This window comes from Pocillopora damicornis, chromosome 4 (assembly GCF_964200805.1).
Source record: "Pocillopora damicornis chromosome 4, jaPocDami1.2, whole genome shotgun sequence".
NCBI lineage: Eukaryota > Metazoa > Cnidaria > Anthozoa > Scleractinia > Pocilloporidae > Pocillopora > Pocillopora damicornis.
In genome coordinates, this window is record NC_142673.1 from 5,645,270 (window position 1) to 5,766,791 (window position 121,522).

The 121,522-nt window shown below is 39.1% G+C and overlaps 17 protein-coding genes and 1 long non-coding RNA gene across 19 annotated transcripts; 7 read left to right on the forward strand and 11 right to left on the reverse strand.

Moving 5' to 3' along the window:
* The first annotated feature begins 316 nt into the window (after positions 1-316).
* On the forward strand, positions 317-5,359 carry LOC113684026 (GPI alpha-1,2-mannosyltransferase 3). 2 transcript variants are annotated; one of them, XR_016185730.1, is made up of 6 exons: positions 317-2,141; positions 2,288-2,416; positions 2,666-3,010; positions 3,673-3,958; positions 4,593-4,631; positions 5,064-5,359. XR_016185730.1 is itself a non-coding variant. In XM_089203354.1 (6 exons), the coding sequence occupies exons 1-6, from the start codon at positions 1,249-1,251 to the stop codon at positions 5,142-5,144; spliced, it is 1,680 nt and encodes a 559-aa protein (XP_089059480.1). In that variant the 5' UTR covers positions 317-1,248; the 3' UTR covers positions 5,145-5,359. The 2 variants fall into 2 exon arrangements, 1 of the variants encoding a protein (XP_089059480.1); XM_089203354.1 differs by having other exon boundaries at positions 3,673-3,865.
* Positions 5,360-5,812: 453 nt separating this feature from the next.
* On the reverse strand, positions 5,813-7,180 carry LOC113684018 (cyclin-dependent kinases regulatory subunit). Its single transcript, XM_027201321.2, has 3 exons — positions 7,013-7,180; positions 6,740-6,864; positions 5,813-6,325 (listed from the first exon to the last, which is right to left on the reverse strand). The coding sequence occupies exons 1-3, from the start codon at positions 7,075-7,077 to the stop codon at positions 6,288-6,290; spliced, it is 228 nt and encodes a 75-aa protein (XP_027057122.1). The 5' UTR covers positions 7,078-7,180; the 3' UTR covers positions 5,813-6,287.
* Positions 7,181-7,953: 773 nt separating this feature from the next.
* Positions 7,954-9,874, reverse strand: LOC113684019 (cyclin-dependent kinases regulatory subunit). The gene is made up of 3 exons (XM_027201322.2): positions 9,719-9,874; positions 9,170-9,297; positions 7,954-8,331 (listed from the first exon to the last, which is right to left on the reverse strand). Exons 1-3 carry the CDS (start codon positions 9,775-9,777, stop codon positions 8,279-8,281), a joined length of 240 nt encoding a protein of 79 aa, XP_027057123.2. The 5' UTR covers positions 9,778-9,874; the 3' UTR covers positions 7,954-8,278.
* A 25-nt stretch (positions 9,875-9,899) lies between these two features.
* LOC113684017 (protein mono-ADP-ribosyltransferase PARP16) lies at positions 9,900-14,972 on the forward strand. The gene is made up of 5 exons (XM_027201320.2): positions 9,900-10,231; positions 10,539-10,679; positions 11,110-11,322; positions 12,636-12,955; positions 13,857-14,972. The coding sequence occupies exons 1-5, from the start codon at positions 10,052-10,054 to the stop codon at positions 13,996-13,998; spliced, it is 996 nt and encodes a 331-aa protein (XP_027057121.2). The 5' UTR covers positions 9,900-10,051; the 3' UTR covers positions 13,999-14,972.
* On the reverse strand, positions 14,906-19,856 carry LOC113684020 (armadillo repeat-containing protein 6). The gene is made up of 4 exons (XM_089203356.1): positions 19,522-19,856; positions 17,885-18,600; positions 16,655-16,924; positions 14,906-15,598 (listed from the first exon to the last, which is right to left on the reverse strand). Exons 1-4 carry the CDS (start codon positions 19,724-19,726, stop codon positions 15,383-15,385), a joined length of 1,407 nt encoding a protein of 468 aa, XP_089059482.1. The 5' UTR covers positions 19,727-19,856; the 3' UTR covers positions 14,906-15,382.
* Positions 19,857-19,938: 82 nt separating this feature from the next.
* Positions 19,939-23,343, forward strand: LOC113684024 (pituitary tumor-transforming gene 1 protein-interacting protein). The gene is made up of 2 exons (XM_027201326.2): positions 19,939-20,463; positions 21,888-23,343. The coding sequence occupies exons 1-2, from the start codon at positions 20,064-20,066 to the stop codon at positions 22,139-22,141; spliced, it is 654 nt and encodes a 217-aa protein (XP_027057127.2). The 5' UTR covers positions 19,939-20,063; the 3' UTR covers positions 22,142-23,343.
* Positions 23,344-23,870: 527 nt separating this feature from the next.
* LOC113684023 (uncharacterized) lies at positions 23,871-24,779 on the reverse strand. Its single transcript, XM_027201325.2, has one exon. The coding sequence runs from the start codon at positions 24,777-24,779 to the stop codon at positions 23,928-23,930; it is 852 nt and encodes a 283-aa protein (XP_027057126.2). The 3' UTR covers positions 23,871-23,927.
* A 1,766-nt stretch (positions 24,780-26,545) lies between these two features.
* On the reverse strand, positions 26,546-34,100 carry LOC113684027 (chondroitin sulfate synthase 1). Its single transcript, XM_027201328.2, has 2 exons — positions 32,720-34,100; positions 26,546-28,954 (listed from the first exon to the last, which is right to left on the reverse strand). Exons 1-2 carry the CDS (start codon positions 33,461-33,463, stop codon positions 27,509-27,511), a joined length of 2,190 nt encoding a protein of 729 aa, XP_027057129.2. The 5' UTR covers positions 33,464-34,100; the 3' UTR covers positions 26,546-27,508.
* A 1,293-nt stretch (positions 34,101-35,393) lies between these two features.
* On the forward strand, positions 35,394-38,436 carry LOC113684028 (alpha-methylacyl-CoA racemase). Its single transcript, XM_027201329.2, has 4 exons — positions 35,394-35,930; positions 36,814-37,040; positions 37,245-37,437; positions 37,983-38,436. Exons 1-4 carry the CDS (start codon positions 35,603-35,605, stop codon positions 38,384-38,386), a joined length of 1,152 nt encoding a protein of 383 aa, XP_027057130.2. The 5' UTR covers positions 35,394-35,602; the 3' UTR covers positions 38,387-38,436.
* A 2,967-nt stretch (positions 38,437-41,403) lies between these two features.
* Positions 41,404-54,537, forward strand: LOC113684011 (uncharacterized). The gene is made up of 14 exons (XM_089203358.1): positions 41,404-43,514; positions 43,619-43,764; positions 46,296-46,398; positions 47,028-47,180; positions 47,579-47,774; positions 48,711-49,027; positions 49,162-49,239; positions 49,397-49,519; positions 49,844-49,936; positions 50,452-50,651; positions 50,835-50,944; positions 51,295-51,457; positions 52,053-52,189; positions 52,371-54,537. The coding sequence occupies exons 1-14, from the start codon at positions 43,373-43,375 to the stop codon at positions 52,513-52,515; spliced, it is 2,106 nt and encodes a 701-aa protein (XP_089059484.1). The 5' UTR covers positions 41,404-43,372; the 3' UTR covers positions 52,516-54,537.
* A 1,010-nt stretch (positions 54,538-55,547) lies between these two features.
* On the reverse strand, positions 55,548-58,630 carry LOC149046584 (tetratricopeptide repeat protein 28-like). Its single transcript, XM_089203359.1, has one exon. The coding sequence runs from the start codon at positions 57,971-57,973 to the stop codon at positions 56,843-56,845; it is 1,131 nt and encodes a 376-aa protein (XP_089059485.1). The 5' UTR covers positions 57,974-58,630; the 3' UTR covers positions 55,548-56,842.
* Positions 58,070-58,510, reverse strand: LOC149046585 (uncharacterized). The gene has a single exon (XM_089203361.1). The coding sequence runs from the start codon at positions 58,508-58,510 to the stop codon at positions 58,070-58,072; it is 441 nt and encodes a 146-aa protein (XP_089059487.1).
* A 9,588-nt stretch (positions 58,631-68,218) lies between the features above and the next one.
* LOC113684009 (uncharacterized protein K02A2.6) lies at positions 68,219-68,893 on the reverse strand. The gene has a single exon (XM_027201307.2). It carries the CDS (start codon positions 68,891-68,893, stop codon positions 68,219-68,221), a length of 675 nt encoding a protein of 224 aa, XP_027057108.2.
* A 199-nt stretch (positions 68,894-69,092) lies between these two features.
* On the reverse strand, positions 69,093-76,821 carry LOC149046586 (uncharacterized). Its single transcript, XM_089203807.1, has 4 exons — positions 76,727-76,821; positions 74,367-75,798; positions 73,244-74,246; positions 69,093-73,024 (listed from the first exon to the last, which is right to left on the reverse strand). Exons 2-4 carry the CDS (start codon positions 75,783-75,785, stop codon positions 71,406-71,408), a joined length of 4,041 nt encoding a protein of 1,346 aa, XP_089059933.1. The 5' UTR covers positions 75,786-75,798; positions 76,727-76,821; the 3' UTR covers positions 69,093-71,405.
* Positions 76,822-79,794: 2,973 nt separating this feature from the next.
* LOC149046587 (uncharacterized) lies at positions 79,795-83,184 on the forward strand. Its single transcript, XR_016185732.1, has 3 exons — positions 79,795-80,279; positions 82,845-82,878; positions 83,119-83,184. It is a non-coding gene; the product is annotated as an uncharacterized LOC149046587 (long non-coding RNA).
* A 213-nt stretch (positions 83,185-83,397) lies between these two features.
* Positions 83,398-90,049, forward strand: LOC149046588 (tyrosine-protein kinase receptor TYRO3-like). Its single transcript, XM_089203360.1, has 10 exons — positions 83,398-83,732; positions 83,915-84,217; positions 84,353-84,427; positions 84,591-84,713; positions 85,001-85,093; positions 85,630-85,829; positions 86,014-86,123; positions 86,508-86,670; positions 87,266-87,402; positions 87,861-90,049. Exons 5-10 carry the CDS (start codon positions 85,066-85,068, stop codon positions 88,003-88,005), a joined length of 783 nt encoding a protein of 260 aa, XP_089059486.1. The 5' UTR covers positions 83,398-83,732; positions 83,915-84,217; positions 84,353-84,427; positions 84,591-84,713; positions 85,001-85,065; the 3' UTR covers positions 88,006-90,049.
* Positions 90,050-90,882: 833 nt separating this feature from the next.
* Positions 90,883-98,283, reverse strand: LOC113684010 (uncharacterized). Its single transcript, XM_089202601.1, has 4 exons — positions 98,231-98,283; positions 97,427-97,519; positions 94,346-96,145; positions 90,883-93,874 (listed from the first exon to the last, which is right to left on the reverse strand). The coding sequence occupies exons 1-4, from the start codon at positions 98,281-98,283 to the stop codon at positions 92,353-92,355; spliced, it is 3,468 nt and encodes a 1,155-aa protein (XP_089058727.1). The 3' UTR covers positions 90,883-92,352.
* A 5,245-nt stretch (positions 98,284-103,528) lies between these two features.
* LOC113677761 (uncharacterized) lies at positions 103,529-111,908 on the reverse strand. Its single transcript, XM_089202602.1, has 4 exons — positions 111,421-111,908; positions 108,210-110,859; positions 106,481-107,363; positions 103,529-106,261 (listed from the first exon to the last, which is right to left on the reverse strand). Exons 1-4 carry the CDS (start codon positions 111,906-111,908, stop codon positions 104,643-104,645), a joined length of 5,640 nt encoding a protein of 1,879 aa, XP_089058728.1. The 3' UTR covers positions 103,529-104,642.
* Positions 111,909-121,522: the final 9,614 nt, after the last annotated feature.

Genomic DNA, 121,522 nt, shown 5'->3' on the forward strand with positions numbered 1-121,522 from the left:
CAGTTCTTTTCACTCTACATAACTTTTGCTGGTCTTCACTTGTTAGCTAGAAATGGGTCGCAGGCATTGGGAGAAATTTTCTGTAGATTTCATGCTCAAAAGATGGCAAAAAATATATTTTTATAAATTCTGTACACAAAAAGTTCACACTCAGGGATTGGACCACATTTGCAATTCAGACTTAGGTTGTTCTGCTTCTGAGAAATGATTGCAAAAAATGTAGGGGAATCTCTTTGATGAGCAAACTTGAACATTAGCAAAAATCTGAAAGATCTAATTAGACTAGTTTAAACAATGCCTTTTAAAAATTTGATCACTGATTAATGTTTAATTTTTACAACTACCAATAAATGTATTAGAATTATGTATCATGTAGGAATCAATCACATCATTCAAATTCAGTTTTTTCCTCAAGCTTCTGTTTGCTACCCAAAAAAGGAAGGCAAAAAAGTGAAAATTCAAAAAAAAAAAAAATTATGACCAATTTTTCCAAGTTTCATTTCCTACAGGATACGAATTGTAAGCCATTCCCCAAAAATTTCACTCCATCAAGGGTTTGCCCCATATGATATTTACCCCTAAAGCACAGTCTATACAGTATTCCACCCCAGCAGGACCGAGTGCATTTAACTTCCTCAGACAGAGTCATACTAATACTTATATTGCCATCACTGTGCAATTAAGCTTGATTCCACCTTGATTTTCACCTTATGAGGCTTGCGATCGCAGTATTCAGCTTCACGATGTTATTTTCGGGATAGAAGTCACCAGCAGCCCACCTTAATTCATATCAGGTACTGGTAAATTCCTGGAGACATCACATTGCACATTTCATTTCAGCGAGCGACATAAGAGAGGTTAATTACTTTTCAGATGCTTTTTCTTCCCTTGCTTTTTCTTTTGCAGAATTCTCACTTGGACGATCTTTCTTTTGGGCCGACGTTGTACTCTTTGCCTCAACTGCAGCTTGAATGGTGGCGCTATCCTCCTTCTTTGTACCATGTTCACTCACGTATCTCTCGAGCAACGGTTTGTAGATATATACACCACTTGTAACTCCGACTAAAGTCACTATAAATAACTGATGTAAAGGCATTCTTCCGATGCTTCTAATGAAGGAAAGTACCATTTTAGGACCAGATCGTTACGGTCTATCAAATATCATCAGGCGTTACTCGTTAGCGATAGAGTTGAGACTAGGCTCCACACTATAGAAGCGCCTTGTTGATTTTGATACCGAAGGTGAAAATGGAGGTCGAAGAAGTTGGAAGACCTGAGCTCAAAAGAAGAAAACAGGCTCAGATGGATAAGGAATCAGAGCAGCCATCTTCTATCTACCAGGGAGAAATCACTATGGTATCTCCAAATGTTATTTACCCGTCAAAAAGTTGGCTGTTTCCGGCATTACTCCTCTTTAGGGTCATCAATGCTGTGATGATCCAAACATTTTTCGTCCCGGATGAATTTTGGCAAGGACCCGAAGTAGCCCATAGAGTTGCATTTGGATATGGATATTTGACGTGGGAATGGAAAGAGGGTCTTAGAGGCTGGACTTATCCTTTGATCTTTGCAACAAGCTACCAGTGCTTAGCCCTATTTGGGATTGACACCGCCAAGTTCCTTGTTGTCATTCCCAGGGTGTTGCAGGCATGTTTTGCGTCGTGTGGCGACTTATTTTTGTACAAGTTAGCAGCAAAGAGGTTCGATGTACAAACCGCTCGATGGACACTTATCTGCTACTTGATCTCGTGGTTTACACTTTACTGTGTGACTAGGACGCTGACAAATTCCCTAGAAACCGTGTTGACAACAGTAGCACTTTATTACTGGCCTTGCGGCAGCAAAAAAGATAGCTTTAAACAAGTGTTCAAAGCTCTCTGTATTGCAGCGTTTTCTTGTACTATCAGACCAACAGCTGCAGTCATGTGGATTCCATTGTGTGCTTTTTATTTATTTTCATCACCAAACAAATTATCATTTATTATTAACTGTATTTTTCCCATTGGATGTCTGGCTATTTTATGGTCCCTCATTGTGAACAGTTGGTGTCATGGCACATGGACACTGGTGGAACTCAACTTCATCAAATTTAATGTTATTAATGATATGGGAACATTTTATGGAAGTCATCCATGGCACTGGTAGGTAAAATTTGGACTCACTTCTCTAGCTTGGAGCAGTTCTTTCCTTGAATAAAGGAAAGGGAGCTCTTTTTGTAGGGTACAATATGTAAGTTGTTCTTCATAAATTATGCTTCTTCCTTGGCTAATACCTACATATTTCACAGGTATTTCACCCAAGGATTTCCTGCTGTGATGTTTACACACTTGATTCCATTTGTTGGTGGTGTTTACAAATCTTCCCAAAGGCAGCAAACCTTGACTTTTCTAATCTTGTGGAGCATCGTTGTCTACAGGTTTGTTGCAAATGGAAAGAGAACCCTAAATCTTTCTTTTTTAAATAAGAGCAAAAACTTTTGTGATAATATTTTGTCAACCTCTGAACACCTGGCGATGAAATATTGGGGGTGTTTGGTACAGACTGTTCTGAGTGAAAAGTGTACCATCCTGATTTCCTGCAGCATTTGAATTATTAGTCAGTAGGATCATTTGTATAGTTAAATACCAGATTATAATAAAAACTATTGTTTTCCTCTTTTTTCCAGTTTCTTGGGACACAAGGAGTTTAGGTTCATTTTTCCAGTGGTCCCCTTAGCCATGTGCTACTGTGGTTTCTTTCTAAACTTCCTTTCTGGGTATCAGTGTGAGAAAAAGGATCATGCATTTAGTAGTGGTTTTTCAAGGAAGATGAAATCTGGTTGGAAAGCAAAGATAATGGTACTATTTCTAGCGCTAACAAACATTCCATTGGCTATATACACTAGCACTGTTCACCAAAAGGGAACTACTGATGTCATGGAGTACATTCAAATTGAAAGCTCTAAACTGAGAAGTGTTAATGACATGTCTGTATTATTTCTGATGCCATGTCACTCAACACCATTTTATAGGTACAGTACTGTTTTTAATTTTGATGGTTGCTCCTGTGAAACTGTTTTCAGCTTTTTTTGTACATGTATTTGCTTTCCTTTTCTTTTGTATCTAACTACCCCATTCCAAGCTTTAGTTCAAGGAAGATGACTGAAAAATAGGAAGTTCAAAAAATTTTTTTTGCATGCAAACAAGATAGGATCCACTAGGTTACAAACTTCATTGTTTTTCTCATTTACCTCCTTGTAATTCACTCTTCTCCATGAATTGAAAGCCTAACACAAGAAACAGATTTGACCCATGACAGTAGTTACAAGTTACTGAGAATTACTGTTCAAACTAGGTACAACATTATAAAAGTTTTCATGACTTCTAAAAGGAATTTGATCTTGTTGGAAAGGTCACATAAAGGCAAGATGTCGAATCTTGATGTTAAGGTAATTTACCTTGTAGGGGACAACCTTGTCCTATTGTGAATTTACCTGCCTTCAGCAAATTGTTAAATAAATAAACTTGCGAGAAAATACACAGTTTCTGAGCACCAGAATGCAAAGAGAACATAGTAACACTCATAAGGAGTAGATTGAATCTAACTGAATCAGAAGTTTATGTCCTACTTCATCTTTGGTTGTGGATGAATATAAACCTAATAACTCATTAAATAACAGGGGTTTTTTTATAGTTTTGTACACAGAAACATAAGCATGAGGATATTAGAATGTCCCCCAAGTGATGAGGCAGGGTACATTGATGAAGCTGATCTGTTTTACAGAAATCCCACAATATGGCTATCAGAAAAGTATGGACTCTCTTCAGGTCATCAGGATCAGCTTCAATTTCCTACACACATTGTCCTGTACAATGTGCTTTTACCTGTTAGTTGATCTTTCTTCACCATACTTGTATCATTCTCTTAGTCTTACAATTTTAAATGAAACAAGTCTAAATTTATCTTGGATGAAAATCAGGTAAGAAAATGATTCTTACAGGTGAGCTGCAATTCGCAATTTTAGTAGTTGCAGAAAAAAAGCCTGGAAAGATTCAAGTTTTGATGAGATTCAAACCATGCCTCCCAGATTCTAGTTTAGCACTACTGCCAACTGAGCTACAAGACTTCTTGTTGGGTGTCATTATCTATTCTCCCCAACCCTTGTTGATTTGTAGTCTTGTAAAAATTCCCAATCATCGGTAAACAATTACTTTTTGTTCCACCATACAGTAAATTACCACCAGCGGCAGTAATACTGCCAACCAAAAACTCCCTTTAACATGTAGGAGTGACTCTCATTTAAATTCTCCCTATATTATCACCCCTGAATCACACATTAATGTGATGAGAATAATTGAAATGATCACCAATTAAAGAAGCACTTGATTGTCAAACAAATTCTCCTTGTCAGCACCTTAAGAAATGTATAGAGAACAGGATGGAGAATATAAGTACTGATATTAAGGTGTAAAGGTTTAATTTAGCTTTTAGTGTGCCAGTAACCATTGTTCACTTTTTGTACCTCCTTTTTCCATAATTTTGTTGTTGTTTTGTTTTTACTTGTTACAGACTCTTTGATTTTTTCATTCATAATTTAGTGTTTTTCCTCATAGGATGTAACGAACTGGTTGGGAAATTTTCATTTCAAAGAGGTAACATTGTTTGACAACCACACTTTTTTATTGTAATCTTAAGTCTTAGATACTTGTAGTAATAATCAGTGGTTATATATTTTAGGGTTTTGCCTTGATCAACATTCTAAAATTTATACTTTATTGCCTGGTGATGTTAAACTGCCTCCCTCACTTTAAATGATTTGAGGTTTCAATCAATCAAATTATTGCATCAATTTGGATTTTTTTTCAATCTCCCACCACTGCCATTAAATAAGAGATGGCAGCCATTTTTTTTTGGTAGGAAAATATTGAGCATTAGCTCGCCAAAATTACACCTACTTTGCAGGCTAACCATTCACAAGAACATATGTTCTGTATGATTGTTTAATCTTAAGCAAGGGTTATAATGATAAACTTTGAAAGCCGCATTTTAACCAGTGAAATTTGTTTTGGTTTTTTCTGTTGCAGTGTGCAAGATTCTTTCACACCCATTTCCCAGAGGGTCGCATTGGATCTGAAGTATTGGTGTACTGCCATCAGAACACATAGCTAACATCATATCAAATGAAAACTTTTTGAATTTAGTGCTTTGTATTGTGTGCTCTCCTCTTGTTTGGGTTTTTTTTTTCTTTACATAATGAACATAAAAAAGAATGAGTTGAGGGGACAGCTGTAAACAGGCCACAAGTTAAAGAGTTTTGTATTTTTGTGCTCCATGTGCAGGTAACTAGAAAAAAATAAAATATCCAGCCATTTTAAAGATATATTGTCTCCAAACCCTCTGAAGTTTTAGCAATGAGATGTTAACACTTTAACTGTCTCAATTTTTGTTCTGAACAAAAGTAGTTGGCAAAATCACTGACCCTTTGAACTTCTAGGCCTGATCTTTTACTTGAGGCCAAAGAGGACAACAGTATGGAGTACAGGGGAATTTTTTTTCTTTTTCAGGTGAGCCAAGGCAAACATTAGGCAGGAAAAAGATGGGGTTTCTCACTTTTTTCATTCCCCTTACACTTGACTCCATTCATTTCAATGATATAAAACAATTAAAGCTTGTCCTGCAGCCAGGAGAACAATTTATGCTTTGCATCAAGCTGGTATTGAATGAGCTTCAGTTTGAAATCCTCTTGGGGCCTGGGAGGTTCTTTTGCACACCCCATGTTAAATCTATTAATTAGCCAATTTTCATATCTAATACACCAATGATCAGAGGCTTCTTGACGACAGAAACTTATTTAATTTGTATTAAACTAATCATTACATATCACGAAAATCTTACTTAAAGTAAAATTAAAAGCGGCATGTTTTTCCATGATTGAAACACATGAAAATTTTGAGGCAAGAACATTCTAACAAGGTCAAACATTTTACCACCAATAAGGTAACTTGAGAGCAAGCATGCAAAGACAGCTATCTAAGACTTCCACAGTAAAAAAAATCGCATTTATATGTACAAAATATAACTAACAGGCCCACAATAAGTCCTGGAGAGGCAGACATTGACAGCATGTTAAATCTGAAGCAGCCCCTTGATGATTTTGCAAGCGCTTGATCGTATTGTTCATGCACCCATTTAAAATGCCTCTGGCAGAGTGGACAAGAATATGATCCCTGTTTTTATCATTACATTTCAAATCCAACCTAAATTCATTTCATAAATGTCTGTACAATATGTTTCCTGAGCAAGGCTTTTTACTTCACTTTCTTCCTGAATAAGAGTATATGTGGCTCTGTAGAAAAATTGTAGAATATGGGTTACAACTTTTAACCGTATTCTTCGCAATTAACAGCTTCTTATACGATAAAAGTTATTTAGATTTACAACCAAGTTACCTATTTTAAATTTGTAAATTTGCCTTGGTGAGGGCATGGGATCATTTTGGAGCTTAAGTGTGTTGTTGATTGTTCTCTTAAATTTGTATTTGGCTTGTGCCTACAAAGTTTGTCACACAGTTCAACAAGAACATAGCCAAAACGGTAACAATGGCGGAGAGATTTCTATTTCATTCCACGCATTTACTAGGTACAACTATTCTTAAAACAGGTAGATTTGAAACGTAATCAGAGACAAGTCACAGACAATAAGCAGTCTTACTCTGTTTCTCATTTCTGAAACCGTTACACGTTGTTTTGAAGCTGTTTACCTGGTCCGTGTCTCAAGTAATGTACCCATCCTTGTGATTGCTGAACCCCCAAATTTCGCCACTCTTGTTCTGTCATAAGCCTCTGAGGAACTTTCTTAGCGATGTCTTTTGGTAAGATAACATGTCTTGTAGGTACAAAAAATAGAACACGCTATTAGGAAGAAGCTGTTACACTATTTGTAAGTTTGACCAAGCAGCTGTTATCACTTCTTCGCGTTTCGAAATCAAGGAAGCAAACATTACTAATAACTACTCTGGATTTTCAAGTCTTACCTAAATTCGTATTCACCTGCGTCATCGGCGTATCTTGGGGAATAATAAATATCTCTCACAGACATTCTGCGCGAAATTACTAGCGGCAAACGTTAAGAAACGAAGAAGATGTAGTGAAAATCGGTTACAACCGAGAGTCGGTAACTGTCTGATTGAATTGAAAAATTATGAACGTGTACTTTCGTTGTGATTGGCCGAAAGTAAAATGATTGCACAATTTGATTGGTTCATGATTTTCTAGCCCAGTCTTCCGTTGTTTGTAACGCAAGGCATGGCGTGACAAATGAACGTCTCGAATGACTTTGTTCATGAAGTCTCGTCTTCTGTCTTCTGATTTTCTGTTTCTAAGGGACGTCAGCCAGGGGCTTGAGAAAAGTCAGCAGTTTCAGTGACAGTACCCATCAAATAGTGGTGGTTGTTGTATAGGAAATTTGTTTTGCAAGAGATGTCTTGGATTTTGATGTGCTTGTGGTGCAAATATTTTTACGTTGGACAGTTCCAATGTTTTCGTTTTTTTTTTAATTTCAGACTCAAAGTTTATTGCTATAACTCTGGTTAAAATGAGAAACATGATTACGGTATTTTGAAGGGGAAGCAAGACATTGCAGACACAGAAAGAACGTTGCTGGGTTTTCAGGTTTTTGTGAGTTAGGAAGGTTCACTAGAGTCAGGCTCAAAGCAAACCTTGAGGAAGTGCAGATTGGCAATCCAAAATCATGTCCAGGGTTTATTTTTGCCCTGATTTATGTGATTCAACCCTGGCTCATAAGAAGGGGCCATTGATTTTTTAGAGAGTAATGTGTTAAAAACTCGATGGACAATGAGTTGCTTTGGGGCCAAAAAGACATTTCCACAACATGCAGTTCAAAGAGATACAAACTTCATTTATCCCATTAAACATATCTTGGACGGCCTTTCGCTTGTGAAAAAGCAAGGTATGCTTAACTCTCGACAACTTTTTAATAAACAAATTTCCATTTGCTATTTCTATTAATGCAGCAAATTAAGCAAACAGTACATTTTATGTAAGAAAGCTCAAAAGTGCAGTCAAATAAATAATTTGAATTAATTGATGAATAAATTATGTTGTACATTATGAAGTTCCTTGAGTTCATTTATCTGAACTATGAATCAATGAAACACAAATAATTACATTTGTACAATCAAACAATTTAAATGAACTCTGGAAAATTTACATCATAAACTTAATATCATTAATATTGTTATTCATTCCATTGACAGTTACTACAATGGCATTCTTGTGTTCTAATTCTTGTGCAGATCCGTCCTTTCTCTTCTAAATAACAAAATGTGAGGCTCTGAAAAGACACAGTCAATCATAAGTAGAATCTTGGATGTACCCAGTTCCCCAGCCCCTCAAAGCTTCAAAAGACCTGTATAGTACTAATGACCTGTTTAAACTGGTCCCAAAAACTTGATAATGAAGAAAAAAAATGATCATTGCAGGTGCAGTGCAATTAAGTAATAGAAGAAATGAAGCCTGCCAAATTTCATTAAAAAATTGTAATGAAAGTTGATGATCTTAAGCATTGCAAAAAATTCTTTCAATCCCAGCAAAATAGAGGTTTTTTCAACACACACTTGACCACATGAAGTACGTCTTTCCTGTAGATTTAACAATTTAGTGCTAAATATGGAAAATATTCATACAGCAAGGAGAAATAGTATACATTCAACTCATTCCATCTAACTCTTAAAACTAATAGTGCAAAATATTCTCGTATTATTGGAGGATTGTGTTTCCGAGGGTCAAACACATACCCACAACCATGGAAAAGACAGTTTCTCTCCCTTTCTGTCTAATGTTTTTTTCAAAAAATTTCCATATATTTGCTTGCAATTAATTCAGCTGAAGAACTTTCTTTTCACTTCTGTTAAGAGACGTTTAATTGCATAGAGTCTACTACTCTTGAGGGGGAAGCGGATGAGAGAATATACTCTTTGTGGTCAAAAATTACGAACAGAGCTCTCCTTGCTAATTTTTCAAGTTTAAAGAAAATTCAGAGAGGATGAACGTCACACTTTGCAAGTGAATGCTGACCAGACCAGACTGTATATACGTTTCTGAGAGGCTCTGTAAACTTTTATGAGCCACAAATTAAGACAGTGCAGTACGTAACAAAATCTAAAACTCACCAGGGTCATGTTTCATGTAATGTTCCCAACCCTGAGATTGTTGAACACCAAGACTTCGCCATTCAGTTTCTGACATAAGATGCCGTTTTGGGACAAGCTTAGCTATTTCCTTCGGCAACAACACATGTCTAGAAAAGCAGGCACCAAATGATCAACACCAGTTGGTCCTAACGAAAAAACTTACATTTTCACGGGGAGACGCGTAAAAGGAAACGTCGCCATTTTTTTTTTTTTTTTTTAATGAACCTTCGCCTAAAATGATCTGTTCTTACAACACAAGACTTTAAACGACAGTTATATATTCAGATATTTTCCCAAATGAAACAAACTGGACAACTTACAGCAGTTAGAGAGTATTAGTTGGTGCCTCTTCCAAGTCAAAATTGTAACAACGACAATTGGAGAGAAGACTAATTCGTTTGAAACAGGAGCAAGTAAGAAGTAAAATTTGCCAAGATGTATTAGACTGTGGTGGTTTTCGCTTCAAAACCAGCTTACGAACCATCTAGAATGAAGAGATAAAAGGTAGCGAGTTTTTAGTGTCTTTACCTGTACTCGAATACGTCGTCGTAGTATTTCTCTGAGTAATAAATTTGCTTCACTGACATTTCGACGACCTCTGACGACCCAAACCAACTTCTTCCCGGTAAATGTCACATTAGGAATATTTGTCTCGACTTTTAAGATTGGCGCGCTGCTTTCTGATTGGCTATTCGTGTAGATTGAGTTCCCAGACTGCTTTACCAAATTCAAGATGGCGGACGTGTACGTGGCCTTATGCGATTGCAAACATTTCCCGATTATGCTCCCTTGGTAACTAGTTGTATGGGGAAATTATGTGGAAAGTGATAGCCCGATAAAAATTCTTACACACTGGAAAAAATGGAACCTGAAGAAGCGAGGGAACGTGTGCTACAAAGACTTGAATCTGACCTCACATCCGCTGACCTGCAGTGGAGTTTGTTTATTTCAGCTCTGGAAAGTTATAGACATGATAGCATATTAAGACCATTTCCTTCTGCATATGTGGTTGGTGATGGTAATAAGAATTTTCAAGGGCTGGTGAGTGTCGGTCACCTAAAAATCTGAGTTCAGCTGTACTTTACATTTTAGAGCTGGACATTCCGTTTTCCCCTAATTCCCTCTCCACTCCTCCTCTTCTCACTTCCCCTCTTCCTACATCCATTTTTGCTTTCAGCACCTTTGACGACTGTATCGGATGGTTTAAAAAACTTTAAGGCCTCTTTGAAAAAATTGTGGCCATCTTTTAACACATACACCCAAAAGCTCTTTGGCAAAGGTGCCTACCCACTTGTTAATTGTGGTACTTCATTGTAATGGACAGCACCACTAAAATTGGTCTTCACAGGTTCAAGTTTGCAGTACAGTTCCTGCATTTGACAAGCTATTGACAGAAACCAGTGAGAAGGTATATGCTCAAGAAACTTGGGATATCTTGGACTGGGCACTGGATAGAACCTTTGCACTGAGATCTGTTGAGAAATCTGTGGTATGTTTTTCAATAAAAAATTGCCTGATTATGGATCCTTCTGTCCTTTTTGCCTTATGATAATTGTAAAATTGCACTCCATGTACCTGAAAGAAGTCAGATTTTGAGACTAAAATATTACATAATTTTATTATAGATTAATAACATTCCAATAACAGCCTGGGCAATATTATGTTGGTGAAATGATCAACTTAGCTGTTACTTTTGCTGGTGCTACCAGGACTCTTATATAAAGCACAGTCGGTGAAAGAAATTGTCAAACCAGCACAGCAAATCTCTCACCTGTTGAATTTGCAGAATTTTAGGCAATTGAAGTACCACAACTAGTGAATGTTACTGGTGTCTGCCTGAAAAAGTAAACCCTGTGTTACATAAGTTAGTATCTTATAATTTCCGTGACAATTATTTTTGCTTTTATTAATGCCAACAGTTCTTGGAGATTGAGAAAAAAACTGGTCAAGCAAGTTACTGCTCCACCACACCTGACTTCATTTTCGAAGTTGTTTACAGTGAGACAAATACTCTCAGTGCAATGTTTGATGACATGTCACAGACTTGTGATGTTTGGTATGCTTACCATGGAAGTAGAGTGGACAATTTTCATTCTATTTTGAATAATGGATTACATGCACATCTTAACAAAGTGAGTCTTGTCAGCTGTTTGCTCAGTTGAGTTACTTGGTAATCCCTCAAAGATTCTCACTGATCAAATGGCTGGCTGGCTATGTGATTGACTGACTGACTGGCTGACTTACTCACTGACGGACTGACTCACTGGCTGATTGACTGGCTGACTCACTGACTCACTGACTCACTGGCCATCTGGCTGACTCACTGGCCATCTGGCTGACTCACTGGCTAACTGACTGACTGATGGACTGGCTGACTGGGTAACTCTCTGGCTAACTTACTGGCTTGCTGACTGACTGGCTAACTCACTGGCTGGCTGACTGACTGACTGGCAGACTGGCTGACTGTCCAACTAACTGTAAGCCCACAAAGTAAGTTTGCCATAAACTGAAATCGCTCCTTTATTTTACACTTGCCCTTTCATTATTTTCCTCTGGATCTCCAAGGATGAATGGCTGATATGTATATGAACATGAATAAACATGTTGAATAATTAGCAGACAGGAGATCCAGTGGCCTGATGGTCAGTGCACTGGACTCTGGATCAAGAGGTGTATGTTCAGGACCTGGTCAGGTCAACATGTTGTGCTCTTGAAAAAAACACTTTTCTCCCATAGTTCTTTCTTTTTCTCCCATAGCACCTCTCCCCACCCAGGGCCCACTTGTTTGAAAGAGGGTTAGCAACAATCCAGGATTAAAAGTTTACCTTGTCCTTGATTTATCTTGAAATAAAGTAGATACTAGGGCTTACCTGTCCTTTGGCCAACCCAACCAAGGAGTATATTTAATAGGTACTGGTGAATTTTCAGGGAAGCCTGATGAATGCTTGGGGGGTAACTGTGCACGGACTGGCATTGGATCCAGAGGGGAGTAGTAATACTCCCAGTTGCTTCATGCTAACATGGAAACCGGGACAAGCTCTGGTTTTGCTAGGCAAATAGGCTTAGTACAGACTCAATCTAATCAGTTGAAAGACTTATGGTTCACTCTATTTATGTTTCATTTGTTAAACTGAGTAATTTTGTATTATCAACTGAGTTGATAATGTAAGTTGGCCTCCATGAAGAGTTTCAATGCTGGTGTTTCAAGCGCTAACCCTTAGTCAGGGAATGACCATGACCAACATTCACTCTGACACTCAAAATTCCACCTTTAAAACTCTTCATGGAGGCCAACTTACATTATCAACTCAGTTGATAATACTAAATACCTGGTTATACTCTCCCACCGATGCAAAACCACAGTTTCTTTAAAAACTTACCCCCTATGGTGTTTAATTAGCTAAATTGAGTTGTAAATTAAACCACCTTTCTTTATTTTCTTTAGACATCATTTTTTGGAGAAGGGACCTACCTGTCAAGTGATCTAACTGTTTGTATGAATTACAGTAGTTTTGGTTCAGGCTGGAAAAACAGCACAATTGGAGAAAAATTAAGTATCATGGCTGTCTGTGAGATCCTGGACCATCCAGATGTGAAGTGTACTATCAAATCTAAAGCAAATGACAACAGACTAACTCGTTCTAGGGCCAGAGCAAGAAACAGTGAGGGAGGAGATGTCCCAGAGAGATATTATGTTGTTACAAACAACCAAGTTGTTAGGGTGAAATATGTGCTGGTGTATGCCGAGAAGAAAGCACCTACAAGGTATAGCAAATGTAGCATCACAATCATTAGTAATAATAACTTTTATTCTCTCTCCTAGATAGTTGATACTTTTATATATTCTCATTTGTGCATTCTTGTTACTTGGGCAGCTGAGAATTAAACAGGAAAGAACAATATTAGATGACCTTCTAGAACACTTTTGGATTGAGTGTCATAAATTCAAGACCAAAATTCCTATGACAACAGGCAATCAAAAGATAGGAAAAAACCTTAAAGAATCTCTGAGAACTTAAAGAAAAAACCACCAAACTCCTTAAAGCATGGTAAAATGTAGGTGTCCAAGCCATGACTGGTTAGTTCTGTATCTGATTGGTTGAAATAGAGGTGCAAATTTTCTAGGCCAATCACAGGGCAAAGTGAAGCAAAACTAATGCAGTCCCAAATGACTTTTGATACTCAATTGAAAATTGCTCTTATACCAATGTTCACTACTTTGGAAAATTTTGTTTGATGTTTTCTGATCAGTTACATTTTGTACCTGGTAGTTTTTAAACTGCGTTGTCCTTCTTTCTGGGGTTTATCTGAACTACTAGTGAACCACTTACCTCCAAGATCATATGGGTAACTCTCCCATCTTGTTACTTTTCATTTCCTTGAAAGTATGTTAAGAGAAGCTGGTGCTATATCAGGATAGTACCCTCCCACTGATCATTTTGTCTCTTCTCATCATTTGTTTGCAGGATAATTTATTAAATTTGAGAAGGGAAAGTATTAGTTCATCACTTCTGGGAATTAAAGGATGTACATAAACTTTGTTGTGTGACAGACAGATCCCTACATCTCCGTACATATTTTGTGGAAACTGTGGTTATGTATTTTCGCATTTAAATTTCTATCCTAATTTTGATTTATGGTAACTTTCTTTTGTCTCCTGATCCAGGACTCAAGCTCGTAACTGGCTGATATTCCGATATCCATTAGCCTCAATCATGGTTGCCTATATCTTAGTTTTAATTTGTGTGGGTTTCTCCAAAACAAGACTTTTCCAAAAGTTTTACAGGAAATATTTCAAAGGGAGCTAACTTACCTAAGGTTAAAATATATTTTTTAATTCTTTCAAAGCAATATTTAAAATTATGCAATACTTTAGCTCAGTATCTGGTGGCTAGGAAATGAAGGGTGTGTTTTTAGGGTATTAGGAATTTTTAAATTGTTCTAGGTAGTTTAGTTGTTGCATTGAAAACAGAGGCAATTTTCTGATAAATGGAAGGAATTAACATCAATGAGAGCTACTTTCATTCCCTCTCAGTAGGTTACATAATTAGGGACATTATTGAAAAGAAATGAAGTAATGAAATTTTTTTTGGACCTGATGAACCCCAGCAAATAACTTATGAATTATTTTAGAACCAAAGATCTTGATGTAAAGGAAATAGCTACTTTTAGTCTTATAAGTTTTGCTATGCTCAAATGTTTAAGTATAAAAAGTATTTCAATGTATAATTTTAAGTATTCAGTGTATCACTGCATCTACCTGACAGGGTAAGGACCTTAGAGTCTTCTCCTTAGTTATTACATAACTTTCAGTGTTGATGCCCTATTAATAGGAAAGAAAGCTGTATTCTAACTCATAATCAGGGTAAAGAGAACTTCACCAAACTGCAATGGTTGGTTTGAATCTTTGAGGTGAAAGGGAAGTGAGTGAGCCAAACTTGTTCCCATTCAGTTAGAGGCAGAGTTTTCCCTTAAAAAACTGAGAATGGGGAAAGCCCTGGAAGTGCACTTGAGAGTGAGCAAAGTATTTTTCTTCCCACCCCACCCCCCCCCCTTCCCTTTGCTTTCCTCTTGCCTATCATCCAAAACTTCTCAGTAATTTTTATCTCTTTCCACCACAAACTTTTCATTAAGAAGTACATGTACTGAACACTGCATCACAGTATCCCTTGGCTGTGATTTACTTTGCTTTAAGATTTCAAAATGCAAGAATGATTTTAAAATTGTTACAATTTAATACACTCTGATGCAATTAAATATCCTATTTTGAAACAATGTTAAATATAGGCTGATGATGAGTTCTAACTAACACACATTCTTGTATGGCTTGGTCACACCAAAAGTAAGTCCACAGTTTTCTCACAGTTTGGTGCAAAATGAGAACTATGCAAGCAATCAAATTAATGCTTTGATTTTCCTTGGTTGAATCATGATAACTACTATGACCAAGACACTAGGCAAGGCACTGATACCTTATAATTATCAATAGCCCTCTTTACAGGGTAATGTCTGAATTCAAAACCAATGTCAGTGATTACAAAAACCAGTCTTAGTAAAAAAAAAAAAAATGAAAAGAAGCCAAGGAGAACTTGCAGTCAAAACAAGCACATGGTACTGGATTTGTCATTGACAAAGTAGTGATTCTTTTTATGTTTGAATTTGATTGGTTAAAAAGCTTTGAGCTTTCTCAAATCAGTGATGAACCTTGCCTTGTCCTGTTCCAGTCCAAAGCTCTTTAAGTTCCACATCACAACCAAGATCTCTGAGAGCTGCCTTAGCTAAATCTTCACAATCACCCATCTTGCCATGTGCTTTCCTGATCAAGCTTTCAGCTCCCGCTTCAAGGATAATGTCGCAGTGATCAGGATTACGAGCCACCAGGTTACGCAGAGCCAGACAGGCATGTTTCTGGAGAGAATAAATCATCAAGTCATTTATTTCAGCCTAAACTTGACTCGATCATAGTGTTGAACTACAGGTTGACTCACAAAATAATAGTTATTTGGTTCTACAAAATCTTAGTCCATTACAGATAGTTTTCAAAGTTGTCTTCAATTTTTTCATACAACTTTGTTTAGGCATGCATATTTTAAAAAAATGTTCACATAATTTATTCAAATCATAATGGGAATTATGAAATAAACATTTTTTCATTATTTTACTGATGCAAATTTCCATTGGTGATATCTGGCGAGACAATGGTATTTAATATGATTAGCCACCCAGAAAGACACTGGTAAAGAGCCAATCAATTTGAAGCTTCAACATGCCCATCTCCCCTGGCAACCCACAGGCATTTGACCATTGTCTGTACCCAGTGGGATGAGGAATTTGAACCTTAAGTAGAAAGTCTTTCCAGCAGAATACAGCTGTTATGCTTTTAAATATGGAGGTGTTTGAGGTAAATAGTTTATATACCTAAGTGAATGGCTCAGACAAATAGGTCTAAAAGGTCCAGTTTTTAAGCTCAGCCAATGTGTAGAAAGTCACTGTTGCTAATTTTGCCTTTTACAAAAAGACTGGGTGGAGTATTTGAACTCAGGAGTGGGAATTTGAACAAACCAATGCTTAAATGCCAGGAGGGGGGGGGGAGGGGGGATGTTGAAGCTTTGGATTGATTGACACTTAAGTTGACAAAAATGTTTTGGAGAATTTGTAAACATGTTGAGTTTTACTCAATTTATTTTGCAAAGGAAAGCAAGAAAGAAGGTTTTGCACTTCAAAGCATGAAAAATAATGTAGAACGGAAACGTGAGGGAAACCACAAACTTGATAAAACATACTACAAATGTCCAGTATTAGATAGAAATATGGTTTTCATAAGATATAATTTCTAGCCATAACTTATTCTTGGAGCACAACTGTGATTAACTTCAATCTCTACACCCACTATTCCACTGAACTTAAGGCTTCTACCATGAAGAAAAATATTTACCTCTTGTAAATTGATATGAAAACCTTTACCTGTACTCCAGCAACATCAGGATGAATCTGCATAGCCTTGACAATGGCTTCCACCCCTCCAGCAGCAACAATAGCTGAACAGTTAGGGGGGCTTCTCAAAGCAATAGAACCTAGAGCTGCACATCCTTGTTCCGCTACTGTTGGCTGCTTAGCATGAGTCGTCATGGCAGCAACAATGAGTCCCAGGCCACCAGCATCAACGATGGAAGTCTTGACATCATCATTTCCAGCTATGGCTCTTAGAAGAGTGCAAACCTGCTTGGAAATATTCTATAACAAAGAGTATGAGTTAGTGCACAAATGTCACTAAAAGATTCCATCAAGGTTTACCCTTTTTCCTTTTTTTCTGTCCATTTATCAAGACTTCTCCATCTTGGGCAGTGCATTCTGAATTGCAAGGGGGTGGGTGTCAAGATCCCATAGTTTTTTCTTCAACACTTTAAACTCAAACATAAGTATTCATAATCTCCACACTGTTCTTTTCACATTTCCTATTATACTGAGAATGAGAATTTGTTTGACAATCAGGAGCTTCATAAATTGAAGTTTGTTTCCCTTATTCTCATGACCCATACATTTGATCTAAGGGTGACAGAGTATGGAGAAATTAGAAACCTTTCACTCTTAGGGGCTTATGGATTAATGAGAAACTATCCTCTCACAGTGCCTCTTTCCACCCAAGAATATATATGCAGTTAAATGCAATTTAACAGAGTTAACAACAAGGAGCATTAGCATTCTCTAGTAGTCAGCAGTTACTTGCATATGCACATGCATCTGAATACTAGGTGCTCTTTGTTCAGGGGATTCTTGTGTATGCTTTGAGTGTGAACTTGCAGCATTGTGAGGGGTGCCAGCTCATTACCCAGGCAGTTTTCCCCACCCCTTCCCTCCCTCTTTCCACTGTTTATTCAGTGTGACAGGTACCTGTTTCCCTTTCCTACATGGGGGCTCATGGCTGGGTTGCCAAGATTTGCTAGCCATGGGAGAAGTCTCCATCTAGGAGCTGGCTGCCAATAGTGGAAGTGATGCAGTTATTAAATAAATATTAAGTACAAAAAAACACAATTGATAAACCTGATGAGTAATAGGGGAGGTAAAGGGGGAGGAGAACTACACTGTAGCAATATTCCTAGTTGCCACTGAAACTGTGATTAATTTTGGTGGCATGAGCTCCTTAAGCAGATGTTGCACACAAATGAAAAACTTATTAAAAATACTTCTACCGACCTGGTTAGAAGTATGGTCTTGTAATAACTTCAGAACCATCTTCAGTCCACCCATATCAACTATATCCTTACAGTATTCATTCCTCACTGCCAGACGACTCAAGGTGACACATAACTCACTTGCCACGTCTACATCTTTGCAATGTTCCATGATACCCAACAGTACTCCAAATGCATTTTCTGCCACAATCAACTTAGCATGCTCATGCGCTTTCCCAAAAGCTACACTCATGTCATCATCAAATGTGAAAACACGCAGGGCCAGGCATGTTTCCTTTACAATTTTTCCTGACTGGCTGAAATCTTTCAAAGTAGCAACTAAACAAGGTATGACACCATTAACAACAAACGTCTGACGATTCGATTCACTCTTGATGCAAGCAACTCTTATGGTTTTAACAATTTTTTCAACTAAAATCTCTTCTTTAAGTTCTTTTAAACAGTTTGAGAGAAATTCAATCATTTTAACATCAGCAAGATCTCCTTGGCCACACAAAAATGAGCTCAAAGCATCAAGACTGGCAGCAAGGTTATCCTTGTTTCTCACTAAGTAACAATGGTTGCAACTGGAAAAGAGTAATTTGAAGGCATCTCTGCTTGCTGCAAATTTTCTGTTACTTTCACTCTTATCGCATTCAGTGGAGAAATCCTGCAATCCTTTCCAGAGTAATTGAGATTCATCCTCTTGTAAAGATGTCCGTATCATGTCCAAGGCATCTACAGTTAGAATTAGACAAAAAAGTCTTGAGTTTAACCTAAGATGGCTGCATGATATGCATTATAGGTCAGCAGAACAATCTTAATTTATTATTATTTTCAGTTCTGTTCGAGTAGTTTTCATCACCGCAAAGATCTCTTTCATATTCACATCTTTTTCTACAGTTCACATATATGATTTTCATATATTCATAGTTATTTATTCATCACTTCACGGGTTTACGTGGAACCAACATAATGACCAGCTCCCAGTTGGCTTGTTAGCTCAGTTGGTAGAGCACTGCATTGGTATCGCAGAGGTCATGCGTTCAAATCCTGTACAGGCCTGAAATTTTTTCAGGCATTATTTTAACTACTGTTCAAGTAGTGTTCATTACCACAAAGATTGCTTTCATATTCAAATCTTTCTTTATATATCAGTCAGTACATCAATCAACCAGTTTTTGATCAATTTATTGGTTGTTAAGTGTTCACAATTGATTGACAGTCAGCTGATAGCTAGCTAATAGTAGCAGCTGATGTTTTAATCTCCAAATATTTGTCTTTCTTCTATCTCAACCAAAACATGGACCCATTGTTGGTGGAATGTCCATCAATCATTGAACAACTATCAGTTCACTATAAGCTGACCTTTGACTGACGACTGAGCGCCTAGCAACCAATAAATGGATAAAGTTTGCCATATATCCCCTACATTAATGCATCAATCAAGGCTAGCGATACTACGTACAATCCAAATAGCTGATGGTAAAGCAGAGTAAATGCATAGCACAGAAATGCGTAGCATATATACTACACTTGCTGGTGTGTTAAAATTTTTCAACTGAGCATTTTTATATGTACAGTTTAAAAATCAGCTGATAACTTAGCTTTTGGTGTTGTTATTTTTGCTTTTCCTGTTCCAATATAGGACTAACGTACCTTTCACAGGATTGCTGTGTTTAAGTTCACCTGTATCTGGATCTTGAATATATGATGTGATCAAGTTCGACAAGTCAACGCCCTGAGTTTTAAACTGATCCTTCGCATCTTCTATAGCCTCGTGCAAATCCATTTCAAATTCTTCTATATTCTCTCTTACAACCGCATCAAATGTTTCTTGTGTAATTTTCTTTGGTTTTGCCATGGTAATATGGGATATTTTCACCACAAGAGCGAAGATCTACCTTTAACGATCAAAGAATCAACGTTTCAAACGGTACGAACTAAATTACAGTTTTCCGCCATTTTCTCAACTTCTTTCTATCAACCGCTGACTAAAACCTTGTTCGAATGATTTCATTTCACGTGACGTTCACGCAACTTCACGCAAACAACACGTTTTTTTATGGCTAGTTCCAGGCTTCTTCGTAAATAATTTATTTCATCATCATTCTTGAAAGTGCAGCATTTCACAACAGTTTATTGAGAAAGATCGGTGCTGTTTATCGCTATTTCCTTCTTTTCCCAAATTATTAGACAGAATGAAGAACTTAGTTTTGTGTATTTTCTTTGTTATCTATTTCTGGAGCTGTGTGTTGGCAATTAACATTTCGACCACAGCTAATACTACCACAACAAAGCGATCGACACCTTCGACAACTCCACTTCTTTCGACACGTTCGAAACGTTCATCGCCGAGTACTAGCGTTCCGATTACCACAAGCAGCAATAGAACAAGCACGTCTGTTCTACCAACTTCGTCACCAACACCTGAAACGACCTGTTCACAGAAAAACACTTCGTGTGATGACTGTGTCGAAGATATCAGTTGCTTCTGGTGCGCCGCGGATGTAACATGTAAGAAGTACGATGCGGGCATCAAGATTATTCCTCACAACTGCAAGGGAAATAAATGGTATTGGAAGCAGTGTTTTGTTGCAGGTAACGTTTTGAATTTTTATTGTACGATTTCTTCAAAAGGTAGATGTCAACGAAAGATAGGAGTGGTAGAGATTCTTCCAGTCGGTGATGTATATAATTATGTAAGATTTTACGCTGGTAACTAATGGCGTAATTTCTTCCAGTCGGTGATATATATAATGTAAATTTTACGCCAGTAATATAATTAAATTATATATCAATTTATTATAATTAATCTACCGACTGAGATAGTGGCGTAAAATCTTCCAGTGTGTAAACTATGAGTCACATATAACGCCGTTATATATATTCCCTGGTCGAGAGGTACACTGGAATAAAGTTGAAGTCGAAAGTGATCCGTTTACTTTTCTCACCGATTTTCTGATCTATCAATTAAATTGCTTCTTTATTTGTGTTTAAGGTTACTTTTGATAAAGAGACATCAGTAAAAGTAACTGTAATAAAGGTTATAAATGGGTCCTGCTTTGGGTAAAATTTCTGCACAGCCCCATCCTACATTATGCATTCAGTTCTTGGATAGAGAAAACAATGACATAAACAATACATTGCCATTGGGAAAACAGATTTGTTTAACAATAGTATGGGGCTGTGAAGAAATTTTACCCTGCTTTGAACTTCATTGAATAAAGACAGTCAAACTCTAAGGCCCAACATCTATGAATGGCTGCCTTCTGCATTGACTCTGTCATAATGTGTTGATTTATTTGAAACTTCAGCATCACCCCCCTTTCCCCTGGGGTACCTCTCAGGTATTTAAACTTTTGAAGATCAGCTCATTTAAATCCCCACTTCCCCCCGTCTCCCCCCGGGCCAAAATTCCATTCTAATGCCCCACCCAATGTTGAACAATTCTTTGTGTGATCAGCAAATGTTGTAGAATGTAACAAAGTCTTGTATTAGTTTTTGGTGTTGCTGTTAGGTTTTCACTTGTAAACACCATTCTACAATATGAAAATTGTCTTTCTAAGCCAATCACTCACAAAAACAGACTCTTTACCTTTAAACTCCTCCATTACAATATGTGTATTACACTGGAGGAACTTGACATTTCTAGTTCAAATGCCCCACCCCACTCAGGCAAGGTTAAAATTCTCCACCTCCTGGACATGGATGACAGTCAAATGCCTATTGGTTACTGGGGGGAGGGGGTGTGGAAGCTTTGAAGTTGATCAGTGCATAAGCAGCCAGCTGTAACTGCAGGCACATTTCACAGACAGTGTTACTGAAAGTAAAGTATTAGACTTGCAGCCCAGAATTCCTGGGCTTGAGTCTTACTCTGACATGGCTGGGATGACTACAATGTATCTGTACTTCTACTTTAAACTGTGTTACACAGCTTTCTCTTGTTTTGTTTTTTATTTTCTGTCTTTTCTACCTTTCCTGGTGATTTTAACATCATTGCTCATTATATTTCTCTACTTTAGGTTCTGTTCTAATTTATGTCATACCAAGTGTGGCTTTTGTGGTCCTGGTGTTAACTGGCTGCTGTATTTACTGTCTGTGCTGTCGAAAACGCAGACAATTGAGTTACCGAAAGGAAGACAGAAAGATGCAGAAAAGACGAGAAGAGGCACAGAAAAGAAATGCAGAGAGAAGAGCAGACAGGAAAATCAGAACTGATGCAATTCGTCAGAAATATGGACTGCTTACAAATGAAGATGATGGTGAACTCGCATAGTAGGGAGACAAAACCCAATGCTACTGAATCAGTTAAAGAGTGGTACTTTCACCACTGCAATTTTGTTACTTCAATTTTGTACTTGCAAATATTTTCAAATTTGAATCATAATTGCTATTAATAACCCTTGGAGACCCCAAAAGGTACTAGCATCTGATGTCCTCACATATTATCACTCCTGAATCAAACACTAACATCACAAGAATAAAGGAAATAATCACCATCCAAAAAAGCTGTGGATTGTTAAACAAATTCTCCTACTCAGCGCCTTAGGAAATGTATGGAGAACAGTATGGAGAATTTGCATACTGATGTTAGGGTGTCAAGGGTTAAGATAAGAGAAAAATAGTGAGTCTTTTCCTATTAATTTTGTAAGGTTTGTTCTTGATTCCTGTTGATGAAATAATGCTATTGTAACTATGAGACATTTCCCCCTTTGGTTCTGCATGCACCTTGGCAAGTTTTGATCAGATCTGGCAGCAAAGTTGTCTAATAAATCAGTTTTGACAGATTTATCCTATAGCAGAGCATTTAAGCAATCCTAGTGTGATATAAATCAATGATAATGTATTTAAATCATTATTAAACAAACTTACTTTAATAATTATTTCAAAAAAATTATTTAATCATTTTTAGAATGGTGTGTCTTCATTCTCCTCATTATCAGCTAGAGATGAAGGGGATAATTTTTTGATAATTTCTTTTAAAGTTATGTCTTTAACTGGAGGTTTACATGGTAGAAACAAGTATTCTTAATTGACAACACCTTCATTAATTGTGTAGAAATGATGCAAAGAATGTCGAGTTGCTCTGTGATCATATTAATTGATAAAAACTTTAACACTGGACTTTGAAGTGGAATCTCTAACATTTAATTTTCAGGTTGTTTTCTATTTTTACATATTATTTATAACTAAATGGATTTCCAAGGCTGTTAACAAGTACACTACCAGTTGCGATGGTTGAACAAGGTAACCTCAGATGTATTTTTATTACAATCTTGTTTGAACTGTCAGACCTGGAATTGATGCAGATTAGAAGTTTTTGGCAGTCTGCTGTATATCTGGAGGTTTATTTTGCAAAAGTATAGTGAATGCGTCTTGGGGGGCATCTCACTTGCTTTGATGTGCCACCTACAAAGAAAATTTCCTACAATGTTTACTGTATTTATGAGACAGATAAATAAAATTATAGTAATATCCTATCTCTCTTTAGTTTGGAATTAAATATTGAAAAACAAGCATAGTTTTTACTCAGATCATCCTTACATTCAGCCTGAGAAGCAGGTGCAAGACGAGAAGGGGCAGGGGGGGGGAATGCACAAGGTTTGGGAGGGTTCCTCTTTTTATCCTCTCCCTTCCTGCACAGGTTATTCCATTGTGTAACCTCTAGCCTTCCAACAGTACCCATTAACTTTGCTGACATGTCAGCTTGCCATAACCATTCCTCAACTCCTGGACAGTCTTATTTGGTCACTTCACTGACATCCTCAGTCAATTCAGTTTAGTGACTCTTTTATATTTCTTACATTTTAATTACCATTTGGTATAGAGTAGGTGTAATTTTTTGGCAAAGTTGTTGGCAAGTAGACCATAGTGTTGGTGAGTTGGCTGTCAGCCAGTTAACATGTCAGTTAAATGACTGGTCACTCTTCAAACAAGCTCTCCTGTGACCAAGCTCTTCACCATCTACACCTTATCAGTGAGCTTACAACCCTTAAATCATACAATTTTGTAAACAATATTAGCTCTGATTTATTAATGAATGGAAAATTGCGATAAGAAGGTCAAAGTATGGGATCATACAGGTACAAATTACTTTGAAAAGCAACGAGTTGCTTCCAAGGAACAAAATACACGAATGACAAGACAGCACCCAATCCCATAAGCACTTGAAGATAGATCGCCACATTGTGTGAATCGATCATGACGACTAAACTAGATGGTCCCTTCTCCGTTTCGACAACTTGCGAAACTACGAAAGCCGCGTACAGTGTAACGATTAACACAGCAACAATGATCTTCGTTCTGTTTACATTTTTCGATCGTTTATGCAGCAACATGGCGCTGGTAGCTGCACTGACTGCAATCATAGCCAGTTTGAATACACCGTAACTTGCCCCGGAAGCAACGCCAATATTGAAGACCATTTGGTAGCAAATCACACCCACAGATCCATTAAGATACTTAGGACTGCTACAATCGATCGGATCTTCTCCAAGCCTTGCAAATGCTCTCCAGAACTCCACGTTTTCCTTGATGTTGTATTCGAAGCATTCCATAGACACAGAAGCATCATCCGGTTTGCAACCGTAGCTCACGTCGAGAAGTAAGTTTTCCCAAAACACACTTGAAGCAAGGGTAAACATTGTAAAGAACAGCCCAAAAAGGCTGGAAAAAACTTTCCTCGTCAGCTGTTCTGAGCGGGTCAGTTCAATATCCTTCAAATACCATCTTGTAAGTCCGCTATCAGTCTTCTTCGTGATGACGGCGGAGAAGGCATTCGAGACAATCCACTGAATCAAGGCAGAAGCCTTCTCCTTACCGCAAAAGCTTGCTGCTTCGAGGATGACTAAAGGAACACAGCTTGTGACAAGAACCAGAAGAGTACCTATCAGGCCGTAATAATAACGCTTCATAGTAGATTTTCAAGGGAATTAATATAAAGGAAAATCAAAGTTCGACCCTATGATCTTTGAGTCTGAAAGTCTGGTCCACATGGATGGTGAATCGTATCTCTTTAGTCACGCAATAACGCAGTGACAAATCTACATCTGCGCAGTTAACTGAGCTTTTTTTTTTTCTTTTTCGTAAACAATTAGATTAAACAATTCAGCAGAACTAAAATATTTGAGGCATCACAACAGTAATTGCTAGAACAGAAGTTTTACGCGTGAATTTTTACAAACGAAAGAATGGATGAAAAACACAAAGCGGGAAGGAATAGAGGAAACGAGAAAGCGAAACGTACTCAAGCACGCCGCTAGATTGCATTACCTCCTTTCGGTCAAGCTGCTTTAACCCTCACACATTCACCTTTCTTCGATTATCATAGTATCAAGATTACTTTGACCGACTCGCAAATAGCCTTAGCTAGTTTAAGGTGCGTTACTGATATCTAGGCCAACAGCCTAAACTGAATTTAATTTAGTGGTGGGAAGTGTTTACAATTTAACATATTTCACTATCACGAATTAGGTCGAAAATGAAATTATCGATTAAAAGTCGAATATCACACTACTATTTACATTAATTTACCTTTTTACAATTGTTCCAGTTTTTAAGTAATTGTGTTCGTTTGTCAGGATGCCAAAAATATCATGGAGTTTTATTCGAAAATATTTTCTAAGTAGATCTCTTATGCAGGCTGGTAACTCATTCCCACAGCTCCAACTGCCTAAACTAAATTTAATTCAGCGTCAGAAAAAGCATTTTTAAATTTTTCAGTTCGGAAATTTTTGGAGGGAAGATCGCGTGTTATGCAAATGAATGTGCGATACTTTGGTGAAAAACGGTGATCAGCCACTTCCATGATACATGGAAATGGATAATTATTTTCCAGTTCCATAATTTAGAAAGTTTATCTGTCAAACGATAGCGTCAATAAAGAGAGGAACAGCATGGTAGTTTCTGTCAGCAAACGATGTGACGAGCAAGGCTCTTTTTTGTAGAGTTACAAGATCTCACTATGTTTCAAATTTCCGCAATGTAAATTTGAAACATTCTAAAAAAAAAAAAAAAGTCTCCCCCACAGGATTTTTTAAATTTTTTTTTCTACCTATCATCTTTCTCAATAATAAAAAAATTCCCTCTGTATGTGACCAGAACTTTCTCTTCCAGAGACGATTATAGGTACAAAAGGGGACTGACATTTGAGTTTCCCCTTCTTTCATTTTGTTAAGGTGTAATCATCCGATAACCTCTAAAAATGAACCCAACCCAGTGTGTGACACTGATCGGAGAAGGGGATCATGGTTTCCACAGCCATGAATCTTAGCAAAGGTACACAATTGTGTTGTTTGGCCTCTTGAGATGTCTATCTTCCGCCACCGGAAGCCTTCGTTAGTGGATCCGCTGCATGATCAAGCGTCTAGCGAGTCGGATCATAATCGGGAGGTCCTGGGGGCAAGTGCTATTCGGACCACCAACTGAGTACCCGTTTATTATTAGTCCTGAGTTCAACTCCCTGTGAACGCTCGTAATTAGTCTTAATTGAATTCAATCCTAACAGATAGGGCTTTTATTCACAGTTCTTTGTGTACGTGGTGGAAGGAAAAAGACTAGAAAGATGGGGGAAGGATAATTTTGTATAACACTCTTGAAAATAATTTTTTGTCTCAACCCTTTTGCTTACAAAAGAACATAGCAAACAATATTAGAAATAATAAATAACAGGACTCTCGACTAAATATCTATTTTTATTTTAATATCTTGTGTTATAAATAGCTAAAATACGCCCTAAATAACAAATATGACAAAATATCAACCAACTTTAAACAAAACGTTTAACAACACAGCGATAAAGAAAAATTTCCCAATTGCGATTACCATGCCACTCTCTAACGCCCTTCGCCTGTAATAATTAAATACTAAAAAATTGGTCAAAACTTGCGGTAAAAGAGCGAAGTTTCGTTATTCTCTCAAATTTTTCCCCATTTAACAAGGAATAAACAACTTCACAAATAAAGTTTCAAATAGAATTCGAGCTAAATTAAAATGCCGAGCAAGACATTCCTATTAATTAAAAAAGGAAATCATGTACAGCATAAACCTGACCTGCTTTGGAGAAGCTCGACACGGTTCGCCCTTAATCATAACCATTTTTGGTCCCCTGTAATAACCAATTTTGGTCCCCCAGCCAAACTGATTATGGTCCCCAACCCAAACCAATTTTGGTTCTTGAGCGAAACCGATGTTGATCCCCAAGACATAACCGATTATGGTCCTTGGGCCTCAACCGCTGAGGTTCCCTGGTGTGGACCAATCCATGGACTAAACAAGGGCGGGGCAACCCCCTCCCCCCCACAAAAAAAAGAATGAGACGAATAAATAATAATCTGTATTAACAATGATAATTATAAAGATGATGATGATGATGATGATGATAATAATAATAATAATAGCGGCCAATCGAAACATAGGAAATATCACCAGAAGTGAATGAGACCTCAACCAAAAAAAAGGCAGAGAGACTGTAGCGCGGGAAGACGCAAATTACCGAGTTGCAATTAATTTACTTTTTAATTTAATTGGTCGGAAAGGAGACGCAAATTCCTTCACGAATCACTGAGCGAAGTACAGCGAAACCAATCTGATCCAGAATAGTTTCGAAATTAAATTTAAAATTGCTCTCTATTGTTTTGTAACTTTACCTATTTATGAAAGCTTTTGACAACATATGACGGACTAACGACTTTTCTGAGCCAAAACCGGACGCTTTCGAGCCCTGGCACATAGCATATTGTCGATCTACAAGCTTAGGATCACAGATGACCGGATGGTATACGTGAACCAAGCCAGGATCCGCCGCACGGAACACGCTAATGTCTTGATGCCTAACAAACTTCTCGTACAAATCCACATCTTCCAGCCCCCACCCCTGAATTGTTGTGTCAAAACCCCCAACAACTCGTAAATCGTGGTTGTAAACAGCGACTATGCCGAACGCATAAGCTCGCCAGAATCCAGCGTCCTTGCTCACTGTGAACTGGTCTTTGGGAACTGTATGATTGGGATATGTGATCTCGGAATCAAACTGACTAAACACCATAGGATAATACACTTGTTGACCAAGTATCGTGTTCATACGAGCGCGATACAGAAACTCGGCATTAAAAACCAAATCGACGTCGCAGAAGAACAACAAAGCACTTTTGTCAAACTGGTTCGCCCCAAGAGAAAGAGCAAGGCCGCGTGAAAAATCTCCTATTGCTTCCAGCCACAATAGATCTGCCTCAGGATACCTCGTTTGGTAGTCTTTCATTACAGTTTTGTGCTCATGCGCAGGAGTCACGGAAGGAAAATATACCACCAGAAGTTTCGCGTTCTCTCGTCTTTTCAGGCAGACGTCCTCGAAATTCTTCATAAAACGGCGGAACGTTCCAATGCGACCGGTTAGGGGGAGGATAAAATGCACCGAGGGGACCTCTTTTAGAAGGGGCTCGGCCCTGTAGACCATGTTGCCAAATGGCAATTGTAGAAAGGCGTGGTGACGCACGTGTACAGTCATGCGCCTCCGGTTGTGTCCAATGTGCCGATGATACTTCATGAGCATGTCCATGAGGTACTGTGCACCGTACAGCGGATGTACTCGCATGTACCCGTGATTCATTTTTTTAAATTCAAGGCTGCGATGAAGAACTCGCTTTGCCTCCTCATTGATTAATCCCATCGTCTGCCCAAGCACGTGATTAAGTCCGTCTTTCCACGGGTCGCGCATGCCTGTTTCAGGCGGCTGAAGCGTGGCTAGGGAGTAGAATTTTTGCGCCGTGAACATGTCCCAAGGCTCATGGTATCTTGAACTAAGCTGGTGATGAAAATCTCGCGCGCCTTGGAGGCTGGTTTTTTCTTCCGTTGACAGCGAACTGATCGTAGAGTTCAGCAGTAAATCCATGTTCTTGAGGACTCTTTGCAGCTTAGTTGCTTGGTACTGAAGGTCTTGAATGCGCATGGACATGAAATGTGCTTGCAAACGGTACATGTACGACGGTTGTTTTACCGGGTGAAGGGTGATGGCCTTACGTACCGACTTTGTGTCCAGGTTACCATGAAATGCCTGCGACTTGCTTTGGTTGTGGTAGAACAGGGCTTGCATCTGAAAAAAAAAGGTCAAACTTGAATCAAAACAGAAAAATTGCACAATTTTATCTCAATTCAACGCTTTCAGAACACAAGTGAACATCTCTTTTGGGAAACGCCCGTTACAAGAGGACACGTAAACAAAAATTGATTAATAAAATGTTCTTCGAACTTTTGTGCTTATTATCCCTGATAAGGGCAGATAGACCCATGGTCTCTCATGCATAGCTAAAAATTATGCTTCAATGCAGTTTGCTACAAATTTATAATCGAACAATGTTTGGCGTTGTATGGTAAATGTTCAGCAAGAAACCGTTTTCAACATCGAGGCTAGTGAAAGACTGAATCAAGAACAATACTGGATGAGGCCACAAAAGATAAAGACAAAAAGATGCAATTAAAAGTAAGTTCCTGATGGGGTGATATTCATAGGTGGATTACAATTAGTGAACACAAAACATGAACTCAGTAAACTAGTGTGCTTCAATCTGTAAAAATATCGTTGTTAAAGCGAGCAGAAAGGGTCCATGGTCCATGGTCCATGAGCAGAAAGAGGACACAACAGTCTTAATAATAAGAGGATTTCCAAATGATTTTGTTGAAACAAGATCCTTTCACCAGAAATCTGGGACGAAGTTACTTGCGAGAGCTCATGCATACACGCGTATGCTATTTTTGTATTCGAGTTGTAACCTCAACACTAACCGAGACCGTCACATTGTGAAGTTTCCAAATAAGAAATAAGAACTACAAAAGGGACCTTTACAACTGTTTTGGCATTTCAGAATTGGGATGGAAGCGGGTTTACAAACTTTCGTAAGAACTATTTCCAAGCAAGACTAGAGGAAACTAAGTTATGCTGAAGCGTGGCGAACAAAACTATATTGACTGGCGGTACAAAGGTCGATGAATTAACATAAAGTTGTCACCAAGGGAACGTTCTGGAAACATTACAGACCATTACAATAGATAGTACTTCAACTTTTTTCAGTAAAGCTGTTTAAGTTCGTATTTTAATTGAGCTTCGTTAATTTGTTTAGTGTATCTTGCCACTGTCTTACTTAAAAATAACTGCGCTTGAGATTTAGTTGTTGGAAAGTTCATTAAAACTTGAATTACCCAATGCTTTTCAAAAACAGAATTCAGATTCATTAACAAATTTCAGAGGACCATTGCAGAGCTGAGGAGAAAATGGTTTGAGAATGGAATCCCAATTACTCAGCACATTAGCTTACCCTGTAACATAAATTATGTTATAAAATAATTCAAATAGAACGCCCGCTCTGATTGGCCATAAAACCATTTGACATGAGCTTATGTAAACATGGTTTTCGTTCCTCTTTCATTAGTTATTTTATAAAAGAAATGTTAAATGTTTCCGTGTTTACATAGCCTGATGTAAACACGGAAACCATTTTACATTTCTTCGATGTTGTTCACTATTGTTTCTTAATCTGTTCAAACTTTGGTCTTTTGGTGTACATTGCATGGTTTGAAGCTCTTACTTTATCTTGCAGCCAATACAATAAAACAATTTGCATCATTTCAAAAATTCATGGTGAAAGTTTCAATATTACTTTGTTTTGGCAATGAAAACATCATTAGCTGAAATAGTCTGAGTAAAGAAAGCACTCTGAATTCAAGGTATTGAACTAAAGGAAAATGAAATTAAAAAAAAAAACTGGAGCAAACTTGTTACATATTTGCCATGAGCCATCCTCAAAGGTTGTGGCAAAAATATGATTGAAAAAAATAATTTACTATCTTTTGTGTCCCTACAGCCTAAAATAATGCTCAATAAATTTAAAATATTAATCTAAACCCCCTTTTTTTTTGTGGCCCTGAACATATAGTTGAGCTTTTTTGAAAACCACTCCTGGAGAATAATTTTCTTCTACCATTTACAACCTGATAAAAGAAATATGCAAGTTCCAAAACTCCTAAATTAAGAGTTGAAAGTGTTGTCATGGGAAAACAAGCAAATGAAAAAAATGAATTGTTGGTGATGATCTGGAATTTGTGCTATACCATTGTGAAGCTAAAATAAACTGTGAAAAATTAGAAAAGCTATTTATCCAACAAACAATAGGGCCTAACAAAGAATACCTTCCTTGAAATAAATGTCTGAATATTCAATCAACTAAAGTTCTATTTGCACATCTTTAAGTAAATAATCAATTTGAGAGGGAAACAGCAGAGCAGCTGGAAAAACATGAAATTTAACTAAGAATTTTAAAGTAAATAACAAAGCTTTCTTTTCCCTTCCCCCCACACAAAAGAAAGAAAAATATTATCCCTAAATTTTTCTTGCATATGTTAATCAACACTGGTTAACACTGATATTGTTTAGGTTTTTAAGAAGGGTTATATAATTTTTTAATACAATTTCAATTCTCAGCTTTGAAGATGGGAAGAGCCAAGCCAAGACAAAAACCGTTGATAATTCTAAATTTGATACAACTTAGAGGTAATTCAGGGCTCAAATCATGCATTCAATTAAATATAATTTTTTTAAAAAATTAAGACCTCTTAGACCAACTGCATGCATTATCACAGAAACTACAAAGGTCAAGGTAATCTTCTTTTTTATCTACAGCAATTCACATACACCACAAGCACAAATATTCAAAGGGCCTATATAAACAGTACTTTACAATATCTTCAACAATTTAAGTTTACCAGTAAAGAAAACCAACTTTTTGGAGTAACTTACAAGAAACTGAAGCAAAAAAATAGTTGCTGTTCAAGCAGTGTATACCCTGATTTCAGTATACTTGGTATTTGCTGTATTTCATGATAGTCAAATTAAATTTAGGATGGATAAACTGAAGCATTGATATTGCAGAATGGCATTAACCCCAACAGATTGTCTTTAGTGGTGCAGGGGGGGGGGGGGAAATAAGTGCTCTAATAATTCAAGAGTATCTGTTTTGAATTATTATTCATAAGAGAAGAGAATTCATGGTGTGAGTTTAAATTCTTGATTAAGAACTCAACATAACTGCCCTGGTCAATTCTAAAACCTGAACTTCTCAGTCTAGTTTTCAGTGTGCTATTGAAAGTAAACAAGAATTCCAAAGCACTATAGATAAGCCCTCTCACAATTCAAGAGTATCTGTTTTTAATTATAATTTATAAGAAAAGAAAATTCATAATAAGAGTTTAAATTCTTGATACAGAAAGATATACTGTATTTCTAACTCACAGAAATGTCAGAGTAACAATTTAAAATGACACAGACTACATCATTTTAAATTAGAGCCTGATCATTATAATTGTGTTGAATGTTTGAGGTAATCATGGAAATAATTTTTTGTAAATGTATTCTGTGACTATTTTTATTATGAACATCTCTATAGACACCAGAACAATTCAAAGAAAGAGAAATTAAGTCTAAATGTGAGCAGAGGGAAGGTGTTAATCAAAAGCAAATAAGGAACACAGGAGCTTGAACTTCCTGCATCAGACATGTTTAATTGTGACATGATAAATCACATAAAAAATGTTCTGTTTGATACCTACACAAAAGAAAAACACGGAAAATAACTTTTGCCCCCGTCTTTTCGACCCCCAATTTGATTAAGCTACCGCCTCACACTCAGACACCCCCTCCCCTCCCCATCTTGCGCCGTTCACCCCGCCGTCCGCTTATCTCTTGATCATGACCTCAACAGTGAGTATGTTAAAATTAATTCCGCCGCATACTTTATAACGCGAGTTCATTCCACTCTATCGACGCAACTTTAATATAGCAATAATAAATCAAGAACAGAAAACTTACCTCAAAAGACCAAGTGCATGGAATCCCCACAAAACGTTTAATACATCGCCCAACCTCCACATCTTCATGCGATGTGAGCAAATGTTTCAAACAATATTCGATATGAGGTACAACCTTCTTCAAAACGCTTCTGCTTATAATGACTCCTGGACCACCCATACAAAAATTGTCTCCAGAGCCCAAACCCAGCAAGCCTTTTTCGTCTTTAGATCCTGTTCCAGCTTGGCCAAGATAAATGTCCTGAGAACTATTTAGGGACTGAAGAAAGCTTGCAAGTTTCTCGGTCCTAATGTAAACATCATCATCCGAACGCATAAACCACTCAAACTGGTCGATATAGTTGTCATGCATGTACTTCAACATCATCATGGACTTTCTCTGAGGAGGGTATGAATCGTCCACGCCGGGTAAACTCACAACAGGTAATTCCATCTTAGTCTGGGACGTGCCGCTTGAGAAGAACTCTAACTTACCCGGGACGTTTCGTCCCCACGTATCATGAACTGCCTTCGCTCGCGAATCGAGAAACATCTCAGCCGTCATAACTCCAATAAAGATTAAATGTTTGGAGTTAAGCTCTTTAGACAATGTGCTCGGCCGTACGTCTCTGATAAAGTTCATATGGCAACGCCGTGACTGGACGGGCAGAAGATTCTGCCGGAGGAACAATGCCACAGTGAAGCCAAAAATCAACCCGCCAAACATCGTAACAACTCCTCTGATACTCATATGTCTAGATTTCATGGCTTACAAAGACAAAAGTCCTTCTAGACTTTAGAAAATAGATAAATATTTTAGCAGTCTTCGAACTTTACGAAGGTATAAAGGACCAGGGACTGAACATTTTAGTGAACAGTAAAGGTTTCAAGAAGTTCGCTCTCTCAGTGCCAGCCATGTTTGCTATATCCTTACGTCACCATTCACGTGCAAAATTCTCGAATATTTGCTCCAGCTTTCCGTCTCCGAGGGAACGAAATATTTGGACGCTTATCTTTCTTGCACTTTGATTTCTCCCATCTTTCCGGCCACGAGAGCGTCCTGTAAACTGCGCTTTTTCTTGTTTAAATTGTTGACTCCAGTTCAAGCCCATTGAGACATAAATAAATCATTTCGAGGACTCTCATTGGCTAATCGCCTAGTTTCACCGGCAACCATAACAAAAGAACCGACAAGAAGTAAGCTTTTCCACGCTTCGATAAATTCGCACCGTCTTCTGCTGATCGGAAAAGAAATAAAAAGAAACGACGACAACAAGCCAGTAATTAAAGCTACTCTTGGAACAACAAGTCAAACTGAACTTTCCAGCAGCCAAAATGACTTTGTTCTTTCTATCTATTAACACTTTTTGGTCGATGTAGTTTGAAATACATGGCAAACCGAAACTAACTGCTCATGTCAAAATTTATTTCCAGAAGGCGATCATTCATCTATCTTTACATCTAAATGACCTTAAAAAAATATAGCACTAGGAAAGCCCTCTATAACTTGCACTTTCCGTCTTTGCGAGATCTTGCCCAAGGGTAGTGATTTTGTCATGTCAAAAATGTTCCTAGATTTCAACCCCAATTTAGCCTAAACAAACAAAGACAGTCATTTTGAAAAGGGGATTAAACGCTTTGCACTCAAGTGTGAATAATCAAAACATTCTTTCATATGCTGATGCTTGTGTTCACTTCAAGGGATCGACAGGCTCACAACTTTGATATGACTGTCTTATCGCTCTCATACAAACTGTCAAAAGTTTAATTGCAGAACTGGCTCCACTGAAAGTTGTTACATCAAGAACATAAATTTCCTCGCCTTTTTAAAAATATTTTATATTGCGATCGAAGGCTCTCTGCTTGTGATTTCATTAGAGCTACTCTTATTAGTGTACTGGTACTTCGTTTCATTTTTTTTCTCCTTTTTTTTCATCTTATAATTAATTTTTTTCTTTGTCATGCAATGTTCTCTATTCTGGGAATAGACTTGAATCGCTCCCCTCTAAATCTGGCATTACATCGTCAATGAAATCATATTAAAATTGAAAATCTTCAAAGGGGGGTTACTGGGGGGTATAAATCCTATTTCCTGATCTTGAATAGATATTTTCAAGTCCCTCCTAATTACCTCAGTCTGAATAATGCCAAATCCACCCGAGTTCTCGACTGCGGCCGACAGCTGGTTTATTCCCGCCCTCGATCCTCCCCATCGAGAGTCAGAGTCGGGGTTGAAGCATGAAGCAGTATTCGATTACAGTCTAAGAAATACTTTATCACCGAGCTTCGGTGAAAATCGGAATTTATCTGTGCAAATTTTATAAAATACAGAAAACGAAAGTCTTCAACGAAGCCGAGGTAGATCTCAAAATCGCTTTCGACTCCCAGGTGGGAGTTAACATCTTTATGGCAAAAAAATATCCGACCTCTTTCTGACCTGACGAATGTTTGATTGGGAATGAAAAAGCACGCGTTCTAATCGATAACCATGCGACATTTTCTTTGAGCAACCGTTAAAAAGAATCCCCTGTATTTATTATATTTTTGCATAATCATTATATTCCCACTTGCGAGACGAAAATAATTAACAAAAAAACGGAAAAAAGTTGTTACAAGGAACCGGTACTGATTTATCGCCAACATGGGGGTTGTAGGCGAATGTTGGGGATCACATGGTTTTCAAAGGGAACTGAGCGAGGATCAGTCGTCTCCGAAAGAGTTCAAAGATGGGACTAGGGAAAAGTGGCAGCCAATTAGGAGGGATCATTGGAAAACTACAGAGTCTTATAGGTGGATCAGGAAAATTTTATCACGACACAATCAAAATCTTACGACACCCCTCCCTCCCCCGTCAAGTGGGCAGGAATTCGCCAGCAGTCTAGTAGCCAGCGGATCAGTTATCAAGATGGCGGCTTTGGCTGGTATTCGAGTGGTTGAACTCGCAGGACTTGCTCCTGCACCGTTTTGCGGGATGATTCTAGCTGATTTCGGCGCGTTGGTCACGCGAATAGACAAAGTAAGAACTATGTCCACTACCGATAGACTTTCTCGGGGAAAGAGGTCCATATCTGTAGACTTACAGACTCCTGAGGGGATGGCCATCGTGCGTAAGCTGTGCTTGAAATCCGATGTTTTGATCGAGCCTTTTAGACCTGGAGTTATGGAGAGATTGGGATTAGGACCAGAGATACTGTTGAAAGATAATCCAAGATTGATTTACGCTCGATTAACAGGTAGTCTCTATAAAGTAGAGTCTAAGTGTTAGTTGCGGTAATAAACAACAGCAACAATCTGTAATTGGAATAACAAAAATTGCAAAAACAAAAACAAAAACAAAAAACCCCAACAGCAAAATGAAATTCATGATGTGTGTCCTTTAAACAGCAAGTGTTTAGATTTTTACCTATATTTAATTTTTATTCACTGCTGGTGAAGTGACATCAACACTGTGGATTGTAAACATTCAACTCATCAAAAAGTAGACAGTAGGTAATATGAGGTGATATTTGTTAAGTTATTTTCCCCAATTTGCAAGCCTTGTATATGATGCAATGACAGTCAACTTACAAAAGTTGACTCAAGTTGAGAGAGCATTTTGCTGATGTTATAAAACAAGAGACACACTTGTTTGTTCATAGAGGTGCTCTGAAAAGTCATTTTTATTATGTCCACTTACTCACCAATGTGGAGGTGAATAGGGGACAATATTTACCCAGTTGCAAAGTGGTGAGGTAAAAATTTACCACTTTCACTAACACTGAGATGAATAATTATTTCAGTACATACCAAATTAAAATTTAACTGTTGATGTCTCTTTGGCTGCTCAGAGGTGAGTGGTACTGGCTTGGTAATTCTAAATTAGCCAAAAGTCGACAGCATTATTCACCTGTGTGGTGTATGCTGAATTTGGATTTTTTTTCCAACACAAAAGAGAGGGGGTTGAGTTAATTTCACTTGCATTAACCCCTCAACTCCTGAGTTGAGTAATTACATGGGTCCATGTTGTCATTCGTGGTTCATGGAGTTGAAATTCCTTTTTCCTTAATATTAAGGGTGTTATTAATAATAAAATCATCATGCTTAAAACTGAATTGCAAAATTATTTACAATTCAAAGGCTATGGCCAGACAGGATGTCATGCTAAGAGAGCTGGTCATGACATAAACTATGTATCCCAAACTGGGCTGCTTTCAAAGCTTGGACGCAAGGATGAGAAACCCACTGCACCCATCAATCTTCTAGCAGATTTTGCAGGTGGAGGACTGTCATGTGCTTTTGGAATTTTGCTAGCTTTGTTTGAGAGATCTCAATCTGGAGAAGGCCAAGTTGTTGATGCCTCTATGGTAAAGTGTTGTTTATATTTTTATTATTGATATAAATAATATGAAAGAGAGAGCTGTGCTTGATGTTTTCTGTTAACCCATCAACTTACACATGTGGTTAACATGTCACCCTCATGGAGTAATTTTTATTTTATTAAGTCAGTTTTTAAAGATTTCTTTTGTTTATAACTGTTTTTTTTTCAAACTTTTTTCTTTTTTTTGAAGGTTGATGGTGCAGCATATCTAGGATCTTTTATTTACAAGAGTCTTGATATGGGATTCATCTGGCAGCATCCTGAGCGAGGCAGGAACTTGTTGGATTCTGGGGCACCTTTTTATGATACATATCAAACATCTGATGGAAGATACATGGCTGTTGGAGCCATTGAGCCCAAGTTTTATCAAAATCTTATTAAAGGTTTGTCGTTAACATTTGTTCTTTGCACCATTAAGTTGTAAATTTAAATAAAAAAAACATTTTTAAATGCTGTGATTGGTCATTGAATACCATTGAATCTGATGATTGGCTATTTAAACAAGCAGTGGCCATTTTCTTGAGCAAAAGGGTATTCTAAAGATCTTCAATTTAGCCACATTATTTTATGAATCTGACCTTAATTTGTAAAGGTTTGAAGAGAGTCTTACTATAATCTTTGACTGAATCGCTAGATTTATACAAATTCCTTACTTTTGGCCAGTCATCAAAAGTTACAACATTTTGGCAGAAAAATGTAGTTAAGAACGCTTGATTTGCAAAATTTAATGCCTTTTTTTCATTTTTGCCTATTGAAATTGGGAATATAAACCCCGCAAAATACCATTGCATTGCATCTAATTTCTTCCAGCAATTCAGATGAATGCAAAATTAAAGACCTGCAAAATAAACTACCAATAAGGTAATCACTCCAAGGATTTTAAGGGTATAAGGTTTGCATTTTACTGAAGGTGATAAATTTTTTTTAGGGCTCCAATTGGAAGAAAAACTTCCATCTCAATTTGATATAGATCAATGGCCAAAGGCTAAAGAGGAAATTACCAAAGTGTTTCTAACAAAGACTCAGTCTGAGTGGTGGGAATTATTCAAGAATCTTGATGCTTGTGTAACACCAGTTCTCACTATGGATGAGGCACCTTATGAACCACACAATGAAGAAAGAGAGACATTTATTTGGAGTGATGGAGCATATGAACCTACTCCTGCTCCCAAATTGTCCAGAACACCAGGCTGTTGTGAGAGCAGGCCTCAGCCAAAGACTGGGGAACATTCCGTTGAGGTTTTACAAGAGATTGGTTATACAAGAACAGAAATTCAACAGTTGATTAGTAAGGGTGTGGTTGATTACATAGACATGAAATCTTCTCTTTGACAAGGTGTAGGATGCCTTTTTTGACCATTTAATAAAAATTTTCAGGTTCAGTTCTGGGGACACAAGTTTGTGGAGGGGTATAGTTGTTCAAGTTCGTACAATTTTGAACAGAAAAAAAAAACTTGTAAATAAATCCTATTGACACCCCCCCCCCCCTCCCACCACCATCACCATCATTCTCACAGAGCATGGCTGAAGATGCGTATACCAAAAGAAAAAAAACCATCGGAATGGGTTTGAGGGGGGGAATTGTGCGATCATTCCGTCCACAATTCAGATGGTTCATTGGATAAAGCAGACGAAAAACTTTCCGCGTTACTCGAGAACACCATCCAGTCCTGAAATTGTTTAAGAGAGTTTGCCATTGTAACCTCCTAAGGTCACCCAACGATTTAAACAAGCTGCCCACCGCTTGCGCGAGTTCTCTCCCTAATCTCATACACAGACCTTTCACAGCCACGCAGTTGTAAGTTACAGTTACACAGTAGAATCTGGGTATGAGATTATTTTCTCCCCGCACTAGCCTCATCCCCCGACAACCTGTAAAGAAGTCTGAGCATCAGAGTGAAGTTGTCTTTGTTTGTGACGTCTGCTCGGTAAGTTGGAGCTATCAGCGATAACAATTATTTGCCGATTATTTCTTACCCAGGGGATAACAAAGCCTGTTTCAAGCGTTCAGTTGGTACAAGGGCATAGCTAGCGGAGGGGGGTTCGTAGGGTGCTCGTGACCTCCTCTTTGTAAGCCTTTATTTGTCACATCAAGTAAAACACGGCGTGGAGGTTGACATGACAATCTGGTGGAGTACCCTCTTTTTGACACTGCGTGACCATTCCCCCCCCCCCCCTCCTCCTTTGAAAAATTCTGGCTACGCCACTGTAGTAAAACGAAGCGTGATAGTAAATGTTGCGACAGTAACAGAGGAGTGAGCAAACGAGTGAGATTTGTGAATTGGCCCAAACATTCCTCGTTTTCGATTTTCCGTTAGTAGCCTATCGTTTCCTTAATTTTACGCTCTTTTTGCTACGCGAGCACCTGGAACAGGTTAGTAACTACACTGACTAAACGGCCGACTGTAACTCTCATGTACAAAACATCCATTGTATCAAAAACAATATTGACGACTTTTTCTTCTTTTTACTGGTATGTGATGTGTTGTGCACGCGTCTAATACCTGTCTTCACTTGTTAGCCACGTGGAACAGGTATATAAAATCTCACGCAAAATATTAAAGTGTTGCCCCTCAAGCTGTGATATTGTTAGCCATGAGTTTTTCTCTTTTTTTGGCTTTTTCAGATTCACTTGACCAAACCATTCGATTAGATTAAAAGTTAGCTATTTCAGTGACTTCTTTCATTGTTGTCTAATATTCACTAATAGGTCTTTTTTCGTAGATGTCGTGTCCGAACCAGAAAAGTGCATCGAGATGGTTGTCTCAGTTTTCAACTTCAAATAAATAATTGAGAACAAGAAAGTAACCAGAAAGCATGATTCGAGCTAAAACAAAGCGTAAATATTTGTTTAAAGTTTAGAGGCTACGACTGAAACCTGGTAAGGATCCGAAAAAGGTGTACAGAGTCAGGATTTGAAGAACTGAGCGGCGTCTTCCAAAGAAGAACTCTAAGGAGTACCCACCCCACCCTGGGCAAATAGTGATCCAAACCACTGATCCCGCAGTTTTATCACATCATCGATCCATACAAGAGGACGTTCTCCTTCAGGTGAAAAAAGACCCTGCTTACAACCTCTTTTTTGCAACTCTTTTTTTCCTTATGTTTGGCGTGTTCAGTATTAAGCCTTAAACAAGTTCCTACTTGCCGCGAGTCTAAGCAAGTTCTTGTTGCTCCGGAATTGAAATTGACACATGTTATTCCAAATTTTCCTTCATGCATTAAGCTACTATAACTACCTGAGGCTTCCGTTTCCCGTATGTAGTGTTTGTTTACTCAGAACGGTGTTTCAGATAAGCTCTTGACTTGGCTATGTGCCTGGTTTCTGAGCGATGCATCTGGCTAATTGGCCAGGAGCCATTGTTTCATCTGGCTTTAACAATAAAAATCACCCCTATTCACTGTCTCTGTTTTGTGACCCAAAGGCATATAATTTTGTGAGAACAAAAGATAGGCCTGGTAAAAGCCTTACCCAAAGCAAAATATACATCGTTTATGGCGTGCGTCTGCTATAGCTTACTGGTCAGTATGTTGTTGCGTAATTATTCCTGAAACGAAACGTTCCCCGATTTAATTTTTAATTTTAATGGCGAATCTAGTAATATATACCTTGAATAAAATTGTTTACCATGAACTTAGCGGATAAGCGCGAAGGCATACAGCGAAGGCGGGCCCAAAAATTAGAAACTGCGCCCAATAATCTTGCGAGAGTTCGACCTGAAAGGAAACTGATCCAATATCCCGTGTACTGCTCCCCAGGCTATGAAAACGTTGGCTGTGCAAGCTGATCTGGTCCTCAAGTTCCACTCCCGCCGTCTATATCTAAAACTTTCAGAATGCTATACTTTAAAACGTGTCATCAAACTATAACTTATTAGTTAGGCGTGGCGAATTCTCCCGATCTCTGACTCTGTTAGAAAACTTGTAAGGTCAAGGGTCTCGAAAATTGTCGTCAGATAGGGCTTCTATGCGTTTTCAATTTTCGTATCGGTGTGTCTCGCGGAATCGTCGGATTTTTTTCTTTTTCCTTTTTTAGTCTATAATTGTGAACGAAGACTGTCTGCCTCGGAGTGTGGTAAATATTTTTTTCACTGAACCCCTATAGATTTGATAGCCAAATATAATGCTTCGTAGAAAGTAAAACCCAACAGCCACAAGAAAACAAAATAATCTGAGCTCAGATAAGAGTGACAAGGCTTGTCAACACTTCTGAAGACTTTCGCAGTCTAATCAGAGTCGCCCGTGTAGGAAAAGTACTAGTCTCGCATTATTTCACCAAGAGCATCGGCATGGCATGGCCAACCCTCATGACAGACACCATTATTGAAAACCCCTGAAGCAAATTGATAATACTTAAAATAAAAAGGAAAATTCTCCCGACCAGTCCTGTTTTTTTTAAGGGCACAATGGATTATTTTATTCAGATTTCTCTGAATCTGCGAGCAATTCAGTTACGTGAGCGAAGATGGGTTCCATGTCCCAGACATGGATTGATTTGTACGCGCAAAACGAGAATGATTTGTTGCTTCATTTTTCCTGATCAGAAAAGTCACGGTCTAAAATACGTATACGATAATTCTTCGTAGATCCGAACAACTCTGATATATGTAAAGGGCTGGGAATTTTGGCATCTTTCACAGAGGTCCATAAATAGCAGCGCTGCAACGTAAATTGCTGGGATGAAACTCCGTGTTATTCCTTCGTTTCAACCTTCCGGAGTCTCAGGAGGTATCGAGCGATTGAAGATTTCACATTTTGAAGCTGATAAAACTGTTCTTAAAAAGCTAAACTGTTTGAAACTGATTATGAAAAGGGACCGAAAAGGCTCCGAAAAGCCTGGAGGTGGCATTGACAAATGTTACTGCGCTCACTGAAAATTTTGTCAATTTTGGGTGACAAACGTTTTGCAACGAGTCAGATTTCCGCACGTCAGCTTCTTGTCCCGTGATATCATTTAGCAGCGCCGTTACTTATCAAGCCACTGCCTTGCGTAACAGGCTCGTCTCAGATGAGATCCACAAACTGACCCCACATCATTACAAAAATATTTTTGTAACCGATTCCAAAAAAAGATTGCCCTTTAAGAGAGAAACAAGATTTTTATATTGAGTTACATAGTATGAAATGTCGAATGACTTCCCTCTTCCTTAGTCCATTGTTGAGTGGGTACAATTTCCTGTTTCCTGAAAACAGTGGGTCTATTGATGTAAAGTGCAGTAAGGGTCATTTCAACTCTTTCCTCTCATAATTTTTTATTCTCCATCATTTTAGAGTCTGTCTGCTGTCCACAAAGCGCTCCAAGGACAGGCACTTTAGAGGCATCCAAACAGCTTTCCTTTTTTTTATTCCACAGAGCAACGACAGTAACTTCGTTCCCAGGGGTCGAAAAAAAATTACTGGAAAGACACGGCTTTGTCCACCGCCTCACTTGAAAAAAAGATTCTTAAAAGCCTCAAGTAAACCAAGGGTTACCACATCTTGCGTAATTTTTTCTCGCGTCTCTTGTTGTTATTGTTGTTGCTGTTGTTGTTTATTATTTTTCATTATTATTTTATTTTTTATGGGCAGTTCTGTCCCGTTAAAGTTTAGAATGGTGATGTTAAATGAATTAAGTTAATGAAATGGTAGTACGAGTATTAGCAAGTTAACACGGTCATATGTTATCAAAATACTATTATTTGTTTCGGAGCTCAGACCCGTTTAAATTAGTATCCAAAACGTATTCCATGAAGATAGTTGAAGTATCTTTTTTCCGTAGTTAAATCTTTGTAATCGTAACACTTGAGTTTAGAGAGTACAGCATCCTTTCGAGAACGGGTAGTTCTGTGTTTTTGGAGTGTACACTTTTTCCATCTTTATCCGATGCTCAAAATGGCGATGACCGCATAGGTAATATTACTGACTAAGCTATCACGCACGTGATTAAAGTGCAAACTCGTTTTACCGGAAACTCGTTGACTCAGTTGTTTCATTAACACAAAACGCGCCAAATGATGACAGGTTCTTTTGTTTTCGGAGCACGTACAGCGATCGATTTCCAATCGATAGCTGCGAGTTATTGGGCCACGGGATCATGACGTCAAACCTTGCCCCACCAAGGAGAGCAGCTACACTTACCCAACTAGAATTTCTGTAGTGCGTCATCGGGATTCATGTTTTGAAATTTGGTACGGTATTGGAAGGTCCAGAATACTTAACTAGACATGTTCAAATTAGTCCCGGAACATGCTACATCATCCGACATTTAGGGGAAAGGTTACTTAAGAGATTCAAACGTGCACTGGATGCGTAACTTGTGAGGCCTCTTCGCTCGTAAACATGTACACAATCTGGTTCGTGGGTCATCGATCCACAACGTGGTCGTACTTGGTTGTCCTTTTAGTGTTTTGCTCCATTCTACAGCGAACAACAGCTCAGTTGCATCTGTTTATTACAAAGGAGGATGCCAACACACATCTAAGTGAGTATACGTCTTTCAAGAAAGGTAGCAAGTTTGTAAATAGTTCGCAAACCATGTGGATCGAGGGAGAAGAATCATTCGCGATGGCTTATTCTATATTTCAGAGATGAACTTCCAGGGAAGATTGTACCTCATTCGCGATGGAGAACCAACCACTATGGTGCAGAATCCTGGTGCATTTTATCGTTTTATGTCACCGTTAGATTCATCGGTTTCAACGATTCAGCTAAGCTGGTTTTCATCTCCGCAGGTGAGTACGACGTGATAAGCGGGAGTGATATATATACGATTGTTGGGTGTTTTGATTCTCACTGAAGTCGAACAAAGTCCATCAGCCTGTCTCTGTGAATGATTTGTCGACTTCGGGTTAGTGTTTAGTCATAGTTATTATTTATTTTAGTTTGTGCCTCAAATTGAGGAGGAAAGAAAGATTTCCGTGCGTTTCTGATCATTTGAATGAAAGGGTTCTCTTAGCATCCTAGTAGCACAATACTCCACTTTACGCAATGCTAATTTTGTAGTGTATTTTTTTGTCATCTTACTTCATTCATGTGACGTTCCGCGAACTATTTTCGTCTTAGAAATCAGATGATTATATTCCAGAAAACATTTTCATCATTGAAGAGTCGTTCTGATGAAGAAAACTTTGCCAAAAACGCCAATATTATAAACACGAAGAATCGGGGTATTTTGTTTTGCATGGCCGGAATGCATTCTTTCTTCCCCTATTGTTCGCTTAGCAATGATTATTAACGATCGAAAATCGACAATTCTTTCTTCGGTTCGAGTGCTGAATGCTTCAGATCTTCCTGTTCTAAGCTTTGAAGGAATCAAATGAAAGGTATTAACGATATCGGCGATCTAAGGGTTTCTTGTTGACGGTTTTAGCGTGGACCATTAAGTATTTGTCGTTGTTTATTTAAGCTGGACTGATCGCTCTCTGTCTTGAATGAATGGAATTGTAATGTGGTGTTTTTCAAATTGTAAGCGATCGGACAAGCCATTTGGAGCATTTTATCAAAAAATGTGATGTATGCTGATGTCTGGAAAATTTCTGTCGAAAAGGCAATCTAGAATATGACTCGGGGGATAATGCCGTTGATTTTTTTACGCCAATATTCTAAGCTTAGAATTGGCAATGAACTTTAGGAATGCATGTGGTTGTGTTTATTGTTCTTTAAGAAGATTTAGCAGAGGCAAGTCTGTAAAATGGCCGTTTTCCAGTGTTTTTCTAATTATTTGCTCCCGTGAAATCATTCAAACGTGATCTTGCCACAATATCATTTCCTACTCCTTGAACTGCGAGCCTTCAGAATTGGATTTTAGTGTAGTTCCGTTGGGCTCGAGCGTTTCCTGTTGTGGCCTCTGAAAGGCACGTAAAAGCTTGTTTTTATCATGGATAATTCAAGATTGCGGAGGAAACAGCTGAACAATATCAACTTGATAAGCCAAAAGCTTGTTAAGACACGGTAGGGTACGATTTAAGATGTGATGAAGGCACCTTGCCAAGCAGAGGAAAACAAAACAATAACGAGTAGTCATTTAGTCTAACCACTTGGTTTGCAATAAAGTTGGCGTCCATTATAATCATTTCATCCATAATGGCATTTCCTATTATGCTACAAGTTGAATATTTGACTCTCAAGAAACAATTTAATGTTTATGGTGTCAGTTACACAACTTAAATATCCTTTTTTTTTGCCAAAGCAAAATAACTTGAGAAATTGATCAATCATGAAACCACAGATTCAGTGGCTTCCATTTAAGATTCTGTGCAAGAGCTACAATCAACATAACTCTATTGGGAAATTTCAGTCTGAATTGTTTGACTTTCAAACATGTCTTAGTTTTGACAATCAAGCATAAAGAGGTAGTGTTGCAATAACTTAAAGGTCCTCTGATGATATTGTTTCAGGGCTTTGTCCAAAAAGCCTTGGCTGAAATTAATTATTTCAAAAGAAGAGATAACACTTGATTTTTTTAGGAGCTTATTCACTTTAACCCTTTAACTCCTAAGATCTGATTGTTAATTCTCCCCTCTATCTGCTACACATTTCCTTGAATCAGTGATGAGAATTTAGTGTTAGATCAAAATAAAAACTTCCACCAGACATGTTGGAGTATTCTGAATACCTGTTTGCAGGATAATGTATGATTATTATGGGGAGAAATTCTTTATTAATCACCTCAGGGAGTTAAAGGATTGAAAAAATTAAAATGTTGTAAATTTGCATGTGAGCATACTGGCAGGAGATTGTTGATTTGTAACAAAATATCTAAATAAGCTGGAAAACTACTTTGGGTATTGTATCAAATGCAATTTTCAAAACCAAAGAGCTTTAATATTCTACTCTGTTCTTCAGTTTTTTTAATAAAGTTCTGCTCGCATAGTGGGTTGGAATTGGTGAAAATAAGAGGTTTTGAACCATTGGTGACAATTTCATCCTCCCATGTTCACCTGATATTATGAAATAGCAGAGATACTCTTTAAGTCTGTTACTCACAAGCAGGAGGCAAGTGATTAACAAACTTTTCTCTTGTTATCCTGATAACTAAACTGAGTACACAGAGCTATTTCAAAGGTGGATCTTTCCTTAGAATTAACTTTTTCACTCTCAGAGGATACATAAGAGGAATTTCTCCACATATCTTTTGGGAAATTCTGTGTGATTCAGCAACAATTTCTCAGAAGCAAAATTATAAGATGTGTATGGTAAACCGTGCAGAGGATAGCTTGCTAGATCTTGGATATGTGGTGGTTGATGATGTCTTCTTTTACAGGTCTCACACTATAGCATGAACTTCAAATCAAGTGATCATAGTATCATGCCTGATCCTCATGCAGCCACTCCTTTGGAAGGAATTGTTCCACAATCTCAAAAAGGTGTGAATGACCTGTCTTTACAGGTTCACATTTTAGTGTTTTGTACAAACACTGAATTTTAAAGCAATCCATATGTTTGTTTGTTTGTTAGCAGAAGAAGTTAGTACAATGCATGCAGTGAGAGTGCATCTTAACATGTTTTGTTAGCATTTTAAGTTACCTTGATAAGTACTCTCCAAGAAATAGTTTGAAACATGGGAGGGGGGGAAAGTATACTTGATAAGGAAAATGATTATTAATGGACTAAATGTCCTGTACAAGGTACAGTTTATAAGTATATACGCTACAAACAAGGAAGATCCTTGCTAAAACTGAATTTCAACTAAGTTTTTCATAGTATCTTGACAAAGATACTTCTTTCTCTCTCGCAAGCAGTTGCATAGAAAGCGTTCTTGCTTCCAGAATGCGATTCTTGTCAAAGGGAAAGGCAAAAACTTTCTGAAGGGACCTGTTGCTTCTTACAAATTCTTCACACAATGAAGTCATATTTTCTTAATTATTAATTGGCATCCTAGGGTGGAGTGGGTGAATGTTTTTTTGTTTTTGTTTTTGTTTTTTTTTAATTTTTTTTCAGAATTGTACTTTTCTGAATAAAATGTACTGATTTGTCATGTTGTTTTGTCTCACAGCCTTTCAGGTTTCCTTCTACTGTCCTGGTACTACTGAGGGAGAAGTTGATATGACATTTTCCTTGAACTACACCAGAATTGTTTCAGGCTCAGTGGATACGGAGGAGATCAAAAGTTTTATGCTCACAGTGAGAAGACGATGTGAAAAAACAGGTAATTGACATTGAATAAGACACTATCATTTTGCTTTCCTGCAGGGTTTTTTTTTTTCTCAAATTCCTTTTTTGTTCAGATCAGTGTCCTATAAGACATTCAAACAGAGCCTAACTGAAAATTACTCAGTCATCATTATCATTGTTGTTTTTGCCTTCTTGCTATTCACTTTGATGAAACAATTCTTAGCTTGCCTGGACAGAAGCTTCAAGATTTATTTTTGTAGATCAATTATCATTTTTGACACTTTACCCTTCACCCCCATGAGTGGCCAAGACATCATTTCTCTTTCCAATATAAATATGATACCAAGCAGACAAATGATGAGAATACAGAAAAATGTCAACTTGGATTATTAGTTGATCCAACACCAAATGTTTACATGAAATTCTCTACAGATGGAAATGACAATTTCATCGAACAAGTTACATCCTTGCCATGGTCACGCAGTAAAGTTGTGGGAATCTGTGCAGGCTTGACGACTGTTATTATATCTGTTGTTGGGCTGGTGTTACTGTTTCGTTATTGTATGAGACAGAGGAAGTTGAAGATAGAGTTTGAAGATGATGTGGAAATGTATCGCAGCAGCAGCAGGTTTGTTACTTAGCAGTCTGTCCTTTCAATGGTTGTGCATCTTTGAAAGCTGCTGACTGTGAATTCATTGGCTAATTTTTCAGTAGTAGTATAGTCAAACCTTGATTATCCAGACCTCAATTATCTGAATTTCTTGATCATTCAAACTTTTTCCCTGGTCCCAATTTTGTCATGAATTTTTATTAGTCATGATCAAGATCCGTAGCCCTCTTCTTTTTAAAACTACAGTGTTGAAAAGTAAAGTGAAGGCAAGTTTTGCTTTCAAAAAGCAAAAGCAGAGCTCACACGCGTCATAACTAATGAAGAACATTTGATTGAGGTCTGATTGGCTTAGAGTTACTTTGTTGCTACATGAGATTTCACACTCTATAGGCTCTTTCAGTGTGGTATGCAAGATAAACAAGTTATTACACAGCATCACAAATGGTTATTCACAATCATCGTGTCCTTGAACCATGAGTGATCTTTTCTTTCAATTAAATGTCGCTTTCTTAATTTAATCAGTTTTTGTTCCTAACTGATATTCATATTTTTCAACTATCTGGACCCTCGATTATCCAGACTATTTCATTTTGTCCCAGCAAGTTCTGTTAATCAAGGTTTCAGTTTTCGACTTCTACCTCCTGAGCTCATTCACAGACAAGTGATAAGATAGTTTTCTTATGAATAAAACATGTTATGTATTATGTTTGTAAGTCAACAATAGGTTTTAGAATTGTGCTCTGAGGTCATCTAAGGTGGTGGGAGATTTTCTACTAAAGATGTGGAGTGAAATTGATTTTTTAACTTAAATGTAAGAATCAGTGTAAAAATTTCTCTGACACAACATTTTTTCAGCGAAACTTCAGGTCTTTGTATCGTGTACCTTTATTCTTTTATGTCTACTGAATATATTTCCTTTGATACCTGATGAAATTCTCTTTTGTAAAAAACCAGTTCATCCAAGATTTACAAAAAAGAAGAGCAGCAAGAAGAAGAAGTTGAGGAAACAGTGGATTCTTCAAAGCCAGGACTGTTTTACAGCCCACCAAGGCCTAATTATCAACCTCCAGGAGGAGGAGGAGGAGGGCGTGGCCGTGCTAACACAAGTGGCAGTGACTCCTCAACAACTGATCTGATTATTCCTGAGGAAAGTAGTGATATGTGTATTCAAAAGCAATCAGAGGGAAAGTACAGCAGTAGAGATGGCAGACACGGAGTAAGACATAAACATCGACGACATGAACGACAGTGGAAACATGGAAGCTTGTCTAGTATGTTTGTTTGTTTGTTTTTTTCACATGGGTGTGTTTGGGTCTGTTCGGAAACTGTACCTTCTGGTAAATTATGTCAGTTGATTCATAATTATGTAAAGGGTTTCATTTCATTCTCTCTTTATTTGGTGCAGATACAAAATACACTTGGATACAAGAGAGACCTTTGTCATCTTATCATGAAACAGAATCTTTGTTGGAGAGAAAAAATAGTAAGGGAGTTTTTTATTGATTTTTGTTTTGGTAAATCAAGTCAGTTGTTACATATGTTTTGGTTTTAGTTGTCAATAACATATTGACTGCACTAGTGTGTCCTTATTACAAGTAGATGTATTAGTTTTTTGTAACTAATAAAGATTTTTTTCACAGCTCCTGATGAAGCTCAGAATACTGGAGGACTTTTTACAGTATTAAATGAATTTTGGGCAACAGAACTTGCAGATGTTTTAATACCAAGAGACCAAGTGTCAGTTGGAGATCCTTTGTATAGAGGTTAGTTAGATGCAAAGAACTTTGGATGTTATTTCATTTCCTGGCACATAAACTTGCTTTTCCTCTTTTAAATTTTGATTACTGAGCAACGTGGCTGACAGTTAGCCCCTTGGGTTTAAGTGTAGTTATTAACAGTAAGCTTTTAAGATCAGATTGGCCTATAAACATACAATCACATTCCAATTACTGTAAAGAAAGAGGTAGATTGTTTCAAGCGACAATTGTCATGTGCCAATTTATTCCAAGTGTTCCAATGGTTAAAAATAACTGTCTGTGACAGGGAAAGTTGATTAGTTTGTTCACCATTGGAAATTTATTTTGCAGGAACATTTGGATGTTTGTACAAAGGTTCTGTTCGAGGACTAAGCGAAGAGCAACCTCGCAAGAAAATGGAAGTGTCCATCAAAGCACTTCAAGGTAAGACCAAACCTGAAAGTCTTCTGGAGTTTGTGTCTAATACAGTGATCTGGTGGCATCTGGAGTAGGATAGTGGAGTAGGACAGTGATCTGGTTGAGTAGGACAGTGATCTGGTGGCATCTGGAGGAGGATAGTGCAGAAGCACAAATGACCTTTGTTAGGCTTTTCAAAGACAAAGTGTTAATGCTCCATTTAGTAAATTTGAGGAGTTTTTCCATTTTACTTGTGGATTTGTTAAGTGCAGAAACAAGTAATGTGGGAGTTTGATATGCAAAAATTGTGACATTATCATGGTCTTAGTTTAGGGATAGCATGCATTATTTTAAAGGAGTTATTTTTGTGCACTTGTGTGAGGTTTTGGGTGGCCATTGAGGTGTTTGAATAACTTTTTATGAGGTTTGTAGTTCCCTACTGCATTCTTTTCTTCAACTAATTCAATTCTTTTAATGAAATATTTTAAGCGTAGTACAGAGTCCTGTAGAGTTGTGTTTTGACTCAGTTTTATCCTTCACAGATGAAGCAGACATGGACACCATCACTTCTTTTATGCAGGAAGCAATGGTCATAAAAGGCTTCAAGCATCCAAATGTTGTGGAACTGGTGGGTGTGGTGCTTCAACGTTCAACGCCACCTTACATCGTAACTCCCCTAACACGAAATGGAGACCTAGGACACTTTTTGAAGATTTCAAGAGCAACATCTGCAAGAGTACAGGTGAGAACACAAGAACAGCATCAATAGGGAGTGTGGAGACAGTCTCCTTTAAGAAATGGTTGGGATTGTTGGCCAGAAATTGGTGTACCTCTGGTCATTAGACCAATGAAGATTACAAAGATAAAGAAAGGTAGAATGTGTTAGATCTTTAAATAAAAACTTTGAATTGAATTTTTTTCCCAGACAATTACCTCGCGCCAGCTTATTGAGTTTGGAATTGAGATCTGCAAAGGAATGGATTATATCACTCAGAAAAAGATTGTTCACAGAAATCTTGCAGCAAAGAACTGCATGTAAGTATTTCTTATCTAAGTTTGCCTTGTGTTTCATATAGTTGCCTTTTATTTCTAGTTTTCTTCTTTTTTGCGAAGAATTTAGATGATTCAGGTTTGTAAGATCATGAAAATAAAGATTTTTCAAACATTTGCCTCCAATCTTATAGGCAATCTAATTTTAATAGTTTTCACTTTGCAATTGATAGTCACATGCCCTAGTTTACTGCTGGCATAAAGAGGCTGTTGCTCTGACTGAGTATTTGGGTTAATATATTTCCCTGCATTTTTAGATGATGATTTATAAATTAAGAAGGGATTGGGTTTTCTATCTCAGGAAATCAGACTTATCTGAAAGTGTTTTCCTCTAGTGTCAATGATGATTTGAGTATCAAGATCACTGACTTCAGTTTGGCCAGAGATGTGAACACAACAAACTTGAATGACAAGGGAATACGGTCCAGATTACTTGTCAAATGGACAGCACTTGAGGGTTTAGCAGAGGAGGGTCAATTTTCAGAAAAAAGTGATGTGGTATGTTTCATTTCTTTTTCACTCTTTGAAGATAAATTTGGTTTTGCCTGGCTTATCAAAATTAGGACTCTTAATTTATATTGCAAGCACTCAGCTGGTAGTTCATCATTAGCTTTAAACATTGCACAAAGATTAAACCCTTGAGGAAGAGATGAATATGAAAATTGCACTTGCAAGTTAAGAACAAATCAGTGTGCTTATTCTACACAGTGTTCTGTATACATTTCCAATAAAACTGCATACGAGAATTTCTTTAACAATATAGAACTACATAAGTTGGTGATTATTTCTTCTATTGTCATGACCCTGATGTTTGATTTAGTGGTGATACACTGAGGAGAATTTGGATGCTTATCACTCTTAGAGATCAAATTCTTATGAGTGGCTTACAGAGGAATATATCACCATCAGTAAAGAGAATTTGCTTGTAGATCATGGAAAGGAATCAGGGATACTTGAGCAATTGTTATCACAATGACATTGACTTTGCACAACAGCAACAGATTTTACAGGTTGTGGCCTTGGTGTCAGCCTGTTTATTGATATGCGTCATTGTTGTATAAATGACTCATATGTGGCATTTATTCCTTCACAGTGGTCATTTGGAGTTGTTTTATGGGAGATTATAACTCTTGCTAAGGCACCGTATCAAGCCATTGACAGTTCAAAAATGGAGCAGCATCTGCAAGCTGGACATAGATTACCACAACCTAATAACTGTCCATATGACTTGTAAGTTTTGTTTCTTGTTGTATGTAAACTTATCAGGTCGAGGTTATCTTGATCAAACACCAAATTCTCATAACTAGGTTACAACAAAATGGGTAACAGCTGGAGGGAGGAAATTAACAATGAGATCTTGGTAGTTAAAGGGTTATGGCATTGTTTTGACCTTCACTGTGTCTTTTTGCAGATATTTCTTAATGAAAAACTGCTGGGAATCCAGTCCAAAAGCAAGACCAACATTTAGTCTGTTATTAAAGCAATTGGAACACTACTCCACAAGGCTGGTGCAAAATGGACTCAAGTTTGAATATCTACCAGAGTCTGACTGTTGATGAAGGGAAATTTCTTGCTTTTCTGGGCTTATTATTACCACTTAAATATATAATTTTTGTACTTGTGGCTGTATCATAGGAAAAAAATAATTTTTGTACATTGTATAGGTTTATCAAATTATAGCCATTTAAAATTCAAGTAGCCTTATTTCAGGTATGTTTGAAGTGTGGCAGTTAAAATATTCTTTGGTTGTTACATTAAAGGTGGCCGTTTGGGTGGGTCAGTTTTTAAAAATATTAAGCCGCTATTTAATGAAATTGAAGGCAAAGTTTTGCTTTTGAAAACACAGACATATGGGAAGACTTCCATTTTACAAAATTGTAGGTTATGGGTCAGTATTTTTTCAGTGTTGCTTGTAGCACTTTTCTTTTCCAATGTTGTGTTTCACATGTCAATTGTTAAGTCATATGGTAAAATGAAAACTCTTATTTCATTGGGAAGTTTTTGTTTCTGAAGGAAGCCCATGTGCACAGGAGCGTAATCTTCTGGAGATAGATCACAATTTTTGATTGTGAAGCTGTTCTTCAAATTAACATGCTGTATTTTTCATAGTGATTTACCATTGTTTTGCTGCTATAAAATTCTATGCCTTTTTTTTTTCTCTTGTGCTGTCTGGTAACATTGTTAAGTTTCCCCAGTTACATTTTACGATTGATTGGTAGCATTCGTTGTTTGGTTTCAAAGTTCACATGTAAGTCATTTTGTAAATACAGTATCCATTGTTCCATTTCCAATTTTTCAGGGACATGTTTTATATTCTAGTTATGCTTTGTTCATCTTGTTTGTTGAAAATCAACATTTGAGTAGGTATCATAAAGTTTTACCCCTTATATTGCTTCATCAGGCCATTCATTAGAAAACTCTATGTTTGTTGTTTGGTAAATCATATTTGGGTTAATAGTATCAAAACAAGTTTTAACTTTGTCCACAGCATGTCATCAAACTTATTGCCTTCAGACCCTAAAGAGCTTATATTATTAATTAGCTAACCTACAAAATTAAATCACTATAAATTGTTATTTACTTAGTAAAAAGGGAGTATTTTTCTACTAAGTTTCCAAAAAAACTCCAATATAAACTTCTTTTAAAACATCATATTTGCTCACCAATCTTAACTTTGGTGGGTGTTGAATGTTTTTCAAAAAGAGTAGCGCAAGTCCCCCCACCAGATTTGGACAATTTAAGGGCAACATAAAATTTTTTTTAAATAAGTTCAGTGTTTATGGTTTTGGAAAATGTAAATTATGTTTTCCAAGCCATTTTCTGAGACATATTGTTAGAAAATTCTGTTACAGGCTATTTTGTACATTTAACACAGTAAAATTTTCAAAACAGTTTGTTTTGCAACATTGTTTATGGAGATGCTGGGATTGGATCATATTTGCGAAATAGCAGTAGAAAGCTACTGCAAATGTTAATCTGTGTATGGTGACGAATTTAAAATATTTGAGTTACCATCAGATGTGGTGCATTCTTTGAAGTTATAGTACGGTTTGATTTTAAATCTTGCTCGTCTGTGGCCTCTCTCAGAGCCACACAACTGCAAGTTTTCCATACATTGTTTGTTATTTAGAAGTACTAGAATTGTAGTTTTCAAATTTGTTCTTTTGGTTCACGTTCAGATTTGTACAGTGTAATTAGTTTTTTTTTGACGAGATGTTATTAATAGAACATCTCAAAAGTATAACAGAACGAGCGCATTTTTCTTTAGCGTGTTGCATAATGTATGGCTTCTCTTTATAACTTAATCTCATAACACGGTTGTTAATAGTGGTTGGTTAATTTTAATGCAGTAAAGTGTTGTGGAAAAACGCTGTTTCGGAGCCAAAGTTGAGCCGCTTGCTTAAAACATACCTTAGAATGAAGATATGTAGATACAGTATTAATAAAATGTTTTGTAAAGAAATAAACACATATCACGTTAAAAGTAATAGCCAAAAATATATATGATGTAAATAGTGATTTTAAGGTATCTGTGTCTTTGAATGGTGGATCCTTCTGGCAATAAACATGTAATTTAGCATTTCTTGTTGGGCATGAATTGTTAAACGTTCTGTCAGAAATGATTTAGCTTTGGTGATGAGACTCTGAAGGTCACTTCAATTTTACATCTCATATTAAAGTTATGTTGCAATATTGAAGCATTTCATGCAACAGTTACTCTGATATGCGGTCTTTTCACGCAATGCGGGAGAGAGCGCGTTGCGTGACGAGATAAACGACAGCTGCGAAGGAGAGGTTGTGTTTCGTAACCCTGTACACCCCAACATCATCATGCAGATTCTCCATACTGTTCCCCATACATGTCTCAAGACGCTGACATAAAGAATTTGTTTCGTAACCATCGAGCGCCTCGTCAGTTGGTGATCATTTCCGTTTTTCTTGTGACCTTTATATTTCGTTTTATAGATGATATTATAAAGAGAAATTAGATGCCTGTCACTCCTCGTGGGTTAAAGTGTTAAGCTGCATGAAAATGTCTTTATCCAAGTTCAGTCCAGGTTTGCTACATCAATAAAGGTTTTGGGTATCTTTTGACGGCAAGTTACACTAACGGTTAGGATACTTCACAGCTCGGACATTTTTCGTGAAGGATCCACTGTTTTAAAATCATTTTGTTATTTTTGAGTGGTACTGAGTCACGATTGCATGATGTATGACGCAGGGTACGAGCTTTTTTCACTCTTCTTACGGTGGAGAGGAGGTGGCACAGATTCAGACAAATACTAAATGTTGCAATTACCAAATTATATTTTGAATCTTTTTTGCGTGAAACTTATTTATAGAATCATTTTTTAAAAAAACCTTGCGCTGCGGAAACACTCGTCATTTAACGCCTCCCGTCCCCCCCCCCCCCCCGGCATAAATATTGACCGGTCCCTTGGCCTGAAACCATATAAATTATATCATTTCACATCACTCAGCTTTCAGTTCTCTTTTGAGAGAACTTCATTTCCTGTTCTATGTCTTTAAGCCTAACTTTAAAGCTTCTTGCCTTCACCTGCCATGAAATAGAACAAGTGAGCAGCAGTTTAGATTAATTCCTCATGAAGATTCACGTTGGTCGGTGATCCGGCGACTAGCATACTCTGGTAGCCACAGGATTCGCCAAATCTTTCCCGCTCGCAAAGACAGCCATAATTTGAAGTTGTATTTTACTAGTTCCGATCAAGCAAGTCCATCATATAAAATCTAACAATCAGAGAGGGACTGCCGGCCATGAGAATCGAAGTGTTTATTTAATTTAGTTGAAGGGAAAAAACAACTGCCCTTCATTCAGTATGTCATAATAATTAAGAATAACTAACATCATCTTAATGATTGTATTAAAATAAATGGTCTAAGCAACAAATTTTTTAAAAAAAAATAGGTACAAATACCTGAAGTCTAACGAAGTCCGGTAGAAATTTTTGTACGAAAATGTTCCTAGTAACCGTGCTCGGATTAACCTTCTTAACTCCTAATCTACGATTTTTTTCGTACAAAAATAAGGGATATGTGGTCTTCCCTTTAAATTCGAAGAGGTGTTTTTAACTTGAGGGCCATCATCCATTATCAATCTAGAATCCTAAACTATACAGTTGTAGACTGCTCGTGTGACCAGCTATAAAAATCTTTATCGTCAGTAAAAATAAGAAAATGCTAATTTCCCGAGGAATTAATTTAATGAAGTCAAAAAAATTAGAGTTACCCCGAAGTCGATATATATATTGGGCACGAAGATCACTTCATAAAAATACTTGAGACAGTTCCACGCAAAAAAACCAAACAAATGAAACCGAAAAAAAATTTTGAAAACCTTTGAAAATCTTACCCTATTAGAGAAAACGTTTTATCATCACGCTTGAGATTTCATATGATTTCCTGAAAAGATCAGAACAATTATGTACGAGTATACTTTTTAACCTTGAAAAAAACTCTGCGCATTTGACATGATGGAGAGCCTCTTAGAAAAATAATTACTCCATATTTGCTAGGGCTACACGACGTATCACTTTTGAAAGAATATTACTTAAAATTTGCTTTGCTTGATATATTAATCGCTTTCGAAAAACATTAGTTACAATATGCTTGGCTTGATTATTTAACTATTCCGTTTGAGAGTTCAGTAACTGTTAACTGTTCATCATCTCTACTTTATGAATTGTTCTGTCCCTGCTGCGCTCTTTACAGGAATGTTTAACTTTGACAATAGCTGAGTACTTGAAATTTAGCTCGCACGCGTCTCTCGCAGATGGCTTCCTCTTTCTATATGGTGGCAGTTCACAGTTTCTAGCTTTGCTCAGTCCAGCACATTCCGTTACAGCGGGTTTACTTGATTCATGGCTATTTGGTTGTAGTAGACACAGGCCAATTTGCAAAATCAAACGTCACGTTGTCGCCAATCAGCATAAAAGACGCCCACTTGGAGACTTCTACAAAGCCATTGTTTCTCATCCATTTCCTAGCCTTGTGAAGAGATTCACTGGCGCTTTCACCGCGGAACAAGTGCTCGTAGAAACAAGTCATGAACTTCTCTGTGGCTGTGTCATCTAAGGCCCACCGTGCCGTTAACACTGAGCGAGCACCGGATCCTAAGAACGCTCGAACGATTCCAATAACGCCCTCGGCTTTAATCTGTCCACGTGCACTGTGACAACAGCTAAGCACAACCAGTTTAGCTCGAAGCTTAATTCGTGAAATGTCCTCCATGGTCAAGAGGAAGGCTTCTTCTCGTGGAACATAGTCAGCGGAACACTCTGGGGAAAGGACAATCTCTCCTCTTTCAGCATCACCATGGGCAGCTAAATGGACCAGACTCACTGAATGTATTGCTTGAAGTACAGCCTGCTTTGTCGCGCGATCTCCAATCAAAGGTGTCACACCAAGAAGTCTTCCAATCATCTCTGCTTCCTTTCTTGCACATGGCAATCGTGTTATATTCTTGCGTTTTCCCTTGTAAATCACCTCTCCAACCCGAGGGTCACCCACTATCAGTGCACCTGTTTGACTGTGATAGTATGGGGGACTGTCCTGAATATGCTTGAGAGTCGTCAAAGAGGGAACGATGCGTAACCTGAATGTCTCCGATACAAAGTTTCCTTCATCGTCAGTTAAAGCCGCAAATGGTATCTGGTACATACAGGAATCAGGGACAATGATAATTTCGGGCTCATTCAGTAAAGCGGCTACAGGAGCGATGATTATCTTGTGACACAATTGAAGATTCGTCTTGATACCTTTGTCATCACAATCGCGCAGGAGCGCGTGATTTTCATGGTAAAGTGACATCGTTTCGGTGTCATCTAGAGATCGATCTTCGCAATTCTGTTCGGATAAAATGCCCAGGCCGCGAAAGCTTTCCGTAAAAAACTCATCCAAGTCAGGGACTAGTCCGGTCATCACGTTCTTGTCCAGGCTCACTTCCTCAACTGAAAAAAGAATAGCCTCTGTTGCTTTGAGAATCCAGTAGCGCATATCCTCTTTTCCAACAGAAATGTAGAGGCATGCACAGTCAGTTTCCTTTGCGACAATATTTTGAATCCCATACCATGATTTTGGATCACCTGAGATCTACTCTACAACAGAGTACCTAGCTGCCATCAAGTCGGCTAAGCCCCTCGCCCGTCTCAGCTCCTCGACATAGAGGGCGTCTTTTGGCTTTGCCTTGGAAGAAAGCAAACGACTGAGTAACTTGTAGGGAAAGGTGCCGTGCTCCTCCAAAAGTGATGTTTTAAGCTGATCGTCGTCTTGAAGAGATCCTCGCAAAGTGCCAAACACTTCAATGGTTTGGAAAAGAAACGAAAAGGCTTCTTTGAGATCAAATTTTGATACATTCAACACCGTTAGATCAAGAAGGCATCGAAACTCATACAAGGTGTGTCCCATATCCCTGCTTAGTAGGAGAGCCTTCTTGAGGTATCCCTCGGCCATGTCATATTTACCGAGCGATTGGAAACACGATGCTATATCTGCGTAATTGATAACAACACCTTCTTTCATGCCAATGTCCATGTAAATTTCAAGGGCTTTCTTGTGATATTCTAGAGCATTGTCGTACTCACCACGCTTATGAGAAATTATCCCAAGGCATCCGAAATGTCTTGCTTGTCCTTCTCTGTAGTCGATTTCCCTACAAATCGCGTTCGCTCTCTCCAAAAAATCGTCAGCCTTTAAATATTTACCGAGGGACAAAAACAAAAATGCAAGGCTTAAAAAAGTGGCTGCCTCTCCTTTTCTTTGGCCAATTCTCCTGTAAATAGGTAGGGCTTTCTCCAGGTACTCTTGGGCTTTGTCATAATTGCCAAGCGACATAAACAGTGTTCCGATGTTCGCGTAGCTTCTTGCCTCTCCATTTCTATCGCCAATTTCTATTTGGATAGCGAGAGCTTTCTCCAGGTGTTCTCGGGCCTTGTCGTATTTGCCAAGCGACTGGAACACTTTTCCGAGGTACCGGTAGCTTGTTGCCTCTCCATTTCTATCGCCAATTTCTATTTGGATAGCGCGAGCTTTCTCCAGGTATTCTCGGGCCTTGTCGTATTTGCCAAGCGATATGAACAGAGGTCCGAAGTTCCCGTAGCTTGTTGCCTCTCCATTTCTGTCGCCAATCTCTATTTGGATAGCGAGAGCTTTCTCCAGGTATTCTCGGTCCTTGTCATATTTGCCAAGCGATATGAACAGTGGTCCGAGGTTCGTGTAGCTTGTTGCCTCTCCCTTTCTGTCGCCAATTTCTATTTGGATAGCGAGAGCTTTCTCCAGGTATTCTAGGGTCTTGTCGTATTTGCTAAGCAACTGGAACATTGTTCCGAGGCTCTCATAGATTGTTGCCTCTCCATATCTGTCGCAATTTTCTATTTTGATAGCGAGAGCTTTCTCCAGGTATTCTTGGGCCTTGTCGTATTTGCCAAGCGATATGAACAGTGCTCCGAGGTTCGCGCAGCTTGTTGCCTCTCCATTTCTGTCGCCAATTTCTATTTGGATAGTGAGACCTTTCTCCAGGTATTCTCGGGCCTTGTCGTATTTGCTAAGGGATATGAACACTGTTCCGAGGCTTCCATAGATTGTTGCCTCTCCATGTCTGTCGCCAATTTCTATTTGGATAGCGAGAGCTTTCTCTAGGTATTCTCGGGCCTTGTCATATTTGCCAAGCGATATGAACAGTGGTCCGAGGTTCGTGTAGCTTGCTGCCTCTCCATGTCTGTCGCCAATTTCTATTTGGATAGCGAGAGCTTTCTCCAGGTATTCTCGGGCCTTGTCGTATTTGCCAAGCGATATGAACAGTGGTCCGAAGTTCCCGTAGCTTGTTGCCTCTCCATTTCTGTCGCCAATTTCTATTTGGATAGCGAGAGCTTTCTCCAGGTAATCTCGGGCTTTGTCGTTTTTGCTAAGCGATATGAACAGTGCTCCGAGTTTCGTGTAGCTTGTTGCCTCTTCATTTCTGTCGCCAATTTTTATTTGGATAGCGAGTGCCATCTTCAAATATTCTTTCCCTTTATTATATTCTCCTAAGGAACATAGAAGCACTCCTAGTCTTCTATAAAACAGTGCTTCCTTTTGTCTGTTTCCGGTCATTTTCATGACATTTATTGCTAATTCATAAAATTTCTTTCCCTCTTCAGGGTGAAGTAAAAGTTTCCTGAGGCATTCTTCAAAACCTGGTGAATTGCATAGAGTGAGCCACGCCCTTTTCACTGTGGTGCGAATGCGTTCGTCAAATGATTTGGCAACTGGACTGTCCGCGCTTAAATCACCGTTGTTTAGTAAAATCAAACTTTCTTGGCACAACTCAATGGCTTTCAAGGCCAAACCAGTGTTGAGGAGGAAAATGGCGACAGTTACACCTATTTTGATAGCTAACGTGGTGAATTCCTCTTCTGTGTTTTTCATATGGCCTTGATCACTGTAAGTTTGGAAAAAAAATGTGGGTCAAGCATATGACACTCGAAAGTTCCTGTACGAGGGTTGCGAACTTTTTCAGGAATCTTGGTTTCCTCATTCCGACGGAGGTCCTACCCTGTATTGAAATGAAGCGTTTACGAGACCGGAACGGACATAAGTGTGACTACACTTCCTGCTTCATCTCACAAAAATCTAATTTTTATTTAATGATTGTGCCATTTGCGTTGAAAAGTGTTGCTAGAATGAAGTAGAGGTAACTGCATTTAAATGGTTGAAACCAACTTTTTTTTTCTATTACTCCATATAAAGCCTATAACATTTGGTACATAGGGTTCCTTATCCCAACCTTTTTAGTTTCCACTTCGGTATTTGTCAAATTTTGTTAAATCACTCGATGTGTAATTACAGATCTAATTGGATTCTTCTTCGACTCTTTTCATTTCTTTTCGTCAGGAAACCTCGTGATCTTATGTAATAAATCCAATCCAATCAGGGGGGGAGGAGGGGGTCAATCAGTTGCATTTCCTGCACCACATTTTAATATTGTAAAACATTCAGTCAGTCATAACTTATATATACCCTACCGTTTAAAGACAGAAACTTCAATTGTGCTGTGATCGATCTTGTGATGAACATCCAACCGTTAAAACGCAATGAACACTAGCTGGGGGCTGACGTTTCCTGTAAAACAAAGAAATTGTGTTATTTTGCATGCTCATATCCATCAACGTTTATCAAAGTTAGACTAACAAAACCGAAATACAAATACCTAAACCTGAGCGCTTGAAGTTCGGAGAAGTGTGCTGAAATTTTCTTTTTCTTCCACCAGGATGAACACTTTCAAGGATAACATTAGGTAAAATAATCATTTTAGAGAAACTCACACTATTAACTTCATCCGTTTTGCTTCTATAGTAATTTACATAGTGTCTTTGTTGGTCTTTGTTATTGATGATGCAAATCACACCCATTAGAAAATGAAAAGTTCACCAGTAAAGAGTCGATCATCACACCCAAACACTAAAAAATACCCTATTTAATTGAACTGTGATCGATCTCGTGATGAAAATCCAACCGTTTAAAAGCAATGAACACTTAAGAGCTGACGATCCCTATACTGAACAAGTACAATTTTTTTTCCTTTTTGCATGTTCAAATGCATCATTGTTTCTAAAATTCAAAACCGAAACACAAGTAATTTAAGGGGAACAATTAATATTCGGGGTAAATTCCTCAGCGTCTTTCTGTATTTTCCACTTATGAATTAGGAAAAAAGTAGATGAATTTATTCATGATTCGACTTCCATTTTTCTGACATGAAAATCCTGCTCGAAGTTGGCCCAAGTTTTTAGGTGTTCTAGACATCAAATTATCATCAACATCGCTTTCATGGCGCATTGTAGTGTTCTCAAATTGCTAGTTTCCTAGCCAAAGCGAAGCGGAAATAAAAATGCGAGAGTAGCAGGGATGACTGATGAGACTTTTCAGGAGATTAGCTTCAAGGATCCCGCTTCATAAGTATGGTCCAGGTTCATGCCCCCTCCCTCCCCTCCCCAAAATGTTATCAATTGTTGTATATTTTTTAGAGAGTTTCGATCTATGTAGATCCTAACTCTAATGTCACCTACTCGTTACTTTATCTAAGTCTTATCCAGATTAACACTTAAAAGGGTAACTCTTAGTAAAGTGATCATCTTAGAGAAACTCGCGCGCACGCTTAACTTCATCCGTTTTCCTTATCTAGTAAATTATTCAGTATCTTGATCATGCAAATCACACCCACTAGAAAATAAAAAGTCTTGAACAGCGGAACAACGCGGAGATGGCTTACCTTTCTGAGGCTGATAGTTCACTTGTACTTTGATCAATCTTGTAATGAAAATTCAAGCGGTCAAAACAAATGAACACTAAAGGCTGACGTTCCCTGTAAAACAGAATAAATTGTTTCACTTTTGCATGCTCAAATCCATCATTAGTTATATAAGTTAGTTATAAAAAACCGAAATACAGAGGGAACATCATCCACTATCTTCATTCTGGAGAACGAAAAAATATACGAATTTCATTTATCCGTCCTTAATACTCTATTCCGTCCTTCTCAAGATTAGCTCGACAGTACTACGTGTGACAAAAACTTTGACGAGGTCAGAACAGAATATATCTCGACAGAAATCAATTTCACCAGCGCTGGTGATATGCGATTCAGTCGTTCGCAGAAAATTTCAATATCCAAAATGGTATTTCAAATTTTTAATTCGACCTCGGTATTTGTGATTGTCTTTCTATTTGATAGACATTACCTGTCAGTTTTACCTCTCATAGATCAGTACATTGAATATAGCATAATAGAACATTGACACTCTAAACAAAAATGATTTGTGTAAGCTATGTAAAGGCACTAACAGTGGGAAATAAGTTGAACTGTATCTCTTTTTTGAATACCCATTGAGTGCTCTCAAATTGCTGGTTTCATAGTCAAAGCGAAGCAGAAATAAAATTGTGAGAGTAGCAGGGGTGACTGATGCGACTTTTAGGAGATTAGGTTCAAGGATCCTGCTACATAAGTTGGTCCAGGTTCACTTCCCCTTCCTCCTCTCCCCAGAATGTTATCAGTTGTTGTACATTTTTAGAGTGCCGATCTATGTAGATCCTAACTCTAATGTCACCCACTCGTTACTTCATCGAAGTCTTAACATCTTCCCCTATCTTCTGGAGAACGAAAAAATATATAAATTTCATTTTTGCTTCCTCAATACTCTATTCCTTCCTGTGCAAGATTAGCTCCACAGTACGACGTGTGACAAAAACTTTGAAGAGGTCGGATCCAAATAGTTGCTACAGAAATCAATTTACCAGTGCTGGTGATATGCGATTCAGCCAATCGCAAAAAATTTCAATATTCCAAATGGTATTTATAATTTTTCAATTCGACCTCGCTATTTGTGATTGTATTTCTATATGATAGAAATTAACTCTCAGTTTTTATCGAAGACATAGATCATAACATTGAATATAGCATGATAGAACACTGACGCTCCAAACAAAAATGATGTATGTAAGCTACGCAAAGGCACTGACAGTGGCAAAGTTAAACTGTATCATTTTTTGAATACAATCAGTACTTACCAAAACCTGTAGACTTCAATGCCTCGCCATAAAAAATACAGTTAACCGCCTCCGCTACTCTGTTCAGTTTTTTCCTAACACATGTCAGCTGTCACTCACGGAAAATGCCAATAGAACGTGATCTTATGCTTCTTTCTGTCACTTTCGCAGTCATTCTTGTCCCCAGGCTTACCGTTTCTTTTGGCCTGTGGCCCTTTTGTGCTGAGCTGGTGGAAACTCAGACATCAAATTTTTTTTTTTCAACTAAACCACCAAACTCACATGATTACACCTGATTAGACAGGATGCGTTAAAAGAGCTGTAAATGAGATGACCAGTTTATTCTTTTCTTAAAACTTATCATTGAACAAAGCTATTTTTAATATAATACTCCTCTGGACATAAACAACAAAAAATTCCATAACTTCCATCAGAGTTAGCACAGGGACTCCACTAACTCTGATTGGCCATATTCTTTTAGGTCTTATTCAACTTTTGATGTAAGAGAGCAGTGAAAAAAAACTTGAACATGTTTTGCTTGAGGAAGAAGGCAGTCACTATAAATAGTTTGGTGGAAGTTTTTCTTCTGTTTTCTAAGCTCATTGACAGGTTTGGCACATCAACTTCAAGTTAACATAGAGCTCAGCTCCAGGCCCTCAATATAAGCGCTTTGGCACGTGCGATTCTTTGCCCACGGGAATGTTGGAGGCGTGGAGCGACGAGAGCCGGTGCGAGGTCTGTAAGGGGCGTAGCACTGATAGCATAAGTGCCAGACAAATCTCGGCAAATCTTTCCTCAACTGTCTCAAATCTTCCCGCGGGCGAAGAAATGCGTATCCCGCATTGTTAATGGTGAGGGCCAGCTTCTTGAAAGTCCTCTTATATCAAGAATGATGTTTTTTTCGTCTTGTCACGAGTGTGGGACAAAGAAAAAATTCTGAGTCTTCACGAGGAATTGAACCTCAGACCTTCGGATTCCGCGCTCCGATGCTCTACCACTGAGCCACAGAGACTCCAGGGTGGCGAGGCGCGGCGAGGCGCGGCGAGGCGCGGCGAGGCGCGGCGAGGCGCGGCGAGGTCTGTTACGAAGTTGAAAATTCCTCTTATATCCTTAAGCACTTTGAAGATATGAACAGATACCTAATATGTTATTATCGGTTAGATTGTGTTATCGTGATTTGGAATCAATTCTCTTGCATAAGAAACAAGGATGTGTATGGCAGTTAGTAAGGAGAATTAATGATTGGATCTTCGGAGTTAAAGGGCTAAGAGAGCTTACTAGGGCAGCTGGGAACCTGCTGGGGGTGGAATGTGGAAGATCGGTGTTGCTTCGGAATCAAAGCGAATTTTATATTGGACACACTTGATTTCACTCAAACCTTCAAAGACATTTTCCTCTTCGGTGTTTTAGGCGGTCTTCTAGATGTTCTTAACCAGGCTTATATGTTGGCTGGATTTGAACCCGTGAATAAATTGCTCAATGAGGATGTTTTTTTTCTTTGTACTCGAAAGCCAGGTCATCTGTTACTCGGCTTTGCAACAAGTGGGTCTGTTTGTGCGATACTGGGGATACCGAGAAAGAATTTTAACATCAAGGACCAACGAAAGGAACCTACGATTCTAGAGCCGAGAGAGTATTGGTGAACAGTTTTTGGTGAATTCCTCGGGACACCTCTGCAAACCCTGCTAACACCAGTTTAAGGATGAGTGTATCACGTTCCAAGCATTAAGTTAAGTTAACTTGTGTATTTACTACCAACAGCCATCTCTCGTTGGCGATTTTTAGAACTGACATATTGGATGGTCGCTCTACCTCAAGGGTAATTTAAGGTATCATAATAAGTTCTTTTTTTTTTCTTAATGACTTATTAATCTCAACGTACATGTTAACGGTTGCTCGCGGTTTATCTCGTGATGGCTTTGAAATACGATCACTTGGACGATTCCGCTATACGATCGACCTTCGTGAATAATCAGATGCATTCGGACTGTAACGACCAGTTCTCGGACAAAAACATCTCGGATGGCAGGTTGGTAGGCGGCAATAATGGCGCTCAGAATGCAGCGACAGATTAAGCTGGATTTGCATGCAAATACTTGATTATTGTGCTATCCTGAGAGGCCTGTTTTCCTTGTACATATTTGCGTTCACTCGAGCTCTCTGTTAGAAAGAAACTTTGTTTTCTGTGCCTGCATTTGTCTTAGTAAGTTTTTTATGCAATCATCGGTTTATCCTGTAAGTGTTTTCTGTCTTGGTATGCAAGAGATGCAGGTTTCTCACATGTGTAAACAGAGAGCTGAAAACAGAATTTATTATGTAGTGTGAAGACCATTTCCTGGGGTGGGGTGGGGGGAGGTAGTGTCATATATTATTGGCTATTATTGGCTATTATTTCCATACTTATTACTAGACACAATTTCCATTTTTTTCGTTTGGTTTTGACTTTATTAAATTCCGTTTGGCAGGTTGTGAGGTTGTAGCAGGGTGAGTCATTTGCCAAATGGGCTGTCTTCTGTTTTCTTTTTCTTGGTTAACAAAAGATTCCAGGCTGAGATAACTTTTAATCATACACAGCCCCAAGTGCTAAGTTGATGACACTCAACCCATGCAAGAAAACCAATTGCTTATTTTTCTTATCACCAAAAGAAAACAAGGAGTCTCTACTGAAGCTTATTAGCAGATGAACGATTAATTTATGGGGTTGTTAGAGTGGTTCTCATGAAATTTATTTTTAAGGAATCAGTAGTTTGTCAAAGTTCAAATTATTTTCTGCATCATATTAATATCTTATAAAAACTGACCACTATAACAAACTTAACGTGAAAGATGAGTTGTCGAAGCACTTGATTCATCACTTTAACTAATATACTCTGGAAATAATGCAATAGACTATTAAGGAAAAGTACTTCCAGAATAACTTGTGTACCTTGTCATGCTGCCCCCTACCATACAAATCTCTAGCATGAGAGTAAAATACTTTGAACCCCCATATTACCATTACAATAGATTGCAACAGCAATACACCCTTCTGTTAATATAGTTAATATAATATTGGTGTAGGTTTCAGATATGAGCGATTCAAAAGGCTCTTTGTAAAGAGATACAGAACTGATATCCCTCTATGGTAGTTTCTTGATGAACAGTACCGGAGTAGCTCTCACTGTATTCCAGTTGATAATCGGTATCAAACACATTTAATGCTGCTGGTAATTCTGACTGCATTAAGAGCGCCTGTCTGACTAATCGTGACAAACTTGAATAAATTGATTTCTAACATTCATTCTTTGTTTAAGATCACTTGCAGAGCTGATCCCTTGTGTGTTATTAAAAATCAAAGAGCGCAAACTCATTGCAACACATTGTTTTCCTGCATTCTGTCCAAAAACTAACTCGTTACCTTGACTCTATGGAGCTGCTATTGTCTTGTTAGGGTCAATATATATTGGAGGACTAGGATTTTTTTTCCATGTCTCTACTTAATTTATGGTTGCAATAATTTGCTACATGAGCCTCACTCTTGCAAGAACGCATCAGTTTGTTACAAGAAAATATCGTTGAATATCGACTGGCACGATATTTATCATTCCTATACTTTGAGGAATTCGTAATAGCTTTTTTTAGTATTTACATTATAGTACAATGTAGATGACATGGGTATACATGAAAGAATACGCACAACGACAAATTCTCTAGCCTTTCCTTAATCTTTTCAAACTTCGTATTGGTATTCTGCTTGGTTCACGATCACGTCTGCTTACACGATGAGATTTGCGTTTATGCTTCTCTAGATTAACATTAGATAGCTCAGTTGGTAGAGCATGTTTCTCTCTAAATGGTTTACTAATAAATGTTCGTTCATAAAGAGATCTCTCATAAGTGTAATGATCAACGTAAGGACACCGAGCGTAAACACAACTCAACTATTTTAATGGCGGCTGATTGAAACACCACAAGGTCTAATTACAGAATAATAAGTCACGTGATACAGAAATATATGCTAATTTATGCAGTATCACAACATCTTCCCCTTTGAAAGAAGGGGTGTCTTAACTGAGTTCTTGCAAACTGCGACTGAGTTCCTTCGTGAAAAAAAAAACCAGCAAACAACAACAAAAACAACAACAACAGTGTTTAAAAAATAAAGCTTCCGAAAAGCACTGAGTCAAAATCGCAAACTCACTAAAACGTGCTGGTCGTTTGACAAATACGACCACTCTTTGTGACAGTATGAAGGAGCGCAAGTTCTACGTGTTCAGCAGCAGTTTTCACAATAGGTAGGGGGTCTGCTTGAAGTGCTAATTGTAAGGGCTCAGTTGCTGTTTTTGCAACTGGGTGGAAATCTAACAGGGGCAGTGATCGCAAAGGCTCAGCTGCTTATTTCGCAACAGGCGGAGAATCAGATAGTGGCACCATTCGCAGCTGTCGGTGATTTCGTCGGTAGGTTCGACCACCCGATACAACCGCATAGAAACGTGGGCCAGTCATTTTCTTGCAAACAGCTTCCGTCCACGTAGATTCGTTGGGCCTCTTCATCCTGACAGTTTGTCCAGGTTGCAACTCAGGTTGTGCTTTGCCTTTCAGGTTGCAGTAGAAAGCCTGATTTTGCTTAGAGTTAATCAGCTTATCTTGCATCTTGACAGGGGTAACAAATTGCGTGTTCTCCGGCTGAACAGCCTTTACGCTGGGGATGAGCCAAATTCCGTAGGCGTGTTACAATAGTCAAGTAGGCAAGATATGGGTCAAACTTTCCATGCGCTGCCTGATTTTCACAGCACCTTTAACCTTTCCGTTACTTCGCGGATTTCGAGGAGAGGTAGTAATATGTTGAAAGAGCCAGTCACCTGGAAACTTTGCAAACTCTGCAGAAGTACATTGTGGTCCATTGTCAGAAATAACTATCTCCGGGATACCATGGCGGCTAAACTGCATTTTCAATTTCTCAATAACAGTTCTGGAAGCTGTCGTGTCCACCTCAAAGAAAGAAGAGTAACAATCCACAGTAATCAGGTAGTGGCGCTGGTCAAACGGGAACAAATCTGCACCGACCTTTTTCCAAGGCCTTGATGGGATTTCATGGGGCATTAGTAGTTCTCGATGCAGAGCTTGCTTGTACGAACTACAGATATCACATTTGAGAATGAAATCTTTAAGCTCAGCATTCATGCACGGCTTGTAAAACACTTCTCTGGCTCGTCGAAGGCAGCCCTCAATACCAAGATGGACCTTTTCCATCATTTCTTTCCTTAACTTGGCTAGTACAATGAGGCACTCACTCTTAAACAGCAAACCATTTTGGGCTGTGATTTCATCTTGAAACTGAAAGTCACAGTATGGCTTGACCTCAGCCGGAACTTTATCCAGAATGCTAGGCCAACCTTCTAGGACAGCGGGCATAAGGATCTAAAGGTTGTCATGCAAGGCAGTCCCTTCCTTGAATTACTTCGGTCGTGCTTCTGAAATGGGGAGATCCTCCACAAGCACTATCTCCTTGAGCTCATTGCAAAACTCGGTCTGTGCGAGAGTTTCGTCGAGGCTCGGGACAAGGGATCAGGCATAACCATCAACCTTCCTTTTTGGTATTTTACGTCAAGGTTGTAACGCTGTAAGCACAACAATATCCTCTGGAGACGCTTGGGAGTAGAGCCGAGGTCCTTTTTAAAGATCGCTTTAAGGGGCTGGTGATCTGTCTTAACATGCACCACATCTCGACCATACATGTACGAATTGAACCTCTCACAGGCAAAAACAACAGAGAGAAGTTCCTTCTCAATCTGAACGTAGCAACCTTCCGCTGGAGTGAGAGCTCTTGAGGCGAATGCAACGGGCTGACCCTCCTGGAGTAAGGAAGCGCCAAATCCACTGAGAGACGCGTCACTTTCAATTGCGACTTTCCGATTAACATCATGAAACTTCACCACTGGAGCTTCACAAACAAGAATCTTAATACTTTGGACTACTTCATCGTGAACGGGCAGCCAACTCTATTCAGCATCCTTAAGCTCCAGTCGCCTTAGCGGTTCGCAGACACTGGACAGGTGTGGTAAGAACTTTGCTAGGTAAGTAACCATCCAAAGAAATCTTTTAAAGGATTTGACATCTGTTGGAGTAGGCATGTCACATACGGCATGGCACGAACTTTGTTTGGGTCAGTCACAGCACCATCTGCTGTGAGTAAGTGGCCCATGAATGGTACTTGTGATAGGCAAACCTTAATCTTCTAAAGATTAAGTGTCAGATTCAAATCACGGCATCTTTGTAGGAAAGCGGTTTAATTTTGGTCATGATCCTTCACTGCTTCATCTACTGTGTCTCCAAATCCCTAAACCAGGAAATCATCGCTCAATTGCTTCATGCATCTTCCGCTGCCATATCTCAGGCGCAGAACTTATGCCGAATGGCATCCTCAGCCGCCGAAAACGGCGGCTGAGGATGCCATTCGGCATTTCGTTTTGAAAGCCCCGAGTAATTATATCACTTTATATGACTCTACTTTCAATTCTCTCTTAACAGAACTTCCATATCATGTTTCATTTCTTTCACCTTCACTTAGTAACTTTGTGCCTTCACCTGCCATGAAATAGTATAAGTGAGCAGCAGTTTAGATGAATTCATGTTGGTCAGCGATCCAGCGACTAGCATGCTCTGGTAGCCGATCAGAACACAGGATTCGCTAAATCTCTTCCGCTCGTTAAGACAGCCATAATTTGAAGGCGTATTTTACTATTTCCGTTCAAGCAAGTCCAACATATCAAATCCAACAATCAGAGATGGACTACCGGTGTCAGAATCGAAGTATATATCTGGATGAAGAAAAAAGCAACTGCCCATCATTCGGTATGTCGTAATGACGAAGAATTAAGTGCTTTTTACTCACAACAGTGTTAATCTGAACATCTTAATGATTGTAGTAAAATATGTGGTCTAGGTAACAAGTTTTTGCAAATTGGATACAATACCTGAAATCTAACGAAGTCCGGTATAAATGTTTGTACGAAAATGGTACTGGTAACCGTGCTCAGATCAATGTTGTTAACTCCTAATCTTGTTTTTTCGATTTTTTCCTACAAAATTAAGATAAACTTGACCTTACCCATAAATTCGAAGAGGTATTTTTAACTGGAGGGCCATCATCAAAATCAATCTAGAATCCTAAACTAGACACCTGTAGACTGCTCGTAAGACCAGCTATTAAAATCTTTATCGTCAGTAAAAATAAGAAAATGCTAAGTTCAAAAAAATTAGCGTTACCCCAAAGTTGATATATACATTGCGTATGGAGATCACTTTCTAAAAGTACTCAGTACAGTGAAGTTCACATATTACGACTTATAATTTCTCGCAAAAAAAAAAACAAACAAATGAAACCGAAAAGATTTTGAAAACCTTTGAAAATCTAACCCTAACGTTTTATCATCCTGCTTAAGATGACAAATGATTTCCTGACAGAATCATGACAACTAAGTTCGAGTATACTGCTTAACCTTGAAAAAAACTCTGCACATTTTATATGATACAGAGCCCCTTATAAAAACAATTACTCCATACTTGCTAAAGCTACATGACGTATCACTTTAAGTATATTACTTAAAATTTGCTTTGCTCAATGTATCAACCGCTTTCGAAAAAAATTAGCTACAATGTGCTTGGCTTGATTATTGAACCATTCGCTTTCGAAAAGGGAATGCTCTTGCGTTTGTTCAGTAACTGCTAAAAGTTCATCATCTCTACTTTATGAATTTTCGTGTCCCTGCTGCGTTCTTTACAGGAAAGTTTTGCTTGAGTGCCTCAAATTTAACTCGCAGAGGTCTTTTCAGATGGTTTTCTCTCTCTGTACGGTGGCAATTAACAGTTTCTAACTTTATTCCGTCCAGCACATTTCGTCACAGCGGGTTTACATGACTCATGGCTATTTGGTTGAAGTAGACACAGGCCAATTTGCAAAATCAAATGTCACGTTGTCGCCAATCAGCATAAAAGAAGCCCACTTAGAGACTTCCACAAAGCCATTGTTTCTCATCCATTTCCTGGCCTCGTGAAGAGATTCACTGGCGCTTTCACCGCGGAACATGTGCTCGTAGAAACAAGTCATGAACTTCTCTGTGGCTGTGTCATCTAAAGCCCACCGTGCCGCTAACACTGAGCGAGCACCGGATCCTAAGAACGCTCGAGCGATTCCAATAACTCCCTCGGCTTTAATCTGTCCACGTGCACTGTGACAGCAGCTAAGCACAACCAGTTTAGCTTGCAGCTTAATTCGTGAAATGTCCGCCATAGTCAAGAGGTAGGCGTCTTCTCGTGGAACATAGTCAGCGGGACACTCTGGGGAAAGGACAATCTCTCCTCTTTCAGCATCACCATGAGCAGCTAAATGGATCAGACTAACTGAATGTATTGCTTGAAGTACAGCCTGCTTTGTCGCGCGATCTCCAATCAAAGGTGTCACACCAAGAAGTCTTCCAATCATCTCTGCTTCCTTTCTTGCACATGGCAATCGTGTTATATTCATGCGTCTTCCCTTGTAAATCACCTCTCCAACCCGAGGGTCACCCACTATCAGTGCACCTGTTTGACTGTGATAATGTGGGGGACTGTCCTGAATATACTTGAGAGTCGTCAAAGAGGGAACGATGCGTAACCTGAATGTCTCTGATACAAAGTTTCCTCCATCGTCAGTTAAAGCCGCAAATGGTACCTGGTACATACAGGAATCAGGGACAATGATAACTTCGGGCTTATTCAGTGAAGCGGCCACAGGAGCGATGATTATCTTGTAGCACAAGTGAAGATTTGTCTTGATACCTTTGTCATCACAATCGCGCCAGAGCGGGTGATTTTCATGGTCAAGTGACACCGATTCAGTGTCATCTAGAGATCGATCTTCGCAATTCTGTTGGGGTAAAATGCCAAGGCCACGAAAGCTTTCCGTAAAAAACTCATCCAAGTCAGGGACTAATCCGGTCACCACGTTTTTTTCCAGGCTCACTTCCTCATCTGAAAAGAGAACAGCCCCTGTTGCTTTGAGAATCCAGTAGCGCATATACTTTTCTCCAACAGAAATGTAGAGGCATGCACAGTCAGTTTCCTTTGCGACAATATTTTGAATCCCATACCATGATTTTGGATCGCCTGAGATCTGCTCTACAACAGAGTACCTAGCTGCCATCAAGTCGGCTAAGCCCCTCGCCCGTCTCAGCTCCTCGACATAGAGAGCGTCTTCTGGCTTTGCCGTGGAAGAAAGCAAACGACTGAGTAACTCGTAGGGAAAGGTGCCGTGCTTCTCCAAAAGTGATGTTTTAAACTCATCGTCGTCTTGAAGAGATCCTCGCAAAGTGTCAAACATTTCAATGGTTTGGAAAAGAGACGAAAGGGCTTCTTCAAGATCAAATTGTGATACCTTCAACACCGTTAGACCAAGAAGGCATTGAAACTCACGCAAGCTGAGTCCCATATCCCTGCTTAGTAAGAGAGCCTTCCTGAGGTATTCCTCGGCCATGTCATATTTACCGAGCGATTGGAAACACGATGCTATATGTGCGTAACTGACAACAACACCTTCTTTCATGCCAATATCCATGTGAATTTCAAGGGCTTTCTTGAAATATCCTAGAGCATTGTCGTACTCACCACGCTTATGAGAAATTATCCCAAGGCAACTGAAATGTCGGGCTTGTCCTTGTCTGTAACAGATTTCCCTCCAAATTGCGATCGCTCCCTCCAAAAAATCGTCAGCCTTTGAATATTTACCGAGGGACAGAAACAAAAAAGCAAGGTTTCCAAAAGTGTCTGCCTCTCCTTTTCTGTCGCCAATTCTCCTGTAAATACGTAGAGCTTTCTCCAGGTATTCTCGGGCCTTCTCATAATTGCCAAGCGACATGAATAGTGATCCGAGGTTCACGTAGCTTGTTGCCTCTCCTTTTCTGTCGCCAATTTCTATTTGGATGGCGAGAGCATTCTCCAAGTATTCTCGGGACTTGCTCAATTCTCCAAGTGACTGGAACACTTTTCCGAGGTTCCGGTAGCTTGTTGCCTCTCCATGTCTGTCGCCAATTTCTATATGGATAGCGAGAGCTTTTTCCAGGTATTCTCGGGCCTTGTCGTATTTGCCGAGCGATATGAACAGTGGTCCGAGGTTATTGTAGCTTTTTGCCTCTCTATTTCTGTTGCCAATTTCTATATGGATAGCGAGAGCTTTCTCCAAGTATTCTCGGGCCTTGTCGTATTTGCCAAGCGACTGAAACACTGTTCCGAGGTTCTGGTAGCTTGTTGCCTCTCCATTTCTGTCGCCAATGTCTATATGGATAGCGAGAGCTTTCTCCAAGTATTCTCGGGCCTTGTCGTATTTGCCAAGCGACTGAAACACTGTTCCGAGGTTCTGGTAGCTTATTGCCTTTCCATGTCTGTCACCAATTTCTATGTGGATAGCGAGAGCTTTCTCTAGGTATTCTCGGGACTTGTCGTATTTGCCAAGCGACATGAACAGTGCTCCGAGGTTCGAGTAGCTTATTGCCTCTCCATTTCTGTCGCCAATTTCTATTTGGATAGCGAGAGCTTTCTTTAGGTATTCTTGGGCTTTGTCGTATTTGCTAAGCGATATGAACAGTGCTCCGAGATTCGTGTAGCTTGTTGCCTCTCCATGTCTGTCGCCAATTTCTATTTGGATAGCGAGAGCTTTCTCCAGGTATTCGCAGGCCTTGTCATATTTGCCAAGCGACATGAACAGTATTCCCATGTCCATGTAGCTTGTTGCCTCTCCATGTCTGTCGCCAATTTCTATTTGGATAGGAAGAGCTTTCGCCAAGCATTCTCGGGCCTTGGCGAATTTGCTAAGTGACTGGAACACTGTTCCGAGGCAGTGGTAGCTTGTTGCCTCTCCATTTCTGTTGCCAATTTCTATTTGGATAGCGAGAGCTTTCTCCAAGTATTCTCGGGCCTTGTCTAATTTGCCAAGTGAGTGGAACACTGTTCCGAGGATATGGTAGCTTGTTGCCTCTCCATTTCTGTCGCCAATTTCTATTTGGATAGCGAGAGCTTTCTCCGAGTATTCTAAGGCCTTGTCGTATTTGCCAAGCGACTGGAACACTGTTCCGAGGTTCTGGTAGTTTGTTGCCTCTCCATTTCTGTTGCCAATTTCTATTTGGATAGCGAGAGCTTTCTCCAGGCATTCTTGGGCCTTGTCATATTTGCTTAGCGATATGAAAATTGTTCCGAGGTTCCCGTAGCTTGTTGCCTCTCCATGTCTGTTGCCAATTTCTATTTGAATAGCGAGAGCTTTCTCCAGGTATTCTCGAGCCTTGTCGTATTTGCCAAGCGACCCGAATACTGTTTCGAGGTTCCCATAGATTGTTGCCTCTCCATGTCTGTCGCCAATTTCTATTGGGATAGCGAGAGCTTTCTCCAGGTACTCCTGGGCCTTGTCGTATTTGCCAAGCGATGTGAACAGTGCTCCGAGGTTTGCGCAGCTTGTTGCTTCTCCATTTCTGTCGCTAATTTCTATTTGGATAGCGAGAGCTTTCTCCAGGTATTCTCGGGCCTTGTCGTATTTGCCAAGCGACAGGAACACTCTTGCGAGGCTCTGGTAGCTTGTTGCCTCTCTATTTCTGTCGCCAATTTCTATTTGGATAGCGAGAGCTTTCTTTAGGTATTCTTGGGCCTTGTCGTATTTGCTAAGCGATATGAACAGTGCTCCGAGATTCGTGTAGCTTGTTGCCTCTCCATGTCTGTCGCCAATTTCTATTTGGATAGCGAGAGCTTTCTCCAGGTATTCGCAGGCCTTGTCATATTTGCCAAGCGACATGAACAGTATTCCCATGTCCGTGTAGCTTGTTGCCTCTCCATGTCTGTCGTCAATTTTTATTTGGATAGCGAGTGCTATCTCCAAATATTCTTTCCCTTTGTTATATTCTCCTAAGAAACACAGAAGCACTCCTAGTCTTCTATAATATTCCGCTTCTTTTTGTCTGTTTTTGGTCATTTTCATGACATTTATTGCTAATTCATAAAATTTCTTTGCCTCTTCAGGGTGAAGTAAAAGTTCCCTGAGGTATTCTTCAATACCTGGTGAACTGCATAGAGTGAGCCACGCCCTTTTCACTGTGGTGCGGATGCGTTCGTCAAATGACTTGGCAACTGGACTGGTTGCGCTTGAATCACCATTGTTTAGTAAAATCAAGCTTTCTTGGCACAAGTCAATGGCTTTCAAGGCCAAGCCAGTGTTGAGAAGGAAAATGGCGACAGTTACACCTATTTTGATAGCTAACGTGGTAAATTCCTCTTCTGTGTCTTCCATATGGCTTTGATCACTGTAAGTTTGGAAAAAAAATGTAGATCAGGCTTATGACACTCGAAAGTTTCTGTACAAGGGTTCATGGGTGCGAACTTTTTCAGGAATCGTGGTTTTCTCATCCCGACGGAGGTCCTACCCTGTATTGAAATGAAGCGTTTACGAGACTGGAACCGGTATGAGTGTGATTGCACTTCCTGCTTCATCTCACAAAAATCTGATTTTTATTTAATGATTGCACCATTCGTATTAGAACGTTTTGCTGGAATGAAGTAGGGGTAACTGAATTTAAATGGTTGAAACCAAGTTTTTTTTGTTACTCCATATATAGCCTATAACATATGGTACATAGTGTTCCTTATCCTAACCTTTTTAGTTTCCACTTCGGTATGTGTCAAATTTTGGTAAATCACTCGATGTGTAGTTACAGATCTAATTGGATTCTTCCTCGACTCTTTCCATTTCTTTTCGTCAGGAATCCTCGTGTACTTATGTAATATTTCCAATTTTGTGTTTTTTTTGTGTGTGTTTCTACAAAGAAACACACCAAGAAAATTTATTACCGTTTGTTCCACTGAGGTATTCATAACACTGTCACGCACATCATTGAGATGCTCATTACGATGTCACATAAATCATTGAACTTATTGTTTGAAATTAGACATGTTCCGTGTTCATTTTGATTCAAGCGAGGGTACCTGAATGAAATTTATCCCTGGAAAAATGAAAAACCTTTGTCACATACTCTTGTTCACAGTTTTCATTTTCCTTCAAATTACCAGAAACTGGAACTTCAAGCGGTAGATACTGGGGGAGGGGAAGGGGGAGGAGGAGGGGAGGGGGAGGGAGAGGGGGAGGGGGGCCCAAGGGGTAAATCAGTTGCATTTCCTGCCCCACATTTTATGATTGTTAAACATTCAGTCAGTCATAACTTATATATACCCTACCGTTTAAAGACAGAAACTTCAATTGTGCTGTGATCGATCTTGTGATGAACATCCAACCGTTAAAACGCAATGAACACTAGGGGCTGACGTTTCCTGTAAAACAAAGTAAATTGTTTCATTTGCATGCTCATATCCATCAATGTTTATCTAAGTTCAACTAACAAAACTGAAATACAAATACCTAAACCGAAGCACTTGAAGCTCAGAGTAACCTGCTGAACTTTTCTTTTCCTTCCACCAAGATGAAAACTTTCGAGGGTAACATTTACTAAAATAATCGTCTTGGCAGAAACTCACACTAATAACTTCATCTGTTTAGCTTATATAGTAAATTATATAGTGTCTTTGTTATTAATGATGCAAATCACACTCATTAGAAAATGAAAAGTTCACCAGTAAAGAGTCGATCCTCACACCCAAACACTGGAGAATACCCTATTTAATTGAACTGTGATCGATCTCGTGATGAAAATCCAACTGTTTAAAAGCAATGAACACGTAAGGGCTGACGATCTCTGTACTGAACAAGTACAATTTTTCTTCCTTTTTGCATGCTCAAATGCATCATTGTTTATAAAATTAAAAACCGAAACACAAGTAATTTAAAGTGAACAATTAATATTCGGGGTAAATTGCTCAGCGTCTTTCTGTATTTTCCACTTATGAATTAGGAAAAAAGTAGATAAATTTATTCATGATTCGACTTCCATTTTTCTGACATGAAAATCCTGCTCGAAGTTGGCCCAAGTTTTTAGGTTTTCTAGACATCAAATTATCATCAGCATCGCTTTCATGGCGCATTGTGGTGTTCTCAATTTGCTAGTTTCATAGCCAAAGCGAAGCGGAAATAAAAATGCGAGAGTAGCAGGGATGACTGATGAGACTTTTCAGGAGATTAGCTTCAAGGATCCCGATTCCTAAGTATGGTCCAGGTTCAGTTTTTATCGAAGACATAGATCATAACATTGAATATAGCATGATAGAACACTGACGCTCCAAACAAAAATGATGTATGTAAGCTACGTAAAGGCACTGACAGTGGCAAATAAGTTAAACTGTATCATTTTTTGAATACAACCAGTACTTACCAAAACCTGTAGACTTCAATGCCTCGCCATAAAAAATACAGTTTTTCCTAACATATGTCAGCTGTCACTCACGAAAAATGCCAATAGAACGTGATCTTATGCTTCTTTCTGTCACTTTCGCAGTCATTCTTGTCGCCAGGCTTACCGTTTCTTTTGGCCTGTGGCCCTTTTGTGCTGAGCTGGTGGAAACTCAGACATCAAATTTTTTTTTTTCAACTAAACCACCAAACTCACATGATTACACCTGATTAGACAGGATGCGTTAAAAGAGCTGTAAATGAGATGACCAGTTTATTCTTTTCTTAAAACTTATCATTGAACAAAGCTATTTTTAATATAATACTCCTCTGGACATAAACAACAAAAAATTCCATAACTTCCATCAGAGTTAGCACAGGGACTCCACTAACTCTGATTGGCCATATTCTTTTAGGTCTTATTCAACTTTTGATGTAAGAGAGCAGTGAAAAAAAACTTGAACATGTTTTGCTTGAGGAAGAAGGCAGTCACTATAAATAGTTTGGTGGAAGTTTTTCTTCTGTTTTCCAGGCTCATTGACAGGTTTGGCACATCAACTTCAAGTTTACATAGAGCTCAGCTCAAGGCCCTCAATATAAGCGCTTTGGCACGTGCGATTCTTTGCCCACGGGTATGTTGGAGGCCTGGAGCGACGAGAGCCAGTGCGAGGTCCGTAAGGGGACGTAGCACTGATAGCATGAGTGCCAGACAAATCTCGGCACTGCCCCGAGTGTCTCAAATCTTCCCGCGGGCGAAGAAATGCGTATCCCGCATTGCTGATGGTGAGGGCCTGCTTCTTGAAAGTCCTCTTATATCAAGAATGATGTTTTTTTCGTCTTGTCACGAGTGTGGGACAAAGAAAAAATTCTGAGTCTTCACGAGGAATCGAACCTCAGACCTTCGGATTCCGCGCTCCGATGCTCTACCACTGAGCCACAGAGACTCCACGGTGGCGAGGCGCGGCGAGGTCTGTTACGAAGTTGAAAATTCCTCTCATATCCTTAAGCACTTTGAAGATATGAACAGATAACTCCTCCCTGCGATCCTAATATGTTACTATCAGTTAGATTGTGTTATCGTGATTTGGAATCAATTCTCCTGCATAAGAAACAAGGATATGTATGGCAGTTAGTAAGGAGAATTAATGATTGGATCTTGGGAGTTAAAGGGCTAAGGCCTAGTTCAAACGTCGATCTTTACATGTACCGAACCTAACGTTTCTATTAAGTACATGTAAAGATCGACGTTTGAATCAATTAGGATCGGCAGATTTGTATAGACGTTTAAATCAACTGCCGCTCTTAATTATTCGAGTCGACCCAAATTGCAATTAGGTTCGGTGCATGTAAAGATCGACGTTTGAACTAGGCCTAAGAGAGCTTACAAGGGCAGCTGGGGACCTGCTGGGGGTTGAATGTGGAAGATCGGTGTTGCTTCGGAATCAAAGCGAATTTTATATTGGACACACTTGATTTCACTCGAACCTTCAAAGACATTTTCCTCTTCGGTTTTTTAGGTGGTCTTTTAGATGTTCTTAACCAGACTTATATGTAGGCTTGATTTAAACCCGTAAACGAATTGCTTAACGAATGAATTTTCCTTTGTACTCACAAGTCAGTTCATCTCTTACTCGGCCTAGCAAGAAGTGGGTCTGTTTGTGCGATACTGGCGATACTGAGAAAGAATTTTAACATCGAGGGCCAAGGAAGGAACCTACGATTCTAGAGCCGAGAGAGTACTGGTGAACAGTTTTTGGTGAATTCCTCGGGACACCTCTGCAATCCCTGGTAACACCAGTTTAAGAATAAAAGTATTACGCTTCAGGCATTAAGTATTTACCCCAAACAGGCATCTCTCGTTGGCGATTTTTAAGGCTGACATATTGTATGGTCGCTCTACCTCAGGGGTAATTGTTTTCTATTTTCCGTTCCTTTTTTTTTTCCTTATGACTTATTAGTCTCAACGTAGATGTTAACGGTTGCTCACTGTTTTCTAGCGATGGCTTTGATAACACGACCGCGACCACTCGGACGATTTCGCTGGACGATCGACCTTCGTGAATAATCGGATGCATTCGGACTGTAACGACCGGTTCTCGGACAAAAACATCTCGGATGACAAGTTAGTAAGCAGCATCAATGGCGCTCAGAACCTAGTGACAGATTTAGCTGGATTTGCATGCAAATACTTGATTATTTTGCTACTCTGAGAGGCCTGTTTCCCTTTTGTAAGAAATTTCAATAAGAAGAAAACCAAGCAAGAACGGTGTGTCATCTTCTCACGCGGATGAAGACGCTCTACCAACAGCAAATCAGACCAGTTTCTTCCAAAAGGGACGCGAATTCGAAAGTCGCTATGTAAATCACCATTACGCAGACGAGGAAAAGGAGAAGCTTGCTACATTTGAAAGTGTAGACTATCTACCTCCTCACAGTGCTGTCTACAAGGTCAGTGAGCAACTCTGAAAGAAGTAAATAGCGAACGCCACAATTAAACGCGGTCAAGGGTAGGGTGAGGGTGTGTACATAGTAGGTTGCTTCCGGGAAGGTCAAGGCAAAGCTCTTGCACGTTTCTCGATCTCAAAGTTAGCAATCCAACAAGAAATTTGCTAAGAGAATGATTTACCGTTTTAGGTGGACATACGTTACGGAAATGAGGTGCTTGACTTACTTAAATCTAGGGTGTCGAATTCAAAATATTTTCCTTGTTAGTGCATGTTATGGCTCAACTCAAGATCTGATTGTTAATTCACCCTTAAGCTTCTACACATTTCTTTTTAAGGAAGGTACAACATTTACCTGCTTTAAGGGTTATACACTCCATAACTCAGTTTGTTTAAGTATCTCACTTAATGGACATTGTTTTGAATGGGTCCAGGGTTTAAAAGGCCTCATTGGCATGCACACTTAGTCCCCCACAAACTTTTTATAAGTGTCTCTCTCCCTCACCCCCACCCCACTGAGGTTGTACCTTAAGGTTAAACCCAAATATCATTCCTTTTCTAACTTTTTGTCACAAATGCCAAATGTTAGTTCATGTGTCATGATGGGATCTATGAATATATTTACACACCTATGACCTTTTAATTTTGATTTGGCCATCCCTTTAAAATGTTTCACATCCAACAGCTCAATCAACCCATAATTTTGGAAAATTCCAGATACACTGTCTTTCAAGCAAAATTTAAACTTATGGGCACCTTTACTTTCTGTATTTTGTAAAATACACGTGGCCAAGACTTTAATTTTATTTTAACAAATATTACAATTGATTAATGAAATTAGAAATTTCATTAGTGGTAAACCACTAACAAGGAAGAACACAGGGAAGACCAAGTGACCCACTTTGATTAGGGGAACAGTAATGCAAAACCAAAAAAAAACAATTGAAGAGGATGGCCATGTTTTTATTCATTCATCAACCTTGTTCCTAAGTTCTCTCTTCTACCCTTCCTTTGAAGCAAGAGAGAGTAGGAGAGGAAGAGAGAGTCTGGGAATGAGGCTGTTTGTTCATTGGAATGATTTATTTGTTAATTCTAGAACTGGCTAAAGCAGCAGCCATCACGTTTTGATTGGGACTGGGGGATGATGGATTTCTTATGCATCAACTTATTGATGTCATATCAGAGTATGTCTTGCTAATGTTGTATTACAAGTATTATACATGTCTTTTATGAACAAAAAAAAATCTCAATATTCTTTTTGTGCGCAATATAACTTGATGAACACAAACATACAATTTGATGTTTTATGTATAATTATCTTGGCATATACAATTCTAATGTTGTGTGCACAGCTTTTGAGTGCATAGATTGCAGATGCAGGTAAATTGCTGTTAGTAGCTATTAAGTGTTCCTAATGATGAATTACAAATATGCCCTGCACTGCCTGCATGAAGTACTTAATTAGTTCATCATGCAATTTGCAGTTTGTGTGCTTACATGAGCCACTCAGTGTGTCCAAAGTTAGAGAGTAACAGTCAAATCTCTGGCACTGGAGATGAAAAATAACCTGGAATCTAAAATTCAAAACAAGTTAATTTTATGAGAAATAATCAGTCAATTTCTGTTTGCACAGGACTTTCCAGTGGGGCTGGCAGTTAAGGGGTTCATTGTACAGCTCTTTTATAAATGATAGGATCAATAATTACTCTTTTATTGACATGCAAATTATAACTTAGGCTGCTTTGCATCCTCATTTGTTGGTAACATTCTTCTATTTAAACATGTTGGTTAGGAAGCCTTTTAACCCTTTAGCTCCCATGAGTGACCAAGACAGAATTTCACCTTACAATATCAATACAATATCAATACAATATCAATACAATATCAATACAATATCAATACAATATCAATACAATATCAATACAATATCAATACAATATCAATACAATATCAATACAATATCAATCAGACAGGTGATGAGAATAAAGAAAAATATAAGTTTGAGGATTTTCTTGTTGATCCAATATCAATTTCTCAGAAGTAGCATCATGAGAATTGTATGACAGACAGTAAGAAGAATTACTAATGAGATTTTGGGCATGAAAGGATTAAGCCTTAATATTTAATCAATGGATAGGCATGGGATTTACAGAAGAGGTCTTCTTAAAATTAGTCAAATTACTATAATTATTTGATTATTTTAAAGCTTAAATGTACACACTGGCCATCTTTTTTTTAATTTCTGTTAAAGCAAGTGTTTGCACTCTTTATCTGTTGAACAATATTATAAATGGCAATGGCTCCTGGCAGAACTTGGAAAAGGTTTACCATACAACAACTGTCTTTCCTTTTGCTGTTTTTAATTGTGGTAGAGATATTTTGATATTATAAGCATGTTGGTCTATCAATAGCAAGGTCACAAGGTAAAGGTTTACAGATGACCTGTAATGAAAGCTCCAGAGCTATTACATATCACAGTAAGAATCTCATTACTGATATAAGAATTATTGAAAAGTGTACAATACATATAGTTTATATGTGTTTCGTATTTTTCTTCCATTTTCAACAGAGTGAAATGGGACAAAGCCTCTGAGTTTATAAAGGTATGTGAATAAAAGTTACTGTAGTTTTGTTTTCTGTTTCCTTCATTTAATGTTCATTTAATGAAGAAAACTCAAAACTGTTAACTAAAGGTAACTTAGTACTAAAAAACAAACCCCATTATTTGATTCAGTATAATACTAAAATAAAATTGAAAAAGCCTAGAAATATTATTCATTAAGTAGTGATTCCTTTCCTTTCTGTGAAAATTACATGTAAACAAATCAGTTCTTTCTCTATAGGATGGTGACTTTGGCTTAACTTGGATATGGGTCATTGGTTATAGTGTACCTTTTGTCATAGCAAGTTCTGCTCCAGTTGTGGTGGGTATACAACTTAAAATTTTTTTATTGGGACTCTTTCATTCTGAAGATAGATCTAGAGATAACAATTATCTGTACTCAGTCTGCCATACTTTTCTCACAATTTAAGGTTTAAAACCTTTGTGACCTTTCTTCTTAGGTATGTTCTCATATTTGAAGGAGAAATTCCTTTTTGGTTCTGAAGTAAAGTAAATGAAGTAAAACGAGCAGGTAAAGTCAGCAAAGATTAGTTTACTTCTAGACAATAAAAATTGTTCAATTTCTTGTTCTAACAGTACTATCATCGTTCTGCTGGAGGTTCTGGTATTCCTGAACTGATTGGTTTCCTAAATGGTGCAGTAGTGCAACACATCTTTAACCTCAGGACCATAGTAGTCAAGTGTTTATCCTGTGTTTGTGCAATTGACGCAGGACTTTCTATCAGCCCAGAAGGTCCAGTGATCCATGTTGGATATGTTTTTCAGTGGATGTTTGCTCATGTCTAATCAGAATAAGCAGGAACTGAAATTGTCAACAAAAGTCTTGGGACACTCGTAAGTAATGTTATAAGTTTTATAAATTATTATTATTAATAGTAGTTATTTTCTTTCTTGCAGCAGTCAACCCAAAAGATTGATTTTTCAATGTCCACTTGGCAGTATTAAATTATCTATTAGTTAATTATATAGGGTTCTAAAAGTCATAAAGTGAATGTTCTGCCTTTTAAAACTGACAGAACAGCTCATCCAAATTTACAAAAAGGAAGAGCAAGAGCAGTAAGAAGTTGATGAAACAGGGGATTCTACAAAGCCAGGACTGTTTTACAGCCCACCCAAGACTAATTATCAACCTCCAGGAGGAGGTGCTAATACCAGTGGCAATGACTCCTTGACAGTCGATCTGATCATTCCTGAGGAAAGTAGTGATATATGTATTCAAAAGGCATTAAAGGGAAAACACAGCAGTAGAGATGGCAGACACAGAGCAAAACATAAACATTGACAACATGAATGACAGTGGAAACATGGAAGCTTGTCTAGTATGTTTGTTTGTTTGTTTTCACATGGGCATGTTTGTGTCTGTTCAGAAACAGTACCTTATGGTAAATTATGTCAGTTGATTCATTATTTTGTGAAGGGTTTCATTTAGTTCTCTCTCTCTTTATCTGGTGCAGATACAAATACATCTGGATATAAGAGACATTTGTCATCTCATCATGAAACAGAATCTTTTTTGGGGAGAAGAAATAGTAAGGGAGTTTTTTGTTAATTTTTGTTTTGAAAAATCAAGTCAGTTGTTACATAATTATGCTTTGGTTTTAGTTGTCAATAACCTATAGACTGCACTTGTGTGTCCTTATTACATGTAGATGTATTAGTGTTTTTCTAACTAATAAAGACTTTTTTTCACAGCTCCTGATGAGGCTCAGAATACTGGAGGACTTTTTACAGTATTAAACAAATTTTGGGCAACAGAACTTGCAGATGTTTTAATACCAAGAGACCAAGTGTCATTTGGAGATCCTTTATTTAGAGGTTAGCTAGATACAAAGAACTTTGGATGTTATTTTATTTCCTGGTGCATAAACTTGAGCAACCTGACTGACAATTAGCCCCGTAGTTCTAAGTGAAGTTATTAATAGTAAGCTTTCAAGATCAGACTGGCCCATAAATCATAACATCTTAACTACTCAAAGAGGTAGATTGTTTCAAGCTACAGTTGTCATGTGCCAATTTATTCCAAGTGTTCCAATGGTTAAAAATAATTGTCTGTGACAGGGAAAGTTGATTCATTTGTTCACCATTGGACATTTATTTTGCAGGAACATTTGGATGTTTGTACAAAGGTTCTGTTCGAGGACTAAGTGAAGAGCAACCTCGCAAGAAAATGGAAGTGTCCATCAAAGCACTTCAAGGTAAGACCAAACCTGAAAGTCTTCTGGAGTTTGTGTCTAATACAGTGATCTGGTGGCATCTGGAGTAGGATAGTGGAGTAGGACAGTGATCTGGTGGAGTAGGACAGTGATCTGGTCGAGTAGGACAGTGATCTGGTGGCATCTGGAGGAGGATAGTGCAGAAGCACAAATGACCTTTGTTAGGCTTTTCAAAGACAAAGTGCTAATACTCCATTTAGTAAATTTGAGGAGTTTTTCTATTTTACTTGTGGATTTGTTAAGTGCAGAAACAAGTAATGTGGGAGTTTGATATGCAAAAATTGTGACATTATCATGGTCTTAGTTTAGGGATAGCATGCATTATTTTAAGGGAGTTATTTTTGTGCACTTGTTTGAGGTTTTGGTTGGCCATTGAGGTGTTTGAATAACTTTTTGTGAGTTTTGTAGTTCCCTACTGCATTCTTTTCTTCAACTAATTCAATTCTTTTAATGAAATATTTTAAGTGTAGTACAGAGTCCTGTAAAGTTGTGTTTTGACTCAGTTTTATCCTTCACAGATGAAGCAGACATGGACACCATCACTTCTTTTATGCAGGAAGCAATAGTCATAAAAGGCTTCAAGCATCCAAATGTTGTGGAACTGGTGGGTGTGGTGCTTCAACGTTCAACGCCACCTTACATCGTAACTCCCCTAACACGAAATGGAGACCTAGGACACTTTTTGAAGATTTCAAGAGCAACATCTGCAAGAGTACAGGTGAGAACACAAGAACAGCATCAATAGGGAGTGTGGAGACAGTCTACTGTAAGAAATGGTTGGGATTGTTGGCCAGAAATTGGTGTACCTCTTATCATCAGACCAATGAAGATTACAAAGATAAAGAAAGGTAGAATGTGTTAGATCTTTAAATAAAAACTTGGAATTGATTTTTTTTCCCCAGACAATTACCTCATGCCAGCTTATTGAGTTTGGAATTGAGATCTGCAAAGGGATGGATTATATCACTCAGAAAAAGATTGTTCACAGAAATCTTGCAGCAAAGAACTGCATGTAAGTATTTCTTATTTAAGTTTGCCTTGTGTTTCATATAGTTGCCTTTTATTTCTAGTTTTCTTCTTTTTTTCTAAGAATTTAGATGATTCAGGTTTGTAATGATCAGGGAAATAAAGATTTTTCAAACATTTGCATCCTGTTCTGTAGGTAATCTAATTTTTTTGAGTTTCAGTACTTATAATTTGCCAAAAATTATAGTTTTCACTTTGCAATTGATAGTCACACGCCCTAGTTTACTGCTGGCATAAAGAGGCTATAATTGCCCTAACTGAGTATTTGGGTTATATTTCCCTGCATTTTGAGATGAAGATATATAAATTAAGAGGGGATTGGGTTTTCCATCTCAGGAAATCAGACTTATCTGAAAGTGTTTCCCTCTAGTGTCAATGATGATTTGAGTATCAAGATCACTGACTTCAGTCTGGCCAGAGATGTGAACACAAGAAACTCGAATGACAAGGGAATACGGTCCAGATTACTTGTCAAATGGACAGCACTCGAGGGTTTAGCAGAGGAGGGTCAATTTTCAGAAAAAAGTGATGTGGTATGTTTCATTTCTTTTTCACTCTTTGAAGATAAATTTGGTTTTGCCTGGCTTGTCAAAATTGGGACTCTTAATTTATATTGCAAGCACTCAGCTGGTAGTTCATCATTAACTTTAAACGTTGCATAAAGATTAAACCCTTGAGGAAGAGATGAATATAAAAATTGTACTTGCAAGTTAAGAACAAATCAGTGTGCTTATTCTACACAGTGTTCTATATACATTTCCGATAGAACTGCACAAGAGAATTTCTTTAACAATAAAGAACTACATAAGTTAGGGATTATTTCTTTTATTCTCATGACCCTGATGTTTGATTTAGTGGTGATACACTGAGGAGAATTTGGATGCTTATCACTCTTAGAGATCAAATTCTTATGAGTGGCTTACAGAGGAATATATCACCATCAGTAAAGAGAATTTGCTTGTAGATCATGGAAAGGAATCAGGGATACTTGAGCAATTGTTATCACAATGACATTGACTTTGCACAACAGCAACAGATTTTACAGGTTGTGGCCTTGGTATCAGTCTGTTTATTGATATGCTTCATTGTTGTATAAATGACTCATATGTGGCATTTATTCCTTCACAGTGGTCATTTGGAGTTGTTTTATGGGAGATTGTAACTCTTGCTAAGGCACCATATCAAGCTATTGACAGTTCAAAAATGAAGCAGCATCTGCAAGCTGGACATAGATTGCCACAACCTAATAACTGTCCGTATGACTTGTAAGTTTTGTCTTGTATTTCCATAACAAAAAAATGAGCTGTAAGCTTAAAATTTCAATTTTTCTCTTTTTTTTTCCTTTTTTTTTTCTTTTAAGGGAGTGATTCCCTTAATTAAATAACTCATCTTTTGTTAATAATAAAATAAAGAATGGGTTGGTTCCAATAGTCCACATTGATATCCTTCTGTGAAACAGGTCTGAGCATTCAGAGGTTAATCCTTTATCTCCTAGAAGTGTTTAACCCATAACTTCTCCCCCCTTAAAATCCATAAATTATCCAACAATCAGGTACTGAGAATACTCAAACTTATCAGGTCAAGGTTATCTTGATCAAACACCAAATTCTCATAACTAGGTTACAACAAAATGTGTAACAGCTGGAGGGGGGAAATTAACAATGAGATCTTGGTAGTTAAAGGGTTATGGCATTGTTTTGACCTTCACTGTGTCTTTTTGCAGATATTTCTTAATGAAAAACTGCTGGGAATCCAGTCCAAAAGCAAGACCAACATTTAGTCTGTTATTAAAGCAATTGGAACACTACTCCACAAGGCTGGTGCAAAATGGACTCAAGTTTGAATATCTACCAGAGTCTGACTGTTGATGAAGGGAAATTTCTTGCTTTTCTGGGCTTATTATTACCACTTAAATATATAATTTTTGTACTTGTGGCTGTATCATAGGAAAAAATAATTTTTGTACATTGTATAGGTTTATCAAATTATAGCCATTTAAAATTCAAGTAGCCTTATTTCAGGTATGTTTGAAGTGTGGCAGTTAAAATATTCTTTGGTTGTTACATTAAAGGTGGCTGTTTGGGTGGGTCAGTTTTTTAAAAATATTAAGCCACTATTTAATGAAATTGAAGGCAAAGTTTTGCTTTGAAAACACAGACATGTGGGAAGACTTCAGTTTTACAAAATTGTAGGTTATGGGTCAGAATTTTTGTAGGATTTTTTCAGTGTTGCTTGTAGCACTTTTCTTTTCCAATGTTGTGTTTCACATGTCAGTTGTTAAATCATATAGTAAAATGAAAACTCATATTTCATTGGGAAGTTTTTGTTTCTGAAGGAAGCCCCTGTGCATAGGAGCGTAATCTTCTGGAGATTAAGATCACAATTTTTTAATGTGAAGCTGTTCTTTAAATTAACATGCTGTATTTTTCATAGTGATTTACCATTGTTTTGCTGCCATAAAATTCTATGCCTTTTTTTTTCTCTTGTGCTGTCTGGTAACATTGTCAAGTTTCCCTAGTTACATTTTACTGTTGCAGTATAACTGTGATTGGTGGCATTCGTTGTTTGGTTTCAAAGTTCACATGTAAGTCATTTTGTAAATATAGTAACCATTGTTCCATTTCCAATTTTTCAGGGACATGTTTTATATTCTAGTTATGCTTTGTTCATCTTGTTTGTTGAAAATCAACATTTGAGTATGTATCATAAAGTTTTACCCCTTATATTGCTTCATCAGGCCATTCATTAGAAAACTCTGTTTGTTGTTTGGTAAATCATATTTGTGTTAATAGTATCAAAACAAGTTTTAACTTTGTCCACAGCATGTCATCAAACTTATTGCCTTCAGACCCTAGAGAGCTTATATTATTAATTAGCTAACCTACAAAATTAAATAACTATAAATTGTTATTTACTTAGTAAAAAGGGAGTATTTTTCTACTAAGTTTCCAAAAAAACTCCAATATTAACTTTTTTTAAAACATCATATTTGCTCACCAATTTTAACTTTGGTGGGTGTTGAATGTTTTTCAAAAAGAGTAGCGCAAGTCCCCCTACCAGATTTGGACAATTTAAGGGCAACATTAAATTTTTTGCAAATAAGCTCAGTGTTTATGGTTTTGGAAAATGTAAATGATATTTTCCAAGCCATTTTCTGAGACATATTGTTAGAAAATTCTGTTACAGGCTATTTTGTACATTTAACACAGTAAAATTTTCAAAACAGTTTGTTTTGCAACATTGTTTATGGAGATGCTGGGATTGGATCATATTTGCAAATTAGCAGTAGAAAGCTACTGCAAATGTTAATCTGTGTATGGTGACGAATTTAAAATATTTGAGGTACCATCAGATGTGGTGCATTCTTTGAAGTTATAGTACAGTTTGATTTTAAATCTTGCTCGTCTGTGGCCTCTCTCAGAGCCACACAACTGCAAGTTTTCTATACATTGTTTGTTATTTAGAAGTACTAGAATTGTAGTTTTCAAATTTGTTCTTTTGGTTCACGTTCAGATTTGTACAGTGTAATTAGTTTTTTTTTGACGGGACGTTAGTAATAGAACGTCTCAAAAGTAGAACAGAACGAGCGTATTTTCCTTTAGCGTATTGCATAATGTATGGCTTCTCTTTATAACTTAATCTCATAACACGGTTGTTAATAGTGGTTGGTTAATTTTAATGCAGTAAAGTGTTGTGGAAAAACGTTGTTTCGGAGCCAAAGTTGAGCCGCTTGCTTAAAACATACCTTAGAATGAAGATATGTAGATACAGTATTAATAAAATGTTTTGTAAAGAAATAAACACATATCACGTTAAAAGTAATAGCCAAAAATATATATGATGTAAATAGTGATTTTAAGGTATCTGTATCTTTGAATGGTGGATCCTTCTGGCAATAAACATGTAATTTAGCATTTCTTGTTGGGCATGAATTGTTAAACGTTCTGTCAGAAATGATTTAGCTTTGGTGATGAGACTCTGAAGGTCACTTCAATTTTACATCTCATATTAAAGTTATGTTGCAATATTGAAGCATCTCATGCAACAGTTACTCTGATATGCGGTTTTTTCACGCAATGCGGGAGAGAGCGCGTTGCGTGACGAGATAAACGACAGCTGCGAAGGAGAGGTTGTGTTTCGTAACCCTGTACACCCCAACATCATCATGCAGATTCTCCATACTGTTCTCCATACATGTCTCAAGACGCTGACATAAAGAATTTGTTTCGTAACCATCGAGCGCCTCGTCAGTTGGTGATCATTTCCGTTTTTCTTGTGACCTTTATATTTCGTTTTATAGATGATATTATAAAGAGAAATTAGATGCCTGTCACTCCTCGTGGGTTAAAGTGTTAAGCTGCATGAAAATGTCTTTATCCAAGTTCAGTCCAGGTTTGCTGCATCAATAAAGGTTTTGGGTATCTTGACGGCAAGTTACACTAACGGTTAGGATACTTCACAGCTCGGACATTTTTCGTGAAGGATCCACTGTTTTAAAATCATTTTGTTATTTTTGAGTGGTACTGAGTCACGATTGCATGACGTATGACGCAGGGTACGAGCTTTTTTCACTCTTCTTACGGTGGAGAGGAGGTGGCACAGATTCAGACAAATAATAAATGTTGCAATTACCAAATATATTTTGAATCTTTTTTGCGTGAAACTTATTTATAGAATCATTTTAAAAAAAAACCTTGCGCTGCGGAAACACTCGTCATTTAACGCCTCCCGTCCCCCCCCCCCCCCCCGGCATGAATATTGACCGGTCCCTTGGCCTGAAACCATATAAATTATATCATTTCACATCACTCAGCTTTCAGTTCTCTTTTGAGAGAACTTCATTTCCTGTTCTATGTCTTTAAGCCTAACTTTAAAGCTTCTTGCCTTCACCTGCCATGAAATAGAACAAGTGAGCAGCAGTTTAGATTAATTCCTCATGAAGATTCACGTTGGTCGGTGATCCGGCGACTAGCATACTCTGGTAGCCACAGGATTCGCCAAATCTTTCCCGCTCGCAAAGACAGCCATAATTTGAAGTTGTATTTTACTAGTTCCGATCAAGCAAGTCCATCATATAAAATCTAACAATCAGAGAGGGACTGCCGGCCATGAGAATCGAAGTGTTTATTTAATTTAGTTGAAGGGAAAAAACAACTGCCCTTCATTCAGTATGTCATAATAATTAAGAATAACTAACATCATCTTAATGATTGTATTAAAATAAATGGTCTAAGCAACAAATTTTTTAAAAAAAAATAGGTACAAATACCTGAAGTCTAACGAAGTCCGGTAGAAATTTTTGTACGAAAATGTTCCTAGTAACCGTGCTCGGATTAACCTTCTTAACTCCTAATCTACGATTTTTTTCGTACAAAAATAAGGGATATGTGGTCTTCCCTTTAAATTCGAAGAGGTATTTTTAACTTGAGGGCCATCATCAAATATCAATCTAGAATCCTAAACTATACAGTTGTAGACTGCTCGTGTGACCAGCTATAAAAATCTTTATCGTCAGTAAAAATAAGAAAATGCTAATTTCCCGAGGAATTAATTTAATGAAGTCAAAAAAATTAGAGTTACCCCGAAGTCGATATATATATTGGGCATGAAGATCACTTCATAAAAATACTTGAGACAGTTCCACGCAAAAAAACCAAACAAATGAAACCGAAAAAAAATTTTGAAAACCTTTGAAAATCTTACCCTATTAGAGAAAACGTTTTATCATCACGCTTGAGATTTCATATGATTTCCTGAAAAAATCAGAACAATTATGTACGAGTATACTTTTTAACCTTGAAAAAAACTCTGCGCATTTGACATGATGGAGAGCCTCTTAGAAAAACAATTACTCCATATTTGCTAGGGCTACACGACGTATCACTTTTGAAAGAATATTACTTAAAATTTGCTTTGCTTGATATATTAATCGCTTTCGAAAAACATTAGTTACAATATGCTTGGCTTGATTATTTAACTATTCCGTTTGAGAGTTCAGTAACTGTTAACTGTTCATCATCTCTACTTTATGAATTGTTCTGTCCCTGCTGCGCTCTTTACAGGAATGTTTAACTTTGACAATAGCTGAGTACTTGAAATTTAGCTCGCACGCGTCTCTCGCAGATGGCTTCCTCTTTCTATATGGTGGCAGTTCACAGTTTCTAGCTTTGCTCAGTCCAGCACATTCCGTTACAGCGGGTTGACTTGATTCATGGCTATTTGGTTGTAGCAGACACAGGCCAATTTGCAAAATCAAACGTCACGTTGTCGCCAATCAGCATAAAAGACGCCCACTTAGAGATTTCTACAAAGCCATTGTTTCTCATCCATTTCCTAGCCTCGTGAAGAGATTCACTGGCGCTTTCACCGCGGAACAAGTGCTCGTAGAAACAAGTCATGAACTTCTCTGTGGCTGTGTCATCTAAGGCCCACCGTGCCGCCAAGACTGAGCGAGCACCGGATCCTAAGAACGCTCGAACGATTCCAATAATGCCCTCGGCTTTAATCTGTCCACGTGCACTGTGACAACAGCTAAGCACAACCAGTTTAGCTCGAAGCTTAATTCGTGAAATATCCTCCATCGTCAAGAGGAAGGCTTCTTCTCGTGGAACATAGTCAGCGGGACACTCAGGGGAAAGGACAATCTCTCCTCTTTCAGCATCACCATGGGCAGCTAAATGGATCAGACTCACTGAATGTATTGCTTGAAGTACAGCCTGCTTTGTCGCACGATCTCCAATCAAAGGTGTCACACCAAGAAGTCTTCCAATCATCTCTGCTTCCTTTCTTGCACATGGCAATCGTGTTATATTCATGCGTCTTCCCTTGTAAATCACCTCTCCAACCCGAGGGTCACCCACTATCAGTGCACCTGTTTGACTGTGATAGTATGGGGGACTGTCCTGAATATGCTTGAGAGTCATCAAAGAGGGAACGATGCGTAACCTAAATGTCTCTGATACAAAGTTTCTTCCATCGTCAGTTAAGGCCGCAAATGGTACCTGATACATACAGGAATCAGGGACGATGATAATTTCGGGCTCCTTCAGTAAAGCGGCCACAGGAGCGATGATTATCTTGTAGCACAAGTGAAGATTTGTCTTGATACCTTTGTCATCACAATCGCGCAAGAGCGGGTGATTTTCATGGTAAAGTGACACCGATTCGGCGTCATCTAGAGATCGATCTTCGCAATCCTGTTCGGGTAAAATGCCAAGGCCACGAAAGCTTTGCGTAAAAAACTCATCCAAGTGAGGGACTAATCCGGTCAGCACGTTTTTTTCCAGGCTCACTTTCTTATCTGAAAAAAGAATAGCCCCTGTTGCTTTGAGAATCCAGTAGCGCATACGCTTTTCTCCAACAGAAATGTAGAGGCATGCACAGTCAGTTTCCTTTGCGACAATATTTTGAATCCCATACCATGATTTTGGATCGCCTGAGATCTGCTCTTCAACAGAGTACCTAGCTGCCATCAAGTCGGCTAAGCCCCTCGCCCGTCTCAGCTCCTCGACATAGAGGGCGTCTTGTGGCTTTGTCATGGAAGAAAGCAAACGACTGAGTAACTCGTAGGGAAAGGTTCCGTGCTTCTCCAAAAGTGATGTTTTAAACTGATCGTTGTCTTCAAGAGATCCTCGCAAAGTGTCAAACATTTCAATAGTTTGGAAAAGAAACGAAAAGGCTTCTTGAAGATCAAATTGTGATAACTTCAACGCCGTAAGACCAAGAAGGCAGTGAAACTCATTGAAGGTGTGTCCAATATCCCTGCTTAGTAGGAGAGCCTTCTTGAGGTACTCCTCGGCGTCGTCATATTTACCGAGCGATTGGAAACACGATGCTATATCTGCGTAACTGACAACAATACCGTCTTTCCTGCCAATATCCATGTCAATTTTAAGGGCTTTCTTGTGATATTCTAGAGCATTGTCGTACTCACCACGCTTATGAGAAATTATTCCTAAGCATTGGAAATATCCTGCTTTTCCTTGTCTGTAGCCGATTTCCCTCCAAATCGCGTTCGCTCTCTCCGAAAAATCGTCAGCCTTTGAATATTTACCAAGGGACAGAAACAAAAATGCAAGGTTTAGAAAAGTGTCTGCCTCTCCTTTTCTGTCGCCAATTCTCCTGCAAATACGTAGAGCTTTCTCCAAGTATTCTCTGGCCTTGTCATAATTGCCAAGCGACATGAATAGTGATCCGAGGGTCGCGTAGCTTGTTGCCTCTCCATTTCTGTCGCCAATTTCTATTTGGATAGCGAGAGCTTTCTCCAAGTATTCTCGGGCCTTGTCGTATTTGCCAAGCGACTTGAACACTGTTCCGAGGCCCACATAGACTGTTGCCTCTCCATTTCTGTCGCCAATTTCTATTTGGATAGCGAGAGCTTTCTCCAGGTACTCTCGGGCCTTGTCGTATTTGCCAAGCGACTGGAACACTGTTCCGAGGCTCCCATAGACTCTTGCCTCTCCATTTCTGTCGCCAATTTCTATTTGGATAGCGAGAGCTTTCTCCAAGTATTCTCGGGCCTTGTCGTATTTGCCAAGCGACCGGAACACTGTTCCGAGGCTCCTATAGACTCTTGCCTCTTCATGTCTGTCGCCAATTTCTATTTGGATAGGTAGAGCTTTCTCCAGGTATTCTTGGGCCTTGTCGTATTTGCCAAGCGATATGAACAGTGGTCCGAGGTTCCCGTAGACTCTTGCCTCTCCATTTCTGTCGCCAATTTCTATTCGGATAGCGAGAGCTTTCTCCAGGTACTCTCGGGCCTTGTCGTATTTGCCAAGCAACCGGAACTGTGTTCCGAGGCTCCCATAGACTCTTGCCTCTCCTTGTCTGTCGCCAATTTCTATTTGGATAGCGAGAGCTTTCTCCAAGTATTCTCGGGCCTTGTCGTTTTTGCCAAGCGATATGAACAGTGGTCCAAGGATCGTGTAGCTTGTTGCCTCTCCATGTCTGTCGCCAGTTTCTATATTGATAGCGAGAGCTTTCTCCAAGTATTCTCGGGCCTTGTCGTATTTGCCAAGCGATATGAGCAGTGGTCCGAGGTTCCCGTAGACTCTTGCCTCTCCATTTCTGTCGCCAATTTCTATTCTGATAGCGAGAACTTTCTCCAGGTACTCTCGGGCCTTGTCGTATTTGCCAAGCGACCGGAACACTGTTCCGAGGTTCCCATAGACTCTTGCCTCTCCATGTCTGTCGCCAATTTCTATTTGGATAGCGAGAGCTTTCTCCAAGTATTCTCGGGCCTTGTCGTTTTTGCCAAGCGATATGAACAGTGGTCCGAGGTTCGTGTAGTTTGTTGCCTCTCCATGTCTGTCGCCAGTTTCTATTTTGATAGCGAGAGCTTTCTCCAAGTATTCTCGGGCCTTGTCGTATTTGCCAAGCGATATGAACAGTGGTCCGAGGTTCCCGTAGACTCTTGCCTCTCCATTTCTGTCGCCAATTTCTATTCGGATAGCGAGAGCTTTCTCCAGGTACTCTCGGGCCTTGTCGTATTTGCCAAGCGACCGGAACACTGTTCCGAGGCTCCCATAGACTCTTGCCTCTCCATGTCTGTCGCCAATTTCTATTTGAATAGCGAGAGCTTTCTCCAGGTATTCTCGGGCCTTGTCATATTTGCCAAGCGACCTGAACAGTACTCCCATGTTCGCGTAGCTTGTTGCTTCTTTTTGTCTGTTTTTGGTAATTTTCATGACATTTATTGCTAATTCATAAAATTTCTTTACCTCTTCAGGGTGAAGTAAAAGTTCCTCGAGGTATTCTTCAATACCTGGTGAATTGCATAGAGTGAACCACGCCCTTTTCACTGTGGTGCGGATGCGTTCGTCAAATGATTTGGCAACTGGACTGTCCGCACTTAAATCACCGTTGTTTAGTAAAATCAAACTTTCTTGGCACAGCTCGATGGCTTTCAAGGCCAAACCAGTGTTGAGAAGGAAAATGGCGACAGTTACACCTATTTTGATAGCTAACGTGGTGAATTCCTCTTCTGTGTTTTTCATATGGCCTTGATCACTGTAGGTTTGGAAAAAAAAATGTAGCTCAAGTATATGACACTCGAAAGTTCCTGTACAAGGGTTCATGGGTGCGAAGTTTTTCAGGAATCTTGGATTTCTCATCCCGACGGAGGTCCTACCCTGTATTGAAATGAAGCGTTTACGGGACTGGAATCAGTATGAGTGTAATTGCACTTCCTGCTGTGGGGCCCAAGGGGTCAATCAGTTGCATTTCCTGCCCCACATTTTATGATTTTAAAACATTCAGTCAGTCATAACTTATATATACCCTACCGTTTAAAGACAGAAACTTCAATTGTGCTGTGATCGATCTTGTGATGAACATCCAACCGTCAAAACGCAATGAACACTAGGGGCTGACGTTTCCTGTAAAACAAAGTAAATTGTTTCATTTGCATGCTCATATCCATCAATGTTTATCTAAGTTCAACTAACAAAACCGAAATACAAATACCTAAACCGAAGAACTTGAAGCTCAGAGTAACCTGCTGAACTTTTCTTTTCCTTCCACCAAGATGAAAACTTTCGAGGGTAACATTTACTAAAATAATCGTCTTGGCAGAAACTCACACTAATAACTTCATCTGTTTAGTTTATATAGTAAATTATATAGTGTCTTTGTTATTAATGATGCAAATCACACTCATTAGAAAATGAAAAGTTCACCAGTAAAGAGTCGATCCTCAAACCCAAACGCTGGAAAATACCCCATTTAACTGAACTGTGATCGATCTCGTGATGAAAATCCAACCGTTTAAGAGCAATGAACACGTAAGGGCTGACGATCCTTGTACTGAACAAGTACAATTTTTTCCTTTTTGCATGTTCAAATGCATCATTGTTTATAAAATTCAAAACCGAAACACAAGTAATTTAAGGGGAACAATTAATATTCGGGGTAAATTGCTCAGCGTCTTTCTGTATTTTCCACTTATGAATTAGGAAAAAAGTAGATGAATTTATTCATGATTCGACTTCCATTTTTCTGACATGAAAATCCTGTTCGAAGTTGGCCCAAGTTTTTAGGTGTTCTAGACATCAAATTATCATCAACATCGCTTTCATGGCGCATTGTAGTGTTCTCAAAATGCTAGTTTCAATGCCAAAGCGAGGCGGAAATAAAAATGCGAGAGTAGCAGGGATGACTGATGAGACTTTTCAGGAGATTAGCTTCAAGGATCCCGCTTCATAAGTATGGTCCAGGTTCATGCCCCCTCCCTCCCCTCCCCAAAATGTTATCAATTGTCGAAAAGCGTGGAAAATCGCGGAGATGGCTCACCTTTTGAAAGCAGAAGGATCAGTTGTACTTTGATCAATCTTGTAATGAAAATCCAAGGGGTCAAAATAGATGAACACCAAAGGCTGACGTTCCCTGTAAAACAGAATAAATTGTTTCACTTTTGCATGCTCAAATCCATCATTAGTTATATAAGTTAGTTATAAAAAACCGAAATACATGAACAAAAGAGGGAACATCTTCCCCTATCTTCTGGAGAACGGAAAAATATATAAATTTTATTTTTGCTTCCTTAATACTCTATTCCTTCCTGTGCAAGATTAGCTCGACAGTACGACGTGTGACAAAAACTTTGAAGAGGTTGGATCCAAATATATTGCTACAGAAATCAATTTACCAGCGCTGGTGATATGCGATTCAGTCGATCGCAAAAAATTTCAATATTCCAAATGGTATTTATAATTTTTTAGTTCGACCTCGCTATTTGTGATTGTCTTTCTATTTGATAGACATTAACTCTCAGTTTTTATCGAAGACATAGATCATAACATTGAATATAGTATGATAGAACACTGACGCTCCAAACAAAAAATGATGTATGTAAGCTACGTAAAGGCACTGACAGTGGCAAATAAGTTAAACTGTATCATTTTTTGAATACAACCAGTACTCACCAAAACCTGTAGACTTCAATGCCTCGCCATAAAAAATACAGTTAACCACCTCAGCTACTCCGTTCAGTTTTTTCCTAACACATGTCAGCTGTCACTCACAAAAAATGCCAATAGAACGTGATCTTATGCTTCTTTCTGTCACTTTCGCAGTCATTCTTGTCCCCAGGCTTACCGTTTCTTTTGGCCTGTGGCCCTTTTGTGCTGAGCAGGTGGAAACTCAGACATCAAATTTTTTTTTCAACTAAACCACCAAACCCACATAATTTCACTTGATTAGACAAGACGCGTTAAAAGAGCTGTAAATGAGATGACCAGTTTATTCTTTTCTTAAAACTTATCATTGAACAAAGCTATTTTTAATATAATACTCCTCTGGACATAAACAACAAAAAATTCCATAACTTCCATCAGAGTTAGCACAGGGACTCCACTAACTCTGATTGGCCATATTCTTTTAGGTCTTATTCAACTTTTGATACAAGAGAGCAGTGAAAAAAAACTTGAACATGTTTTGCTTGAGGAAGAAGGCATTCACTATAAATAGTTTGGTGGAAGTTTTTCTTCTGTTTTCTAAGCTCATTGACAGGTTTCGCACGTCAACTTCAAGTTAACAAAGAGCTCAGCTCCAGGCCCTCAATATAAGCGCTTTGGCACGTGCGATTCTTTGCCCACGGGAATGTTGGAGGCGTGGAGCGACGAGAGCCGGTGAGAGGTCTGTAAGGGGCGTAGCACTGATAGCATAAGTGCCAGACAAATCTCGGCAAATCTTTCCTCGACTGTCTCAAATCTTCCCGCGGGCGAAGAAATGCGTATCCCGCAGTGCTAATGGTGAGGGCCTGCTTCTTGAAAGTCCTCTTATATCAAGAATGATGTTTTTTTCGTCTTGTCACGAGTGTGGGACAAAGAAAAAATTCTGAGTCTTCACGAGGAGTTGAACCTCAGACCTTCGGATTCCGTGCTCCTATGCTCTACCACTGAGCCACAGAGACTCCAGGGTGGCGAGGCGCGGCGAGGCGCGGCGAGGCGCGGCGAGGTCTGTTACGAAGTTGAAAATTCCTCTTATATCCTTAAGCACTTTGAAGATATGAACAGATAACTCCTCCCTGCGATCCTAAGATGTTACTATCAGTTAGATTGTGTTATCGTGATTTGGAATCAATTCTCCTGCATAAGAAACAAGGATATGTATGGCAGTTAGTAAGGAGAATTAATGATTGGATCTTGGGAGTTAGAGGGCTAAGAGAGCTTACAAGGGCAGCTGGGGACCTGCTGGGGGTGGAATGTGGAAGATCGGTGTTGCTTCGGAATCAAAGCGAATTTTATATTGGACACACTTGATTTCACTCAAACCTTCAAAGACATTTTCCTTTTCGGTTTTTAGGCGGTCTTCTATATCTTCTTAACCAGGCTTATATGTAGGCTGGATTTGAACCCGTGAATAAATTGCTCAATGAGGATGTTTTTTTTTTCTTTGTACTCCAGGTCATCTATTACTCGGCTTTGCAACAAGTGGATCTGTTTGTGCGATACTGGGGATACCGAGAAAGAATTTTAACATCAAGGACCAAAGAAAGGAACCTACGATTCTAGAGCCCGGAAAGAGTATTGGTAAACAGTTTTTGGTGAATTCCTCGGGACACCTCTGCAAACCCTGCTAACACCAGTTTAAGGATGAGTGTATCACGTTCCAGGCATTAAGTTAAGTTAACTTGTGTATTTACCACCAACCGCCATCTCTCGTTGGCGATTTTTAGGTCTGACAAATTGGATGGTCGCTCTACCTCAAGGGTAATTTAAGGTATCATAATAAGTTCTATTTTTTTTTCTAAATGACTTATTAATCTCAACGTACGTGTTAACTGTTGCTCGCGGTTTTTCTCGTGATGGCTTTGATAACACGATCACTTGGACTATTCCGTTATACGATCGACCTTCGTGAATAATCGGATGTATTCGGACTGTAACGACCAGTTCTCGGGCAAAAACATCTTAGATGACAGGTTGGTAGGCGGCATCAATGGCGCTCAGAATGCAGCGACAGATTAAGCTGGATTTACAAGCAAATACTTGATTATTGTGCTATCCTAAGAGGCCTGTTTTCCTTGTACATATTTGCGATCAATCGAGCTTTCTGTTGGAAAGAAACTTTGTTCCCTATGCCTGCATTTGCTTCAGTAAGTTTTTTCATGCAATTATCGGTTTATCCTGTAAGTGGTTTCTGTCTTGGTATGCTAGAGATGCAGGTTTCTCACATGTGTAAACAGAGAGCTGAAAACAGCATTTGTTATGTTGTGTAAAGACCCTTTCCTGGGGTGGGGTGGGGGGAGGTAGTGCCATATATCATTGGCTATTATTTCAATACATATTACTAGACACTAATTCCATTTTTTTCGCTTAGTTTTGACTTTATTAAATTATGTTTTGCAGGTTAAGAGGTTGTAGCAGGGTGAGTCATTTGCCAAAGAGGCTTTCTTCTTCTGTTTTCTTTTTTTTCTTGGTTAACAAAAGATTCCAGGCTGAGATAGCTTTTAATTATAAGCAGCCCCAAGTGCGAAGTTGATGACATATAACCCATGCAAGAAAACAACTTGCTATCTTTCTTATCAATGAAAGAAAACAAAGAGTCTACCGAAGCTTATTAGCAGATGAACTATTAATTTTATGGGGTTGTTAGAGTGGTTCTCATGAAATTTGTTTGTAAGGAATCAGTAGTTTGTCAAAGTTCAAATTATTTTAGTGAATCATATTAATATCTTATAAAAGCTGACAATCGTAACAAACTTAACATAAGAAGTCAAAGTACTTAATTCATCACTTAGACCAATATACTCTGAAAATAACGCAATAAACTATCAAGGGACGGTACTTCTAAAAGAACATGGGTACCTTGAGGCTCTCCTCTACCATACAAATCTGTAGCATGAGAGTAAAAGATAAAGATAAAGTCGATAACTTTAATAATATTTTAAGAAAAGCCAGTTAGTGATAAAGGTTTTCATTGAAGTGGTGGGCTGTCGTCATCATCCGACGATTCAAGAATTTGTTTGATTCGTTTGTAGCTTCGTTTCATAGAAAATGTGATTTGTGATAATCCTAATTAGCATAAAGTCATATTTTGCCGGCACGTATCAGAGGAATGGGGGCGGGTGTGAGGTGCGCGGAGAGTTATGGGATCGTGGTTTGTATGTAGAGGTCGTTAGTAGGGCAATGCATTCTACGGTTAGCCTTCGCCGTGTTTAGTTGTTCATTTTCGTTTTCGCTTTTGCATAAATTTAGAGCTGTACTTGCATACTACATTATATGTAACTGTTATAACATGTCATTCATAGGATGCCCTAAAAACCCCAAGAGTGGCACCGCTGCCTTGGTTGGGGGTACACGCTCCTCGTTTTTTCCGCCTGCTGGTTTTTGGGGGTTTTCGTGTCCGGCTTTGGCGCATTTAGTTTACTTCAATCATGAAAGACTTTTGTAAGCATATCTATTTGGCTTGGCTGGCCGAGCGCTGGCCAAGTTGGCCAACGTTTTTTCTTGACAGTTATTATGAATTCAAAAACGCCATCAAAATGGCAATGTCTCTCCGCGTTTTTGATAGCATTTTCTTGTCTTCCTGCTCTTGAATAAACTCATTCACGGGCTTTTCTAACGCAGGAAATCGTAAACTTGAGGTTTCGGCCATCTCAAAAGGCTAATTTTTTATGAAATAAATTTGACTGCAGATCTGTCAGCCCCTTTCAAAATGTTTTCACAACCAACGACGAAGCTAAGTTTCAAGTAAACTGACGGGGCAGTAAGAGGAGAAGGTACAAAACCTAGTACTTCTGACAGATTCTTTGTGACTGGACGAAACGTTTTCTCCATACGTGAAATTGTCGTTTCTCTGATTTGATTGGCTGTAAAAAGCTGTGAACTGGGTTTTGAGACAACAGATTTCTTAGTGAAAATTGCAGTATGTATAAAATAAATTGACACTCTTCAATTACTGCGCGGGAATGACAATTATATCTAAAGCGAAGTCGCCAATTTACCAAAACCCCTGATGGCCCACAGGGTAACGTGGCATCTGAGACTGCCGTGTCAATTGAAATGCTTAACGACGTTGAAAAACCCCTAGCAAGTCTCAGAATTACACCGATATGACGCTCTTAACATGCTGAGGCGAATGACACCAGACAAGAAGAATATTCACTCTGTTGTGCATCACAAAGATAAACTTTTCACGGCGTTAGATTACCCAAGAAACTTTGGAAATTTGGTGTACTATTTTGCAAATCCAAATTCTTGGTATCCTGTACCCGAATGTGCCATCGGATCCTGTCGGCCATACCAGTTATAGTCAACCGTTGCTACCAGTACCGATGGCACCACATAGCATACAGAAGATGAGGGACTGGGCATAAACAACGATGGCAAGAGCTGGACCTCCTTCGTCGTACCACTATCAGAGAGTAATTCAGCCCGGCGAACCGGTCAGCCTCGAACGCTCTGACTTCGAGGAGCAGCAATAAAACAACGGGAAACAAGACAAAGAGGAAGATAGAATATTTGAGTACGATGCCCCGAGTGATGATGGTGACATTCCATCTTTGGAACGAGAGGCTGATTTTCACCTCAGAAGATGTTCCCAATTCTGGAGAAGTATTTGCTTCGACGGCAGAATTGTGTTCAGTCAGTCCTTCTATGGGATTGCCGTCACCTTTTGTGTTTTATGCACTTGTTAACATCGCTATTCGTTTTTTTGACACTGACCTGTCTGTGCTAATACGTTTGTCCGTGATCGAATTTTAACGGAAGGAAGTCGTTACCATGACTATAGCGTACGTTATTCCAAGAATTTCTTTGAAAACTTTTAAAATGAACTAAATGGTCATTTTGGTGAAAAGAGATAAACTTACGCCTTACGGTGACCATAGACTTCAATAGATCAATACTGGTGGAGAAAATAAACTAAGACAATATTGCATGATTGGGATCGGGACTGGACGGTATAAACCGTCGGGATTACGGGATTGACAGAAACTTTTAGTTGGGATCACGGGATTTAAGAACCCTATTAGGGACCCTCATATAAATTATATAACTTCACATCACTCTGCTTTCAATTCTCTCATGAGAGAACTTCACATCATGTTTCATTTCTTTCAGCTTAACTTACTAACTTCGTGCCTTCACCTGCCATGAAATAATAAGAACAAGTGAGCAGCAGTTTAGATTAATTCCTCATGAAGATTCACGTTGGTTGGTTGGTGATCTGGCGACTAGCATGCTCTGGTGGCCGATCACAACACAGGATTCGCCAAATCTTTTTTCGCCCGCAAAGACAGCCATCATTTGAAGGTGTATTTTACTAGTTCTGTTTAAGCAAGTCCAACATATCAAAATCCAACAATCAGAGATGGACTGCCGGCTATGAGAATCGAAGTGTTTATTTGGTTGAAGAAAAAAGCATCTGCCCTTCATTCAGTAGGTCGTAATGATCAAGAATAACTGCTTTTTATTCACAACACTGTTGATTTGAACATCTCAACGACTGTAGCAACATAAATGGTTTAGGTAACAATTTTTCACAAAACTAGGTACAATACCTAAAATCTAACGAAGTCCGGTAGAAATTTTTGTACGAAAATATTACTGGTAACTGTGCTCGGACTAAACTTGTTAATTCCTGATCTCTGATTTTTTTTCCCACAAAATTACGAGATAAGTGGCCCACCCTTTAAATATTCGAAGAGGTATTTTTAACTTGAGGGCCATCATCAATAATCAATCTAGAATCCTAAATTAGACAATTGTAGACTGCTCGTGCGACCAGCTACTAAAATCTTTATCGTTAATAAAAATAAGAAAATGCTAATTTCTCGAGGAATTAATTTAATGAAGAAAAAAAATTAGCGTTACCCCAAAGTCGATATATATATATATATATATATATATATATATATTGGGCATGAAGATCACTATATAAAAGTACTTGAGATATGACGACTTTTAGTTCCTCGCGAAAAACTAAACCAATGAAACCCAAAAAAAAAAAATTTTGAAAACCTTTGAACATCTTACCCTACTGGAGAAAATGATTTATCATCATGCTTGAGATTACCTATGATTTCCTGACAGAATCATTACAATAAAGTTCGAGTATACTGCTTAACCTTGAAAAAAAAACTCTGCGCATTTGATATGATACAGAGCCTCCTATAAAAAACAATTTCATATTTTCCATGCATATTTCCGATGTATCACTATCGGAAGTATATTACTTAAAATTTGCTTTGCTTAATATATTAATCGCTTTCGAAAACAATTAGTTATGCTTGGCTTGATTAATTAGTCATTCCCTTTCGAGAAAAGAATGCTCTTGGTGTTTGTTAACTGCTAACATGTTCATCATCTCTACTTTATAAATTGTTCTGTCTCTGGCGCGCTCTTTACAAGAATGTTTTACTTTGACAATAGCCGAGTGCTTGAAATTTAGCTCGCAGACGTCTCTCGCAGATGGTTTCCCCTCTCTATACGGTGGCAAGTAACAATTTCTGGCTTTGCTCAGTCCAGCACATTCCGTTAGCGCGGATTTACTTGACTCGTGGCTATTTGGTTGTAATAGACACAGGCCAATTTTCAAAATCAAATGTCACGTTGTCGCCAATCAGCATAAAAGACGCCCACTTAGAGACTTCTACAAAGCCATTGTTTCTCATCCATTTCCTGGCCTCGTGAAGAGATTCACTGGCGCTTTCACCACGGAACAAGTGCTCGTAGAAACAAGTCATGAACTTCTCTGTGGCTGTGTCATCTAAGGCCCACCGTGCCGCTAACACTGAGCGAGCACCAGATCCTAAGAATGCTCGAGCGATTCCAATAATGCCCTCGGCCTTAATCTGTCCACGTGCACTGTGACAACAGCTTAGTACCACCAGTTTAGCTCGAAGCTTAATTCGTGAAATGTCTGCCATCGTCAAGAGGAAGGCTCCTTCTCGTGGAACATAGTCAGCGGGACACTCTGGGGAAAGGACAATCTCTCCTCTTTCAGCATTACCATGGGCAGCTAAATGGATCAGACTCACGGAATGTATTGCTTGAAGTACAGCTTGCTTTGTCGCGCGATCTCCAATCAAAGGTGTCACACCAAGAAGTCTTCCAATCATCTCTGCTTCCTTTCTTGCACATGGCAATCCTGTTATATTCATGCGTCTTCCCTTGTAAATCACCTCTCCAACCTGAGGGTCACCGACTATCAATGCACCTGTGTGACTGTGATAGTATGGGGGACTTTCCTGAATAAGTTTGAGAGTTGTCAAAGAGGGAACGATGCGTAACCTGAATGTCTCCGATACAAAGTTTCCTTCATCGTCAGTTAAAGCCGCAAATGGTACCTGATACATACAGGAATCAGGGACAATGATTATTTCGGGCTCCTTCAGTAAAGCGGCCACAGGAGCGATGATTATCTTGTGACACAATTGAAGATTTGTCTTGATACCTTTGTCATCACAATCGCGCAGGAGCGCGTGATTTTCATGGTAAAGTGACATCGATTCAGTGTCATCTAGAGATCGATCTTCGCAATTCTGTTCGGGTAAAATGCCATGGCCACGAAAGCTTTTCGTAAAAAACTCATCCAAGTTAGGGACTAATCCGGTCACCACATTTTTGTCCAGGCTCACTTCTTCATCTTTAAAAATGATAGCCCCTGTTGCTTTGAGAATCCAATAGTGCATATGCTTTTCTCCAACAGAAATGTAGAGGCATGCGCAGTCAGTTTCCTTTGCGACAATGTTTTGAATCCCATACCATGATTTTGGATCGCCTGAGATCTGCTTTACAACAGAGTAGCGAGCCCCCATCAAGTCGGCCAAGCCCCTCGCCCGTCTCAACTCCTCGACATAGAGGGCGTGGTGTGGCTTTGCCTTGGATGAAAGTAAGCTACTGAGCAACTTGTATGGAAAGGTACCGTGCTCCTCTAAAAGTGATGTTTTAAACTGATCATTTTCTTTTAGAGATCCTCGCAACGTGTCGAAAATTTGAATGGTTTGGAAAAGACACGAAAAGGCTTCTTCAAGATCATTTTGTGATACCTTCAACACCGTTAGATCAAGAAGGCATTGAAACTCACGCGAGCTGTGTCCAACATCCCTGCTTAATGAGAGAGCTCTCTTGAGGTATTCCTCGGCCATGTCATATTTACCGAACGATTGGAAACACGATGCTATATGTGCGTAACCGACAACAACACCTTCCTTCGTACCATTTTCCATATGAATTTCAAGGGCTTTCTTGTGATATTCTAGAGCATTGTCGTACTCACCACGCTTACAAGAAATCCTCCCAAGGTTTCCGAAATGTATTGCTTGTCCACCTCTGTCACCGATTTCCCTCCAAATTGCCACTGCTCTCTCTAGAAAATCTTCAGCCTTTCGATATTGACCGAGGGACAGAAAAAATGATGTAAGGTTTCCGTAAGTGTCTGCCTCTCCTTTTCTTCCGCCAATTCCCCTGTAAATACGTAGGGCTTTCTCTAGGTATTCTCGGGCCTTGTCATGTTCGCCAAGCAATTGAAACAGTCTTCCGAGGTTCCCGTAGTTTGTTGCTTCTCCTTCTCTGTCACCAATTTCTATTTTCATAGTAAGTGCTTTCTCTAGGTATTTTCGGGCCCCATCATATTTGCCGAGCAATTCGAACACTATTCCAAGGTGCCCGCAACTTGTTGCCTCTCCATTTCTGTCTCCAATTTCTGTTTGGATAACGAGAGCTTTTTCCAGGTACTCATGGGCCTTGCCATATTTGCCGATCGATAGGAACACTGTTCCAAGTGTTCCGTAGCTTGTTGCCTCTCCATTTCTGTCGCCAATTTCTATTTGGATAGCGAGAGCTTTCTCCAGATATTCTTGGGCCTTGCCATATTCGCCAAGCAATCTAAACAGCGCTCCGAGGTTCCCGTAGCCTGTTGCCTCTCCATCTCTGTCGCCAATTTCTATTTTGATCGCAAGTGCTTTCTCCAGGTACTCATGGGCCCCGTCATGTTTGCCGATGGATTGGAACAGTGTTCCAAGTTTTCCGTAGCTGGTTGCCTCTCCATTTCTGTCGCCAACTTCTATTTGGATAGCGAGAGCTTTCTCCAGATATTCTTGAGCCTTGCCAAATTCGCCAAGCAATCTAAACAGCTCTCCTAGGTTCCCGCAGCTTGCTGCCTCTCCAATTCTGTCGCCAATGTCTATTTGGATAGCCAGAGCTTTCTCCAGATATTCTCGGGCCTCGTCATATTTTCCAAGCGATACGAACAGTACTCCGAGGTTCCCGTAGGTTATTGCCTCTTCATTTCTGTCGCCAGTTTCTATTTGGATGGCGAGAGCTTTCTCCAGGTACTCATGGGCCTTGCCATATTTGTCGATCGATAGGAACACTGTTCCAAGTGTTCCGTAGCTTGTTGCCTCTTCATTTCTGTCGCCAATTTCTATTTGGATAGCGAGAGCTTTCTCCAGATATTCTTGGGCCTTGCCATATTCGCCAAGCAATCTAAACAGCTCTCCTAGGTTCCTGAAGATTGTTGCTTCTCCATTCCTGTCGCCAATTTCTATTTGATAGCAAGAGCTTTCTCCAGGTATTCTTGAGCCTTGTTATATTTCCCAAGCGATTTGAACAGTGTTCCGAGGTTCCCGCAGCTTGCTGCCTCTCCAATTCTGTCGCCAATTTCTATTTGGATAGCCAGAGCTTTCTCCAGATATTCTCGGGCCTCGTCATATTTTCCAAGCGATACGAACAGTGCTCCGAGGTTCCCGTAGGTTATTGCCTCTTCATTTCTGTCGCCAATTTCTATTTGGATAGCGAGAGCTTTCTCCAGGAACTCATGGGCCTTGCCATATTTGCCGATCGATAGGAACACTGTTCCAAGTGTTCTGTAGCTTGTTGCCTCTTCATTTCTGTCGCCAATTTCTATTTTCTAATTGGATAGCGAGAGCTTTCTCCAGATATTCTCGGGCCTTGCCAAATTCGCCAAGCAATCTAAACAGCGCTCCAAGGTTCCCGTAACTGGTTGCCTCTCCATTTCTGTCGCCAATTTCTATTTTGATAGCGAGAGCTTTCTCCAGGTATTCTTGAGCCTTGCCATTTTCGCCAAGCGATCTGAACAGTGTTCCTAGGTTCCTGTAGATTGTTGCCTCTCCATTTCTGTCGCCAATTTCTATTTTGATAGCAAGAGCTTTCTCCAGGTATTCTTGAGCCTTGTAATATTTCCCAAGCGATTTGAACAGTGTTCCGAGGTTCCCGCAGCTTGCTGCCTCTCCAATTCTGTCGCCGATTTCTATTTGGATAGCCAGAGCATTCTCCAAGTATTCTCGGGCCTTATCGTATTTGTAAAGCGATATGAACAGTGCTCCGAGGTTATTGTAGCTTGTTGCCTCTCCATTTCTGTTGCTAATTTCTATTTGGATAGCGAGAGCTTTCTCCAAGTATTCTCGGGCCTTGTCGTATTTGCCAAGCGACCGAAACACTGTTCCGAAGTTCACGTAGCTTGTGGCCTCTCTATATCTGTCGCCAATGTCTATTTGGATAGCGAGAGCTTTCTTCAAGTATTCTCGGGCCTTGTCGTATTTGCTAAGCGTTACGAACAATGCTCCGAGGTTCACGTAGCTTGTGGCCTCTCCATTTCTGTCGCCAATGTCTATTTGGATAGCGAGAGCTTTCTTCAAGTATTCTCGTGCCTTGTCGTATTTGCCAAGCGACCGAAACACTGTTCCGAGGTTCACGTAGCTTGTGGCCTCTCCATTTCTGTCGCCAATGTCTATTTGGATAGCGAGAGCTTTCTCCAGGTATTCTCGGGCCTTGTCGTATTTGCTAAGCGATACGAACAGTGCTCCGAGGTTCGAGTAGCTTGTTGCCTCTCCATGTCTGTCGCCAACTTCTATTTGGATAGCGAGAGCTTTCTCCAAGTATTCTCGGGCCTTGTCGTATTTGCCAAGCGATTGAAACACTGTTCCGAGGTTCTGGTAGCTTGTTACCTCTCCATTTCTGTCGCCAATATCTATTTGGATAGCGAGAGCTTTCTTCAAGTATTCTCGGGCCTTGTCGTATTTGCTAAGCGATACGAACAGTGCTCCGAGGTTCACGTAGCTTGTGGCCTCTCCATTTCTGTCGCCAATGTCTATTTGGATAGCGAGAGCTTTCTTCAAGTATTCTCGGGCCTTGTCGTATTTGCTAAGCGATACGAACAGTGCTCCGAGGTTCACGTAGCTTGTGGCCTCTCCATTTCTGTCACCAATGTCTATTTGGATAGTGAGAGCTTTCTTCAAGCATTCTCGGGCCTTGTCGTATTTGCCAAGCAATCGAAACACTGTTCCGAGGTTCACGTAGCTTGTGGCCTCTCCATTTCTGTCGCCAATGTCTATTTGAATAGCGAGAGCTTTCTCCAGGTATTCTCGGGCCTTGTCGTATTTGCCAAGCGACTGGAACACTGTTCCGAGGTTCTGGTAGCTGGTTGCCTCTCCATTTCTGTCGCCAATTTCTATTTTGATAGCAAGAGCTTTCTCCAGGTATTCTTGAGCCTTGTAATATTTCCCAAGCGATTTGAACAGTGTTCCGAGGTTCCCGCAGCTTGCTGCCTCTCCAATTCTGTCGCCAACGTCTATTTGGATAGCCAGAGCATTCTCCAAGTATTCTCGGGCCTTGTCGTATTTGTAAAGCGATATGGACAGTGTTCCGAGGTTATTGTAGCTTTTTGCCTCTCCATTTCTGTTGCCAATTTCTATTTGGATAGCGAGAGCTTTCTCCAAGTATTCTCGGGCCTTGTCGTATTTGCCAAGCGACCGAAACACTGTTCCGAGGTTCACGTAGCTTGTGGCCTCTCCATTTCTGTCGCCAATGTCTATTTGGATAGCGAGAGCTTTCTCCAGGTATTCTCGTGCCTTGTCGTATTTGCTAAGCGATACGAACAGTGCTCCGAGGTTCGAGTAGCTTGTTGCCTCTCCATGTCTGTCGCCAACTTCTATTTGGATAGCGAGAGCTTTCTCCAAGTATTTTCGGGCCTTGTCGTATTTGCCAAGCGACTGAAACACTGTTCCGAGGCTCTGGTAGCTTGTTGCCTTTCCATTTCTGTCGCCAATGTCTATTTGGATAGCGAGAGCTTTCTTCAAGTATTCTCGGGCCTTGTCGTATTTGCTAAGCGATATGAACAGTGCTCCGAGGTTCACGTAGCTTGTGGCCTCTCCATTTCTGTCGCCAATGTCTATTTGGATAGCGAGAGCTTTCTTCAAGTATTCTTGGGCCTTGCCGTATTTGCTAAGCGATATGAACAGTTGTCCAAGGTTGGAGTAGTTTGCTGCCTCCCCATATCTGTCGCCAATTTCTATTTGGATAGCAAGAGCTTTCGCTAAGTATTCTCGGGCCTTGGCGAATTTTCCAAGTGACTGGAACACTGTTCCGAGGCTATGGTAGCTTGTTGCCTCTCCATTTCTGTTGCCAATTTCTATTTGGATAGCAAGAGCTTTCTCCAAGTATTCTCGGGCCTTGTCGTATTTGCCAAGTGACTGGAACACTGTTCCAAGGCTATGGTAGCTTGTTGCCTCTCCATTTCTGTCGCCAATTTCTATTTGGATAGCAAGAGCTTTCTCCAGGTATTCTCGGGCCTTGTCGTATTTGCCAAGCGACTGGAACACTGTTCCGAGGCTCTGGTAGCTTGTTGCCTCTCCATTTCTGTTGCCGATTTCTATTTTGATAGCGAGAGCTTTCTCCAGGTATTCTTGGGCCTTGTCGCATTTGCCAAGCGATATGAACACTGTTCCGAGGCTCTGGTAGCTTGTTGCCTCTCCATGTCTGTTGCCAATTTCTATTTGGATAGCGAGAGCTTTCTCCAGGTATTCCTGAGCCTTGTCGTATTTGCCAAGCAACCCGAATACTGTTTCGAGGTTCCCATAGATTGCTGCCTCTCCATGTCTGTCGCCAATTTCTATTGGAATAGCGAGAGCTTTCTCCAGGTATTCTTGGGCCTTGTCTAATTTGCCAAGCGATGTGAACAGTGCTCCGAGGTTCGCGCAGCTTGTTGACTCTCCATTTCTGTCGCTAATTTCTATTTGGATAGCGAGAGCTTTCTCCAAGTATTCTCGGGATTTTTCGTATTTGCAAAGCGACAGGAACACTCTTCCGAGGCTCTGGTAGCTTGTTGCCTCTCCATTTCTGTCGCCAATTTCTATTTGGATAGCGAGAGCTTTCTCCAGGTATTCGCGGGCCTTGTCGTAATTGCTAAGCGATATGAACAGTGCTCCAAGATTCGTGTAGCTTGTTGCCTCTCCATTTCTGTCGCCAATATCTATTTGGATAGCGAGAGCTTTCTCCAGGTATTCGGGGGCCTTATCATATTTGCCAAGCGACATGAACAGTATTCCAATGTCTGTGTAGCTTGTTGCCTCTCCACGTCTGTCGCCAATTTTTATCTGGATAGCGAGTGCTATCTCCAAATATTCTTTCCCTTTGTTATATTCTCCTAAGAAACACAGAAGCACTCCTAGTCTTCTATAATATTCCGCTTCTTTTTGTCTGTTTTCGGTCATTTTCATGACATTTATTGCTGATTCATAAAATTTCTTTTCCTCTTCAGGGTGAAGTAAAAGTTCCCTGAGGTATTCTTTAATACCTGGTGAATTGCATAGAGTGAGCCACGCCCTTTTCACTGTGGTGCGGATGCGTTCGTCAAATGACTTGGCAACTGGACTGTCCGCGGTTAAATCACCATTGTTCAGTAAAATCAAGCTTTCTTGGCACAGCTCGATGGCTTTCAAGGCCAAACCATTGTTGAGAAGGAAAATGGCGACAGTTACACCTATTTTGATAGCTAACGTGGTGAATTCCTCTTCCGTGTTTTTCATATCGCCTTGATCACTATAAGTTTGGAAAAAAAATGTAGATCAGGCATATGACACTCGAAAGTTCCTGTACAAGGGTTCATGGGTGCGAACTTTTTCAGGAATCTTGGTTTTCTCATCTCGACGGAGGTCCTACCCTGTATTGAAATGAAGCGTTTACGAGACTGGAACCAGTATGAGTGTGATTGCACTTCCTGCTTCATTTCACAAAAATCTGGTTTTTTTTAATGATTGCGCCATTCGTGTTAGAACGTTTTGCTGGAATGAAGTAGGGGTAACTGAATTTAAATGGTTGAAAGGGGAGGGGGAGGGGAGGGGGGGGCCCAAGGGGTCAATCAGTTGCATTTCCTGCCCCACATTTTATGATTGTAAAACATTCAGTCAGTCATAACTTATATATACCCTACCGTTTAAAGACAGAAACTTCAATAGTGCTGTGATCGATCTTGTGATGAACATCCAACCGTTAAAACGCAATGAACACTAGGGGCTGACGTTTCCTGTAAAACAAAGTAAAAAGTTTCATTTGCATGCTCATATCCATCAATGTTTATCTAAGTTCAACTAACAAAACCGAAATACAAATACCTAAACCGAAGCACTTGAAGCTCAGAGTAACCTACTGAACTTTTCTTTTCCTTCCACCAAGATGAAAACTTTCGAGGGTAACATTTACTAAAATAATCGTCTTGGCAGAAACTCACACTAATAACTTCATCTGTTTAGCTTGTGTAGTAAATTATATAATGTCTTTGTTATTAATGATGTAAATCACACTCATTAGAAAATGAAAAGTTCACCAGTAAAGAGTCGATCCTCAAACCCAAACACTGGAAAATACCCCCATTTAACTGAACTGTGATCGATCTCGTGATGAAAATCCAACCGTTTAAGAGCAATGAACACGTAAGGGCTGACGATCCTTGTACTGAACAAGTACAATTTTTTTCCTTTTTGCATGCTCAAATGCATCATTGTTTATAAAATTCAAAACCGAAACACAAGTAATTTAAGGGGAACAATTAATATTCGGAGTAAATTGCTCAGCGTCTTTCTGTATTTTCCACTTATGAATTAGGAAAAAAGTAGATAAATTTATTCATGATTCGACTTACATTTTTCTGACATGAAAATCCTGCTCGAAGTTGGCCCAAGTTTTTAGGTTTTCTATACATCAAATTATCATCAGCATCGCTTTCATGGCGCATTGTGGTGTTCTCAATTTGCTAGTTTCATAGCCAAAGCGAAGCGGAAATAAAAATGCGAGAGTAGCAGGGATGACTGATGAGACTTTTCAGGAGATTAGCTTCAAGGATCCCGCTTCATAAGTATGGTCCAGGTTCATGCCCCCTCCCTCCCCTCCCCAAAATGTTATCAATTGTTGTATATTTTTTAGAGAGTGTCGATCTATGTAGATCCTAACTCTAATGTCACCTACTCGTTACTTTATCTAAGTCTTATCCAGATTAACACTTAAAAGGGTAACTCTTAGTAAAGTGATCATCTTAGAGAAACTCGCGCGCACGCTTAACTTCATCCGTTTTCCTTATCTAGTAAATTATTCAGTATCTTGATCATGCATTTCACACCCACTAGAAAATAAAAAGTCTTGAACAGTGGAACAACGCGGAGATGGCTTACCTTTCTAAGGCTGATGGTTCACTTGTACTTTGATCAATCTTGTAATGAAAATTCAAGCGGTCAAAACAAATGAACACTAAAGGCTGACGTTCCCTGTAAAACAGAATAAATTGTTTCACTTTTGCACGCTCAAATCCATCATTAGTTATATAAGTTAGTTATAAAAAACCGAAATACATGAAAAAAAGAGGGAAATCATCCACTATCTTCATTCTGGAGAACGAAAAAATATACGAATTTCATTTATCCGTCCTTAATACTCTATTCCGTCCTTCTCAAGATTAGCTCGACAGTACTACGTGTGACAAAAACTTTGACGTGGTCAGAACAGAATATATCTCTACAGAAATCAATTTTACCAGCGCTGGTGATATGCGATTCAGTCGCTCGCAGAAAATTTCAATATCCAAAATGGTATTTCAAATTTTTAATTCGACCTCGGTATTTGTGATTGTCTTTCTATTTGATAGACATTACCTGTCAGGTTTACATCTCATAGATCAGTACATTGAATATAGCATGATAGAATACTGACACTCTAAACAAAAATGATTTGTGTAAGCTATGTGAAGGCACTAACAGTGGGAAATAAGTTGAACTGTATCATTTTTTTGAATACCCATTGAGTGCTCTCAAATTGCTGGTTTCATAATCAAAGCGAAGCAGAAATAAAATTGCGAGAGTAGCAGGGGTGACTGATGCGACTTTTAGGAGATTAGGTTCAAGGATCCCGCTACATAAGTTGGTCCAGGTTCACTTCCCCTCCCTCCCCTCCCCAGAATGTTATAAATTGTTGTATATTTTAGAGTGTCGATCTATGTAGATCCTAACTCTACTGTCACCCACTCGTTACTTCATCGAAGTCTTATCTAGATTAACACTTTAAAGGGTATCTCTTAGTGAAGTGATCATCTTAGAGAAACTGGCACGATTAAGTTCATCCGTTTTCTTGATTTAGGAACTTACTTAGTATCTTGATCATGAAAATCACACTCAATAGAAAACGAAAAGTGTGGAAAATCGCGGAGATGGCTTACCTTTTCAAAGCAGAAGGATCAGTTGCACTTTGATCAATCTTGTAATGAAAATCCAAGCGGTCAAAATAAATGAACACCAAAGGCTGACGTTCCCTGTAAAACAGAATAAATTGTTTTATTGTTGCATGCTCAAATCCATCATTAGTTATATAAGTTAGATATAAAAAACCGAAATACATGAACTAAAGAGGAAACATCTTCCCCTATCTTCTGGAGAACGAAAAAATATATAAACTTCATTTTTGCTTCCTCAATACTCTATTCCTTCCTGTGCAAGATTAGCTCCACAGTACGACGTGTGACAAAAACTTTGAAGAGGTCGGATCCAAATATATTGCTACAGAAATCAATTTACCAGCGCTAGTGATATGCAATTCAGTCGATCGCAAAAAATTTCAATATTCCAAATGGTATTTATAATTTTTTAGTTCGACCTCGCCGTTTGTGATTGTCTTTCTATTTGATAGACATTAACTCTCAGTTTTTATCGAAGACATAGATCATAACATTGAAGATAGCATGATAGAACACTGACGCTCCAAAAAAAAATGATGTATGTAAGCTATGTAAACGAACTGACAGTGGCAAAAAAGTTAAATTGTATCATCTTTTGAATACAACCAGTACTTACCAAAGCCTGTAGACTTCAATGCCTCGCCATGAAAAATACAGTTAACCACCTCTGCTACTCTGTTCAGTTTTTTCCTATCACATGTCAGCTGACACTCACAAAAAATGCCAATAGAACGTCATGTTATGCTTCTTTCTGTCACTTTCGCAGTCATTCTTGTCCCCAGGCTTACCGTTTCTTTTGGCCTGTGGCCCTTTTGCGCTGAGCAGGTGGAAACTCAGACATCAATTTTTTTTTTCAACTTAACCACCAAACTCACATGATTACACTTGATTAGACAGGATGCGTTAAAAGAGCTGTAAACGAGATGACCAGTTTATTCTTTTCGTAAAACTTATCATAGGACATTTATTTTTTATATAATACTCCTTTAGACATAAACAACAGAAAAATTCCACAACTTCCATCAGAGTTAGCACAAGGACTCCACTTACTCTGATTGGCCATATTCTTTTAGGTCTTATTCAACTTTTGATATAAGATAGCAGCGAAAAAAAAAAACCTGGAACATGTACTGCTTGAGGAAGAAGGCAGTCATTATAAATAGATTGGTAAGACTCTGTCTTTTGTTTGCCAAGTTAACATAGAGCTCAGCTCCAGGCCCTCGATACAAGCACTTCGGCACGTGCGATTCTTTGCCCACGGGAATGTAGGAGGCCTGGAGCGACGAGAGCCGGTGAGAGGTCTGTAAGGGTGTAGCACTGATAGCATAAGTGCCAGACGAATCTTGGCAAATCTTTCCCCGACTGTCTCAAATCTTCCCGCGGGCGGAGAAATGCGTATCCCGCAGTGCTAATGGTGAATGCCTACTTTTTGAAAATTCCTCTTACATCGAGAATGATGTTTTTTTCGTCTTGACACGAGCGTGGGACAAAGAAAAAATTCTGAGTCCCCATGAGAAATTGAACTTCAGACCTTCGGATTCCGCGCTCCGATGCTCTACTACTGAGTCACAGAGACTCCACGGTGGCGAGGCGCGGCGAGGTCTGTTACGAAGTTGAAAATTCCTCTTATATCCTTAAGCACTTTGAAGATATGAACAGATAACTCCTCCCTGCGATCCTAATATGTTATTATCAGTTAGATTGTGTTATCGTGATTTGGAATCAATTCTCCTGCATAAGAAACAAGGATATGTATGGCAGTTAGAAAGGAGATTTAACGATTGGATCTTGGGAGTTAGAGGGCTAAGAGAGCTTACAAGGGCAGCTGGGAACCTGCTGGGGGTGGAATGTGGAAGATCGGTGTAGCTTCGGAATCAATGCGAATTTTATATTGGACACACTTGTTTTCACAATGAGGATGTTTTTTTTTTCTTTGTACTCGAAAGCCAGGTCATCTGTTACTCGGCTTTGCAACAAGTGGGTCTGTTTGTGCGATACCGGGGGATACCGAGAAAGAATTTTAACATCAAGGACCAAAGAAAGGAACCTACGATTCTAGAGCCGCGAGAGTATTGGTAAACAGTTTTTGGTGAATTCTTCGGGACACCTCTGCAAACCCTGCTAACACCAGTTTAAGGATGAGTGTATCACGTTCCAGGCATTAAGTTAAGTTAACTTGTGTATTTACCACCAACAGCCATCTCTCGTTGGCGATTTTTAAGACTGACATATTGGATGGTCGCTCTACCTCAAGGGTAATTTAACGTATCAAAATAAGTTCTTTTTTTTTTCTTAATGACTTATTAATCTCAACGTACATGTTGACGGTTGTTAGCGGTTTTTCTCGTGATGGCTTTGATAACACGATCACTTGGACGATTCCGCTATACGATCGACCTTCGTGAATAATCAGATGCATTCGGACTGTAACGACCAGTTCTCGGACAAAAACATCTTAGATGACAGGTTGGTAGGCGGCATCAATGGCGCTCAGAATGCAGCAACAGATTAAGCTGGATTTGCAAGCAAATACTTGATTATTGTGCTACCCTGTGAGGCCTGTTTTCCTTGTATATATTTGCGTTCACTCGGGCTTTCTGTTGGAAAGAAACTTTGTTTCCTATGTCTGCATTTGTCTTAGTAATTTTTTTTTTATGCAATTATCGGTTTATCCTGTAAATGTTTTCTTTCTTGGTATGCTAGAGATGCAGGTTTCTCACATATGTAAACAGAGAGCTGAAAAGAGCATTTGTTATGTAGTGTGAAGACCCTTTCCTGGGGTGGGGTGGGGGGAGGTAGTGTCATATATATATTATTGGCCATTGTTTCCATACTTATTACTAGACACTATTTCCATTTTTTTCGTTTAGTACACATTCGTTTGACTTTATTAAATTCTGTTTGGCAGGTTATGAGGTTGTAGCAGGGTAAGTCATTTGCCAAATAAGCTGTCTTCTTCTGTTTTCTTTTTCTTGGTTAACAAAAGATTCCAGGCTGAGATAGCTTTTAATTATAAACAGCCCCAAATGCTAAGTTGATGACACTTAACCCATGCAAGAAAACCAACTTCCTATTTTTCTTATCACCAAAAGAAAACAAAGAGTCTCTACTGAAGCTTATTTGCAAATGAACGATTAATTTTATGGAGTTGATAGAGTGGTTTTCATGAAATTTATTTGTAAGGAATCGGTATTTTGTCAAAGTTCAAATTATTTTCTGCATCATATTAATGTCTTATAAAAACTGACCACTTTAACAAACGTAACATGAAAGACGAGTTGTCAAAGCACTTAATTCATCACTTAAACTAATATACTCTGAAAACAATGCAGTAAACTATCAAGGAAAGGTACTTCCAGAATAACATGTGTACCTTGTCAAGCTGTCCTCTACCATACAAATCTCTGGCATGAAAGTAAAATACTTTGAACCCCCATATTACTATTACAATAGATTGCTACAGCAATACACCCTACTGTTTATATATGTTTATGTGCTGGTCGTTTGACAAATACGACCACTCTTTGTGACAGTAGGAAGGGGCGCAAGTTCTACGTGTTCAGCAGCAGCTTTCACAATAGGTGGGGGGTCTGCTTGAAGTACTAATTGTAAGGGCTCAGTTACTGTTTTTGCAACTGGGTGGAAATCTAACAGGGGCAGTGATCGCAAAGGCTCAGCTGCTTATTTCGCAACAGGCGGAGAATCAGATAGTGGCACCATTCGCAGCTGTCGGTGATTTCGTCGGTAGGTTAGACCACCCGATACAACCACATGGCAACGTGAGCCAGTCATTTTCTTGCAAACAGCTTCCGTCCACGTAGATTCGTTGGGCCTCTTCATCCTGACAGTTTGTCCAGGTTGAAACTCAGGTAGTGCTTTACCTTTTAGGTTGCAGTAGAAAGCCTGCTTTTGCTTAGAGTTAATCAGCTTATCTTGCATCCGGTGGGAGAACTGATTTAGGCTCTAGTTGTTTACTTGACAGGGGTAACAAATTTCGTATTCTCCGGCTGAACAGCCTTTACGCTGGGGATGAGCCAAATTCCGTAGGCGTGTTACAATGGTCAAGGAGGCAAGATATGGGTCAAACTTTCCATGCGCTGCCAGATTTTCATAGCACTCTTAACCTTTCCGTTACTTCGCGGATTTCGTGGAGAGGTAGTAATATGTTGAAAGAGCCAGTCACTTGGAAACTTTGCAAACTCTGCAGAAGTATATTGCGGTCCATTTTCAGAAATAACTATCTCCGGAATACAATGGCGGCTAAAATGCATTTTCAACTTCTCTGCACCGACCTTTTGCCAAGGCCTCGATGGGATTTCATGGGGCATTAGCGGTTCTCGAGGCAGAGCTGGCTTGTACGAACTACAGATATCACATTTGAGAATGAAATCTTTAAGCTCAGCATTCATGCACGGCTTATAAAACACTTCTCTGACTCGTCGAAGGCAGCCCTCAATATCAAGATGGATGTTTTCATCATTTCTTTTCTAAACTTGGCAAGTGCAATGAGGCGCTCACTCTTAAACAGCAAACTGTTTTGGGCTGTGATTTCATCTTGAAACTAGAAGTATGGTTGACCACAGCTAGAACTTTATCCAGAGTGCTAGGCCAACCTTCTAGAACATAAGGATCTGAAGGTTGTAATCCGAGGCGGTCCCTTCCTTGAATTCCTTCAGTCGTGCTTCTGAAATGGGGAGATCCTCCACAAGCGTTATCTCCTTGAGCTCATTGCGAAACTCGGTCTGTGCGGGAGGTTCGTCGAGATAGGCTTGGGACAAGGGATCAGGCATAACCATCAACTTTCCTTTTTGGTACTTTACGTCAAGGTTGTAACGCTGTAAGCGCAACAACATCCTCTGGAGACGCTTGGGAGCAGAGCCAAGATCCTTTGTAAAGATCGCTTCAAGGGGCTGGTGATCTGTCTTAACATGCACCACATCTCGACCATGCATGTACGAAATCGAACCTCTCACAGGCAAAAACAACAGAGAGAAGTTCCTTTTGTACCTGAACGTAGCAACTTTCAGTTGGAGTTAGAGCTCTTGAGGCGAATGCAACGGGCTAACCCGCCTGGAGTAAGGAGGCGCCAAATCCATTGAGAGACGCGTCACTTTCAACTGCGACTTTCCGATTAACATCATAAAACTTCACCACTGGAGCTTCACAAACGAGATTCTTGATACTTTGGACAACTTCAACGTGAACGGGCAGCCAACTCTGTTCAGCATCCTTAAGCTTCAGTCGCCTTAACGGTTCGCAGACACTAGACAGGTGTGGTAAGAACTTCGCTAGGTAAGTAACTATCCAAAGAAATCTCTTAAAGGATTTGACATCTGTCGGAGTAGGCATGTCACATATGGCATAGCACGAACTTTGTTTGGGTCGGTCACAACACCATCTGCTGTGAGTAAGTGGTCCACGAGTGGTCCTTGTGATAGGCGAAGCTTAATCTTCTGAAAATTAAGTGTCAGATTCAAGTCACGGCATCTTTGTAGGAAGGCGGTTTAATTCTGATCACGATCCTTCACTACTTCATCTACTGTCTTCAAATCCACAAACCAGGAAATCATCGACGATCACCTCCACTCCGTGGAGACCCTCAATTGTTGCATGCATCTTCTCAGGTGCAGAACTTATGCCGAATGGCATCCTCAGCTGACGAAAACGGCTAAAGGGGGTGTTAATTGTGGTAAAGTAACTGGAGGTTTCAGACAGTTTTTACCTGCCAAAAGCCACTTTTGGCATCTAAAACACTAAAAACCTCGGCATTGGTGAGACGAGAGGTGACATCTTCAACTGTCGGTAAAGGGTAGTGAGAGCCATAAATGGCAGTGTTCAAATCTTTGGGATCCAAACAAATGCGGACTGATCCATCCTTCTTGGGGAACTGTTTAGTCAGTCAGTTGGCTCAGTAACAGGAATAATTATCTAGTCAGCAACCATTTTGTCAAACTCTGTGTTCAATGCTTCCTTCTTAGGAACAGGCACTCTTGGTGGGGGGTGAACTACAAGTAGAACATATCCTTGTTACGCTGAATGTTGGATTTCCCAGATAAACAGCCAATGCCTTGAAACACATCGGTAAAAGGACTAAGTACAGCATCCTTTATGACATCCTAAGAAACTACCCACTCTATCTTTGGAGCTGCAACTACATTATTGACAGGGGTATCAACACCAGGCACAAGAACCAAGAGCCTTTTCCTTCGAGTGATCGTGCATAACCAGTGTGATTTCCGTTGCTCTGATGTAATCCTGCAGTGACAGAATATTTGCAGAGGAACTAAAGTCAGTTTGAAATGTCAGTGATGCTGAATCATTCAAAGTGAGCGAAACAAGAGCTTGATCTTTGCCTCTAATACTATGGATGTAGAAGACTTCTTGTTCGACCATGTGAACTTTTGCATCTTTGGACTTGTTTCGACACTTGACTGCAAAATGGCCTTCTTTGCCACACCTCTCACATTTCTGACCTGAAGCTGGGCACAATTTCCTTTCCAGTACGTGTGTGCCTCCACAAAACAAACACTCTTTCAGCTTGCTAGGACGTTTGCAATCTGGCCTTTTCCCGCGTTTGGGTTTCCGCTTTTGCCTCACTGCATTTATATCTTCGTTAGCTGAAAATTCTTCTGAGATCTCTGTCGCTCGCGAGTGAGTAACTTGACTTTTCTTGATAGTTGCGATGGCTTTATCCACGTTAAGGTCACGCTTACCGAGAAAATTTTCACGAACTCTGTCATCCTTTACACCAAGAATTAACTGGCCGCGAACGAACGATTCACGCAGCGCGCCAAAACTACATAATTCTGAGAGCTTCATCAATGCAGTTATGTAACTACCGAGCGAATCATTTGACAATTGCTCACGTTTGAAGAAAACATATCATTCGTAGGTTTCATTAAGTACAGGAACACAACGCTCCTC

Bases quoted from the DNA above. Each gene is read 5' to 3' on its own strand.
- LOC113684026 (XM_089203354.1), top strand. From the start codon at position 1,249: ATGGAGGTCGAAGAAGTTGGAAGACCTGAGCTCAAAAGAAGAAAACAG. The intron at 2,417-2,665 runs GTTTGTTGCAAA...TCTTTTTTCCAG, and splicing joins TGGAGCATCGTTGTCTACAG to TTTCTTGGGACACAAGGAGT. The intron at 3,011-3,672 runs GTACAGTACTGT...GTTTTTTTATAG, and splicing joins CACTCAACACCATTTTATAG to TTTTGTACACAGAAACATAA.
- LOC113684018 (XM_027201321.2), bottom strand. From the start codon at position 7,077: ATGTCTGTGAGAGATATTTATTATTCCCCAAGATACGCCGATGACGCA. The intron at 6,865-7,012 runs GTAAGACTTGAA...TGTACCTACAAG, and splicing joins GCAGGTGAATACGAATTTAG to ACATGTTATCTTACCAAAAG. The intron at 6,326-6,739 runs GTAAACAGCTTC...ATTTTTCTACAG, and splicing joins TTACTTGAGACACGGACCAG to AGCCACATATACTCTTATTC.
- LOC113684019 (XM_027201322.2), bottom strand. From the start codon at position 9,777: ATGTCAGTGAAGCAAATTTATTACTCAGAGAAATACTACGACGACGTA. The intron at 9,298-9,718 runs GTAAAGACACTA...CTGCTTTTCTAG, and splicing joins GACGACGTATTCGAGTACAG to ACATGTGTTGTTGCCGAAGG. The intron at 8,332-9,169 runs GTGAGTTTTAGA...GTGTCTTTTCAG, and splicing joins TTACATGAAACATGACCCTG to AGCCTCACATTTTGTTATTT.
- LOC113684017 (XM_027201320.2), top strand. From the start codon at position 10,052: ATGGAACCTGAAGAAGCGAGGGAACGTGTGCTACAAAGACTTGAATCT. The intron at 11,323-12,635 runs GTGAGTCTTGTC...TATTTTCTTTAG, and splicing joins TACATGCACATCTTAACAAA to ACATCATTTTTTGGAGAAGG. The intron at 12,956-13,856 runs GTATAGCAAATG...CTCCTGATCCAG, and splicing joins GAGAAGAAAGCACCTACAAG to GACTCAAGCTCGTAACTGGC.
- LOC113684020 (XM_089203356.1), bottom strand. From the start codon at position 19,726: ATGGCAAAACCAAAGAAAATTACACAAGAAACATTTGATGCGGTTGTA. The intron at 16,925-17,884 runs GTCGGTAGAAGT...TCTTTGTTATAG, and splicing joins AAGACCATACTTCTAACCAG to AATATTTCCAAGCAGGTTTG. The intron at 15,599-16,654 runs GTAAAGGTTTTC...TATTCTCTCCAG, and splicing joins CTGATGTTGCTGGAGTACAG to AAACATGCCTGTCTGGCTCT.
- LOC113684024 (XM_027201326.2), top strand. From the start codon at position 20,064: ATGAAGAACTTAGTTTTGTGTATTTTCTTTGTTATCTATTTCTGGAGC. The intron at 20,464-21,887 runs GTAACGTTTTGA...TCTCTACTTTAG, and splicing joins GAAGCAGTGTTTTGTTGCAG to GTTCTGTTCTAATTTATGTC.
- LOC113684023 (XM_027201325.2), bottom strand. From the start codon at position 24,779: ATGAAGCGTTATTATTACGGCCTGATAGGTACTCTTCTGGTTCTTGTC.
- LOC113684027 (XM_027201328.2), bottom strand. From the start codon at position 33,463: ATGAAATCTAGACATATGAGTATCAGAGGAGTTGTTACGATGTTTGGC. The intron at 28,955-32,719 runs GTAAGTTTTCTG...TTTTTTTTTCAG, and splicing joins CATGCACTTGGTCTTTTGAG to ATGCAAGCCCTGTTCTACCA.
- LOC113684028 (XM_027201329.2), top strand. From the start codon at position 35,603: ATGGCGGCTTTGGCTGGTATTCGAGTGGTTGAACTCGCAGGACTTGCT. The intron at 35,931-36,813 runs GTAGTCTCTATA...TACAATTCAAAG, and splicing joins GATTTACGCTCGATTAACAG to GCTATGGCCAGACAGGATGT. The intron at 37,438-37,982 runs GTTTGTCGTTAA...AATTTTTTTTAG, and splicing joins TTATCAAAATCTTATTAAAG to GGCTCCAATTGGAAGAAAAA.
- LOC113684011 (XM_089203358.1), top strand. From the start codon at position 43,373: ATGTACACAATCTGGTTCGTGGGTCATCGATCCACAACGTGGTCGTAC. The intron at 47,181-47,578 runs GTAATTGACATT...AATTCTCTACAG, and splicing joins AAGACGATGTGAAAAAACAG to ATGGAAATGACAATTTCATC. The intron at 51,458-52,052 runs GTATGTTTCATT...ATTCCTTCACAG, and splicing joins TTTCAGAAAAAAGTGATGTG to TGGTCATTTGGAGTTGTTTT.
- LOC149046584 (XM_089203359.1), bottom strand. From the start codon at position 57,973: ATGCGCTACTGGATTCTCAAAGCAACAGAGGCTATTCTTTTTTCAGTT.
- LOC149046585 (XM_089203361.1), bottom strand. From the start codon at position 58,510: ATGGACATTGGCATGAAAGAAGGTGTTGTTATCAATTACGCAGATATA.
- LOC113684009 (XM_027201307.2), bottom strand. From the start codon at position 68,893: ATGCCCGCTGTCCTAGAAGGTTGGCCTAGCATTCTGGATAAAGTTCCG.
- LOC149046586 (XM_089203807.1), bottom strand. From the start codon at position 75,785: ATGGAAGACACAGAAGAGGAATTTACCACGTTAGCTATCAAAATAGGT. The intron at 74,247-74,366 runs GCAACAAGCTAC...AGACATGGAGAG, and splicing joins TTGGCAACAGAAATGGAGAG to GCAACAAGCTACATGGACAT. The intron at 73,025-73,243 runs GTAAATATTCAA...ACGCACATATAG, and splicing joins TTTTTTGTTTCTGTCCCTCG to CATCGTGTTTCCAATCGCTC.
- LOC149046588 (XM_089203360.1), top strand. From the start codon at position 85,066: ATGGAAGTGTCCATCAAAGCACTTCAAG. The intron at 86,124-86,507 runs GTAAGTATTTCT...GTTTCCCTCTAG, and splicing joins CTTGCAGCAAAGAACTGCAT to TGTCAATGATGATTTGAGTA. The intron at 86,671-87,265 runs GTATGTTTCATT...ATTCCTTCACAG, and splicing joins TTTCAGAAAAAAGTGATGTG to TGGTCATTTGGAGTTGTTTT.
- LOC113684010 (XM_089202601.1), bottom strand. From the start codon at position 98,283: ATGTCTGAGTTTCCACCTGCTCAGCACAAAAGGGCCACAGGCCAAAAG. The intron at 96,146-97,426 runs GTGAGCCATCTC...CCAAACCTACAG, and splicing joins GATCCTTCTGCTTTCAAAAG to TGATCAAGGCCATATGAAAA. The intron at 93,875-94,345 runs CTACGCGACCCT...CACCTTCAATGA, and splicing joins AGAAATGGAGAGGCAACAAG to GTTTCACTGCCTTCTTGGTC.
- LOC113677761 (XM_089202602.1), bottom strand. From the start codon at position 111,908: ATGAAAAACACGGAAGAGGAATTCACCACGTTAGCTATCAAAATAGGT. The intron at 110,860-111,420 runs GTTCATGTCGCT...AATTGGCAACAG, and splicing joins TACACAGACATTGGAATACT to ACATGGAGAGGCAACAAGCT. The intron at 107,364-108,209 runs GCAACAATCTAC...AGAAATGAAGAG, and splicing joins TTGGCGACAGAAATGGAGAG to GCAATAACCTACGGGAACCT.